At 36.4% G+C, this 144179-nt stretch overlaps 1 long non-coding RNA gene across 4 annotated transcripts; it reads left to right on the forward strand.

The window, feature by feature from the left end:
- The first annotated feature begins 10575 nt into the window (after window positions 1-10575).
- On the forward strand, window positions 10576-99203 carry LOC122236662. 4 transcript variants are annotated; one of them, XR_006214816.1, is made up of 5 exons: window positions 10576-10715; window positions 17557-17684; window positions 61318-61402; window positions 95190-95339; window positions 99108-99203. It is a non-coding gene; the product is annotated as an uncharacterized LOC122236662 (long non-coding RNA). The 4 variants fall into 4 exon arrangements; XR_006214815.1 differs by lacking the exon at window positions 95190-95339; XR_006214818.1 differs by lacking the exons at window positions 95190-95339; window positions 99108-99203 and adding an exon at window positions 92860-92934.
- Window positions 99204-144179: the final 44976 nt, after the last annotated feature.

The following is a 144179-nucleotide window of genomic DNA, read 5'->3' on the forward strand; positions in this document are numbered from 1 at the left end:
GAGATATAGAGTCAGGAATCTCTGGGGAGCCAACTGAAAGAACAAAAGCTGAGTTAAATTGTGGAGAGCAAAACAGACCACACTCATAAATAAAGGCATAAAGGAGACCATTTTGCCCAAAGGATACTGAAAGAACAAACTTGGTGGCAGACAGAAGCCTTGTTTCCAACGACAGTCCCCAAAAGACCTGATTGTATTTATCCAAACCTCTATAATACACTTCTCTTTTTGTTTAAGGACTCTTCAACAGGTTTCAGTTCCTTGCAATCAATGATCCCTGTCTGGAATAGAAATTGGTACCTATGATACCGTAGCAAGATAGAGATTCTCAATAGTATGAATTTGTTTAATGTTTTGAGAGAGCAGGGAAGGGAAAGGCTGGAAGAGCTAGGATATTGTCTGTAGGATACCCTGGGGACTTACCTAATTTATTTATTGTAACCTGATGGGATTTAAGTCAGACCACTGAAAAATTTTGGGGTACTAGGATGCAGAATATAAGGTTAATGTAGGTATTTCTTATGACCTTAAATAAAGTGTTAGTAAAGGAAAAGATTTGCTGTAGTCCAAGGTGACCCTACTGAGTATTGAGAATGTAAGGCAGAATGCTCACACTAGTGTAAAAGCACATAGGATTGCTATTAGCAGAAAGATGAAGGGTCCAAGAGTAAAGGTGACTCTGCAATGCAGGGGGAGAAGGTGTGGTATTTTGTCCTCTGAGAAAAATATCTGTTAAAGAGTTCCAGAAGAATCAGGGATTTAGGGGTTCAGGGAGTCAAGCAGATCCAAGAATCAGGGGAAAGACATTTAAAAAGCAAATCTGGTTGAGGGGTACCTGGGTGGCTCAGTCGGTTAAGCGTCCCACTCTTGGTTTCAGCTCAGGTCATGATCTCACGGTTCATGAGATTGAGCCCCGCATTGGGCTCTGTGCTGGCAGTGCAGACCCTGCTTGGGATTCTCTCTCTCTCTCTGTCTCTCTCTGCCCCTTCCCTGCTTGTGCTCTCTCTCTCTCGAGATAAATAAATAAACATTAAAAAATTTAAAAAACATAAAAATAAAAAGGAAATCTGGTTCAAATTACAAAGCTGGCATAGCTATAAAGAGGACACACTAAGCCTTCTTGTGACTTTATAACACCCTCATCATTTGTTAAATTCATTAATTCCTGTATGCTTTCTTACAATTATTACAAGTAAATTGTTTACAAATAAAAATGGAGTTCAGTGCTTTTTAAAACCAGAAATCAGAGTTAGGAATAAATGTTCTATCCCACAGAGTCCTAGAGAAGAGAACAAAATCACAGGAAAGATTAAGTGACATCTGGAAAAGTAGGTCAAAACATGGGGTATAGAAGAGGAGAATAAGATGAGAAGGATACAGGATTAGACCTCATAAATAGTCCTGAGCTATTAACTGGCAAGAAACTCCTGTTTTTCCTATGAAAAGTGTGGCAGAAAGCAAAGGGGCAGGAGCTGGGAGAAGAGAGTTAAAGGACAAGAAACTTCTATTAAAGCAGTTCAGAAGATAGGAGAGGAGGCAGAAACAGCATTCATTAGTCTCCAAAGTATACTTTTAGCAAGCATTGTTCTCTACTTTGGGACAATTCTAAATATCTGACATCTGAGGGAAACACCTACACTTTATGAAACTTCTCTTTAATCTCTCACTAAAGTGAAATTTGAAAGAAATAACTTTTTTCCCCTCTGAAAATTCACAAGTAAAACAATTACATACTCTGTACTAATTCAATCTATTGTCAAAAGTTTAGGGTTTTTCGGTTCTTTTCATTGTATAAGATAATCTCTCAGTTGATAGTGCTTAAATTGGGTCCGAAGATAAACCTTGCAAAAAAAAAAAAGGGGGGGGGGCTCTATTTAGGCTCTGACATAATTCATTTTATTTGCAACTATACATGAATGCTGAAACCCAAACTTATAAATGCACTTTTATATGGCTGTCAAGAAACATAAACACAGCCACTATTTATCTGATAACATTGGAGAGAAATGCAGTTCCCAAATGATGTGAGGTTAAATCTACAAAGATGAGGTGAATTGTGAAGGGAAGCACTTAACTGGTGAAACCAATCAGCATAGACAAGCAATCAAGACGGCATTGTCACTTTTTCTTCCTTGAGAAAAAGGTTTATCCTGCTGTGCTTTGGGGACAAAGTATCTTAATTATTACATCAAATGCTTACTTCACTTTCCCTGTCTACAAATCATTAAGTCACCATGTGCCATGAATCCAATTGTTGGTGATTCTAAGCAATGTCAGCTCAAATATCCCTGTGTGTTTACTACCCTGTATTATTTTTTTAAAGAGTTCAGGACACATCAGGTTTCTTTAGCATTTTTAAAAAATGTTTATTTTTGTATTTATTTGAAGAGAAAGAGATAGCCAGCAGGGGAGGAGCAGAGAGGGAAGGAGACAGAGAATCCCAAGCAGGCTCTACAGCTGTCAGTGCAGAGTACAACATAGAGCTCGAACTCATGAACCCTGAAACCATGACCTGAGAGTTGGATGCTTAACTGACTGAGCCACTCAGGCCCCCCTACCTGTATTTTTAGTATCTGCTCACTTATCAGCCTCCCTCACCTGTAACTGTGAACTCTTTGAGGACAAGGATAAATCTAACACAGTAGCGTTCAAAGTGTAGTTCCAGGACCAGCAGCATCAGCACCAGCACCTAGGAAATGGTTTGAAATGCAAATTCTCAGGCCTGAGTCCAGACCCTGAACCCAAGACTCTGCTTTAAGGAGTCCTCCTGGTGATTCAGATACCTACTAATGGTTTTGAGAACCACTAATGATGAATCACATTCAGGCACCAAGCACAATACCTGGTAGAGTGTAGAATCCAGAAGGGAAAATGAGGTCTATGGGGAAACCTATCCTGTGCTGCTTTCAGCACATTTGTAGCATACAGTGTCCCATTGCCCTAAATCCCATACAAAAAAGTAGGTAATAACCTGTCTACATTATGGAACCATATTACTCCTTTCTAGGATCTTTTCAATATTAAAAAAAAATACTAGAGGGGTATCTGGGTGGCTTAGTTGGTTAAGCTTCTGACTCTTGACTTTGGCTTAGGTCGTTCAAGCCCCGTTCAAGTTGGGCTGTGCACTGACAGCAGAGCCTGCTTGAGATTCTCCCTCTCTCTGCCCCTCCCCTGCTCGCACTTTCTCTGTCTCTGTCTCTAAATAAATAAACAAACAAGCAAAGTAGAAATAGTAATGCCAATTATCTTATGTAGAATTCATTTCAACTTGCTTTTAGAACAGGGGTATCAGGGAAAGCCTCTGATTTAGGTAACAATTCTTTTACTCTGTAACATCCTAAACTGCATTAGGGCGTTTTCTAGATTTTCTCCTTTCTTTCACTATGTGCTCCTTAATGGCAACTGCTATGCTCATTTCTTAGACCTCAAGAGCCCAGAACTGTAAGTAGCATGTGGTAGATATCTACTATATATTAAATAAAGGAATGAGTAAATGAACCTTGTAGAAAATCAACTTTCCATTTATAATTACCTAGTCCTGAAATTCATAGATAAATACTTTGGGAATAAGTTCCATCTTCAGAATCCCCTACTCTAATGCAAGCTGAAAAAGTTTTAATCCCATTCACATTGGATAATGCTTATTATCAAACTGTTCAGTCACTCTTTGCTGAGAAAATACAACATGCTGTAGTTCTAGGGATTAAAAGCATTTACGAGCAGGGTTATTCATATTTATGCCCATTCTCTTCAAAACAATAAGCTACTTGAAAGTATTAAGCCAAGAGTTATAAAGCAACACCTATTAACAGAAGTATAACTTTATGAGTGATGTTATTAAGTCACTAAGAAATAAGACAGGTAAGCTAGAGACACCTAGATGGCCGTGTATTTATTTTAGGTTTAAGTGAAAATGTTCACACCAGGTCCACCAGCTCGTTGTTTAAATGTGGCCAAGGACAACAACCACTATAGTTACTAAAAAGACGCAAAGCTCTAACTCTTCCTATCTTCCCAACTATCCATACTCCAAGGAATGAAAAGGGGCTTCAAAGGCCTGGATACACTCTTTTCAAAACCACACTTCTATATTGCAGAATATAGAAAATATTCACTAGCATAGAAAATTCTTTGATCTACAGAATTTCATTGAGCATCATTTCAGAATACAGTCTCACAAATTTGTAGAACTAATTCTGATTGTTCACTCTCACTCTAAACACCAATTTTACTTTTTTTACTGTCTGGATAGCATCTTTCTTATTTCACAACACATAAACTAAAACCTATGTAAAACAATGCCTTTTTTTTCCAATTATAAATATTATTCAAATATTCAATATGTTCAAATATTTTCCAGCCTCATATCTATGGCTTTTTCATGTACTATAGAAAATGGTCCCTGCAGGGGCACCTGGGCAGCTCTTTTGGTTAAGCGTCTGACTTTGGCTCGGGTCATGATCTCATGGTTCGTGGGTTCGAGCCCCACATCAGGCTTTGTGCTGACAGCTCAGAGTGTGAAGCCTGCTTTGGATTCTCTCTCTCATTCTCTCTCTCTCTCTCTCTCTCTCTCTCTCTCTCTCTCTGTATCTCTGTCCCACCCCTGCTTGTTCTCTCTGTCTCTCTCAAGAATAAATAAATGTTTCAAAAAAGAAGAAAGAAAATGACCCCTGTAAAGGGATCTTTTGCAGCTAAACTATTTCCAAAATCCTACCTCTTCTACTTCTAATTATATTTCAGTCAATCCTGTAATTAAATGACCCTGTAAATAAAATGTAAGAAAAGCCAAATTCCTTTTCTCAAGCCTGATGAAATTCTGCTTATTCTTTAAGTAGCCGAATTGTGAAACTGCCAACCATTTTATTGATACCCTCTTCTGATTAAATCCATAGCTGTAGGTACCACCTAGATGCTGGTGATTCACAAATGTATGCTTCATCTCTCCTGAGCTCCAGGCCCATGAAATCCATTTACCATTGGATATCTCAATGTAGCTTTCAAAATACTTCTATATGCCTACAACTTTACTTATAATCTTCTCTGTCAAAGCCCATTCCTGTTACTCAAGACTTTCCATATATGGTTTGCAATCCAAAATCTGGTCACCTTCTTACCCTTTATAGCCAAACCATTTTCCAAATCTTTCTCATCCCAGCTAAATATATTTCAAATCTATCTACTTGACAATATCTCTACCACCACCACCCTAGTCCAGGCCACTTTTATCTCTGACCTGGATCACTGCAATCGTCACTTAAATGGCCCCACACCCACACTTGAATCTTGCAAGCCAGCAACCTGACTAGATACCTATAACCACAAATCCAATCATGTCACTCCAAAATTGTAACCTGCCCATGGCATCCTATTGCCTTTACAACGAGGTTTGTATATTTTTACCATGATCCATAAAACCTTGCTGAAAGTCTCAACTCTTTACCAAGGTCTAGAAGGCCTTCCCTCTCTGGTTTTACCTCCTGCCTGTCAGCTCTGCACTCTCTGTGACCTAGCCAAACTGGTCCTCATTTTGTCAGTTAAGCCAAATGGGTGCCCCAACTTAGCATCTTAACTCAGACTGCTTCCTCTGACTATAATGCCTTTTCATATCCGTTCCCTTTCAATCAGCTTCAAGTTAAATATCACTTTCTCAAAGATATTGTGTCAGGTTATATTTTCTTCCCCAAATGAATAGCAATATTCATAGAATAGCAATACTGTCATCTTATATGTCTTCCCAGAAGCTTGTTTCTTGTCCATCAAGAGTTGAAGTCTATTTCTCCTCCTCTTCAAACTTGGCTGCTTTGTGACTTCTCCAACCAGTGTGGCAACAGTGGTGCTATGTGACTTCTGAGGCTAAGCCATTAAAGAGATGCAGCTTCTGCCTAGTACTTTCTTGGGACAGTTACCTTTGGAACTCATTAATACTGTGAGGAAGCCCAAGCATACGTAGAGGCTTTATTTAGGCGTTCTGGCCAGCTGGACCAACTAAGATCTTAGCTAACAGCACCGAGCGCCACACAGGCAAATGAATGTTCTTCAGATAATTCCAGCCTCTATGCTCTAAGTTCTCCAACTGAATCCCCAGATATCAAAGAGGAGAGACCAGTCATCACACTGTACCCTTTTGAATGCTTGACTCACTGAATCTGTAGGCATAATAGTGCTTGTTTGATGCACTAAATGTGAAGTTAGTTTGTTATGCTTCCCTAGTAATTGGAAGCTATAACTCCCCTGGTCCTTCCTTGAAACTAGGTCCTGCTATCATAGACATCTCAGCTTACTTTTCACTATGTCTTTAATGTCTGTCTTCTCTTTTACCTTAGAAGTTTGATGAGGATATGGGTTTTATCAGCTCTGTTTACTGCTATTTTCACAGTGTAGATATTCAGTAAATATTTGTAAAATTATTGAATAAAATTCTGTTAAAATATATAAAGAAAGAGGAGTTTAGCATTTGGAAATTGAAAAAGAAGCTACAAGGAGTAGCAGAGAAATTATTTTCAATAAATTCTTTAGAAACAAATGAAGGTAAAAGACTATAATGCCGTATTTTGGAATTACATGTTGGTGGTATTTGTATTTCTGAGATAGGAGGAAGCTAAGTAAACATAAGATGGGTTACAGCATATATTTTGGCATAGAGCCGAGCCAAGACCATAAAGCCCTGGGAATTGGGGAAAAAATGGAAAATATGTTAGTAAGTTAAAAAAAAAAAAAAAGCCACCCGAAGCTTTTTAAAAGTCAAATGTCCAAGCGATTGCATTACTAGAAAAATTGGGGAAAAAAGGGACAAAAGGGCATGGAGGAAAAACCAGTATCAGAACCCTGTTGTCAGCAGCTCTAAAAAACAAGATCAAAAACTATTCACAGTTAGATTGAGGCCAAGACACAGAAACAAGCATCAAAGAGCTTCTCTGCCTGAATGCTGTCTTCAACAAAGGAAACAAATTATAAATATTTCATTGAAATTGACATGGATAGAGACCTTAACACTTTCTTCTATATCAAATTTGGTAAATCAATGATAGAGGTCTCTTTTCTAATAATGTCAGATGTGAAAGTTATACAGGTAAGTTCTCTAATACCATTTTCACTACCAGGTCATCAGGGCTTCAAACCTGATTTTTTCTTTTGTTGAATTTTTCAGGATTCTAATTCTCAAGATAATATTAGATCCATTTGTGTTATGATATACAATTATGCATTTATGAAATTGACTTAAGAGAGTGTTTAAAATAAAAGCAAATATGCATATAAAAAAGAAATGGATGGATATTCATACTTTATGTTATTAAGAAAACCTTGATAAAATTATTTTCATGGATACTTTAGAATCTCAGTGTAATTAAAACCTGGATAAATAAAAAATTATAGTTTAAAATCTATAAAGGGAAATCAGCATTTCTTCTGAAGAAAGAAAGGGGAACAATGAGGTACTACAAGGACTAGTGCTAAAATAGATTTGTTTTAACTGATGTAGAAGAGCAGACAATAAATTCTCTAACGTTATTTCAAAACCAAGCACTTTAAGATAATGAAATGCCCAGTGAAATGGGTTGTCCTGAAAGATGTCTACAGTGGATAGAAAAAGCCAGCAAAGCTTTACTATAAGCATATGTAAGATAATGTATTAAATAAAAAGTAATCCAAATCCATTTACCATCTAATTGGGTCTCAGTTATCAGCAAAATTCAAGAAACAGTCATAGAGGACTTTGTAGATTGACAATCCCTAAAGGCATCAATGTAATGCTCTTTTAGTTAGCACCTTTAAACAGAAAGTCTTCTAAAACACCACACTGAAAAAGTAGCCAGGCATACAGCCTCTATTCAAAAACTAATTCCTGAACTGCCCAAATCAATCTCTCAGATCATCCAGTCTTGCTCTAATTTTCCAGCAATGAACCCCAGTATTCATTTCCCCTTATGGGAGTCAGCTCTCAGATTTGACAACCTGAGCTAGCTCCAACTAAAATCCTGCCCATCTGCCCACTGCAAAGCCTCACTAGCAAGCTTCGTCATATCTATTCTGGCTAGATGTGGCTTTTCCCTAAGCACAGCCCCATACCAAGTGGAGGGTGCCTCACAGGAAGAGCTGGACATAGTGTCCTGCTGAGGCCACAAGGACAAATAAAGCAATGGAGCAATGGGCATTATTTCAACATGTATTATAGGAAATTTTTTTTAGTGGAAATACATTTAACTTTATATAATGAAAACAAAAAGAAAATTAAGTTTTACCTCACTGAAATTTGGTTGTGTATATCCTTTCTAGATAGCATCAATGCCAGGGAAAAAAAGCTGAATTTTGCCTAATTTATGTTGATGTTGCATGAATATAAATGTCACCATCCTTATTTCTGAGCAGTTACAATCACATCACTGCAGAATATTCTTGGTTTAAATTACAGTATTGTCAAATTAGCAAGAACATAAATAGGCAAGAATAGCAACGAAATCGTTAAGCATATATGCTTTCTAAATTACAATATGTGCAATAATATGTACATTCTTTGGGAAATGCTGTTATCGTATAACTGAAAAATGGCAATTGAATATAAATGTCTTATGTCTTTCTGTGTCTTTCAACTCCCATTGCAGAACACCACTATCTAAACAACTGATCTTCATGGTTTATAATTACAAAGTGCCATATGCCTTTCTTTTAATTAAAATAATTTCCATATTATATCCACTCTGTTTTATTAAAATAAAACCAAAAAGAAAAAAGAAAAAAAAAAAAGCCTGACTGAGTTGACTACGAGATTAACACACAGGCATAACTTAATTCTGCATGAGATCACTCATTTCTATGAACTATATATATATTTTTTAATTCTGTAGAATATCAGCAAAACCTGTCTGAATCAGAGATGTCAATGATGGAATGCTACAATTCCCTTTACATTCATGGTGTCCCAAACACAACAAAGGCAGATTTTTAAAACAGGCTGAGACCATTTGTTCATGCCTTCAATATGCATGTTTTCAAACTTACTTCAGTCTGGTGTATAGTATGCTTTTGCCATCTACTGGAACAATGATATACTGCAGTTGCAATAATTTTTGCAGCGGTAAGAATGGAAACAATGGTGATTAAACCAGGTTAAGCAGACATTTTAAAGATAACTTCTCAGGGCTCTGAGAAGAGTAAACATTCACTTTCAAGAATTCTAGGAAAGAGATCTTCCAAAATTAGAGACCTTCATGGATGCCTAAGACCTTTCCTTTATCAAAAGATTCCTTTCTCTTTCTGAAGGCTCTTTTAAAATGCAAGTATGTCTGTTTTAAATGTGCAACGCTATAATGAGACAAGAGAAGAAAGTATTGACTCCCAAAAGCTGGATGCTTAGATAATAGAGGGGAAAATCAGACTGAATCATTTTCAGTTAACAGTAATTTTTGCTGAAGATTAATTTTGAACTTTTCCATAAATATGATCGATCTGAAAATTTCATCTTTATTTGACAGGTTTCCCGTGGTCTCCTTACATTTAGAGACCACTGTTAACATTCCACTGTATTTTTAATTTATAATAGCATTTTAATCTTGTAATTCTCTGAAGTTGGTAGATTCAACATTATTACCATCATCTGAATGGTTTGAAAACTGAAGTTGAGAGAATTGTAGCAGGCTGACTCCAGATGGCCTCCAATGATATTCATGCCCTTGGGTAATTTTCTCCTTTTGAGTATAGGCTAGAGCTAGAGAAGTGCCTCTAAAAATAGCATACAATAGAAGAATGGAATGTCACTTGTGAGATTGGGTTATAAAAGACTTGACTTCTTTCTTTCTCTCTCACTCTCTTTCTTCCTCTGGCTCTTCTTATTGGCTCACTCTAATGAAGCAGCCACTATATTGTGAGCTGACCTATGGAGAAGCTACAGGGAATGAAAGAATGCCACTGACCAACAGCCAGTGAGAAACTGAGGCCCCAGTCCAACAACCCATGGGAACCTGAATCCTGCCAAAAGAATGTGAGTAAACTTTATAGGGGATCTTTCCCCATAAAGAATTTTGAGGTAACTCAGCTCTAGAATCATCTTGATTAAAGTACTGTGAGGGACTGTGAGCCAAAGAACCCAGCTAAGTTACACAGATGTTTCATGCATGGAAACCATTTAAATCAAAAATGTGCTTTTACTTCTAAGGTAATAAGTTTTAGGGAAATTTGGTATGCAGCAGTTGATAGCTAAAACAAGAATGGTAAGTGATTTCCCATAGATATCAGACTGGCTAATGGTATAAAGGAAATAAACACTGTTAAGTTATTTCAGTAAGTCAACAAAAAGTCTCATCCCAGCAAATTAAAAATTAGTCAAGAACAAAAGAAACAAGTGATGGAATGCAGCAAGAGTTTATTGAGCACCTGATCTTTGAAAGGCCTAGATTAGGTAAATAAGAAAAAAATTTAATATTGAATGGGAACTATTATAGACTGAATGTTTGTATACCTCTAAAATGTATATGTTGAAATCTAATCCCCAGTATGATAGTATTTGGAGGTAGTCCTTTGGGAGGTGGTGAGGTCATAATGGTAGAGCCCTCATAATGCAATTGGTACCCTTATAAAAAAGACCACAGAGAGCTCCTTTGCCCCTTCCACTATGTGACATTTTAATGAAAAATCAGCTGTCTGTGAACCAGGAAGTGGGACCTTACCAGACACCAAACCTGCCTGGTGCCTTGATCATGGGCTGTTCATCCTTCAGAACTGTAAGAAAAAACATTGTGTTATTTATAAGCCACCTATTCCACAGTAGTTTTGTTATAGAAGCACAGATAGAGACAGGATATAATATAGGTAAAAATGAATCAATATTAGGATGATTAATGTGAAAGATATAAATAATGATGCTAATGTTAGGAAGGCTCAAAGAAAAATACTCTCCCTGGATAAAGGTTGAAGAGGACAATATTGAGCAGAGGTTTTGAAATAGGCCTTGTAAGGAAGGCTAGGATTTCAAAAGGGGAAGAATTTTGTGTAATAGTTCAAACATTAGAAAATACACAGAAGTGAGAAAATGGGGCATATTTAAGTAAGAATGAGTGGTTCATACATGGAAAGATCTGAGGCAATAATCTGCAGCAGTCAAATGTGTGATTGGAGTCCTGAAACCAGGCCTGGGAAGTTTGCACTTAATTAATTTTTCAAGGACCTATTGAAATTGTTTGAGAAGGAGGAGCTTCTAATTAAGACCAAATTCATATTAGGGTGCCTAGGTGACTCAGGCAGTTAAGCTTCTGAGTCAGTTTCCACTCAGGTCATGAACCCATGTTTCATGAGATCAAGCCCTGAATCAGGCTTTATGCTGGCAGTGCAGAGCCTGCTTGGGATTCTTCTTCTCCCTCTTTCTCTGCCCTTCCCCTCACACTCTGTCTCTCAAAATAAATAAATAAACTTAAAAAAAAGACCAAATTAGTATCTTAAAAGAATTATTTTGCAATAAAATGAAGGATGGGTCCAGCTGCTATCAGAAAAAAAATTGTGAAAGACTTTGGGTTATGAATATTTTTATATTTGTAAAGGGTTATAACATGAAACAAAAAGCAAAACTGGGATGAATAAGTGACAAAGAGTGTGTGTGGCCCATAAAGTCTAATATCTGGTCCTTCACAGAAAAATTTGCCAACCTCTGGTCTAAAGAACATTCATCCTTCCAGCTTCTAAAGCTAAGAGATTGGCATTTTTCATGGTATGTTGAAGTATTTTACAAGTTAGAGATAATTGTTAGTACTGCAAATAACTCTTGCCTGTTAGCATGTAAATAAATTCTATCTGATGGAGGGAAATTTTATTTCTCCTCCCTAACCCCATTTCCCCTATCCCTGTAGAAGAGAGTCAATTTTACTATAATGTATAAAATCATCATAATGCCTAAATGTCTATTCTCTCTGAATCATCTTTTGAGCTGGTTGTAACATCTGAGTACATCCTAAATTCATGAGTTAAATCTTTGACATGTGTTCACTTTATGGTTTTTATGAAAGTCAAGATTTGACATTTGTTTTAAGTTTTTATTTATTTATCTTGAGAGAGAGAGAGAACATGCGAGCAGGAAGGAGGCAAAGAGAGAGTGAGAGAGACAATCCCAATCAGGTTCCATGCTCTCGGCACAGAGCAGGTCTCAAACTCACAAACCATGAGATTATGACCTAAACCAAACCAAGAGTTGGACCCTTAACTGACCAAGTTACCCAGGTGGCCCCAAGATTTGGTTTTTTAAATAAATTTATCCTTTAAACAATCGGAAAAGAAAGAGATAACAAATCAGAGATGAACAAAGCTATCTCTAAGAACCACAAATACCTCAATGTATCATTAAACACTGTTGAGCTCTGAGTGTCTCTGGAGTTGATTAATTTCAGTTACTCCCCACACATATATGGAAATTAGACACTGGGCAGGAAACTCGGCCCTTTCTTGTGTTCTGGGTGTTATGAGATGAAGACCAAACAAAATCCAGTAACGCAGAGTAGCACTACTCCTATATAGTTACCCAGTGACTAGATGAAGGGAGAACCCTATCCAGTAAAAAATACTAGCATAAAACCTGGATAAGGTAAAGAAAGGCTCAGTGGGTGAGGCCAGATCTTTTACCTGGACAGGTCAGCAGTCCCCCTCACAGTCGTCCTCTTCCAAGTCTACTCAACAGGGAAATATGGGTCCTTTCCTTTCTTGAAAATCCTGAGTCTTTTCTTTCTCTTCCCTCATCCTCTAATCTCCTTTTTAGGCCATGACATGACTTCTTCACTCAAATATTTTTCCTTCCTTCTTGCTTCTTCAGACACTTTTTTTCTCCCTTCTAAGTGCTATGCAAAATTCTTTTCCACGAATTATTTCTCAACGGACTCTGATAGTCCATTGAAACCAATATAGCAAATAACTATTTTTGCTCTACAGCAGGAAAAGTTTAATTCTTTTTTTTAAGTTTATTTATTTATTTTGAAAGAGAGAGTGTATGTGCAAGTGGGGAGAGAGAGAGTGAGAGAGAGAGAATCCTAAGCAGGTTCCACGCTGTAGCACAGAGCCTGACTCAGGGTTTGATCTCATGTGAGATCAAGACCTGAGCCAAAATCAAGAGTTAGATGCTTAACTGACTGAGCCACACATGCACCCCAGTAAAGGTCTAATTCTTAAACTCTGACTGAGTTGATACTTAGGTGTCTGGCATGGTGAAAGTGAGATATTTAAATTTTCAAAGTAAATATTAGTAAAATATGAATTAGTAAAATATGAATTAACTTACCTGCTTCTTATGAGCAATGGCAATGGTACTAGGGAAAAACAAGGTGGATTAAGAAGGAATTATGAATGTGTAATATTTATAAATTGTCATTTTATGGAAAATAGAGATAAAACAAAAGAATCGCTATAAGAGATATTCTAGTATATGAAGCCTGGTTCATCTGTTAATAATATTTATAGATATGGGGAATTCAGGTCAAGACACTAGTTTGGGAGGTGTTTGGAGAGATTATGACAGGGATTTTTCTCATTGTAAAGACTAATTCGAGTTATAATCATTCAACAGAAAAATTTTAAATAGTGATTAGGCCTTAGAAAATGAATGGTGTGAAGTTAATTCTCCTCTATACCACAGATAGATCATGCTTTGGGGTACTTATTTTGTCTTTTTCACCTAATTATAGAGTGGGAACTTTTTCCTGCTCTCATAGAACTTTTCTGTTTTATCCCTGTATTTGAAAAACAAAAACTACAATAAAAATTTTATGTTTGGAATATAATTATATATAAATAATATAATTTTATGTTGGAATATAATTATGGGTTATTCCCTATTTTAAAAAAGCTTCTCCATGCTCTGGTTTCTCTTCAAATCGCATAAATCTTTCACCTTTTACTAAAAAAGCTTCTCCATATAGCAAAATATGATTATGAACTTTTATTAATCTCTGAAAATTTTAATATCATCATTAATCTTTATTAACTGAGTCCATGGATAATGCATCTCTACAAGATCAGTCAGCAACTTAAGACAATTTTTATCAGTAAAAACTAACATTGGGGGCTGAAGAGATAAGTCATAGATCATTTATTTTATCAGACTAAGTTTATATTTTACTGTTGTTATGCAGATATTGAAAAAAGGGAAGACCTCAGGTTTTCTAATTTAGTTTTCTCTGTATGTGTTTTTTTTTAATCTGTGGCAAAAAAAGAAGTTCAGACTCCTAAATTTTCCTATACCTTTTAAAATAAATAAGTTTTAAAAATTAGAAATATTTAAAAGTCTGATTTCACTTAGTTTAACATAAAAAAAAATTGTTTTAAACATCCCCCAATTCTTTTCTCCCCTCATTATTTTGTACAAAATACAATATCATTTATACAAGAAAGGTGTTAAGTTTTTTAAGAAAATGGATTGTATTCTCACCCATGGCAAATCTATGGAAATCAGCACTCAGTCAAATGAATAATATAAATCCTAGTTTCAGGACTTGCTTTAGGCAAAATATGTCAAATAGGCAATCTCTTCTTGCCTCCCTGGAGACCAGGGTGAGAATCTGACAGGGTAGAAACCAGAAAACACATTACCCTCAAACTGAAATATTGTTTAGGCCCCAGCCATTTCCTATTCACTTTAAGAAAACTAAGACCCACACACTGCGTGACAGTTAATTCCTTTCAAATAAATTTATTTTGTACAGATCCAGTGGTGAACAAAGATTAATCTTCAAGTAAAATACCAAGAAGAAGCATAAACATGTTTTTTTTCTACCTGTTCTAATGAATTAAACATTCTTTTTTGAGGTAAAACAAAGGCTTAGCTGCCTTTGAATGGCCTAGAGCTAATATAGTGACGTACACACAAATTTTTTTTTCATGGAACTGATTTATTACAGTCCTTCAGCATGACCAAGAGCCCACTCCAAACTAAATCATTTCACTGCTGTCAAAAATAGAATTTGCCAAACAGTATTTAAAATGCAAAAACAGTAATCAAAATGAATCCTTAATGAGTTATTACATATATACTTTTTTAACAGAAACTTTGCTAAAGCAAAGTACTGAGGATCTCTTAGGGGTGTTGCATGCAATTAATCATAAAGATTTTTTTTTTTGGGAAAATAAATCTATGTAGTTTTTAAAAATATAGTATTAAGGAGCCTTTTTATCATGAGTTGTGGTAATTAAAGTTTAACTTTGTAAGTAGGACACACAAATCTTTTGAATAGTAAATCTATTTCACATGTAGTCACACAGGTCAGTGCTTTCTAAAGTTTTATGCTGGCAAATTTTCACTAACCATGCTAAGCTTCCTCTTCTGTACAAAATAATTTTTTATACTGCAGGGACAACTACTGCAGCATATCAGAGGCATGCCTTACCTCCAAATCAAACTTATATTAAGCATGGGGTTTAAATTATGTATAATAATTTAATATAGTCCAATATTATAAAAAACAGTTTAATGAAAATATTTTTTATCCAAATGTAATTAATATACAGTGTTATATTAGCTTCAGGTGTACAGTATAATGATTCAACAACTCTATACATGCCTCAGTTGTCATCAAGATAATTGCACTCTAGGGGTACCAGGGTGGCTCAGTCAGTTAAGCACCTGACTCTTGATTTCGGCCCAGGTCATGATCTCACAGTTCGAGAGGTGGACCCCCATGTCAGGCCCTATGCTGACAGCATGGAGCCCGCTTGGGATTTTCTCTCACTCTCTCTCTCTCCCTCCCTCCCTCTCTCCCCCACTTCTCAAAATAAATTAATAAAAGCTTAAAAATAACTTTAAAACAAGGTAAACGCACTCTTAATCTCCTTTATCTATTTCACCCTTCCCCCCACCAGCCTCCCCTCTGGCAAGCACCAGTTCTCTGTATTTAAGAGTTTGGTTTTTTGTCGCTCTTTTTCTTTGTTCATTTATTTTATTTCTTCAGTTCCACATATGAGTGAAATCATATGGTATTTGTCTTTCTCTGACTGACTTATTTCACTTAGTCCTGGCCATTGTTGCAAATGGCAAGATCTCATTCTTTTTTATGGCTGAATAATATTTCAGTGTGTGTGTGTGTGTGTGTGTGTGTGTGTGTGTGTGTGTGTAATCTCACATCTTCTTTATCCATTCATCTGTTGGATACTTGGGCTCCTTCCATATCTTAGCTATTGTAAAAATAATGCTGCAATAAACATGGGAATGCATATATCTTTTGGAATTAGTATTTTTGTTTTCTTTGGGTAAATAGTAGTGGAATTACTGGATCATGTGGTAATTCTATTTTTAATTTTTTGAAGAACCTCCATACTATTTTCCACAGTGGCTGTACCAGTTTGCATTCCCATCAATAGTACATGAGGGTTCCTTTTGTCTACATCCTCACCAACACTTCTTGTTTCTTAAAATGTTTCTGATTTGAGCCATTTTGGTAGGTATAAAGTGATATCTTGTGGTTTTGATTTTCATTTCTCTAATGACTAGTGATATTGAGCACCTTTTTCATGTGTCTGTTGGCCATGTGTATGTCTTCTTTGGAAAATATCTATACAAGTCCTCTGCCCATTTTTAAATTGGATTATTTGTGTTTTGGTGTTGAGTTGTATAAATTCTTTATATACTTTAGAAATTAACCTGTATATCATTGCAAATATTTTCTCCCATTCAGTAGGTTGCATTTTTTATTTTGTTAATGATGTCCTTCACTATGCAAAAGCTTTTTATTTTAGCATAGTCTCAACAGTTTAATTTACTGAACATATTTTAATTCTACAGTCTGTCTCCCTATTTTCTTAAACTCTTTAGGTTACTCAGGCAAATAAAAATATTGCCTTATTTATGTAAGAATTGACTATCTGTTTAGAATAAAATTTGTACAAATACAAATATTTTGAGATTACAAAAATTGTAGACCTTTGTTTTTTGAGAGAGGATTAGTGGGAGAGTAGAAAAAGTATGAACTTTTGTTTGGGAGTACTTTCTTCAAATTTGAGTTCTATCATTATTGGCAGTTGGCAATTAGTCTCTGGGAGCCTCAATTTTCTCATCTGTAAAATCGGGCAATAATATAGATTTTGTAGATTTGACAGGCTTGAAAAAGCTGGTCATGTAAATGAACATGCACATGCAGTTGTTCATTGAATTGTAATTCCTTTTTTTGCTGATTACCTGTACCACAAAAGTTTGACAAGAAATGACTTAGATCAACATGCTTTTATTTGAAAGAAATATTTCTTCTAGATTCTGCCTTAGATTCTTGGGACTAGAATACTTTATCAATAAGGCAGGGAACAGGGGCACCTGGGTAGGCTCAGTTAGGTATCCAACTCTGGATATTGGTATAAGTCATGATCTCACAGTTTGTGAGATGAAGCCCTGCTTTGGGCTCTGCTCTAACACCTCGGAGTCTGCTTGGGATTCATATTCTCTCTCTCTCTCTCTCTCTCTCTCTCTCTCTCTCTCCCCCACTGCCTCTTCCCTGCTTGCACTCTGTCTCTCAAAAATAAATAAACATTAAAAAGTATTCATAAAATAGAGCAGGGAATATTTCAATTTTGTTTCCTTCAATTTTTGTCTGTTTATTTGTTTAGAACAGATTCCAATTACAGAATCCTGATGCATTCATATCTAGTCATCTTGCATACTGCCTGGCACTGGTCACCATGGACAAGGACGAATCCACTCATCAGATAAATAATTCTAAGCAGAGTACCTGACTGTAAGTTAGTAGTTATCAATCAACAACTATGTGATAGCAAAAGGTAAAATTATAAGCTCACTTCTCACACAATTCACTAAAATTGTTGGTAGAAAAAGCAAACAGTATTATGATTTGACATGTCAGAATTATACAAATTACCACATATTCCAAACTTATCTGCCATAATCAGTTATATTATGTTTATTTGAGAGAGGCATGGTGGGTTAGCAGAATACCAAGATTGGATTTTCAGTCCACCCTCCAACTACTAGATTCTGGATATATCATTTAGAATCTTTGATATGCTATTTCTTTATCCATACAATAGCAACAGGGCTACTTACCTTGTCTGTCTTGCACAGTTATTAAGGAGATAAAACACATAAGCTGTTTTGAAATTCCAAAGTATTAAACAGAAATGTAAAGCAGTTGATTTCATTGAACTCAGTATGAAAATTTGCTGTAGAGCATATGTGCCTCTATTTCCATTTTAGAAGAAAGAACAATGCCATATTTGGCCTACATGGCCAAAATAACAAAGTTATATTTTGCCAAAAAAAATGTTTATATAGGAAAGAAATTAATATCTCTTTGTATGCATTGCCTTGTTGATTTATAGTTTAGAATTAACATGTTTACCTCACAATGAAAGTTAAGAATAAAGCAAAATGAAGCTGGTAGAAAAAAACAGGAGGATTTGATACCAAAAATAAATAAAGTGCAAAAATAACCATGAATAAACTAACTGAGACAGTTTTTGCCTTTTTGCCAAAGACTGACCTTGGTAATTAGCATATCTAACCTGGAAAATATGATTCTTGAGAAGTATTCACCACTGTTTGCATTGCCAGCAGTTGCTAGGTTATAACTATACATCTTCAGGTACAATAACATAGCCCATTTTGCTAGTAGCAAAAAAGAGAGACTTGACACTGATGACAACCACAAAAAAGCCTAAATTCTATAATTTGAGAAGCATTATATCTGAGTGAATTTATAACAATTTGTTCATTCCATAAATGTAGAAATCCTGTAAGTATTTCTCATATTGAAAAATAACACTAATAGTTTTTTGAGAATAAATTTGACTTACAGTAAGGGAATTTTAAAAATACATTTATTTCTACCCATATTTACTTCAAGAAAATTACTTCTTAGTTTCTCATATAGGCTAAACATAATAAAAATAATTTTCCATAATTGAGACTTTATATATAAAGGAACCTAATAATACGGGAAGCATGTCAGTAAAGAGTAATCTTTATAAATAAAACTCAGATCTCAGAGTAAATGTAGGAAATTGAGGGAAGGGAAGAAGCTAACATCTCTTGAGCATTTGCTATGGAGCTAGCTCAGTGCTTTCGATTTTATAAACATTTCATTTCACCCCACAAAAAAGTTTATACCGTATTGTAACGTTTTTTTAAAGATGAAGAATCTGAGGTATAGAAAGTTTATTTAATGCTATACAGATAATAATTTATGGTGTACGAATTTACACACTAAAAAGACCATTCATGGTCTTTATTACTGCATTATCTTGACTAGCTATCCATCTCAATGCTTCATTACTAAATGTGTCTAACTGCTTGACATATCTACTACAGATTCAATCTTCTTTCTTCAGGTTTTTCAGAGGCTATTTATAGTATTAACAAAAACAAAGCAATCAATATAAAATATTTACACAAATATACAATAAATTTAAAATTTTTTAACAAATTAGCAAAGTAACAATTATTCTGACAATTGTCAAACAGTCACACAACTTAAAAGGTTTGAAATATTCAACAAAATTACAAAATCAGTTTGCTCTTCTCAATCCTGTTGAGTCTCTTTTGATTACATAAAACACGCAGCAGCAGTCCTCAGCAGGTCAGATAGCTTACACCACCAACTGCCATAATTGCATAGGAGCAACCTCCAGGCAAAAACAAGCTAAATACCAGGAATCTTCCCTCAGGGACAGTACTTAGAAGAGATCTGATTTCCCTTTATCTAAAATGTCTGTCTGAATTGAACAAGTGAAGGTAGTGCCAAATTCCTAAAACCAAAAGTTTAAGCATTCTCACTACTTCATTCATCATTTCTGTCCCAGTCCTCAGACTTCATATAATTAAGATATGGACTTCTGTCTATCTCTGCATCGGAAGCTTAGATGCTTTAAAACCAATATTGAACACCTTAAGAAACTAGAAAAATATGAGCAAATTAAATTCAAACTAAGTGAAGAGAAAAAACAATAATTAGAGCAGAAATCAATAAAATTGAAAACAGGAAATCAGTAGAAAAAAATCAATGAAATTAAAAGGTAGTTCTTTGAAAATATCAATAAAATTGACAAAACATTATCCAGGCTAGCTAGAAAAAAAGAACCACAGATTACTAATATGAGATGAAAGAGCTGACATCAGTACAGATCCTATGGACACTAAAAAAATAATAAAATAGTATGAGTAACTCTGTGCCCACAAATTTGGTTACTTAGATGAAATGTACCAACTCCTTGAAAAACACAATCTTCCAAAACTTACACAAAAAATAGACAATCTGATAGGTCTATATCTATTAAAGAAATTTAATCAATAATTAATAATCTCCCTAAACAGAAAACACCAGGTCCAGAAGGGTTCAATAGTGAATTTTATTAAACTTTTAAAAAAGAAAGTATACCAATTTTCTATAATCTCCTTCAAAGGATAGAAGCAGAGGTTATACTCCCTAACTCATTCTATAAGGCCAGCATTACTGTACTACCAAAACCAGATAATGACTCTATGAGAAAAGTAAAGTACAGATCAGTATCTCTCATAAAATCCTCAACAAAATATTAGTGTATCTAATTCAACAATGTGTAAAAAGAATTATACACCAGAGCCACATGGAATTTATCTCAGGTATGCAAGGCTCATTTAACATTCAGTAATCCATTAAGGTAATCCAGTACATTAATAGGCTAAAAAAACAAAACAAAACAAAACAAAACAAAACAAAACACCTCACATGATTATAGCAATAGGTGAAGAAAAAGCATTTGGCAAAATCCAACACTCATTCATGATTAAAGATTCTCAGAAAACCAGGAATAGAGGGGGAAATTCCTAAGTTTAATAAAGAATATCTATAAAAAACATACAATTAACAAACTTACCAATAAGAAACTCAAAACTTTCCCACTAAGATCAGATACAAAGCAAAGATGTCCCCTTTTATGACTCCTTCTTTACATTGTACTGGAAGTTCTAGCTACTGCAATAAGATAAGAAAAATAAATAAAAGAGGCAGAGTGGGAAAGGGGAAATAAAACTGGCTTTATTCACAGGTGACATGATTGTCTATGTAGAAAGTCTGAAATAATTAACAGAAACATTCCTGGAACTAATAAGCAACTATAGCAAGTTTGTAGAATACAGGATTAATATACTAAAGTCAATCACTTCCCCAGGTACCAGAAAGGAACAAGTGGAATTTGAAATTGAAAACACAATCACACTGACAGATGGTAATTACACTTATCATTGTGAGCATTTTGTACTGTATGTAAATACCAAATCACTATGTCATATACCTGAAACTAATATAATATTGTATGTCTACTACATGCCAATTAATTTTTTAAATACCATTTATATAAAAACCAAAAAAGTGAAATACTTAGATATAAATCTAACAAAATGTGTATAAGGTCTATATGAGTAAAAGTACAAAATGAATGAAATCAATGAAGGACTAAATAAATGAAGAGATATCCCATGTTCATGGATAGGAAGACTCTTCCCAACTTGGTCTATAGATTCAATGTAATCCCAATCAGAATTCCAGTAAGTTACTTTGTGAACATCAACAAACTCATTCTAAGTTTATATGTGAGCTATCAAGTCATGAAAAGACATGAAGGAAGCTTAAATGAATACTACTAAGTGAAAAAGCCAATCTGAAAAGACTACATACTTTACAATTCCAACTATATGACATTCTGGGAAAGGCAAAACTAGGAGACAGTAAAAAAATATATATATACATATATATGTCTGTATATATACATATATATATACACACATATACAGACATATATATACGTATATGTATATGTGTATATATATATATGGTTTCCAGGGTTTGGGGTTGGGGAGAGGATGAATAGGCAGAGCACGGAGGATTTTTAGGGCAATGAAAACACCATGTATGATACTATAATGATAGACATATCATTTGTCTCAACTCACAAAATACACAATAGCAAGGGTGAACCCTAAGGTAAATTATGGAATTTAGGTGATTACATTTATCACTATAGGTTCACCAGGTGTCACAAATATACCAATTCAGTGGTAAATGTTGATAATGAAGGATGCTATGTAAGAGTGGGGGCAAGGGGTATATGGGAAATTTCTGCATCTTCCTCTCAATCTTTTTCTTTTTTTTAATGTTTATTTTTGAGAGAGAGAGTGAGAGAGAGAGAGAGAGAGAGAGAGAAAGAGAGCATGCACACAAGAAGGAGAGGGGCAGAGAGAGGGGAACAAAGGATCCAAAGAGGGCTCTGTGATGGCAGCAGCAAGCCCGGTGTGGGACTTGAACTCATGAACCATGAGATTGTGACCTGAACCAAAGTCGGGTTTTCAACTGACTGAGCCACACAGGTGCCCCCCTGAATCATTTTCTGAACCAAAAATGCCCTAAAAAATAAATCTTTACCCAAAAAAATCGTGCTAAAGATAAATTTAATATTTAAAAAACAATTTTGAGCATCACATTTTAATTAATGGTATCAAATCACTTAGGTTCAGCACTGGCTCAGCAATTTTCTGATGCTTTTGTTGGAAATTAATAGACACAGGGTAGGATTCAAGCTAGCCAGCGATGCAGATCTAAAACTTTTTAGTTGGAGCTGCCATAATAAAATCTAAAATATGTAGTATGTGAGATGAAGTTGGCGACAGAGGCTAGGAAAAGGATGAAGAAACTGTTAGAGGAAGCTGAAACTGTTCTAGATGGCAACCCGTATTCTGTACTGGCAAAACAATTGATAAAACTGACTCTTGTAGTACCATGGTAACATGGTAACTCTTGTGTACCTAATGAAACTGTTGTACTTGGCAAAGTGATCACCAGGTAAAATATTAAGTATTACATTTAGCTAGTTAAATGCTGGTTGCATTTAGCTCTATAGTCTACAGTAGTATAAGAAGAGATTAACTCAGGCGTGGGGTAGAGAGGATGCCAATTACCGATTTGAAAGTGAATTTGGAGTAAATAGAGTGGCATAACTTGAGATGAAGAGAAGTATACTTTGCAGGTGTGAGGAATGTGAATAAATGGCTCTTAGGGCAGATCTTCTGAAATTGATTACACTTATTGGCCTAGTTCTTCAGTCCTCTCTGTGTTCATATTCTTTACCATGTGATGTTGATTATTGTCTCACTAAAAAGAAACTATTTTCACACTCCTTAAATCTGGACTAGCCTATACCTTACTTTGTCCAATAGAATATAGCAGAAGTAACAGCACATTAACTCCAAATCTAAACTGAAAGAAGTCTTGTGCATTTCTTCTTGCTCTCTTTGGTTCCTCTACTAGCAGCATAAAAATATGTTTGGGCTAGCTTGCTGAAAAATGAAACATGTGAAAGAAACATAGCTGAGTTTCCCTAGTCATCCCAACTAAGACTATCATAGGCTAGCTGAACTGTGAACAGTTGTTCAAATGAATAAGTCCAGACAAAACCAAAATAACTGTTAAGTTAAACTCTCCCCTAGATCACTGACATATTTAATGTTTTAAAACAGTGAATTTTGGGGCTGCCCGAGTGGCTCAGTTGGTTAGCCTCCAACTTTGACTCAGGTCATGATCTCATGGTTCGTGAGTTCAAGCCCTGTGTCAGGTTCTGTGCTGACAGCTCAGAGCCTGGAGCCTACTTCAGATTTTGTATCTCCCTCTCTCTCTCTCTCTCTCTACCCCTCCCCCACTTGTGCTTGGTCTCTCTATCAAAAATAAATAAACATTTAAAAAATTAAAAAAAAAACAATTTTAAAGTGGTTTGTTATGCAGCATTATCATGGCAATGGATGACTAATATAGTACAGAAGTGTTCTAATTTCTACTGTTTTAGGAAGCAATAAATTATTAAAAAAACAGATATATCAATAAAGAAGGGTCTAAAGTTAAAATTAAAAGTCATGAAGTTAACTACAGGAAGAACAAAGACCATAAACCTTATATATTGTCAGCATAAAAAGACACATAGGTACACACACACACACACACACATGCACACAGATCTCACGCAAAAAAAAACTTGAAAAAACCCAGAAGTACATATTAGATTCCAAAGGTATAAGAAAATGCTGTATACAAAGTATACATCTAAAGCAAAGTGATTCAAAAAAGTTAAATGAAAAAGCTAAGATGAGCCAAGAAATACAATGCAATTACAAAGAAACAAAGAATAAAGAAATATTTTTAAAAGACTAATAATCAACTTCAGGAGTACCTATTAATATTGAGAAAATTTAATCAAGGTCAAAACGTTACATAAAACAGAAAAAGGCTTTATAGTAATAAAAAAATACAAAATACAATAAAAATCTTCAATCAACTTCTGTGTACCAAATAATATGTCAATATTCATAATGTACAACTCCAGTAACTACAATGAGAAGTAATAGAAACACAATATTAAATAGGAGACCATGTCTCAGCTCTCAAAGGCCATAATAAATCAAGTAAATAAAAAAATTACTAAGGATTTAAGGGCACTGATGGCAAAATTAATAAACTTTATCTGATAAATATAAAATGATTTCAACATCAGGAAATTAGAAACCGTATCTTATTTTCATGTGTCTATGAACATTTCATAAAAGCAAACTAAATATTAATTTTCAAAGAAAAGCCTAATAATTTCTAGAAGCAGATATGGTACCAAACAAGCTCTATGTTTAAAATATGATATAGTTACAATAATTTTTAAAGTAATAATAAAAAAACCTGAAAATTAAAAGAGAAATATTAACTCTTGGACCAAAGAAGAAATTAAAATCCAAACTAAAGAATTTGAAAAGATATTAAGTATGAAACATATCAACTTATAAGATTCACCAAAACCAATGTTCTTCTCTGAGAAAATTCATAGTCTTAACGAATTGTATTACTAAAACTGAGAAATACTAATATGATAGTGGAAGTTCAATTTTAATGAAGCTGTGTTTGAAGTTTCACCATTTAAAACATGATGCTGTCTCCTGATTTGGGATACATTTGTTCTGTTTCATTTCCAACTGGATATATTGCAATACAATTCTGACGTTAAACCACCTGTAGTTAACATCACACTCCACAGGCTTAGGGCTTAATCTGCCTCAAGACTGCCCTTCTTTCAGATGCCAGCTGTGTTTTGGGGGGACATCAGACAATCTGAACTTCCAACAAACTGACTACAAATTTGAGGGTTCCCATAATCCTTTCACAGAACTCGAGAAAATGCTATAATTAATTATTGCAGTTTTACTATATAAAAGATACACATAGAATGAGTTCTGGAAGGGAACGATGCAGAGCTCCCATGCCATCTTCACATGGAGGAAGGACATGTCACCTTCTAAGCACATCAGTATTTCCCACTAAGCTTCTAATTATGGTTTTATAATTTAGTCACGATTGACTAAATCATTGGCCATGTGATTGAACTCAATCTCCAGGTCCTCTTTGCTTCCTGGTGGTCAGGCTGACTCAAAGTCCCCAATTCTCTAAACATGTGCTTGATCTTTTGGGGACCAGACCCCATCCTGAAGTTATGTAGGGGCCTACCAAGAGTCTACTATTAGCATAACAAAGAAAAATTCTAAGTGTTTTTATAGTTCTGTGCCGGGAATCTTGGACAAAAACCAGATAATTCTATTTATATAATTTACTAATGTAACACAATATTTGGACATGCTAAGAAAGCTCCCCATCTGAACCCATAACAGAAGGAAAACAGATGGCTCACTGAAATTAAGATAACTTGGTTTTAACAAGGAGACTATTAAGGTAAGGCTGGAGTATTGAGGAACCTCACAGGGAATTTCCTTAAACCTGGGATTACCCTAAAGATAGAAGGGAGGAGATTGAAGCATTTACCAGAATTCAGAGGGAGAGAATTATGTACAAAGCCACCTTGAGGGAAGCAGTAACTTTTTTTTAAGGGATAGCTAGAAGCAATGCTTCAGAGAGGAAACAGGAACTAAATATTCTGACCTCATTCTCCTCTCTGTGATCTGCTTCTGGAAGGCAGGCATTTTCATTGACTGAGCCCAGCTAGACCCCAGGGGTTATAACAGTCTTTTTATGGAGTCCATACAGAAGAGCTTCCTGGGGGCATAGAGTAGGGTAAAGAATGATCTAGAGGGGCAAATGCAATATATTCAGCACACCATGAGAAATGAGTGTTGAGTTCTATATAAAGCTATCTCAGCATCCATGGACAATGATCTTTTGAGTTCACATTTGGTCTATAATGGTAAAAGCTGCCTAAAATTGAGCCATTTTTAGATTTCCCCCAAAAAAGTTTACTTGGTAATGATGCATTAATTTTTCATGGGCTGCTGGATGCTAGTGGTTAACTTTGAGGATTTTTACATTGATATGCATAAGAAAGATAGCTCTACATTTTTCTTATTGTTCCTAATATCTTCTATTTGTATAAACAACGACTCATTTAAATTGTTTCCAAAACATGAATACAAAAAAATACCAAACTAAAAAAGTGAAAACCCTAGTGTCCACCTTTAGGAATACAAAGAACCAAATCTTGGAAGCTTTTCAAACCTAGGCTTTCCTTATCTACCAACCTTTGCTTTAAAGGAAATGGTAAGGGGAGAGAGAGATTCTACAGGGGCCACAGCTTTGTTTGTTTGTTTGCTTGTTTGTTTTTTTGTTTGTTTTTAAGTCCTTCTCCTTACACTTGTATTGTAGGCTTGTTAGAGTAGGTAGTTCTTTGGCCCATGTTAGGGCCAATAAACATTGCCCTTTCTTTTACTCAGTTGTTTTCTCAAAGCATCAACATTAGAAGGACTTATTATCTTAGTAAATAGGAAGCTCAACATTATAATTTAGGAGTTGCTCAGGATTAAATTAGTTGATGTGTAAAAAGCTATCATCACAGCCTCTGGTGCAACCTAAATATCTCCCTTTTTCTTTTATAGAAAAAATTCAGTGGTTAATTCTACAAAGAGAAATTCAGGTAGTTTGTAGCATTGGTCATTCTGGCCTTTCTGTGTATTTATATATACTTGACTAATTCTAGTAACTAAGATCTTAAAGAATAAAAGTGTGTATGAACACACACACACACACACACACACACACACACACACCACCCCATCTGCCTAGTAATGATACTATTTTACCATCTCATTTATTTTTTTTCTTTTTTTCTCTTCAAGAAATGTGCTTAATAAACAATTAGTAGAGATAATAATTGGCCAGTTTCTCTCCTTGTGCAGATGACATTTGAGTCCATAGTAGTGGTGAGACAAATTCAAGGGTGTATTTTACTAGCAAATAGGAAAGATTCTGTGTTCCTCTCCCCAATCCAAAATTTTAATTGGATGGGTCAGATGCCTCCAACGTGAGTAATTTAACATCTGAAGAGCATATTCTTACAAATCAGAAGAGGTTTCTCAGATATTTCAACATAGCAATGCATATTTCAAAATATCTTTTATATTTTTTCAGGGACATTAAATCTTTCTGAAAAATGAAGTAGGTTAGAAATATTCAGGACCATTCAATGAGTAAATGAACAATGACACGTTTGATATAAAACCAAACAGTTAAAATATTACAACCTATTTGTCACTTAAAACCACTGCCACGTACATTTCTTCATCCTCTTTAAATGTATTTGCCCACCCTTTACTTTAGTATATTGGCAGAAATGTTAAAAAATATAACTAGCATATAGATCAATGTCAACTCTCCTGAATGTTCTGAGAGTCTTCTTCAAAAAGATGTGCACACGTTCCAAAAGGCCTGTGTGCTTATAAGTTACTATAGCTCAAATGCCAACTATATATTCTTGGTGCTAGTCAAACACTATGGAAATATTTAATGGTAAAGATAAACCAAGCATTTCTAGCCAGTCACTTTCAACTGAGATCAATACAGTGTAATGATGATTTAGGATGCTTCTTAGTTTAACTTAAGTAATTTTCCCTTCTCTCCTTTGAGATTGTAAATCTGACTAATTGCTTTACGCTCTCTAAAAATGCTTCTTCTTGCTAAGTATAATTGCTACGTCTGGATTCTTCTATGCCCCAAGTAATTTTATGGAGGGCTTACCTACTGATCTCATTATACTTCCAACTCTGATGTATCAGGCTCCATGCTGATATTTACCTACTTCAGTATACTTGATAAATTAAAACCAGACCTTGTTAAATTTACCCATTTGAAGCACAAGTATCACAATCTAATATGGATTAAATTAAACTAATAGACATTTTGGTTCTTCCACCATGGAATATATATTACTTGAATTCAATTTGACTACTGAAATACTAGTACTGAAGGAAAAAAATAATAAGGCTGTTTGTGAAATAGATGTGTTTGGGGAAAGAGTATTCTAGGATAATTTTTGAAGTAGAAAGGTGAAAATACTCTATCATGGCTTATTCAGCTCTGAACTATAAAAGTGGATTTCATGGAAGATAAAAAGGAAAACGAGAATGATAAGAGTAGTAAAAAAGTAAAGAATAATTGATATATAGTGCTAACATCCCATTGTAAAGCTATTATTTTGATAACCACAAAGAACTGCCCTTTTAACTTCAGCTGAACAAAGTTTATTTTTTTCACTTAGACCAGATTATTTCAGTCCCATTAAGAAAACCAATCCAATTTGTTGAACTTTTCTATTGCTTTGCTCCTAGGCTCACAGCTAGTGGGGAGGGACAGTCCACAGGTTGTCAATTGGAGCCCCACTTCTTTGAAGTTTGTTAGGGTTATAGTTCCCTATGAAGATTTAATCTTTTGACTGTTTTCTCTGAGTAAAACCTTTGAGCAAATACATTTGCATCCACAGTGAGGTTTCACTTACCTGAAACAGTCTAAGAACAAGTGCTCTCACCTTTCTTAGTTTATCTTTGGAACATTTCTCTGCAGAAAATGTGTAGTGTATACCATTTAGAATATGGAGTAGATGTTCAAGTCAGCTCTGAGATTTAAATGTTAAGGAAAACACAGCTTTTCCAAGGGAAATTATTCCTCTAATCAAAGCTTTAGGACTTGGCATGGACATGTTTTTCCTTCAGAGAATTCTTAGATGCAAACAAAAATGGACATTTCTAACTTGGATTGGTGCCACTTTAAGGGGAAAAATAAAATAAAAATTTTAAATGATTTTCAAAAATATAAAACACAATCTATTATAAACAGAGTTTCCTGTAACCTGCAATAGGGATTTCTTTGATGAATGGGAAGTTCTTTGATGAATGTTAAACCAGACAATAAAGCAATTTGTGTCTATATTATTTATCTATTATTGGGTAACAAATTACCCTCAAACTTAGTAACTTAAAGTGATAAAAATTCATAAATCTTACAGTTTTAGTGGGTCAAGAATTAGCGAGTGGCTTAGCTGAATGATCTGACTCAGCTTTTCTCATGAGGTGATACTGGATGGGGCTGTGGGAAGCTAGTGGTTTGACTGGAATTCAAGAATCCTCCTCTAAATATGCTGACTTATGCAACTATTAGCAGAAGGTCAACACTCACACAGTTGTTGGCAGAAACCCTTGCTGACTTTTGACAGGAGCCCTCAGTTCTTTGCCACAGAGTGCTTTAATGTCCTCCTGACAAGGCAAATGGTTTCCCCCAGAGTGAGTAATCCAGGAAAGAGCAAAAAGATCACAATGCCTTTTGTCTCAGAAGTCATACACCATTACTTCCACCATATTCTATTTGTTAGAAATGAATCACTAAGTCAAGTTTAGTTTCAAGGGGGAGTGGAGATGAAGGGGAAGAATGTAAAAAATTTTATAGACATATTTAAAAACCACTGCAGTGTCCTTCTCACCTACTGATATTTTGACAGGTAACACAATATTGTACTCATGGGGACAGATTTTAAGATGGCCTCCATGAGTTCACTGTCAGGTCTTTATGCCTTTGTTTAATCCTCTTCCCTGAGTGTTGGCAGAAACTGGAATGTGGGAAAGGTGATGGGATATACACAATTAATGTAAGAGTACAACACCTGTCCTGCTAGGGTCTCTGTCTATCTCTGGCTTTGAAGAAGCAAGCTGACTTGAATCCTACTGCCATTAGGAAATGAATTTTGCCATAACCTGAGTGAGCCTGAAAGCAGACTTTTCTCCAGTTGAGCCTCCAGTGGAGAATGCAGCCTTGCAGAGGACCAGCAAAGCCATTCCTGGACTTCTTCCCCCAGACACTTTGAGTTAATGGGTATTGCTTTACACCACCAAGTCTGTGGCAATTTGTTATGCAGCAAAACTAATACAGTATTGAAGCCAGGAAACTCAAGTCTGGTTTATATATTTTTTTAAATGTTTTAAGCCATAATACTTTGTAGAAATAAGTCTCTTCACATCTCAGAGCCTCAGTTTCCTCATCTGTTAAAAAAGGGGGGGAGGGTGATTTTAGTCAAATCAATGATATGCCAACTGTTTTAGGTAATGAAACATTACATGAGAGGTCAAGAGATAAAACAGCTAAAATAAATCTGTTTATTATGTAGGGAGAAGGTTGCTCAAATATCTGTCCCCCTACATTATAATCCAAGAGTTATAAATAGCATAGATTGAATATCTTTGAATTGGATTGTTTTTAAAGAATCTAGATTCTTATAGCTTAAATATTTTGACAGATTCAAAAGAGAAAGAAAAATGAGGAAGTATAATACACACTCATTAATCAAGTAGAAAAGAGAAATTTCAGGATATAGTATAAAATTTCATTTACTACTGGATAGCATAGCTTCTACCTCTGCTCACACTTTCCTGATTTTGCCTGTCTCTATGAGGTATGCAGCAAACAAAAAATAGTAGAGGCGTTCAATGCCATTATCCTTTATGATTTTGATTTAAAAATAAAATATGGGGTGTCTGGCTGGCTTAATTGATAGAGCATATGACTCTTGATCCTGCGGTCATGACTTCAGGCCCCACGTTGGACTTAGAGTTTATCTAAAAAATGTATCTAGGGGCACCTGCGTGGCTCAGTTGGTTGGGCGTCCAACTTCGGCTCAGGTCATGATCTTACAGTCCGTGAGTTCGAGCCCCACGTCGGACTCTGTGCTGACAGCTTGGAGCCTGGAGCCTGCTTCGGATTCTGTGTCTCCCTCTCTCTCTGCCCCTCCCCTGATCTTGCTCTGTTTCTCTCTGTCTCAAAAATAAATAAAAACATTAAAAAACTGTATCTAGATCTAGATCTAAATATATATCTGTTTCAAGGTCATGTGAAGTAACATAAACTTTTAAAAACAAACCAGAAATCCACCCAATCTCAGTGGGAAGACATCAGTCAGCTCTGTGTGTGTGTGTGTATGTGTGTGTGTGTGTCTGTCTGTGTGTCTGTGTTTGCACATGCATGCATATTGTTTGGGGAGGAGGATTAATAGTACTGGTAACAGTCTTATGATTGGTCCCAGTTCTTAACTCTTCCCTTTGTTTACACCCTTTGATTAGAGAATTTCCAGTTCCTCTAAAAGTAGATTATATTTACCTACCCCTCACATTGGGGCTTGGCCGTGTGACTTGTTTTGCCTGGTGGCATATGAGCTGACGGGGCAATGTGCCAGTTCCAAGACTAGACCTTAAGATACCTCCCATCTTTTCTTATGTTGTCTTGTGCCTCTGTCATTTCCATGTGGAGGACATGCACTATCAAGCCAGTTGGTCCAAGGAGGATGACAGACACATGACCAGAGCCACCCTAGACAATCTATAGATCTGTGATTAGAAGCAAAATTGCTCAAGCTGGCCCAGCCTGAAGAAGAACTGGTCACCTGAGCTAGTCTAAATCAGTCAGGTCTACTGAACCACAGATCTTTGCAAATAACTGATAGCTGTTTTAAGTCATCAAGTGTTGGGGTAATTTGTTACATGGTGTTATTGGTATATAGCTAATGTATACACTGAGCAAAGGTGTTAGAAAGAAAAATTGTTCTCTCTTGCATTTAGCTTCTCAAAATACACTATATACCTTCTTTCCCTTATGTGTGCTAATAATTTAAAGCTCCTAACAGTTTTATTACTGATAGTTTTTACCTGCCCAACTAGTGACTCTGTCCCAGAGAAGCATTGGTAAAATTGTTCCGTAATGGAAAAATGTCAATATTGAAAACATTAAAAGGCCAAAGAACACATAAAATTGATATGGAGAATTAATGATCATTAGGATATTGTAAATAGCTGTTCTCTTCAATTGTACAAAAAGCATTGCTATCAAACAAGTTTTTAGAGTATGAAGCTTATTGTTTGGTGCGTACACACGTATCATTGCTACACCTTCTTGGTAAATTGATCCTTTTATCCTTATGTAAAGTTCCTTTCTGTCTGGTCATCTTCTTTGCTCTGAAGTCTATTTTATCTGCTATTATCATAACCACTCTTGCTTTCTTTTGATTAATGTTTGCATGATACATATATGTTGAGTCTACCTGTATCATTGTATTTGAAGTGGATTTCTTATCAACAGAATATAGGTTAATAATTTTTATTCATTCTGTCAAACTTTTTTGATTAGTGTATTATACCAATTATAGTTAGTGAAATTATTGATTTATTAGGGTTAAGCCTACAGTTTTGTTTTCTGTTTATTTACTCTGCTTTCTTTTTCCTGCCTTCTTAAGGCTTCTTTGAACATAGTTTAGAATTCCACTTTATCTGTAGTGTTTTTTAATGTCCCTGCCACATTCTTTTTAACAGCTTCATAGAATTCCATTGTATGGATATACCATAACTTATTTAATCAGCTCCTAGTCCATTCTTTGTTCACAAACATAGCCTCTTTGAATTGATCTAACATCTGCACCTCCATACCTTTTTCAACTGTGATATTTACTATGTTAAGGAATTTTTTTCTAACATAGTATTTACAGTTTATTTTCCCTAGTAAAAGTGGTAATATTATTGAAAAAGTTACAACCTCCTTGGGCCTCATTTGTCATATGCAATATAATGTGTACAAATACACTTGTATTTTCTCAGACCATACTAGTTGTAAATAAAAAAATCATATTAATAGGAATAAAGATTGTTTTGCCTCTAACAGTAGCCTCTATTATGAAACTCCTGAAATAATCCCTACATATATTTTTCTCAATGGCTCTGCACATGCCTCTTGTATCTAATAATACAGTCCTCTTGTCAGTAATGTGGCGGGGACTATTTTTCTCTCCTTTTCTAGCTTTAGTTTCCTGAAGTGATGTGACAGAATATCTGATGTCCATTGAGTCATTCGAAAGATTCTCAATACCACTAGTGCAATTTCTCCTAAAGAGGATTTTTGTGTGTATCCAATGTTATCACACTGTGTTGGAGATTTTTTTGGTATTAGAAGTAGAATTACTATTTTCTGGTTGGGGAATTGATTTTATGTTTTTAAGGATGTGTCTATGAAGTACCAAATTCAGTGTACAACTTTTTGTTCGCCAGCTAATTTTTAAACTATAGATCTGAAATGGTTTATGCTTAACCAACTAATCAACTTAACTATCATAATTCCTATATCTTAAACTATGTGTTGCATGCTTATAATTAAAATTTCCATACCACTGTTTTTACTGAATATAGCATGACCATGAGTTGTTCATAATCAGATACATAATTTCTCAAATCAATCAATCAGTAATCCTCAAAAAAATATTTCTTGAATATTGGCTCATTCACGTGGCAGTAGTTTCAATGATCCTGCATTACAGCCTTTGACTATATCATGAAAAAGCAGCAGATGCATTATTACATTTCCTTTAAATTGGTGAGAAGTCAGTAGTCAAACTATTAAATAAGGTGTTAACACTCTAATTCAAAGTTCTTCAGCTTTAGGGCATTGAATTGAATCTTCTAACAGTGTAAAAGATTTTTTTCAAGGTAATTTTATATTCCATTACCATATGTGATGCACAAGAGTATAGCTACACGTCATCTTGGTTTTGGGCTGATAGGTTTTTTACTGAGTATTTATAGAGCATATTATCCCATGTTGTAAGGCTTAGTGCATCATGCAGATCTTTTCAAATTTATTATTATGACTTCCTGCAAGAGCCATATCCATTTCAAAGATGGAAAAAAACCTGCAAAAACTTTGACCTTTTGATCCAGAGAATTAGCACACAAATGCAGACTTCTTAACCAGGAAGTCCAATTTGACATGCATTTCCCCATAAAGCCTCATCAGGTTGTCCTCACTGCACTAGTCTGAAAGAACAGTAAGTCTCCTGCAAACTTACATTTCATGGGCTACTTGCATTAATATAATGTCTGGCAGGAAGAAATGGGAGCTTTGCAGTAACATGTATAAGTTTTAATAAAAACAGTCATACAATTTGCATGTGACATTTTTGTATAGACATCATTCAAACGAATAGGCTGAAGTCTGGAGTCAGACAGCCTGGATTAAAATCCTGGCTTGGCCACTTAGGAATCTGAATTTAGACAAGTTACTTATTTATTAGGCCTTATTTTCTTCATCTGTAGAATGGGGCTAGTTTTAATACCAACCCTCATGTATTTGTGAAATCACTAAATAAGATTATTCACATAAAGAACTTAACAGAATTCCTAACTCTTATGCAAAAAATGTTAAAAATCACAATTATTGTTATATTTATAACAATATATACTGTAAGACTTGATATATACTGTCTGATATTATTGTCTGATATATACTGTAAGACTTACTAGTGCACTATCATAATAATTGTACCAGAAAATGTAGTCAAAGATTATTTGAGGAACAAGAAGAGAAAAATCAAAGTTCTAAATGCCAAAAGTCATGTGAGATCTGTTGTTTTATTTGCTAGGGTATCGATGTTATAAAAATATAATACTCAAGAGCCCACATCATCTATAAAGGAACACAAAACAGGCATTGCATCTTTATAAATAGGTAATTCTGGGGAGTAAACCCATACAATAAACACTAAAGTAAGCTTCAGAGACAAACACTTAAATCATCATTCTCAAGTTAACATTTTCCAAAAGCTCATCTCATGTTAGTCTTTAAATCAGAATGTACCTTACTAAATATGCCTTATTTCTGCCTCTCAAGATGCCATTACATTTGCTTACTGAGCTGCTTCTTGAATGTAAGAAATAAAACGTACCCATTGCCTTCCAGAGTTCAAAATCATATCGGCTCTTTAAATTAACAACCATCTCTCCAGCAGAGGGAGCAAATAAGTTTCTGCATTTTCATTTTCACTGCTACTGAAAAGAACTTCCCTGAATTCCAATGGGCCATTGAATAAACCATTTTGAATAAGAGGCTATATTAAAGAATATATTTGTAATAAAAATGTATTCAAGTTAAACTCAATAGCAGATATTAAATGCTGATGAAATATTCATATGTGTAGGTCTTAAGCTTTTTATTTTTCTAGAGGCAATATATTTGTGAAAATTAAATTCAAAATATTAGCCAAAGAAAAAATATTTTTAAGCTCTTGAATACTAAAGTACATATATTTCATTTTCAGCAATAATCTGTTCTGGAATTTTTTAGCTTTGTTTTATTTTTACTTGCCTCTTAGACAACAATTAGGATAGAAGCATGTCAGATAAACAGCATCTTCTAAATTATTACATCTTCTGGAATAAGCCATTTATTATATAATATTTAATCTACCTTAAGACATTATAATTTATTTAGGCTTCAAAATCACAATATTTAGGTTTGATTAATATCAAATCATTTAATAATTTTAAAGTGGCTTTAAATTTTGATTTAGTAAAATATAAATAGTTTAGTGAGTTTTTTATATCCTATTTTAGTTTTTCTTTCATAGTCTTAGTAATAATGAATTAATAGTCTTAAGAATTAATGACTGTTTATTCTGAGAGATCCTAATAAGGCTTGAAAATTTATTATAGACTGTAAGTATAAATTTCCATTATTATAGAAAAGATTTTTTATATATACTAATGAATTTAGGTATATAAATTTAGGTATACATAAATTTTTAAATTTTCAATATGTATCCTGGAACTAGGTCTGATTTGTTGGATTTCTTGAGTCAGCTGATCTATATCTAGCTATATATGTAACATATAAATTTTATATAAATACACACACACACACACACACACACATATTTATAAATATATAGCCAGGTGCAAGCAGCTTCAAACACTGGTAGTACTTCTTCTATTTTAATTACAAATATGGGAGAAAAGAACATATAACTCTAGTTAAATATCCCAGTCTGATGTTATCCTCAACATGACAATGTACTTACTGTAAGAGAAAATTATCACCTTCCCTAAAAAGGCTTACCAGGGCTTATTCACTAGGATTCTAGTTCAAGTCTGTTCTTCAGAGATGACTTCCATTTTCTTGTTCCACTAAATGAGAAAAAGAATGACTCTCTCCAATTCCAAATACCTAAAGGAATTTGGTGATGATTTCAATGATTTTATTAAGTTCCTTGGCTCATAATTGGTATCTCCTCTCTGCTGAAGATAATATACAAGGAAAAATAGTGACCCTTTTCTCAGTGAGTGCCACCTCTCTGCCTCTGGTCGAAGCCAGAAAGCCCCAAACCCTCTCTCTCTTAAACATATCAAACACTTTGCTCCTCCCTCCAAAAGTCTGAATCTGTCTTCTGTTTTCTCTTTTCCTACTGCATTACCCTTTCCCAGGACAGTCTCTCATTTGTAAGCTAACTAGACTCCAGACCAGCCCATTCCAGTTCACTCTACACACTGAAGCCAAACTTATTTCATTAAAATCCAAATCCTATCATGTTCATTTCTTATTTTAATCCTGATTTCTAATTGCCCTAGTATAAAATCTAAACTTCTTCACATGGCTTACATGATCCTGAGCAATATAGACTTGCTTGACTTTCCAGTTTCCTTTCTGCCGTTGCTCTGTGCTCTAGACAAAGTGATCCTTTATGTCAGTCTTTGAACCTCTTCTTAACTTTGTCAAACCTTTCCCTAAGTCAGGTTCTCTCAAACTCAGCACTGTTGGCATTTTGGGTGTGTTCATTCTTAGCTGTGGGGGCTCTCCTGTGCTTCTACCCACCTGATGACAGTAGCATCCAGTCCCTAGACAAACAAAAATGTCTCCAGATCTTGCCAGATATTCCCAGGGGGTCTACATCATCTCATATTAATAATCATTGACCTAAGTGAACTAACCCAATCCGTGATTTTATATGCCAACTATGACAAGAGTTTTAAAAGATACATTTCTTCTGTTCCTCCTTCCCTCACCCTTCTTTCTCCCTGTCCCTAACCCTTTAGTCTCCCTCTCTAATAACAGTCCAGGGGTGAAATCTTTCAATGTTGACATGATAAGTCCAAGACCGTTGGGAACCAAGTTTTCTTCTTTGGCTTCATCAAAATAAGAGTCTTTCCTTCATCCACATAGCCTAAGATGTTTACCACTGTTTACATTCTAGCCAACAGGAAAATATAAACCCAGAGAAATGAGTGTGTCCTTTCCTCTTAAGAGCACAACCTCAATGCACATGTCACTTCTACTAGCTTTAAAGGAAGCTGGGAAATACAAAAACCAAGTTTCCATTACAAAAATAGTGTTAATAAAGATAAATGAATGAATAAAAAATTGAAGTGGAGAGAATGCATATCCGGGAACAGTTATTACTTTTTGCCACAACTTATTTCTTGATCACCGAAATGCCTTATATGCACCTTACTTAAAAGAAATATATTCACCTCTTGCCCAAAGAAAACAACTACAAAATTCCAACCAGTTACTACACCTAGATCAAAGTCCAGGATCTCTGAGAAATAGTCTTCACTATAAGCTTCAATATGGTTTCTCCTGATCAAGTAACTATGAAGTAAAAGGGATGTAATATATACCCCATCACTATTTACACACACATGCTCACAAACTCAACACCAATGATGTCATATGAGCAAAATAACAGTAGTTTTAAAATAAAATAAATAAATAAGAACTTTCCTCCAAAAGAGGTAAGAATAGAAAATGCACAGTTATCTCTGGTCCATAGGAATTATCAACTCCTGCTGGGCAGCAGCTGGGAAGATGTCTAGCCTAACAAGAGTGTAGTGCCTGACCTGGGAAAGCCTATCTGGCAGCCCAATTCCTACACCCTTAATTTTGCTACTAGGATTTTTTTGTTCTTATTCTCTGTGGTCACATCAATAGTGGGAAAGAAAGTGAATTATGCCCTTTCTAGGGGGCTACACTTTTGCAGCATGTTCCCTGCTAGTTGTGGTTTGGATCCCTGAGGAGCTGAAATAATTACAGGTTTTTCTAGGTCAGGATTATGGGATTGTTTTGTTTTGTTTTGATTTGATTTTTGTTTTGCTTATGGTAAATTTCTTTTCTAGTATCCATTAGCAAGATTTCAGTAAGTTTTGAACCTGAAGATTTTTACTTGCTAGACTCTTGCCCTTCTAGTCTCCCTCTTTTCTCAACTTAATTGTTGCTTCCTTTGGAAGTTGAAAGAATGGGTTTACAGAAGAAGGCAGAAATCTGCTCTTTGCTAATTACTGACAGAAATATATAACAGGACAAAATATTGGAGCCTCAGTCTTACCTCCCACTAAAGCGGTCTCCTCAGAGCTGCCCTTTACAACTGCTTTAATTAATTTAGGGTAAGATGTAGTTGGTTTATTCAACTATGTAGAGCCCTGATGACTAGCCTCATTCAACATAGATCATAATATTCTTGTAGATATTTTTTCTATGTTCACCAGCATCTAACACCAACTGTGACTTTTAGCAAGTGTTTAGTAACTGGCTTCCAGTGAACTTCAAAAGTAACTATATAGGGCCTGTGAAAAGCACCAAATTGGTGGAAGGCTTGGTGTAAGATGTCTAAAGGAGAGATCACTATGGCTGTGATTGCTACAGAATCCTATGGAATGGTAGGATTTATGGAGAATTTTCCATGTCGTGGACTTTTTTTTTTTTCTTTTAACTTCGTTATGTCATTAAACCTTCAGATCAATCCCATGAGATAAATGATACATTACCAGTTTACAAATGACAAAACCGAACTTCAAAGCTTCCTTCTTTTTAAAAAATAAAATTCAGGGGCTCCTTGGTGGCTCAGTCGGTTAAGAGTAAGACTTCAGCTCAGGTCATGATCTCACAGATCATGACCTTGTGGGTTTGAGCCCCACGTCGGACTCTGCACTGACAACCCAGAGCCTGTAGCCTGCTTCAAATTCTGTGTCTCCCTCTCTCTCTCTGCCCCTCTTCCACTTGCACACTCTCTCTCAAGAATAAATAAATAAACTTAAAAAGAATAAACTTAAAAAGAATAAATAAACTTAAAAAATAAAATAAATAAAAAATAAAATTCAACTGAGTAAGCTTTAAAGATCTTATTGGCCTTATACAATGATTTATTAATTGGGTAGTATCCAGTCTAACAGATAGAAAGTAGTTCCAAGGAACTATATAAAATTAAAAACTTTTATAGGCAGACAGGAGCAGAAACAAGGAAGTTATACCTGACAAAAAAAAAATGATTTGGTTATTATTGCAAGGTTACTTTCCTTTAGCAGATGGCAGGAATCTCTTAGACAGATGACCTAACTAGTGTGGATCAGGTGATTCCTGAATGACTGACTTAAGACTCCATTTCTGAAATAGTTTAAACTGTAATTTAGTCTCAGTTTGGTGACATGGGGCTTAGTTTACATAAGCAACTCCATTTGGGGTCTGCTGTTTTGTTTTTAATGTTTCTCACTGTTGCACCACTAGTAAGAGGCAGAGGTTGTATTCAAACCCACTTCTCCCAGATTTCAAAACCTTTGGTCTTCTTATTCGCTAGAACTGTCTCTTGTGATTTAGATAGGCCAATGAGAAGTTGGGGAGACTATTCTAAACATAGGGAAGAGTCATAAGCAAATATTATCAAAGAGAAAACAATGTTTGGAAGATAATTTATGTATATAGATCAGCCTGGATTGGGGGGGAAAGCAGGGTTTTGTATAGAAAAGAAGAAATTAATTAGAGATTAAATGGAGAATAGGGACACCTGGGTGGCTCAGTCAGTTAAGCATACGACTTCGGCTCAGGTCATGATCTTGTGGTCCGTGAGTTCGAGCCCCGCATCGGGCTCTGTGCTGATAGCTCAGAGTCTGGAGCCTGCTTCACATTCTGTCTCTGTCTCTCTCTGCCCCTCCCCCATTCATTCTCTCTCTCTCTCTCTCTCTCTCTCTCTCTCTCAAAATAAATAGACATTTAAAAAAATTTAAATGGAGAGTACCCTGACATCAAAAAGTATTTCAAGTAGTTTGATAACTAATGTTCCTTGAATGGGCCTCCATTTTGCTGAATTCCAATACAGAACAAGTTGTACAATAGCAATCTTTTATTTTATGAACCAATTTTTTAATGTTAATTTATTTATTTTTGAGAGAGAGAGAGAAAGATGGATTGGTCATGAGCAGGGGAGGGGGCAGAGAGAAAGGGAGACAGAGAATCCCAAGCAAGCTCCCCACTGTCAGCTCAGGGCCTAATGTGGGGCTCGAATGCATTAACCATGAGATCATGACCTGAGCCAAAAATCAAGAGTCGGATGCTTAACCAAGTGAGCCACCCAGGTGCCCCTGATAGACTTTTTAATGATTGCCCTCTTACTTTTATGAGGTAATTATTGTTTGATTATCTGGAATAATGGTATATTGTTTTTGCTACATTAAGGGAAAATTGAATTTTTTTTCCTTTACAAATATAATTCATGGGGCACCTGGGTGGCTTAGTGGGTTAAGCAGCCGACTTCGGCTCAGGTCATGATCTCACAGTCTGTGAGTTCAAGCCCTGTGTCAGGCTCTGTGCTGACAGCTCGGAGCCTGGAGCCTGCTTCTGTTTCTGTGTCTCCCTCTCTCTCTCTGTCCCTCCCCCATTCATGCTCTGTCTCTCTCTGCCTTTCAAAAATAAGTAAATGCTAAAAACAAATGACAAATATAATTCATGTTTAATATTTATTTTCTTCATTTATTGCTACTGCTACAAATAACAATGAAGTAAATTATGTTTTTCATTTTCCTTGAAAAATTTTTAGAAAAAGTTATTTAGTATTGGAACATGGAATTATGGCTCTTTTCTCTGAATGCTTTTATCTAACATAAGAAATACAAAGATGCACAAATGAGTTGATTATCTTGGTACACATTTTAGCAAGCTGGTTTCATTATTAGTGAATTCATTATCATAGAGGAGTTTCGAAAGAAAAATTAAGGTATTTGAGGGTCACTTAATTAGATAAATGGATCTTGGTAATTAGACTTTTTGGGAAAGATAATGTATTTGTCAGATGTATTTAGGCAAGTTTATTTAATAAATATCCCCAGGATGTTAGTTCCTCTTGTATTTAATTGTAATGGGTTTCTATACATATCCTGAGGATATTAGGGAATTTCCTGTTCTGTTAATGGGCTGCTCCAAATTTTCTCTTAGTTTCAGACATGACAGAGATCTCATCCCAGCGTTAATGACTATTTAAAGAATATTGACTGGAGTAGGTGATTAGCAACAGGAAATAGGGTTTATGTAATTGAAATTTATCTTGAACCAAAGGAGACAGAGAAGGCGGGGAGAGAGGAAGGGCTGCAAGGTCTAACAGTTTCTTACTTGCCATTGGATATTGAAGACTGGAAAAGAATACCTTTCTCTTAAATCAGTGTTACTATCTGGCTCATTTGAATCTCCCTTTTAATCTGCAGAAGGGCTATATCTATGTATATATACACATACACACATATAGTAACTCATGTAGGCAAGACAATTTCACTTTGTATTCAAATGAGCCATTCGCCATAAACCAATAAAAGTCCCGAAATTTATAAAATGGAAAGAAAGAATGTGTTAGTGTTGTCACCAAGCAATCAGTAACACATAATCACGTGTGGCACTTTTTAGAGGAACATCAGTTGTCTAAAAACATGCAAAACAAACATGTTTTGTTTGGTGTTTAAATACACATATTTATAAAGTCAAATTGCAGAACTAAACTTTGACCCATGTAGTGACAATAAAGAATTTACATGATCAAAAAAGGGAAAAGAAGAAAGATGCTAATAAGGTTTATTATTGTAAGTGTGGATGGTTACATGTTGAGAATAAATTTCCACTAGAAGAATCAAGTCAAATCAAATTCAGGATAATACAGTGTATGAAAAATTACCTGGTATACTTTCAAGTCTTCACAAATGTGAATTAAATGTCTCAAATCTTGTTGAGGTTCAAGCTGGCACATATAAACAGGCGAAATAATATATGAGGAACCATCATTACTTTTATTTCTCAAATTTAATCAGACTGATTCTTTAATGATCAATTTGATAAGGCGAGGGTGGGATACAAAATTTCTACAGCAATTGAAGTAATAAAAAGAGCAATTCAAGCGTTTTTCTTATGTGCTGCCATTGATATAATTTGCAGGAAAAGTGCAGGCTAAAAGACCTGTAGCAGAATTCTCCCAGCAAAATGCAGCAGTGGGGGTGGCAGATGGCAGGTAACCTGGAGTAACGGGAAAAGTAGAAGCTCAGGCATAGGTCAGACCTGTTTGCATCCACTTCCCCCATTTATAGGGCATGACTCCGGGTAAATCATTTAATTTAGTATAACCTCAGTTTCTTAATCTCTGTAATCTCTGAAGTGATGATGATAATGCACGTCGCAGGAAGGATAATGAGACAAAGACCTGAGCATTTGTACAAAAATGATTACACAATTCCTGACACATAATAGACATTTTTTTTTAGAATATGATATTCCTTTTCCAACTAAATGAAACATGAAGGGCTTATTCTTATAATACAATTGGAAAACTACAAAACCAAAGTGACATTGTGGCAAGCAGAGAATATAAATTAGCATTTATTCTTTTGTTAATAATAAAAGTTGAAACATTTTAAACTCCAAGTTTATTTCTATATAATGGAGGCATGGTATATTTCTATATAATCATCCACTGATGATAAGGTTAATATTATATATTATCATTCAATTTGGTTAATAAACTAGCCAGAATCCTTGTCCAGGCTCTGTCTCCTGTTTTGATTTAAATGTCAGAATATGAGTTATGTTTTTCAATAATGTGCATTTAATCCATCTTAAATCACCAAAAATGCAGTTGCTGGAAATTATGCCTTGAAAGACCTGTACTTTCTCACCTTTAATTTATCATATAGTAGCACTCTTTTTTTCCCCCATATTTCTGTATGTCTACATGTCTTACCAAGGCTCTGGAAAATGTATTAGGCACAGGCAATACGCTTCCATGTAGATCATGAATTTTTAATATAGGTATCTACAGCTCTAAATTTCCTTCTAAACACTGCTTTACCTACAGCTGCATGTACACGTTTTGTATGTCTTCATTTCTACTTATTTCAAAGTATTTTCTAATTTCTCTTTTGATTTCTTCTTTGACCCAAAGGTTATTTAGGAGTGTGTTTAATTTTTACATATTTGTGAACTTTCCTAATCTTCTTATTGGTTTATATCTAACTTCATTTTAATGTAGTCAGAGAACATACACTGTATGATTTAAATCCTTTTAAATTTATTGACATTTATTACATGGCCTACCATGTGTCCTATCCTGGACATGTTCTACATGTACTCAAGAAGAATGTGGATTCTACCATTGTTGGGTAGAGCATTCTATACACATCTCTGAGATCTAGTTGTTTCATAGTGATGTTCAAGTCCTCTGTTTCCTTGTTGATCTTCTGCCTGGTTGTTCTATTACTTAAAGTTGGGTATTGCAGTCTACAGTCATGACTTTTGGCTTGGCTGCCCATTCATCCATCTTTGACTTTGAACCATCTGTCATACTCCTACACTCCACATGATTATAGCAGTGGGGCTTCAAGTGCCCATGTTTGTACAATGTTCCTAGGTCCCACTCATAACCCACAGATTGAGAGAGGTCAGGAGTGAGCATCCAAACCCAAACTGATTCTATCAATTATCCCCATTTCCTAAGGAAATTAGGAAGTGGACCAGGAACTTGCCTACATTATTTTCCATGGAACAAATAATGGCTTATACAAGGAATGGGAAGCTGACGAAGACTGACTTAAAGCAGATTTTCAAACAGACAAAGGAAAGAAGAAACACATGTACCCAAAAGATTTCCCCAGTCATCTTTTGGCCCTCTATTCACCTCTATCTGTTGTTCTTAAGGTCTGACCATAACTCTGACCTTGAGTCATTGAAACACCTCGGCAACATCAAAATGCGTGTCCCATTTTTTCTTACTCTAGCCTCAAGAAGTTTCTATTTATTTCTACCAGAAAATATCAATAAATATACATTGGAAATATTCCTATTGTAGTAATGAACAGTTTAGTTGATAAAATAAAATTTAGGCTGAATTGAAGATGTCACCTAGAACTGGCATTCCCAAAAGAATGCCAGTTGTAGAAAATGGAAGAAATTCCTTTAATAAAACATTTCTAGCAAGAGATTTAAATCTAGAAAGTTAGCATAAGAAAATCAGGGATAAATACAAAAACATATATGTACAAGTAGACCATGGTCACATTATTTTTAGTAGCAAAAAATGTCAAAAAATTAGAAATTACATGTTCAAAATTGTGGAACTCATTAAGTATTATAAATTACTTCACATTCATATAAAAGTATCTATACTATAATAAATTTGTGCAGATCTATCTACCAAAATATGGGAGAGTTTCTGTAAGTTATTAAAGAAAGAATCCAAATAATTTTGTAAATAATCTCACTTTTACAAATAAGTCTATAGTCATGTATGTGCATGTATGTGTGTGTGTGAACTAAAAAATATTGCATGGATGTATGGCAGTGTATTAACAGTTATTAATCCCTGGTTTGTGGGATAAAGGTAAATTTTGCTATATTTTAATTGGTAATTTACATTGCTTATAATAAGCATATATTATGTAATTATAAGAAATAAGGCTATTTTCAATTTAAGGAGAAAAAAGAATGAAATGTACATTACCAGAGAAAATTTTTATGTTGAAGAAAAGGCCAGAGAAACTCAAGCATTAAAAGATAAATATAAAGTAGAGTCAGAGACCAAATCTTGGGACACAGAGAAAAGGCTTAATTTCCAGGTAGTGTGAAAGAACTCCTGAGGATTAGGTTTTGTTTCTCTTTTAATAACTCTAGAAAGGTAAGTAGGTCATTCCAGCAAGGAGTAGAAAGAGAAAATCAAGTTCGATGAATAGATTTTTATCCTAAATATCTTGAAGAAAAGCTTTAGATTATTTTACTGGAATAAAAATTGATAGGAATGCTGGTAATATGGGCTTAGGCAATTTGAGTTTAAATTGCTTTAAATTAATGTAACAACTCATCTTTTACTGTACAGATCTTCCATTTGCCCCTTTGTGTTTCCTCTGCCCCATCTCAACTCTGCTCAGCTCTGTGAGTTCCAACTGGAACCAAAGCAAGAGCATCTGCTCTGTCTCCTTGTTTGGCTGATGGGAGCCAAGGAAAGGAGCATGGGCAGCAGTGAGACAGAGTACCAGTTCTGTGGGCAGGCCTTCCTGCCCACGAAGGCAGAAGAACAGAGCTTCTCTTTCCACCGCATTTCTGTGTTCTTTCACTTCATGCCTTCAAGCCAAGGGATGGAAATAAACCCTCTGCCAATACTGCCCTCATCTTCAGGAAGTCTATGCTCACTTCCCCCACTTCCATAAATAGTCCCTTTATTAAACTCCTCAAATTACTGGATGTGGTGTGTTGTTTGTTTCCTGCAGGACCCACACTAATACAAACACTTCTCCGTAAAACAGATTAGCAAGCTCTACCCCTTTATTCTTCATAGGAAACTACTTCATTAGATAATGTTTCATCAGCTTTATGGTTGCTTGTGGAATGTAAATGGTCTTACAACAGACCTTCTCAGCTCTCTGTCCCTATCTCCTACATCTTTTTGCTGGTTTCCTTCATTTTCAGTCCCTAAACTTGTACCTGTTCCCTCCAGTGGCCAGATGGAAGTGCCTAGAAATTTACATACCTCTACTTCTACCCAGCAGCTACTAATTAATGACTTGTGATGTGCTTGTATAAATACTTCGGCTCCCTCTTTGCAGATAGGGGACAAATCTGTAGTGTGACCTATCCTGTCTCCAGATATACCTTGCTGGATTGAGCCATGGGAATTATCTTGATATTGCAAATTTGCTTGAATTCCTCCCCACCCCTCCCCATTCTCCCCTTCCTTGTTCCCACTCATCTATGTGTTTTTCCTGGATACATTTCCTAATAAACCACTTTCACCTAAATCCTCATCTCAGGGTCTGCTTCAGAGCAATCTAAGTCAGAAAATAAATGTTTAAAAATATAAAATGATAGGGACACCTGGGTGACTCTGTTGGTTGAGCATCCGACTCCTGATTTCGGCTCAGGTCATGATCCCAGGGTGGTGGGATTGAGCCCTGTGTCAGGCTCCACTCTGGGCATGGAGTCTGCCTGAGATTCTCTTTGTCTCTCTCCCTCTGCTCCTGTCCCCTGCTTGTTCAGGGGATTCTCTCTCTAAAATTTAAAAATAAAAGAGAAAGAGAGAGACAGACAGAGAGAGAGAGAGAAAGAAAGAAAGAAAGAAAAGAAAGAAAAAGAAAGAAAGAAAGAAAGAGGGAAAGAAAGAAAGAAAGAAAGAAAGAAAGAAAGAAAGAAAGAAATCCTTTATAACCATTGAAGGCCAATGGATATGTGTTTGAAAGACATCCATAATCAGGGATGTTTGTTTTTTAATCGGTAGTGATACAAAATAATTATTAGCATTGACAGAATTTTCTAAAAAGCAATACACAGAGAATTGATTCACTTTCTCTGACATCTTTTTAATGTTGAGACATTAAATCCTAAAAGCAGGAGCTTTGATGAGATCATGTTATCCCTTACCTGTGGATGTGTCACTATAAAGAGTAAAGATAAAGCATTTGCTGTCTTTTCATAATTCCACAGGGCTGGGAAGAAAGTCATAGATGCTCAGTGAACTAGTTACTGTTGGAAAGGTCTCCTGGTCCCTTTTTCCCATACCAGGGCCTCCTGACTCATCTTTATCCTCTCCAGGGGAGAACAGGCATCTTTGTAAAACCAGAGTAACAGAGGGAGAAGAGACCAACAAGACACAGTTCATGATTCTCCTATTTCAGCCTTTACTTTGATAAGTAAGGGCATCAAATCCCAAGAGTGAAAGTGGTTTACATGGAACTATTCAGCTGGTTCATGGAAGGGTGGGGACTTAGCCCCATGTCTCCAAAGTTCTAGTTAGGTGCATGTCCATTGCTGATACCATCTATCCACTTTTAAAATTACGTAAAGTATTCTCCAAGATTCTGAGAGAGATACAGATTTTATCTTTCACCACCTTTTGATTTTTTTAAATGGATTTTTTTTGTAATTTTATCATAAAGTTAAGTGGTTTGCTTAGTTTAATTACCAAAGTTGATTGAGGTTAATTATTGATAAGTTCACTAGAAAATTTTACCTTTTCATTATCAGCCTGACTTAAAAGTGAGGGATGAAGGAGTGTGGGCCACCCTGTCTTTCCTCCCAGAAGGTTGGTGGTATCATCACCTCCTTCCAGGAAAAGAGCCATGTGTCACCAGCAAACAAACTACTTTGGAGAGACTGTTTGATGTAAAAAGTCATGTTTTATAACCAAAATGTAAAACGTACATTCAAGTCAGTAAAAGTATTAAAATAGTCTTCCCTAATCTTTTTTTATTCGTTGATAGAAACAAAAAGATGATTTTCCCTGCTTTAATTTCTAAGCAGTTTATCAATTGAGAATGAATTAACTGAATGAATAATTGCATTCTTAATACACCTACAGAAGATAGTACTGATGTAAGTAACTTTTTCAAAAAAGGTAGTTTCATAAATCCAGGCACCTAAATTAGTTCTCATTGGTAGATCATTGCTATATTTTTCAAATCTAATAAGCAAACATAAGATCTACAAATGAGTTATCCCTGTGCACTGGCATTGATTACAGTGAATATTGTGTTTGGCTCTAGTTTGTGTTTGGGATTAGGCATGGCTAGTTTTGACATACTTGTAAAAGCCATTCTAAGTTTATATGCACTTCAGTGACTGTAAGTTAAAAGTAAGAATTCATGGTATGTGGTGGTCTCTTTACAAACAAATCTTAATGATAAAGTTTAAAAATACCTTACAAATATGCTTTAAAGGTATTAAATTTTGTTTGTGATTTTAATCAGTTTGAATAGCATACATATTCTAAATACAGGTTTTTAATTATTTTGTAAGTCTTCCTTTCCAAGATATGAAGTCATTGTTAGTAGGAGATTTTTAATCGTTGGCAAATTAAAATGCAGCAATGTTATACTGTCCTATGATAAACCTACACATTCTATTTCTGTAAAACTTGCTTCTACCTACATGCAAACCTAACATTATTTGTCAGAGGAAGATAGGGAGGCATAATTAACATCGCAAAAATAAGAAAACAAACAAAAAAAAACTATACATGTGAGCAAAATAACACCACTTTGAGAGTAACCACCTTATAAAATTAGAGCCATTTTGCAGAAATTTAGTTCATATGTTTGTTTTTGTTTTATATAGACTCAAAATCATCTTTGAGGTGTAACCTTTATTAATCTCCTCCAACATTAACCCTGACAAGAGAGCCTTGAGCCGAATGTGAGAATTCAAACCCACATTCACTGCTCACCAGAAGTGTGACCTCAGGAAGAATAATTAACATCTCTGAGCCTCAGTTTTCCCATCTATATAATGGGGATGTTAATAATAGTAATTACTTCCCAGCAATGCTATTGATTAAATCAATATATATAAATTCTTAGAAGAATGCCTGGCAGTGTTACACTATATATGTTTTTATTATTGTTATTCCCAGTGCATCATATGTGCTTAATAAAAATTTGTTGAATAAATACCCCTTCAAAATAAAATAATACATAGCAGCTCTAAGCAAGTAATATCACACAAAATATTCTTGTATTTGATAAATATTCAAGTTCTAAGACTATAAGAAGTTCAGAAACTGTTCCAGAGTCTGGTATTCACAAAGCAAGATATTATTTATGCAATGTTATCTGAGGGGCTCTGAGAACCCCACATCATTCCTACAAAATCAGCTCTAGTGCCTAAAGCCCACCCAATAAGACTGGATACACCAAGAAAAGTCCTTTTTAGGAGACAGATGTTAAAGAGCAGAAAGAGGTCATGTTACATATTAAAACATGGTTAACCACTTAGAACAAAATGAGGATTAAAATACTATGTACTACAAACTATAGTTTATTAGATTAGGCAACTACTTAGAAACATTCTGGGGAATTATAGCAAAGAACAAGGATGCTAACAGGAGAGTGCTAGAAGGGCTTTGTGATAAGGTGAGAGGAATAAATTGCCTACTTATTGTTTTTCTCAGAGGCTAGTACTCCTCTGTCATCTCAGAATGCTATCAATACTATTTTAAAACAAGAATTTTCAACCTCAGGATGTATGTGATAGTGTGTCTAGCTTTTGAAACGACTGACAAAAAGATCTGATAATGCTCCATGTTATGACACTTCCATTATCCCACAAACTAAAGACTTTCTTGCTCTTGAAAAAAAAAAGTGTTTCCATGCTTCAAAGGAAAAGCTTGTCTCCACCTAACACTGACGGTTTCATTTGTACTATGTGCAGAGTACAAATTGTAGTGCGGGAGCTAGTGTGGATCAGTCGGTGACACAGTTAGAGAGCCTGACAGTGGGTTACAAGGGCAGACACTGCTGCAATGTAACCCTGACCTGTTACATTCAAAGGTGGGGAAAGAACTGAGAAACAACTAGTATGCTACGTATGAGAAGCAAATGGCACTAGTTTTTCATAGACACCTACTGTACTAATTCCAGAAAGTTCACAGTGCTATAGTATTACTTTGAGTTTTAGGGTCTGGGTTAATATGCTCAGAGTGTGTCATAACAGAAACTAAAGGTTGGAAGATTTATCGTAACCAATTGATACTTCTATTAATTAACGATTATATAAATTGGGGCAGCATATCAGTATAAAATACTACTCTCTTTCCTTACCAAGTCTGATAAGATAGACACAGGAGTCAGACTGATGGAAACTGAAGTGTCAGCTCTCTTCTAAAAGATAACTTGGAGGGCACGAGGCATGTGTGCCCACAGATGCTTGCTAACATGTGTGAATTTGCCTTTCACACTTAACAACCCTGAGATGTGGCCAGAAGCAAAGTCAACTCTGCTATTCGTGGAATAGAGCAGACTAGAATATACTTTCGTTACAGATAGGCAGTCCACCCCCAGAAAAGAGAAAAGATAAGCAAAACACTCAGTGAGTTAAAGAATGCACTTCTCTTCATATGGAGTTTAGGGAAATGTCCAGCATGTGGCTTTCAGCTAGAAATATCCCCTAGGGGACTTTGGGAAAGGCATATGGCTGCTCCTGGCATTTGGCGAGTGAGTGCCAGAGTTGCTGAACATCCTGTAAAGCACACTACAGTCCCAGGCAATGAACAATTATCCTGCCTAAAATCCAACAGCACTCCTGTTGAGAAGCTCTGCTGGGAACCCTTCCACAGGTAAAGGGGAGCAAGGAATGAGTCACCACAGTTTTGTGAGTGGGTGTATGTGTGTGCACAGGCACATCTGTCCCTATGGGAACACAGCTAAATTTATGTGAACTATTTTTTTTTAATGAAGGTATAACTTACATTCAGCAATCATCATCTGTTTTTGTGGACTTGACCATCATCAGGATATAGAAGAATGCTATCGCCTCCAAAAATGCCCCCTTGCCTCTTACTGTCAGCCCCTCCCATCTCAGGCTTCTAGCAACTGCGATCTGTTCTCCGTTCCCATTATTTGCCTTTTCCAGAATATCATATAAATGGAAGCACACTTTCAAATCTAGCTTCTTGCACTTAGCATACCGCGTTTACGATTGATTCATTCATGTTTCTGGGTCATTGGTCCATTCTATTTGTTCTTTATTAATATTCCTTTGTGTGGATGAACCACAATTTGTTTACCTACTCCACAGTTGAAGGGCATTTCATGGGAAACTTGAACCTTTAGAAATTTATGTTGCAAGTAAAATAAATGTCCTTAAAAAGTTGGGTCCAAACATGAACTTGCTGCATCCCTTCTCATATTCTCCACCAACTCCCCCAGAAAGTCATTCTGATTCATTGAACCCAGATTTCTCATATATGCTACTGCCATGTTATTTACTACATTGTAATAGTTTCTCCTATAAACTTCAAGCTCATTGAGGTAGGAATGGTGTCCCATTTAATACTTCTATCCAAAGCACAAGTATAATCGGAGCATATAGGGTGTTAATGTTTGTTGAATAACAATGTTTGAACAAATGAATGGCAAACTAACATAAGGGTTTTTATATGTGATATGTCATCAAAAAATAACATATCAGTGGGGCACCTGGGTGGCTCAGTCAGTTAAGCATCTGACTTCAGCTCAGGTCACGATCTCATGGTTGGTAGGTTCGAGCCCCACGTCATGCTCTGTGCTGACAGCTCAGAGCCTGGAGCCTGCTTGGGATTCTGTGTCTCTCTCCCTCTCTTTCCCTCCCCCTGCTTACACTCTGTCTCTCTCAAAAATAAACCTAAAAATAAATAAATAAATAAAAATAACATTAGCTAACAACTCAAATATTTTGTTGTCTAATTACATTGAAAGCAGAAAGTTTGAAACCACATGATCTTCAAAAGTATTTGTTGCTTAGTGGCTTCTGGGTAACTCAGTCGGTTGAGTGTCCAACTCTTGATTTCAGCTCAGGTCATGATCCCAGGGTCATGGGACAGAGCCCTGATATAGGCTTCGTGCTGAGCATAGAACCTGCTTTAGGTTCTCTCTCTCCCTCTCTCTCTCTCCCTCCTCCACTTGTACATACTTGCATGTGCTTTTCTCTCTCTCAAGATAAACTTTTAAAAAATTCTTAAAAAGTATTTATTGTTTAGACATTAGAATTTAATGTCTTAGTGTCTATACCAGAAAAAGTTTACAGAAACTTAACAAGGGACTATTAATTATGACTGTAATTCTTTTACTTGGGTCCACCTTTTTATCTTTTACCTTTATTTGGAATCCTGTGAGGCTTGCTACTAAATCATCAAACCTAGAAGTGGTCTTGGGGAGCCTCAACACACCTGGCATACTCAGAAAGGGTTGGAAAAAATAAAAATATAGTTCATTTCAATATACTTTTCCTAAATAATATTTTTGATAACTTTCATCACATCAATTAAGTATGTCTCTATACAAACCTTGAACTGGCATATTGTGATTAGTCTATTTATGGAAAACATCCACAGTATAATCTAATTGGCCAAATGTGACTTGCCTTTATGAGAAATAAGTCACTTTGTAATATTGATTACTAAAGTTTGTCTCATCAAAATTAAGCTGATAGAGATCAAAATATATTCTACCCACATTATAATTTTACAAAATGAAGAGAAAATACAGTTTCTTTTTACTTTGTAATAAGAGTGATATAAATGAATATACTCTATAAGAAGCTAAAATTTAAAAAGTTATTTATAAGATAGAGAAGATAAGTTATGGTAGTCTTTAAAAAAATGTTCATGTGCAGGTATTGAAGTCCTACATTTAACTTTATAGAATAATTAGATAACAATCAAGTATCAAAATCAGAAATCACTAAATTAACTGTATATTTCATGATCAAACTTTTTTTAAGTAATGAATGAAGTAGAAAGACATATACCATCAAAGTAAATCCATCCTTGTGCTAGTATATAATTTTAGATTGTCTATATATGGCAGAAAACAGTCACTATTGTATAAGGTGAAATACGATAAGGGTTAGCTATAACTAATAAATATTTCACAATATGACTTATTTTTAATCTCAAAAAATCATAACAAAATCATAGCCTTAGACTTCTAACCAATTACAAATTAAAATTTTGGTAGCCCTTAAAAATATTTCAGTTAGAGTTCAAAAGTCAGTGTCAATAATCTATTTTGTTTGGTCTTTCCAAGGATGAATATTAAGAATAGTTAAAAAGGAATGGCTTATCTTTATATACATGGCAAAATTTTTATTGCTCATTACTTCTTACCAATATTTACTTAGGGATGCTTTCATGAGAATATCCTTCAAAAGTAGTGCATTTTTCATTACAGGACAGAGGATGAAAAAAAACAAACAAACACATTTTAAATAAAGGTGGCCATTAATCCCTGAGTAGAACTCTACCAAATACTTGAACTCGGAAGATCCCACAAAGATCCCATACAGACCCAAATACCCTGCTTTCTAATGCTGTGCTATATGCTAAAGAGAATGTGTACAAGGAGGGAAAGATGGAAAGCCCTAAGGGTTTTTTGTGCTTTGCCAGTCGTTAAAGCTTCCACAGGGATCCAAAGGGGTCTAAAGTTCCATTTAGATTTGGGACATGAAGGGATGCTTTATTTTAATAAAATGGAAGAATTATTATGAAAGCATCACAGACTAATTTTAGGAAAGAGTTTATATGTAGAAGATCTGAAACATGTCCCTGAAAAACACCTGAGCTCTCTTACCCTTTGGAAAATTTTGTCATATTCACTGATTATATGTGTACCAGTTTGAAGACCACTGGTGAAAGGTGCTTCCCTAAATATTCCAAGGACTCTTTATAACCTAACTCTCATATCCAGTTGCAAGTAGGAATATATTGCTGACCCTACCTGTTATGGACAGTACAGGATAAACTTAGAAATTGAGGATTATGCTTACCTTGGTTCCTGGACCTAGTTTCTAATGATTTCTGTCATTCCCCATAGGATTCCACACCACTCTACCCCTAATTTGCTGGCCATTTTTAACTGTGTCTTGTCAGCCTAGATAGCAGCTCTATTAACCTCCTGATGACAGTAATATGATTTACACTGTCTAAGAGAATAGTGTTATCAGATATAAAATCTCTAATGGCAAAAATATATACCCCCCAACATTAATGCAGTGATTTGTTTTTAAATCTTACTGTGAATGGCATTATAACACATGCAAATACATAAATTTCCAACTTTGAATAAAATGAGATTTTTGTTTGAAACTTGGGTTCTTTTATGGAAGAATTCATAGTACTTAAAAGGTTATAAACTGAGAACAACTGGTTTAGGAAATAGAAAATCAATTTGGTGATTACCAGCCCCTGGTTGGTTCCCTTTCATATAGTCTCTGGTCAGTAATTGCAGAATTTTGAACCATGACTTCCTATAATTTAGTCAATAGTTTTGACTCTCAAACTAAGTGAAGTGTATTATCTTTAATATATTTCTAATCAATCTTTTTATGTATTAGTATCATCACTCTCTGTAAAGTGCTTAAAGTAGTAAAGTGAATAGGAAACTGTGATTACACAAAGATATATATGTAGAAATAAAATCCAAGACAACTTTTGATTCAGTAATCTATTACCCTACCACAGTACATTTTTTTGTAGTTAATAATTATGACTTTCCTCAATTACATTTTGATGCTCTTTGAACCATCAGTCCTTCAAGGGGATAATCTGTAATATATTTCAAAAAGTGGTCTTTACTTTGTTTCATATATGTGATATTTTCAGCACACCCAACACTGAAAGAAGAAAGAAAGAGAAAGAGAGAGAGAAAGGTGAGAGGAAAATAAAAAAGGATGACTGCGAAAATCTGGACACAGAAGAATATCATGTTAAACAAATCATTATATATAAAGTAACCATCCTACCTGTTAAGAGAAAGAAAAATGGAATTATTTCTTTAAACAACCTAATATTAGGTCATCGTTTTTCTGGTATAGAAGGTTTGATATACTAACAAACATATCCACATAAAACAATAGTTAGCACCAACTGACCTAGAATTGAGAGTAAATGAATCTCTGATAGATTCCTTAAAAAGCCTAGAAAAACAACTTTCTATTTAATTTATATTTATAATTTGTTAGTGACCGAATTCACCCTATCCAAAAGAAACATTTCTAATGCATATCTGTAATTCAAATATAAAGCAAAAGAAACAGGTATAAACTATGCAATCTGTTGCCATTTTATTTAATTTCTTTTGCTTTATTAAGCACATCCTTATCTAGCTCTTTAGAAACCAGTTCTTTATCCAGGATGACAGTTCAGGAATTATGTATAAAGTTTCTGCGTATTTCTTGCTTAAAATTTCAACTGGACCATTTTACAGTTTCTAAAGGATAATTCAGACCAATCTCATACACAATAATGTGCACTTTTTTCAGAAGAACTGATATTTATGTGCTTAGCCAGTTTTTCAGAAACCACAGCTATCCCAGTCTCGATAAATACATAGTAAGAAGTTATATAAACCATCTATATTCTACATATAAGGTCAAATGAAAATATTAGGGAAACCTTGGAGTATATGCAAAAGTTGGGAAATCCACGTGAAGAAAAGTTGGTCAATTTACTTGAACTTCTTCTTTCGAACATCCAATACAGTCAACACATTGTGGTTATGCAGACATTAAATAAGCTGAGAAAACCTCCAAACATTTGAAATTCACATTTTTCCTCAGTCTTAAATTCCTCTGAGAATTGTACTCAACTCGGAAATGCTTGGGAATGCAGCTCCTAATTCCTCCAAAGAGAAGTTCTTTCCATTTTGATTTTCTCAGCCACAAGCTAATCAGTCTTAATTGCTCCCAGCTGTGATTTCTTCTCTCAGGGGTTGCTTCCTGCTGGTACCCAAGTAGTACAGAATCATGCAGTTTTGTTAAACTCCAATAAATACATGGGAGCTTTGTAAAATCTAATTTACTATACAACAGTTCAAGCACTGTAACTATCAAGTAAACTTTCACCCAACTTTGAAAGCTGATCCCATAATGAAGAGGACCCTTTTTCAAAGAGGTTACAAGGTATTGAGCAATTGGAAGTTATATTTTTACCATTAGGGATTACAATGAAATATTATTTGTACTTGTATTTGTAATGGGTGTGTGTTTGTAGTGTATATCTATATATATATCTATATATCTATCTATAGATATATAGATATGTTTGTATATATGTATTTGTGTACATAATACATTCATATTAAATTCTTTGTTATATGCAAAACATTTTTCTTGTATATTAGGAATTCTTATTATTATAGCAAAAAGAGATTTAAAGAATCAAAACTGCATGCTGTCTGGAAACAAAACACTGTGGTAACACCAAGGAAATAAATTAAAATAGGAAATATTGCCACATTAAAGTCTTCATAAAATTAAATAATTGGGTCTCCCTGACATTTTTTACTATGTCATCTGAAAAACTGGGGGAGAAAGATTATAAAATCTTTTTCAAAAATTATAATCCTGGTTATAAGAAGAGCATTTAAAAATGATATTACCTGAAAAGAATAATGAGATTTTATGTTTTTTAGTTTACTTATGGTATAAACACAACCATCATTTTTAATGAATCATTTTCTATTATTTTCATAAAGAAAAAAAGGAAGAAAAAAGAAAAAGATTAAAGGAAATTAACTACGTCTGAAAGTGATTTAAGAAGTGACTGTGGGCTTTTTTATTAAAACCAGTGAATCTGAAGTTTCAATTAATGAACCACAATTCATGGCTATTAGCTTGACTAATAAACTTCGTTATTAGACAAAAAACTGAGGGTAATGAAGACAGAGTATCGAAGCTTGAGAACAGGTTGCCATTGGCAGAAATTGAGCAAGTTTAAAATGCCTAAATGAGAAAGTTTGCAAAACAACCTTAAGGAAACCACAAAAATAATTGTTCTTTTGCATCCATGTTCTTAACTCACTTCATATTAAAATATAGCAAGGTTTATTTGTGCTCAAAATAGTACATACATGGGATCAACATGCTGTAATACACACACAAAGGTCTATAAGGCACTATAGAATTGTATAATAATGAGAAAAAATTCATACGTTTTCAGAGTTAAACAATTTCTTAGTGTTATTTTTACTTCTGAAAGTAATTTTATATGTAATAATTTATAATTCATGGCTAAACATGTGCCATATTTATACTAACCTCCATGTCAGAAAACCCACTGTTTAGACAGAAATCAAATCTAGAAAGTCTAAACTAAGAGAAGGATTAATTCATGCCATACTAATACTTCCACAAAGAACAACTAAAAAAGGCAGATAAATACAAAAATCCTTTACTTAACGCATCATATTACGTTAAGCAATAAAAACAAGCAACTAAGACGTTGGATATGGGAAGACCATAGAAAAGTGAGCTTATGATAGGCAACCATTCTTTTGGGGGCAGTTTGTCTTCCTGGGGTGCCAGGAAGGGGGAGAATCTGGCTAGTGTAGGCAGGGAGCCGCTATGGGAGACCAAAACCTGTGGAGTGTTCAGTAGTTGTACAGCTCTGGGAAAACACTATTGTAGAGTTGAGTAGCCTCAGACATAAAGCCTGTTTTCTCCAAAGACGTGTGGAATAATTCTAAGACTTACAGGAAAGAAACAAAATAGCTAAGCCAATAACTTCTAAATAGTAAAGCAAACTATTCTATAGTACTGTGATGCCAAAGGGAAAAGACTCTGCAGATGAAGTGGTTCCAGTGAACACAATTATTTTCAGTTGACAGTCTTGGAAGGAGTGGTGCATTGTTGATCCACAGCTGTATTTTCAATTTTTTTTTTCTTCTAATGGGGAAAGTAAGGGATTGAGAATTCATTCTTTTTCCTGGCAAAAGAGTGAGGTTCAGAAAAATCAGCAGAAACATTTGTGGTCCCGTAGGGTAACTATGACAAAATTGAAGACTGGAGGGTTTCTCCTTTAAGACATTTGCTGAATTCTTAAGAAGGCTGAAGAAGAAAGCTAATGAGTAATATCAAGGAATTTTCCTCATTTACTTATTGCAAAAGAGAGAAACATCCTCCAAGGATGGTGATCCCAATGAACACTTTTGAAAACCTGTTCCGAATTGGGATGTCTAGAGTCAAAAACAAAGAACAAACCAGGAGTACAGAGAATTTGTACATCAACTCAGCTTAGAAAATGGAAGATTTAGGTGCCAAACCCCCTTTTCTATTCACTAAATAGAGACAGTAGAGATGCTTCTCTCATGGAAGATAACTTCATCTGAGACCCCCTATGGTTTTTCCTTTATAATGTGTGCCATTCAATCAAAACCATTATGTACCAATTAACTAAAACATACCTACTGATGGAATTGTAAATTGGTACAACCATTTTGGAAAACTGTTCAGTACAATGTATATGAGCTGTATGTATGCATGTCTTATGACCCTGCAATTTCATTCCTAGTTACACAAAGAACAGAAATTTGTATAAATGCTTATCAAAACACATATGCTAGAATGTTCACAGCAGCAATAGTCCTAGCTGACCCAAGATGGAGAAAAAAAAATCCATCATCACTAAAATAGATAAATTATGGTGTATTTATGCTATAGATGACCATAGGCCAATAAGAAATTAATAAACTACAACTACATGCAACAGGAATAAGTCTCACATATAAAATGTTGAGTTAAAAAGCCAGATACAAAAAAACTGTCTAGTGTATGATTGCATGCTTATAAAGTTCAAAATCAGGCAAAACTAAGCTGTCAGTCTTGAGGGTATATGGACTGGAGAGGGAACAAGGCCGCTTCCAGGATACTGGTAATGCTCTCTCTCTTGATCTGGGTTCTTGTGTCACAGATATGTACACTTTGTGGAAATTTTTTGAGTTCTACATTTATAATTAGTCTTCTTCAGTATGTATGTAGGTTTTACTAAAATGTTTACATAAAAGTGAAAAAAAAGAAAGAAAAATTCTTATTCTGTGCCTACTATACCTATCTCTATATATTTAAGTCTGCATAGTCTGAAACTATCTCTGGAAGTTGTTTAAATTGATGGCCTTTGGAAAACATCTTATGCTGATCACTAGATATGACCCAAAAGAAGAAAATAAAAGCAAGGGAGAAAAAGAGTAGCTTAAAAATACCAGGCAAAGGGGACATCCAGAGTAAGTTTTCTTCTGCTGCTGCCCCACCTGACTGAGCTGAGGTTTTGAATATGGCAGTATTGAATGGAAACATATTTTTTAAAGGTTTTATTTATTTATTTTTGAGAGAGTAAGAGCATGAGCAAGAGAGGGAGAGAGAGAATCCCAAGCCGGCTCTACACTGTCAGTACAGAGCCCAGTGTGGGGATCGAACCCATGAACTGTGAGATCATGACCTGAGCTGAAATAAAAAGTTGGATATTTTAACAACTAAGCCACCCAGTGCCCCAAGAAAGTATTTTAAAGCAATTGTCTATTCAACTTTTGTTTCATGTCAGGCAAATATTGGACTGAAATTTAAGATGAATATTTTATATCAAATTAAGATATATATTTCAGATTTAAGCATCATCCAAAGATAGTTTCAGATATATTCTATGTACCCCAAACTTACCATTTTTACAGCTGCTAGGTATATAGTCTTTCTCCCATTTGAAGTCCTGACATGAGGGATATATCTCACATATGATTATAGTTTCTACCAGTTGTTCTGAAGCCACTTTGTTTTAGAGTCCTCAATCCTTGCTGTCCATAAACTGGTGTAGTTCCTTGTTCTGTATCTATGCTCCTGCTCATCTCCACATTTTTGGTGATTTTTTTTTTTTTTTTTGGTATATCTTGGGAGATAAAGAAGGAATTTCCACATCTTGCTTTCAAGCCTCTAGGGGGTGGAGGCAGTGATTAGTTAAGGAGAACTGTCCCCTCAGTTACATAGTCTTTTATTTTTATCTTGGCCATTTTCTTCTTAAAGCCCACAGTATTGCTGACCTTCTGGGTTTGGGAGTATTAAAGCACAGCTTCATTATATACTTGTAGAATGAAGAACCTTTACCACACCTGACATTCATCCCTACTTATTCAGTCTGGCCTCACTTGTCGGACCCCTTTTTCATTCATGGTAACTCTCTGTCAGGAACCCTTCATGTCTATCCTTACTTTCAGATATAGCAGTCTATCAATCTCTTTATATATATCAATCTCTCTCTCTCTCTCTCTCTCTCTCTCTCTCTCTCTATATATATATATATATATATATATATATGAATCCCAATTATATATAGTGTTCAAGTTCTTTCTCAAGGAACTGGTGGATCCTCTATGAATCAAGGACTGTTACTGAATATGTCATGAATTAGGAGACTTCTTTGCCAGATGCCAAAAAAGTTGCTGTCTCTACCCATAAGTATATCAAAGTCTAACTGTGTACTTTCCAAGATACCAAAATGTCAAAAAATCAATTTTGCAGGACAGGCAAAGGGATAAATCAATGCGGAATTGTTGAAAGAACAGCATCTTAAATTTCAATCCAAGACTAGCCTGACTTAAAACAAAGACTGAATGACAACTTTTCCAAAGATTCCTTCCTAATTAATACCTCTGTATTCAAACTTCAGCTCAGTCATGTATGAGTGACAGCAGAATAGGAAAACTTGCTAAGGATTGCCCCTTTGCCTGGCATTTTTATGCCATTCCTTTTCTCTGCTTTTATTTTCTCCTGTTTTGCCATTTACAGTGAACAGCATGAGAGCTCTTCCAAAGGGTATCAATTTTAATTGCAACCAGTAATAAAAGAAAGAACTAAGAAATATTGAAAATCACTTAATTTGCCTACTTCAATCTTTATTTCCTCCATCTATAAGACTACATTGTTTTTGTTCATATAAGACATTAAATTGGCTCTAGTGAATTACATTCATTATTTAACTTCAGCTTCAGTTTGGGGAAAACACTGTTCATGATAGGTCAAGTTCTGGGGTAACAGAAAATCTCCAAATCTCAGAGGCTTAAAAAAGTTTTATTCCTTATAAGCAAGTAGGCAGTGGGTCTGGCCGATGTTTAAGAGGATCTGTCTCCTATGCAATGGTTCAGTATCACACCTCCATGTCAGTATTTGCTCCTATGACAACTGGCAAAGGGTGAAAGAACTGATGAATCTCAGAATGGAAGGATTCATCCTGGAAAATATGGGTCATTTTGTTCATATTTCATTCAGAACATAGGTCAACGGCCACTCATAACCTTAAGAGAGCAGAAAAGTGTCATCTTTCTCTGCAATCCTGTCTTAATAGAAGGCAAATATTAACTATTAGTTAAATAATTTTTTTCTTAAAGTTCAATACTTTATACCAGTCATACAGTTTAGACCAAGTATTAATTTTGAAATAATACAAAGGAGAAAGAAATGATTAAACATGAAGAAAGTGAACACCAGATAAGGAAAACGGCATTCTGCTTATTACTGCAATTTAGCATATCTTCATAAAACACTGACTTGAGAAGAATTCTGAGGCCAATCTTAGCTCAGTAGGAATGAGTGATTTAACAGGTCAATGATATCTGCTCTGAGCACAAGAATGAGGAGTATTGCTATGTCATAGATTGACTTATTGATCTCAATTCCAACCCTCTTTTTGCATCCATAGCTTTGTGTGGCCTGAAGGAAGGCAGAGTGGACTTCTCCATCACTTGACTTGGGGTTGGCTTGTATCCCATTTTGGTCAATGGCATGTAAGTAGAAGTATGAAGTTTCTGAGACAAGACTTTCATATCCTCCTTGTGTTTCCACTTGCTCTCTCAGATCCCTGCCATTCTCATGAGAACATACCACAGGTAGTGCTCTGGTCCCAGGAGAAAGATAACAGATACAAGAAAGGGAACCATCCTGGTCCCCACAGCCTGTAGCAGAGCTACCCCAGGCATCCCATAGTCCTGCACAGAGTGAGAAGTAAAGCTACAAACTGAACTTCCACCAACTTTCGGAGAGGCAAAAACAGTTACAAATGATTATTGTTTCAAGCCACGGAATTTTTGGGCAATTTGTTATGCAGGAAGAATTAATCAATCTATGCTACATGTGCCAGCCACTGGCCACTCATAAAGTATAGTGAATGAAAGAAACAAAACAAAACAGAATCTGGAAAACAAAAAGGATGGGATTTGTCACACCAAGGAAAAAATTCTTGAGGATTAGAAAAAAATAAGAATGAATGTATTTAATGTGACTATTTAAACAATTAAGATACATGAACTAAGAATGTATTCTGATTTGTGACTATATTTACATGAACAAAATTTAAAATTACAAAACTTAGCATTTTTATGTAAGAATTGATTTTATTTTAAAATCAGAAAAAAATAAACTGGAATAGTACCCAACAATATATATTAATGACCATTAATAATCAGTCTCTAAAATTATAAACTGAGCATGATTCCAAAATCCTGTTGTATTAGAATTAAAGGGATGTCTGAGTTTGAAGGAGATGATTGTTGGGAAAACAAACCTAAGCATTATTTCAAACAGTAAAACTGTATAATTTAGTGACGATAAAATACATACAAATGTAAATAGGTTTTTCGTAGTAAATTTCAGAATGGCAGTTTTTCAGATGAGATAAAATATTTAAGAAGGCTAATTTGAAATACCTACTAAAATATCAAGAGAGTAGCTAAGCCCCAGATAATGTATGGGAGCAAATATTGATTTGGTCAGATTATTCATCCAACCCAAACTTTTAATATTTTCATAAATATGCAAGTGCAAAAGCAAATAAAAAGAATAGTAAGAGGCTTAGGAGTAAATAGGGATCAATAGTTGAAGTACTCAAAGTGGCCCCACGCTGATTTTCTTTCATTAATGTTACTAAAACTCAAGCTCAAGGATTCCCACATTCACTTTGCATCAGAACCACTTGTGAAGCTTTTTAAAATACAGGTTCCCAGGCCCCACCTCAGATTCCATTGGGCTGATATTGGTTTTTATTTTTTTTAAAGATCTCAGTGCCATTTTAAAGTGTAACCAGGGTAAGTAATCATAACTACTTTGACCTATTCCAAGTATACATAAGTCAATTAATGATTAATTACAGTTAACAACTCTCCAATTCCAGGCTGTTCCCAGTCTCATTGCATTCAACCCAGTTTGGTCATATGTTCTATCAAAACCTGGAGAAACTATAATACCATTAAATATCTACAGAGTAATACAGTAATATTTTTAAGCTGTGTTCACCGTAAAGTGAATTATGTAACAAAGGCAAAAGATTACCAGGTAACCCCCAAAAGTATCTGCTATCTCTATAGAAATGAATTTTGCAAAAAGTACTAGTTTTCAATTATATGAAGCAGAGTACCTGTTTAGTTTCATCATTATGCTATATAAGGTACTGAACAACAGGAAAGATCTTGAATGTATAGGTTCAACTTTTGGAAAACAGGATACATTTTAAATATAGATAATATATTGAATATTAAATTTACAGGTGATTTATAAAAGTCACAGAAAAAATGTTAACTGAATACTGACTAAAGTCTAGCATTAGGACCTAGGTACATGAAATACAAAAGGGCACAAAACTGACCCTTTTACCAAAAAGGAAGGAAGGAAGAAAGGAAGGAAGGAAGGAAGGAAGGAAGGAAGGAAGGAAGGAAGGAAGGAAGGAAGGGAGAAACAAAGGAAAGAGGTAGAGAGGGAGGAAGAATAAAAAGGAAAATAACTTTTTCCTTTCGATTTTGGAGAAAATCAAGCAAATAAAAAAAATGAAACTGAAACTATTTGCCAACCTTGCTACTTGATTGAAGCAATTACATTAGAAAACTCTTTTTGGAGTTTTCTGTAAGTAAATAGATGTGTTTGCAACTATAGAACATTTCTAATACTCTTACAGTTTCATGTAGCCTAAAAACAGAGAGTATAACATAGGTAGTAGACCCTGAGCAGCTTTAGCAAGAAAAAAAAAAGTTGAACAGTAAGGACTGTGCTATCCATGTTTCTCTTCCAAAGAGCAAGCTTGATTATAACTCTTCAGATTTGCAAGTTACTCATCTGAGTAAAGCGGGGAGATGTATCAGCCTTCTCTGGCCGCAGCTGAGCAGGTGACAGAGCAAACTGGCTGCAGGAAACATTAACAGAAGGAGCCAGAGAGTTTCCTGCCCAGGCCAACAGAGAGGAGAGGGAAGAAGAGGAAAGAAAATGGTAACAGAAATGTTTCTAATGCCAGAAATGTAAGAGTGCCTTTGTTACAAAACACAGGCATCGATTTCCTGTTTCCATAACTTGTGATTGGTGAGTTATTTTTACATTTATCTTAATGAGGTTACACCCTGCTCTGAGATTTCATAAGCCATTTTCCTGCCTCTGAAACAAACAAAATATTCTTCACTCCAATTCCATTTCTTTGTTGACCTTGGGAAAACTGAATAAGAGAATAGTGTAGGTTACACATTAACCTATGTGTCCAAGATTGTGGGGGGAGAAGGAGCAATCAGGCTTTGTGAAAGCTGAGAAATTATTTGCCTGCAAGACTTGGTTCAGTGTTTTTTTTTACAAACTTTTAATTGTACCTTGAAAAGTTACATTTCTTAAATTCTGGAGGAAAAGTTCTCAAAAAAGAGTGTAAATATGTATTTGGCCTTGCACAATGCATTCCAAATCAATTCTGACAAAAATCTTGTGTGGGTGAATAAAAATTAATGGAACATGATTCATTGTGGGCATCAAATATTCAAATTAATAAAGAGCATAGCCAAGTAGACACAATTATTTTATTCTTTGGTTATTACCTGCATGCTGCAGTGGACAGAGGAATTTGGAATGTGTCCTTTATTGCTGCTATGCTGCTTCGGGCCCTGGCTTGAGAATTAAGGATTCATGCTTCTACATAATGATATATGATTAGCACTGTGAAAGTAATTGAACTCTTCATTCTAGACAATCCCTTGCAGTGTCAGCAAGAAGCTGGAACAAACTGTGTCATTTAACAGAGTTATGCTGTAAGTGAGAAAAACCTCTGATCCCTGCACAATTAACTTCCTAATAATTTTAGGTTTTCAAGATTAAATGAGGGAATTAATATAATAGACCATGTAAATGTGCATCAGAGAAATAAAGCAAGGCAAAGACACTAAAAGGGATGGAAAATTTAAGGAAATTAACAATTGCTCTCAAATATAATAAGAGACAGGTGTCAGGCTGTTAAAAGGATGATTGTTGTAACTGGAGCAGCTGAGGATGGTAAATGTGCAGCTGTTACAAAGATTAGTTGTGTTGTAACAGAATACTTGTTTTGCTGGTGCACTCTACTAAACTAAATTATATTACAACGAGCTCATAATGTATCCTGGAAAGTGAAGTAATAACGATATTGACACCTATTTTCCATAATAAAATACTATACCTCGAATCATTTATCATAACTATGCATTAAAATCTCAGAAAAATGGCTTTTTTATGAAATTTCTCAATTTTCTTCATTAAGTGTATGAAATATCTCAATAACATTTTAAGACAACAATAATACAATTGCATTATGTTCCATTAACTTCAAAATGGTCAAATTTGGTGTTCACTAGTTCTAAACACCCTTTTATTCTGGGAATTTAGTTTTATCAAAATGTTAAATCAGTGTACAGTGATGAGCTGTATTTCAGGTAATTCTGTAAAATGTGATGAGTGTTCTTCCAGCATAAGGACTAGGTTATATTTGGTTCAGTCTAGGACTCACACTGTCCTTTAGGAAAAAAAGGAAAGAAAAGAGATTTATTCTCAATCTCAATGTCAGTTATTCTCAAATGAATTTGTTGCAACGCCATCTGATTAATTAATGTTCTCGTGTGCAACACAGAACATTGGGCAGAAAGAAAAAAATGTATCCAAATAGAGGTGACTGTATTGATGGCAGTCTATGGTGTTGGTTTTTTAAAAGAGTCTGAATTTTAGTCAACTCATTCACAACCTTCTGAAAAGAGTGTTATGTTCCTTGGTGGCAGGAAACTGGGTTTATTCAGGGAAGTTTTGTTCATAATATTTTGTTTTGATAAAGTATACAATTTCTCCTTCATGCCTCTCTTAGTCAATACCATCCCATATGAGTTCCATTCACATTAGCAAGTGAATGCTAGTTCTACCAAACACATGAATTGAAAATTAAAATATCAATATATTTAAGCTGATAAATTACTCTGAGAATTGATCACCATTCTTATGCAACTTTGGAAACTCTTCTGTGTGTTTTATGCATACTTGATGGCTGGCTAAATAAACTTGACTCACCTTACCAATGTTAAATTGACCAGACACCAGACACAAAATACTAGCCATTAATTTGTTAGTGATTAGAAAAACTTTCTATCTACCTGAATAGATTTAAACAAAGCATTCATCTTTTACTATTAAAGTGAATCTGATACGGCAAAATTCAAATGCTTACAATTTTATTCTTTCAGCTTTTTCTGCCTTGTTTTTATTTGTGTTTTTAGTTTTTGCTGAAGTGAGGTTGCTATGCAGATAAGCTTCTGTGAGTTTTTAATAACCACTGGCTCATTGAATTTGGATACAAGGTTTGATGGACATGAACACTCTAGCTGGTTACCTTGCAGATTCGTTTGAATAATCAAAAAGACCAATGTGAAGTGATGATGAATTTTTATATTGCTGAACTACTATCCTTATAAAGAATGAAAAAAAATTATATTGACTATGATAGTTTTGGTTTAACCTTTTCTAAACATTTCTATAAGTTTGAATAAACTTTTCTATACATTCAAGTGAGCAGTTACCTCACTTGTGGATTCTAAAACCTTAATGAAATTTTACTTATAAGAAAGTGGGTAGGGGGCACCTGGGTGGCTCAGTCAGTTAAGCACCCGAGTTTGGCTTAGGTCATGGTCTCGTGGTTTGCAAGTTCAAGCCCCGCATACAGCTCTGTTCCTAGAGCTTGTAGCCAGTAGCCTGCTTCAGATTCTATGTCTCCCTCTCTCTCGACCCCTCCCCCACTTGCGCCCTGTTTCTCTCTCAAATATAAACATTAAAAAAAAAGAAGAAAGTGAGTAGAATACTTCAATGAAAACTTACATTGTTGCTGCTGATATGCATGAGTGTCAAAGGTATATCTTCTGGGTAACATCAGCATTTCGAGGTGGTGAATCTGGTTGTGCCATATTTAATAGTATGCTGTAATCAGTTGACTTTTCTGTTATTATAACACAAGCTACTCTAAACCTTTTGTTTTCATCAAAGTAATTGTGGGTTGAACAAATGCACAGAAATATATAAGTTTATAAATGTATAAAAATGTATGCAAGTAACAAAAAAGTCTATTATATTCAGTTCTAATATCATGACAAATTCCAGAGCATATAAAAAGCATGCTGTTGGGTCTGAAAAGTCAGCAGATTAAGGCTTTGGGCTAAGTAGTACATCAGCAATAAGAAATAATAGTGAGGCATTTTGAAATCCGTGTAATTCTCTATACGTGCTTGTGTCTCTTACTTTATTCAAATGTATTTGTTATTTGTTTACTTATCTTTCCTCCCTTTCTCTCTACCTCATACCTATTTCCAAAGATGTGTCAATGGCATAAGAATAGGCTTTTGTTTTTCTTATAGTTCTGTGTCCTGCCATGTCCAACAGATTGCCTTTCATTTAAAGAGTTCACAAATAAGTTTAAGTGAATTGATCAGATGGACACCCATGGATTCAAAGCTGGAGAACAAACTCAAGATAATGTACAGAAACCAAAGGGGCAGAAAGTGTTCAGAAAGCAATAGGGAAAATAAATGAAAACAGCAGAAGCTCTAAAAAAAATACAGAGAGGCAAGCAGACTGCCTTCAAGAAGGCTGGGTCAGTTGAAGAAACTGGGCATTCATTCCATTCAATACCCAAATACTAGTCATGATGAACACTGAGTGAGAGCAGTGAAAAGAAAAGCCTCTTCCCTGACCTCCTGCAATTTGTTGCCTAGTAGAAAGATGAAGGAAATAAACATTATGGTTGGGTAGATAATAATGGATGGACAAAGTGTGCAGTGGTCAGCCAGGACTCCTCTGAATAGATGATATTTATTCTGAGACCTAAAAGGTGAGGGGGGAGGGGGAAGAACGGCTATTCAAAAGTGGGATGAATTATAGTCTAAACAGAGTGAACGTGTACCAAATTCCTGAGATGAGAGAAAACTTGGAATGTCCAAGGAACTGCAAATAAAAGCCAGGGAGGCTGGAGGAGTGAGTGAGAGATGAGGTTTGGTGGAAGATGAAGATGGAGAAAGAGGCAGTAGCAAAATAATGTAGAATCTTAGAAAACAAGGTAAAGGTTTGATTCTAGGTACAGTGGGAGATGTCATACTGATTCCATGTGCAGCAGAAATCATGACATAATTTAACTTAAAAGGAAAATGAATAAAAATACCCCTCTGGTTGCCATATGAAGAATAGATTTTTAAGTATAGTTGACGTATAATGTTATATTAGTTTCAGGTGTACAACATAGAGATTTGACAAGTTTATACATTATGCTATACTCACCACAAGTATTGCTACCATGTCACCATATACTATTATAGTACCATTGACTATATTCCCTATAGTACCATTGACTGTACCTTTTGTTCCCCTTACGTATTCATTCCATAACTGGAAACCTGGGGGGCACTTGGCTGGCTCAGTCAGTAGAAAATGCAACTCTTGATCTCAGGGTCATGAGTTCAGTCCCCACGTTGTGGGTAGAGCTTACTTTAAAAAAAAAAAAACAAACCTGTATTTCCCACTCTCTTTCACCCATTTTGCCCATCCCCACCATCGCCCTCCACTCGTGGCAACCATCAGTTTATTCTGTGTATTTATGGATCTGTTTCTGCTCTTTATTTATTCTTTTTTTTTTTGATTCCACATTTAAGTGAAATCATACAGTTTTTGTCTTTCTCTCTATGCCTTATTTCACAGCATTATACCCTCTGGATCCATCCATGTTGTTATAAATGGCAAGATCTCATCCTTTTTTGTGGCTGCATGATATTTCTGTATATGTGTGCAGATATGTGTGTGTGTGTGTGTGTGTGTGTGTGTGTGTACACACACACACACCACATCTTCCATATGCATTATTCTATCAGTGGACACTTAAGTTGTTTCTGTATCTTGGCTGTTCTAAATAATGCTTCAGTGAACATAAGGGTGCATTGATTTTTTCAAATCAGTGTTTGGTTTTATTTGGGGGGTGGATACCCAGTAGTACAATTTCTGGATCATATATATTTCTGTTTTTAATTTGTGAGGAACCTCCATACTATTTTATAGAGTGGCTGTGCCAATTTACATTCCCACTAACAGTGTTCCACATCTTCACCAACACTTGTTATTTCTTACCATGTGAAAATTAGATTTTAAGGGAAACCAGAGTAGAAGTGGGAAAGCCAGTTGGAAGGCTGTAGAAGCATCTCTGATGTGAAACTATGGCAGCCTCAATTTGGGCAATCACAATGAAACAGTGAAAAGTAGAGCTGTTTGATTAACTAGCACCTGCTGAAGGATTATATAGCAGAGATAGGAATGGAGAAAGTGAATGAACCACCACTGACTTACAGGTGCCAAGTTTGAGATCAATTAGAAACTGTTGAAAATTACTGCATTTACTCAGATGGGGAACCCAACAAAAGGGAGAGAAAACAAAGGTTGGATAGAAGTATGAATCAGTAGTCCACTTTTAGATATATTCATGTGGAGATACTTATTAGAGGACCAAATGGACATGTCTGCCCATGTGAATTTGGAGATCAGATGAGGATGTCTTGGCTGAGACTTTAACTTGGAAATCATCAGCACAATATAGTATTTAAAGGAATGGCCAGGCACCCAGGTGGCTCAGTTGGTTAAGCATCCTACTCTTGGCTTCAGCTCAGGTCATGATCTCACGGTTCATGAGTTTGAGCCCCACATCAGGCTCTGTGCTGACAGTGTGGAGCCTGCTTGGGATTCTCTTTCCCTCCCTCCCCCTCTGCCCCTCCCATGCTTCTCTCTCTCTCAAAATTTATAAACTTATAAAAAAACTCATTTATTTAAATAAATGAATACATGGAAATATATGAAATCATCCAGAGTCAAAAGTAGAGAAAAGATCCAAGTACCACCAGCAATTAGAAATATCATGGAGGGTGGGTGGGAGATGGGTATTGAGGAGGGCATCTGTTGGGATGAGCACTGGGTGTTGTGTGGAAACCAGTTTGACAATAAATTTCATAATCAATCAATCAATAAAAAGAAAGAAAGAAAGAGAAAGAAAGAAAGAAAGAAATGCCATGACATGACTATTCCTGTAAGTTGTGTTTCTACCATAGGCACACCTCCTTAGACCTTTCCAGCTAGGATCAGCTGCATGGAACAGGACATAGTTTTCATAGGTTCTCCCAGTGGAAATAGGAGATTCATTGCTAACTGAGTAGGGAATATTCATGGCTAGAAAAAAATACCAGGTGTTAATTTTTTAATTTATTTTGTTTAAGTTTATTTGTTTATTTTAAGAGAGAGGGAGAGAGAATTCCAAGCAAGCTCTGCACTGTCAGTGTGAGGAGTCCAATGCAGGGCTCAAACTCACGAACCCCTGAGATCATGACCTGAACTGAAATCAAGAGTTGGATGCTTCACCAGCTGAGCCACCAGGCACCCCAGTATTAATAATCTGAAGTTTCTGTTGTAGTACAACATAGCTTTTGATTGAGAAACATGCTATCTGACACTAAATCTGAAGCCTAGTCTACAACCTGGGCAAGGGGAAACCTTTCCTCTGTGTAAACATTCAATATTCTAAAAGCCTTAAGTTTCCTGGATGCAACTGGTTAAATTTACTAATGGAATGTTGGTCTTTTTCATCCCAAGTCACCTACTCTCTTACCCACTCCCCACTGGGCATGGTTTTCTTTTGTTGATCAACATCAATCTTAGAAATGGATCCAAAGTTAATTCTGACATAAGTGAAAATGGTAACTTTTAAAATATTACTTTTCCCTGAAGAATTTCTTTTCAACAAAAATTTGGAAAATTACAGTGACATTGAAAACATTAAAGGTTTTGTAATTAAAGTCTTTACTTGTGGAATTTCAGATATTTGCATTCAGGAGAAATTAACTGGGGTAAAGGAGGGAGAAGAATTTTTATTTTACTATTGGTAGCGTTAACATATTCAATGAAAAACACATTTTGGAAGCAGAGAATACAGATTTTGCTACAATGCATATCTAAGATATTTTATTCCCTTCATTTATTGTAACACATGATACTCAACTGAATTCTGTGTAAAAGTACAAATGAAGTATCAAGATTTTTCTAAAAAAATTATTTTTTCTTAAAGAACTGAAAACTATGTTTCTCATAAGGTAAAAATAATAATGATGGTGCCTAAGGTTTGTTTTATATTTATGCATTTTTATTTTTCTTCCTTATAAAAAACGATTTTGAGATTACTTTAAAAATTGCCTTCAGCACCCTTCCTCTTAGGAGAAACAGAAGCAACACACGCTTGAAAGTACTAGATTTAAAAATAGAGCAGAGGCCCTATTATTTGAAACACAGTTCAAGGCAACACAGACAATAAAGCCATTGGCTGGGGTAAAATTTAACTGACCCTTTCAAGGTTGAAATAGGTCTTCAATCAAAATGTTTCTTTCTCAGTAAAGGAAGAGCTCTGCATTGAACTGATTTAATAGTAAAACCTACTGAAAAAGCTCTCACTGGGGAAAACATAAGCTAAAACAAAAACAACAACAATAAAAACCCACTACAATTGTGGTAACTAGACTTGTTGAGCTGTATTTCTCTACTCCAAAGGATACAACAGAGGAGAGGATTTTTTTTTAAAGTAAAACAAGTCAGATGGACAATGTGTTTGTTTGTTTGTTTGTTTTTTGGAATTGTTATTCCTTACTCCTGCTGTGTTTATTCAGTTGTTGTATACTTCTCACGAGATTTTAGACTTCTCATAAGTAATATTTAAATAAAAACGCTCTAGTTTTTAACACAAAAGGATATATATGGTTTGCTCTAATGCTTTTTTCTATCAATGTACCCACCTGCCTTCAGGTTGAATCTGGTTGTAAGTTTTCACTACAGTAAATGAGTCATAGTAAAGACATTAGCTTGTGCTTCGTGGGAAATGTAAAAAAATTTTCCTTGGAAGTTGAGGATATAAATTTCATCCTAGTGAAGTATCTTTCAGTGGCTCTATTTTGTTTTCCAAGCTCTTGACCACTGTAGTAATAATCACATCAGATGCACAGGCCATCAAGCTGGACATATTAAAATCAATGGGAGGTTTGAAATGATTCAACAAGGTGAGACCAGTGTATCTTCTTGGTTTCAAAATCAAGAACAGCAAAAAGTATTACTTCACTTCTATTGATTCAGGTTGGGGGCAAATCTGATTGGTGCATAAATCCCTGACAAAGAAATGTTAATAGAAGCCATAATTCTGAAACCTCCTCAAGTTGTGGAAAGTGAGTCAGACCACACAACAAACCCAGCTCCATTATTAATTTCATACTTGAGTAAAACCACACAGTTAAGCATTCACCACCTGAATTCAAACTACAGCAGACAACAGGATTCGGTGACAACCATAAAGAAAAGTTGAGTTTAAAAAAAAAAACTAGAATACAAGGCTTTCTGTCAAAAAAAAGTCATTTTACTAAGATATGTATTTATTGAATTTAATCATAATATATATATGTATATAATATGAACCAGCAATAAGGCCAAAGCTTATACCATCTGAATGAATTAAAGCACAAAAGTAATTTTCCAGATAATTCTATAAATGACTATTTCTCTTGCCTGGAATCTGAATTAGGCAGAATTCTGTTAATTAGAATTAACAGCATTCTATTCTTTTTCTTTTCCTATCCCTAATTGTTATAATTATTTTTACATTTTGCCCAGTTCTTCACTTTGACAATGCAGATTTCTTTCAATTATCAAATTGTCTCAAATAATTTTGTGAACCTTAGAAATCCCATGTAAAGTATTGAATATATAGATCAGGAGAGCACCATAAAAACAGTGGTCTGTGTTACAAATAAGTATCACTACAACCACTGATTGCACTGTTAAATACATGGCCGGTAGCAGTTTAGAGTGGTACTGGCTTAGGAAAATGTGTCAAGAAAGGAAGAAAAGGAGAAATTACCAAACACAAATTTGCTTGCCTATTGATGGAAACTGATATACTTTTTGAAGTAATGTCTTATTGAAATGTAAGAGTTTCACCTGACTTTTAGCTCTTTTCAACATAAAACATAATTTGCATGCGTGCACATGTACACACACACACACACACACACACACACACACACACATCTATCGATGGACACTTGAGCTGTTTCCATAATTTGGTTATTGTAAATAATGCTGCTATAAACATCAAAGTACCGGTATCATGTTGAATTAGTATTTTTGTATTCTTTGGGTAAATACCTAGCAGTGCAATTGCTGGACCATAGGGTAGTTCTATTTTTTTTTAAATATTCAATGACATTTTTTAAGTTTATTTTTGAAACAGAGCATGAGAAGAGCAGGGCAGAGAGAGAAGAGACAAAGAATCACAAGCAGGCTCCAGGTTGTTAGCACAGAGCTCTTGCTTGTTGTTGTTGCTTGAGATTTTCTTTCTTTTTTTTTTATATATATAATTTATTGTCAAATTGGTTTCCATATAACAAGCAGTGCTCATCCCAATAGGTGGCCTCCTCAATGCCCATCACCCACTTTGCACTCCCTCCCACCCCCAATCAACTCTCAGTTTATTTTCAGTTTTTTAAGAGTCTCATATGGTTTGCCTCCTTCCCTCTCTGTAACTTTTTTTCCCCTTCCTCTTCCCCATGGTCTTCTGTTAACTTTCTCAGGATCCACATAAGAGTGAAAACATATGGTATCTGTCTTTCTCTGCCTGACCTATTTCACTTAGCATAACACACTCCAGTTCCATCCACATTGTTACAAAAGGCCATATTTCATTCTTTCTCATTGCCAAGTAGTATTCCATTGTATATATAAACCACAACTTCTTTATCCATTTGTCAGTTGAGGGACATTTAGGCTCTTTCCATAATTCGGCTATTGTTGAAAGTGCTGCTATAAACATTGGGGTACAAGTGCCCCTATGCATCAGTACTCCTGGGGTACAAGTGCCCCTATGCATCAGTACTCCTGTATCCCTTGGGTACATTCCAGCAGTGCTATTGCTGGGTCATAGGCTAGATCTATTTTTAATTTTTTGAGGAACCTCCACACTGCTTTCCAGAGTGGCTGTACAGTTTGCCTTCCCACCAACAGTGCAAGAGGGTTCCCATTGCTCCACATCCTCTCTAGCTCTACAGTCTCCTGATTTGTTCATTTTAGCCACTCTGACTGGCGTGAGGTGGTATCTCAGTGTGGTTTTGATTTGTATTTCCCTGATGAGGAGTGACATTGAGCATCTTTTCATGTGCCTGTTGGCCATCTGGATGTCTTCTTTAGAGAAGTGTCTATTCATGTTTTCTGCCCATTTCTTCACTGGATTATTTGTTTTTTGGGTGTGGAGTTTGGTGAGCTCTTTATAGATTTTGGATACTAGCCCTTTGTCCAATATGTCATTTGCAAATATCTTTTCCCATTCCTTCAGTTGCCTTTTAGTTTTGTTGATTGTTTCCTTTGCAGTGCAGAAGCTTTATATCTTGATGAGACCCCAATAGTTCATTTTTGCTTTTAATTCCCTTGCCTTTGGGGATGTGTCAAGTAAGAAATTGCTGTGGCTGAGTTCAGAGAGGTTTTTTCCTTCTTTCTTCTCTAGGGTTTGGATGGTTTACTGTCTCATATTCAGGTCCTTCGTTCATTTTCAGTTTATTTTTGTGAATGGTGTAAGAAAGTGGTCTAGTTTCATTCTTCTGCATGTTGCTGTCCAGTTGTCCTAGCACCATTTGTTAAAGAGACTGTCTCGGGGCGCCTGGGTGGCTCAGTCGGTTAAGCAGCCGACTTTGGCTCAGGTCACGATCTCACGGTCTGTGAGTTCGAGCCCCCCCGTCGGGCTCTGTGCTGACTGCTCAGAGCCTGGAGCCTGTTTCAGATTCTGTGTCTCCCTCTCTCTCTGACCCTCCCCCATTCATGCTCTGTCTCTCTCTGTCTCACAAATGAATAAACGTTAAAAAAAAATAAAAAAAAAAAGAGACTGTCTTTATTCCATTGGATATTCTTTCCTGCTTTGTCAAAGATTAGTTGGCCATACTTTGTGGGTCCAATTCCAGAGTCTCTATTCTATTCCATTGGTCTATGTGTCTGTTTTTGTGCCAATACCATGCTGTCTTGATGATGACAGTTTTGTAGTAGAGGCTAAAGTCTGGGATTGTGATGCCTCCTGCTTTGGTCTTCTTCAATATTACTTTGGCTATTTGGGGTCTTTTGTGGTTCTATACAAATTTTAGGATTGCTTGTTCTAGCTTGGAGAAGAATGCTGGTGCAATTGTGATTGGGATTGCATTGAATGTGTAGATTGCTTTGGGTGGTATTGACATTTTAACAATATTTATTCTTCCAATCCATGAACATGGAATGTTTTTCCATTTCTTTGTATCTTTTTCAATTTCCTTCATAAGCTTACTATAGTTTTCAGGATACAGACCTTTTACATCTTTGGTTAGGTTTATTTCTAGGTATTTTATGATTCTTGGTGCGATTGTGAATGGGATCAGTTTCTTTATTTATCTTTCTGTTGCTTCATCTGTGCCAATTTTGATGCCTTTGTTGTCTGATTGCTGATGCTAGAATTTCTAATATGTTAAACAACAGCAGTGAGAGTGGACATCCCTGTCGTGTTCCTGATCTCAGGGGGAAAGCTCTCAGTTTTTCCCCATGGAGGATGATATTATCTGCGGGCTTTTCATAAATGGCTTTTATAATGTTTAAGTATGTTCTTTCTATCCCAACTTTCTTGAGGGTCTTTATTAAGAAAGGATGCTGAATTTTGTCAAATGATTCTTCTGCATTGATTGACAGGATCATATGGTTCTTATCTTTTCTTTTATTAATGTGATGTATCACATTGATTTGTGAATATTGAACCAGCCCTGCAGCCCAGGAATGAATCCCACTTGATCATAGTGAATAATTCTTTTTATATGCTGTTGAATTCAATTTGCTAGTATCTTGTTGAGAATTTTTGCATCCATATTCATCAGGGATATTGGCCTGTAGTTCTCTTTTTTGCTGGGTCTCTGTCTGGTTTGGGAATCAAAGTAATGCTGGCTTCATAGAATGAGTATGGAAGTTTTCCTTCCCTTTCTATTTTTTGGAACAGCTTGAGCAGGATAGGTGTGATCTCTGCTTTAAATGTCTGGTAGAATTCCCCAGGGAAGCTGTCTGGTCCTGGACTCTTATTTGTTGGGAGACTTTTGATAACTGATTCAATTTCTTCACCAGTTATGGGTCTGTTCAAATTTTCTATTTCTTCCAGTTTGAGTTTGGGAAGTGTGTGGGTGTTTAGGAATTTGTCCCTTCTTCCAGGTTGTCCAGTTTGTTGGTATATAATTTTTCATAGTATTCCCTGATAATTGCTTGTATTTCTGAGGGATTGGTTGTAATAATTCCATTTTCATTAATGATTTTATCTATTTGGGTCCTCTCCCTTTTCTTTTTGAGAAGCCTGGCTAGAGGTTTATCAATTTTATTTTTTCAAAAAACCAACTCTTGGTTTCATTGATCTGCTCTACAGTTTTTTTAGATTTGATATTGTTTATTTCTGCTCTGATCTTTATTATTTCTCTTCTTCTGCTGGGTTTGGGGTGTCTTTGCTGTTCTGCTTCTATTTCCTTTAGGTGTGCTGTTAGATTTTGTATTTGGGATTTTTCTTGTTTCTTGAGATAGGCCTGGATTGCAATGTATTTTCCTCTTAGGACTGAGTTCGTTGCATTCCAAGCGTTTGGATTGTTATATTTTCATTTTTTTCCATATTATTTTTTTAATTTCTTCTCTAATTGCTTGGTTGACCCATTCATTCTTTAGTAGGATGTTCTTTAACCTCCATGCTTTTGGAGGTTTTCCAGACTTTCTCCTGTGGTTAATTTCATGGTGCATGGTATGATCTCCATTCTTTTACATTTATGAAGGGCTGTTTTGTGACCCAGTATGCGATCTATCTTGGAGAATGTTCCATGTGCACTCAAGAAGAAAGTATATGCCATTGCTTTGGGATGCAGAGTTCTAAATATATCTCTCAAGTCCATCTGATCCAATGTATCATTCAGGGCCCTTGTTTCTTTATTGACCATGTGTCTAGATGATCTATCCATTGTTGTAAGTGGAGTATTAAAGTCCCCTGAAATTACCACATTCTTATCAATAAGATTGCTTATGTTTGTGATTATTTTATATATTTGGGTGCTTTCGAATTCAGTGCATAGACATTTATAATTGTTGGCTCTTCCTGATGGATAGACTCTGTAATTATTATATAATGCCCTTCTTCATCTCTTGTTACAGCCTTTAATTTAAAGTCTAGTTTGTCTGGGGCTTCTGGGTGACTCGGTTGAGTGGCCGACTTCAGTTCAGGTCATGATCTCACAGCTCGTGAGTTTGAGCCCCTCATCGGGCTCTGTGCTGACAGCTCAGAGCCTGGAGACTGCTTCAGATTCTGTGTCTCCCTCTCTCTCTGCCCCTAATCCACTTGCATTCTGTCTCTGTCTCTCTCAAAAATGAAATTAAAAAAAAAAACATTAAAGTAGTTTGTCTGATATAAGTATGGCTACTCCACCTTTCTTTTGACTTCCAGTAGCATGATAGATAGTTCTCCATCCCCTCACTTTCAATGTGAAGGTGTCCTCAGGTGTAAAATGAGTCTCTTGTAGACAGCAAATAGATGGGTCTTGTTTTTTTATCCATTCTTTTTTTTTTTTTTTAACATTTTTTACTTTATTTTTGAGAAAGACAGAGACAGAGTACGAGCTGGGGAGGGGCAGAGAGAGAGGGTGACACAGAATCTGAAGGAGGCTCCAGGCTCTCAACTCTCAGCAGAGCCCGATGCGGGGCTCGAACCCACAAACCATGAGACCGTGACCTGAGCTGAAGTCAGCCACTTAACCGACTGAGCCACCCAGGCACCTTCCATTCTGATACCCTATGTCTTTTGGTTAGAGCATTTAGTCCATTTACATTCAGTGTTATTACTGAAAGATATGGGTTTAGAGTCATTGTGATATCTGTAGATTTCATGCTTGTAGTGGTGTCTCTGGTACTTTGTGGTCCTTGCAACATTTCACTCAGAGTCCACCTTAGAATCTCTTGTAGGGCTGGTTTAGTGGTGAAGAATTCCTTCAGTTTTTGTTTGTTTGGGAAAACCTTTTTCTCTTCTTCTATTCTGAATGACAGATGCTGGGTTAAAGATTCTTGGCTGCATATTTTTTCTGTTCATCACATTGAAGATTTCCTGCCATTCCTTTTTGGCCTGCCAAGTTTCAGTAGATAGGTCTGCTACTACCCTTATGTATCTACCTTTGTATGTTAGGGCCTATTTATCCCTAACTGCTTTCAGAATTCTCTCGTTATCCTTGTATTTTGCCAGTTTCACTATGATATGTTGTGCAGAAGAGCAATTCAAGTTACGTCTGAAGGGAGTTCTCTGTACCTCTTAGATTTCAATGCCTTTTTCCTTTCCTAGATCCAGGAAGTTCTCAGCTATGATTTGTTCAAGTACACCTTCAGCCCCTTTCTCTCTCTTCTTCTGGACTTCCTATGATTCAGATATTGTTCCGTTTGATTTCATCAGTTAGTTCTCTAATTCTCCCCTCATACTCCTGGATTTTTATTATTTTTCTTTTTCTCAGCTTCCCCTTTTTCCATAATTTTATCCTTTAATTCACCTGTTCTCTCCTCTGCATCTTCAATCCGTGCTATGGCCACCTCCATTTGATTTTACACCTCATTTATAGCATCTTTTAATTCCTCATGACTATTTTTTAGTCCCTTGATCTCTATAGCAATAGATTCTCTGCTGTCCTCTATGCTTTTTTCAAGCCCAGCAATTAATTTTATGACTATTATTCTAAATTCTTGTTCTGTTGTATTGCTTAAATCAGTTTTGATCAATTTGTTAGCTGTCGCTACTTCCTGGAGTTTCTTTTGAGGAGAATTCTTCCGTTTCGTCATTTTGGGTAGGGTCTGCAGTAGCTCCAAACTACAGGGCACTTCCCCTGTGCTGTCCAAAGAAACTTGTGTTGGTGGGTAGGGCTGCAGTCAGACCCGATGTCTGCCTCCAGCCCACCGCTGGGGCCGCAGTCAGACTGGTGTGTACCTTATCTTCCCCTCTCCCAGGGGCAGGACTCACTGTGGAGTGGTGTGGCCCCTGTCTGGGCTGCTTGCACACAGCCAGGCTTGTGGTGCTGCTTCGATGGGACCTGGCCAAGGGCATATTAGCTGGGGTGGATCGGTGCATAGGGGTGGGAGGGGCAGGGTTAGCTAGCTTTGCTGTAGGTGGTCCCCTGTGGGAGGGGCCCTACAGCATCTGGAGGGAGGCAGGCCCGTCCGAGGGATGGATCCACAGGAGCACAGGGTTGGGCGTTTGTGAGGTACAAGCAAGTTCAGTGATAGGAACTGGTTCCCTTTGGAATTTTGGCTGGGGGATGGGTGAGGGAAATGGTGCTTGCCTTTGTTCCCCCATCGAGCTCTGTCCTTCTGGGGCTCAACAACTCTCCCTCCAGGTGTCCTCTCGCCCTCCCCTTTCTCCAAGAGCAGAGCTGTTGACTTTTAACTTTCCAGATGTTAAGTCCCGCTGGCTGTCAGAACTCATAGAGTCCGGCCCCTCCACTTTTGCAAGCCAGACTTTGGGGGCTCTGCCTTGCCTGGAGGGCTGCCCCTCCACTGCCCTGGCTCCCTCCTGCCAATCCGTGTAGTGTGCACCTCTCTGCCCTTCCTACCCTCTTCTTTGGGCCTCTTGTCTATGCTTGGCTCCAGAGAGTCCATTCTGCTAGTCTTCCGGCAGTTTTGGGGTTATTTAGGCTGATGTGTGTGGAATCTAAGCAATCAGCAGGACGAAGTGAGCCCAGAGTCCTCCTACGCTGCCATCTTTTTTCCTCTCTCCAGGTATGTAACTTTTACAAATAGAATTGAGAAAATTCCCACAGGAACATACTGAAATGGACACAAAATTAAATATTGGAAATAACAGTCTCTCTCTTCCTAACTTCAGTAGTCCTGTACCAATCATGGGTGTTTCTCACAAACATACTTTATTTATCTGCTCAAGACTTTTACTGGACTCTAGACTTTTACTGGGATGAGATAATGGGTGGAGAATGGTGCCTACAAAATCTAAATTAGTTTCTTCAAGAAAGAACAGAGCTCCATTTGGTAAAAAGGTAAGAAAAGAAGTGATCTGGAAGAACGTGTGGAATGTAGCAGGCTAGAGTTTGAGAGATAACAGGGAAATAAATTTGAGAAATAACTACCAATATGATTGGGACTTCAGGGAGAGAGAGAGATAAAAGAGATTTTAAAAATTAACAGCAATGATAAACATCTATTATTAATTCTGTAATAGGTGCTGTTCTAAGTGGCTTACATGTATGAATTGAACTTGATTGTCCAACAATTGTATAAGATAGTTATACAATTTTAGCGTCCTCTACTTTATGAATGAGAAAACTCTGGAACATTGAAAATAAGTAACTTGCCTAAGGTTAATCAACTAAACACAGAGTTGTAATTCACACCCAAGCAGTTTGTCCCTTAACTTATTCATTTAACAGTTAGACTATAGATGCTTTACTTAGAAAATATGCCTTACAGCCATTTCAAAAAATATTTACAGAAAACATCCACAAAGATATTTACTTTCCAGTGCTTTTTGAGTTAAGATCTGTGTTTCTTTTAATCTTGTTAGCACATTTTAACTGACATTAATGGAGTACAGCTTTAGTCAAATTATACAAGTAAAATTAAAAGAATCTCAAAACTAATGTCCTAGTTACTATGACATTCAAATAAAATTAAATATAAAATGGATTGTGCTACTTAATGTTCTATGGCTAAAAGACGAAAGTTCAAAAAAATTCCTTTGGCAGTGTGCAGTTATTGTAACTTATAGGTGTACAATTTTACACATCAAAAACCTTTACAAATGGTCTCATACTCTTAACACAGAGTGACAAAGGAAAAACCTTATAGGCTACATAAGACTCAAGGAATATAAATCCAAAGTTTGTCTTGCATTAGGCAAGACTTACAAGAAATAAAGCCTAACGTTTCTATGCAGATGCTATCACTGGAAAACATCCACTTAATTTGGTTGTGGCCAAAGTCCAGTCTTTGACCTGTATTTGAAGGTTTATGTGCTAGAAATGCTGTAAATTAATGAAGTGGATGCTCCATTTAAGCATTAGTAGCAGAGTACCAGAAAAAGGCCAGAGGGAAAGTAAGAGATGAACCTGGGCTCAGAAAAAGAAAAAAAAGCCAACTTGAAGAATAATAACCTGAGATTGGAATCTTCACTTCTACATAGTCACCATCCCCACCGCCATGTCCTTTGAGCCTCTGTCTATAAAGGGGAATGGTATTTCATCAAATATAAGACATTAAATAAGATGCACCATTGGTTTATGTAGAGTTAATTTTTAAAAATCAACCAATTAAAATGACACAGTGTTTTCTCATAATTTAGAATTATTTCATATTTGTTGAAAAACGGATTTATATCTGCATATAATAAAAGGAAAATAAAAATTGGTGGAAGAATTACAAATCTTCATAAGATTTTATTTTTTGGGAAAACTTCAAACAAAGTTTTGATACCTCTGTTTTCCCATAAAATATCACCATCTATGCCATAGAGAGCACTGGTGATGCTACTAAAATCTGCCTCAATATTGTCTTTGGGGTCTTGTTCCAAGCTTCTGACATTTTGTAAGTTTTGATGCTGGTGCTTTCTTGATATTAACTGATGCTGACAATGGAGGACTTCAGGTAACACTCAAAACCTTCTACTATAGTCTAAATGTTTACATATCTTCAGAATTCATATGTCAAGCCCTAATCCCTACTGTGATGGTATTTAGAAGTGGGGCCTTAGGGAGACTATAAGGTTATGAGGATGGAGCCCTTTTGAAAAGAACTGGTGCCCCTATGAAAACACCCCCTAGAGAGCTCCTTTGCCTCTTCCATCATGTGAAGACACAGCTACAAGATAGCCATTCTGTGAACCAGACACTAAAACTACCTGTGCCTTGATCTTAGATTTCCCAACCTCCAGAAAGAACTGTGATAAATAAATTTCTGTTATATATAAGTCACCCAGTATATGGTATTTTTGTTTTAGCAGCCTAAATCAACAAAGACATGATCCTATTAAGGTCCTTAGATAGTTTATGATTGAGACACAGAAAGTTTTACCTTTCCCACCATGCAGGCAAAAATAACAGCCAAGGTTGGATATGCTCAAGCAATAACACATCATCATTTCCACCCAGTCAGAGTTCATTTTAAGATTCCATTAATTGTAAGACATATCCCAATTTCAGAAAAGTTAGGCAGGTAGAAATTGTGCAGCTTAGAATCAATGAAATTAAGTGTGTGAGCTGTTCCATGTTATGTTAACTCCTGAATAATTAGGAGTTTTGACACCATTTTTTTTTTTTTTTGGTCATTAGAGTGAAATATCTGTTGTTAACCTGCCTGTGTGACTTTTCCTTGCATAAAAATGCCAGCCTTCCTGCCCTCAAATTCATTATGTTGGAGGCCCCTACATTGCCCTCCATGCTTGAATCTAAGAAATTGTAATGTCAATAGGTTGCTTTCTCAGAGTCTACTTTGTAAACCCTTCTTCTCTCAGAAAAGGATCTAACATTTTTTTAACCAAGTAGTAAAACACATAATAAAGTACTGTCTAGTTTATAGTTTAAGAGTACAAGCTCTATAATCCCTTCTCTAAGACCTTGAGACAGAAATGTTTCAGAATGCTTAATTTTCTTTTAATTTTATATAGTATCACACATGTACCATATCCTATATAACACCAATAGATTCTAGAGTGGGATACTGTAATCAAAGTTGTTAATACTTTTGCAATAAGATGGATGAATTGTAATAGGGATAAGGACTATAAATGGCCTCATGTAAATTCAGGCTGGATTTGGCCACCAAATGAGACAGGGGCAGGTAAATTTTGCCACCAAGAGAATTACACAAATCTTTCAGTTTTCCAAGCTAATGGAACTCAGAATTGCAAATAAGGGTTTGTGGACATAGGTTAAGCATTAATATTCTAGTTTTTGCATAGAGCTTTAGGCATGGGCTAGAAAGTGAATGTTATTTTAGAAGGATGAGGGAAGTGCCAAGTTTTCTCAGTTTCCAAGTAATCACATCTTATTTGGAGAAAAAGAACACATCCACAGTTGAGGTTGGCCATGTGGCTTTGAAAACTGGCCTCATTGCATAAAATTCTTCCTCCTTATATTTCCTCATCTCAGTAAATGGTATCACAAACTACCCAATTTCTGAAGCCAAAAACCTTACAGTTTTCCTATATTCTGTTCTCATCTCTCATCATATCAAAAAGTCTTACCAATCTACTTCTATATATGCCCTTTTGGAACATACACATTATAGGACATCCAGTCTTTCTATCTCCAGGGCTACCACCTCAATCCAAGCCACATCATGTCTTCTGAATTAAGATAACTTCCTATTCCATGTACTCTTTGGGCTCTCATCTCCCAGCAGCCATTGCTCACACAGCAGCTACAGTGATCTTTAAATCACAAGTCAGATGTCTCCTTTGCCTGCTTAAGAACTCCAAAACTCTTACATGACCAATGCTTTGCATGACCTGGACCTCTTCTCCCACTTTCCTTTCACTTACTGTACTTTATTAACCCCTGTCAGCTTTCTTTCTGTTCTGCAAATAAGCAAGCTTCTTCCTCCTTTACAGCCTTTGCATTTGCTGCTCGCTTGGGGATGCAGCTAGGGACACTGAGACCTGAGACCTTTGCCTCTCTGGCTTCTTCTTGTACTTTAGTTGTCAGCTCAGATGTCAGTTCCTCATCCTGGATTTTCTTGGCTCCCAATCCAAGCTAGATCTGACCCCTAATCACTCAATGGATGACCTTTGTTGATTTTCTTTTGGGTATTACCATTTTGAAGTTATCTTGGTGAATTGTTTCTTTACATATTCACTCCGGTGTCTCTGCCTTCTAGACTGTAAGCTTCATACAGGCAAGGACTGTTTACCATTGTTTATCCACTGTCCAGACCATTGGCTGGTATATAGAAGAGGTTTATTAAATATATTTCAAATAAATGTATAAAATCCAAATAATTGATAGTCTAAAATGTTAATTCTATTATTACCATCAATCAGATTATTGGTGTTCTTAGTTCATGCAAATTGGAGTAGACTATGGACATTTTAGAGAATGGTGATATGTCCAGAATACCAGAGCAGGGGATGTTTTTAGTTAATTTGATATTTTGGCCACTTAAATCATTACTATAGATCTGTAACTTGGGTTACATTTAATGAATGCTTTCTATGGGACATAATGCTGTAGGACTTAAATATATAACATCATTTTATCTTTCTATCAACTGAAAAAACTAAGTGACTTGCCCAATGTCTCATATCTAGAATGCAGCTGCTCTAGGATTGAATCCAGATTCCTCAGAGCACAAACCTGACAAAATGAATGTAATCAATTTATATTGAAAACAATTTAACTTTCTTTTAATGATTCAAATGCAATTATGAAAATATTGCTATTCTATATAGCACAATGAAAACGCAGTTATCTGAGTTCTATGAGTTTTAAAGAATGTGAAGATAGAATTTCATGTCTTTATACTGGAACGATGATCTTTTCTTTGGAAAAATCCTGAGTTGGAGCCTCCAGGTTTATTTCCTCTTATGGTTACAGAAGATATAAATAAATTAAAAAATCACTTTTATGAAACTCACCTGGTTTGCAAGGCTATCATTTTAATAAGGAAACCAAAATTCTTTCTTCTACTGTTTTTTTTATTTTAATTTCAGTATAGTTAACATACAGTGTCAAATTAGTTTTTGGTGTACAGTATCGTGATTCACTGACTCTATACACTGCCCATTATTCATAATGGTAAGAGTATTCTTTAATTCCCATAACATATTTAACCCATCCCCCTCAACCACCTCTCTTCTGATAACCATCATTGTTTTCTCATTAGTTAAGTGTCTGTTTCTTGATTTGTCTCTCTTTTAAGCTTTGTTCATTTTTGTGTTTCTTAAATTATACATATACATGAAATCCTATGGATTGTCTTTCTCTGACTTATTTCACTTAGTCTTACACTATTTAGATCCATCCATGTTGTTGCAAATGGGAAGATTTCATTCTTTTTTATGGCTGAATAATATTCCATTCGCATGCACACACACAAACACACACGCACACACCACTTCTTTACCCATTCATCTATGGATGGACACGTGGGCTGTTTCCATAATTTGGCTATTGTAAATAATGCTGCAATAAACATAGCAGTGCATATATCCTTTTGAATTAGTGTTTTCATATTTTGGGGGTAAATACAAAGTAGTGCCATTACTGCATCATATGGAAGTTCTATTTTTAAATTTTAAGGAACCTCTGTCCCATTTTCCAGAGTGTCTGCCCCAGTTTGCATTTCCACCAACAGTGCATAAGGGTTCCTTTTTCTCCACATTCTTGCCAACACCTGTTGTTTCTTGTGTTTTTTATTTTAACATTCTGACAGGTTTCAGGTAATAGCTCATTGTAGTTTAGATTTGCATTTCCCTGATGATGAGTGATGTTGAGCATCTTTTCATGTGTCTGTTGGCCATCTGTATGTCTTTTTTGGAAAAATGTCTATTACATTTTTAAATTGGATTACTGGGAGAGGGTTGGTGTTGAATTGTAGCAATTCTTTAGAGGTTTTGTATACTAACCTTTTATCAGATATATCCTTTGCAAATACTTCTCCAATTCAGTAGGATTTCTTTTAGTTTTGTTGATAGTTTCATTCACTGTGCAGAAGCATTTTTTTTATTTAGTCCTAAAAGTTTGTTTTTGCTTTTGTTCCCTTTGCCTCAGCAGACATAACTAAAAAAATGCTGTTATGGCCAATGTTGGAGAAATTACTGCCTGTGCTCTCTTCTAGAATTTTTATGGTTTCAGGTCTCACATTTAGGTCCTTAATCCATTTTGAGTTTATTTTTGTGTGTACTGTTAGAAAGTGATCCAGTTTCATTCTTTTGCATGTATCTGTCCAGTTTTGTCAACATCATTTGTTGAAGAGACTGTCTTTTCCCCACTGCATATCCTTTCTTTCTTTGTCAAAAATTAATTTACCATATAACCATGGGTTTATTTCTGGGCTCTCTATTCTGTTCTCTTGGTTTATGTGTCTGTTTTTGTGCCAATACAATACTGTTTTGTTTTGTTTTAATGTTTATTTGTTTATTTTGAGAGGGAGGAGGGGCAGAGAGAGAGGGAGAAAGAGAATCCTGAGCAGGCTCCATGCTACCAGCACAGAGACCAATGTGGGGCTTGCTCTCATGAGCCATGACATCATGACCTGATCCTAAATCAAGAGTCAGACAACTAATGGACTGAGCCACCCAGGCACCCCATCGTACTGTTTTGATTATTACAGCTATGTAGTATAACTTGAAATCTAGAATTATGCTACCTCCAGGTTTGTTTCTCTTTTTCAAGATTGCTTTGACTGTTCAGGGTCTTTTGTGGTTCCATACAAATTTTAGGATTGTTTGTTCTAGTTCTGTGAAAAATGCTGTTGGTATTTTGATAAAGATTGCATTAAATCTGTAGATTGTTTTGGGTACTATAGACATTTTAACAATATTTGTTCTTCCCCATGAGCATGGAATGTCTTTCCATTTTTTGTGTTTTTTTTTTCAATTTCTTTCATAAGTGTTTTATATCACCTTCTTAGTTAAATTTATAAGTAGGTATTATTTTGTTGCAATTATAAAAATGATTGATTTCTTAATTTCTCTTTATGCTGCTTCATTATTGGCATATAGAGATGCAGTATTTTTTTGTATGTTGATTTTGTATCCTGTGACCTTACTGAATTTGTTTATCAATTCTAGTAGTTTTTTGGCAGAATCTTCCAGTTTTCTATATAGAGTATCATCTCATCTGCAAATAATGAAAGTTTTACTTATTCCTTTCTGAATTGGATGTCTTTTGTTTCTTTTTGTTATCTGATTGCTGTGGCTAGGAGTTCCAGTGCTATGGTGAATAAAAGTGGTGAGAGTGGACATCCCTGTCTTTTTCTTGACTGTGTGGAGGAAAAGCTGTCAGTTTTTCCCCATTGAGGATGATGTTAGCTGTGAGTTTTTTGTATATGGCCTTTACTATGTGGAGGGGTGTTCCCTCTAAACCTACTTTGTTGAGGGTTTCTATCATGAATGGATTCTGTACTTTTCAGATACTTTTTCATTTTGTCTATTGAAATGATCTTACAGTTTTTATCCTTTCTCTCACTGATGTGAAGTATCATGTCGGTTGATTTGCAAATACTGAACCACCCTTGCAGCTGAGGAGTAAATCCCACTTGATTGTGGTGAATGATTTTTTTTTCATGCATTGTTGGATTTGGTGTGCTAGTATTTTTATTAAGGCTTTTTGCATCCATGTTCATCAGAGATTTTGGCCTGTAGTTCTCTTGTTTTGTGGTGTCATTATCTGCTTTTGGTATCAGGGTAATGCTGGCCTCATAGAATGAATTTGGAAGCTTTTCTTCCTCTTATTTTTTGGAATATTTTGAGAAAAATAGGTATTAAGTCATCTTTAAATGTTTGGTGGGATTCATCTGTGAAGCTGTATGGTCCTGGACTTTTGTTTATTTGGAATTTTTTTGATTACTAATTCAATTTGATTGTTGGTAATCTGTCTTTTCAAATTTTCTATTTCTTATTCACTTTTGGGAGGTTCTGTGTTTCTAGGAATTTGTCCATTTCTTCTAGGTTGTCCAATTTGGTGGCATATAGTTTTCCATAACATTCTCTTTGAATCCTTTGTATTCTGTAGTGTCAGTTTCCCCACTTTCATTTCTGATTTTGTTTGAGTCCTCTCTCTCTCTCTCATCTCATCTCACTTTCTCTTTTTATGAATCTGGCTAAAGGTTCATCAATTCTGTTGGTCTTCACAAAGAATCATCTCCTACCCAGTTTAATTAATTTGTTTTATTGGTTTTTTTTTTTTTTTTAGTTTCTATTTTATTTCTGCTCTATTCTATGATTTTCCTCCATCTATTTGTTTTGAGTTTTCATGGTTCTTCTTTTTTAGCTCCTTTATGTGTCAGGTTAGGTTGTTTATTTGAGATTTTTTTGCTTCTTTAAGTAGGCCAATTTTTAGCTATATACCTTTTCTTAGAACAGCTTTTGTTATATCCCAAATTTGGGACCATTGTGTTTTCATTTTGACTTGTCTCCATGTATTTTTTGAGTTCCTCTTTGATTTTTTGGTTGACTCATGCATTATTTAGTAGCATGTCATTTAACCCCCCTGTATTTTTTCTCTTTCCAGATTTTTTCTTGTGGTTAATTTTTAGTTTCATAGTGTTGTGGGCAGAAAAGATGCATGGTATGACTTCAATCTTTCTGCATTTGTTAAGGCTTGTTTTGTAGCCTAATATGTGATCTATTCTGGAGAATGTTTCATGTGCACTTGAAAGGAATGTGTATTATGCTGTTTTAGGATGGAATGTTCTAAATATATCTGTGAAATCCATCTGGTCCAATATGTCATTCAAAGCCACTGTTTCCTTGTTGATTTTCTGTTTGTATGATCTATCCATTGATGTAAGTGGGGTGTTAAAATCCCCTACTATTATTGTATTACTATCAATTATTTCCTTTATGCTTATTATTAACTTCTTTGTGTATTTGGGTGCTCCCATGTTGGGTGAATAAATATTCACAGTTGTTCTATCGTCTTGTTGAATTGTTCCCTTTATGATTATATAATGTGCTTTGTCTCTTGTTACAGTCTTTGTTTTAAAGTCCTTTTTGTCTGATATAAGTATTGCTACCCTGGCTTTCTTTTCGCATCCATTCATATGACAAATACTTCTCCATCCCTTCAATTTCACTCTGCTTGTATCTTTGTTTTTTTAATGTCTATTTATTTATTTTGAGAGAATGTGTGTGTGGGTCGGGCAGGGTCAGAGAGAGAGGGAGAGACAGAATCCCATCCAGGCTCTGCACTGTCAATGTGGAATCCGGATGTGGGGCTCAAACTCACAAACTGTGAGATCATAACCTGAGCCAAAATCGAGACTCAGACATTTAACGACTGAGCCACCCAGGCGCCCCACTCTGCAGGTGTCTTTAGGTCTGAAATGAATCTCTTGTAGACAGCATATAGATGGATTTTCTTCTTTTATTCTTTCCATCACCCTGTGGCTTTTGGTTGGAGCAATTAGTGCATTTACATTCAAAGTAATTATTGATACATATGCATTTATTGCCTTTTTGTTACTCATTTTATGGTTGTTATAATTCCTCTGTTCCTTTCTCCCTTTGCTCTCTTTTCACAATTAGTTGTCTTTCTTTAGTGATTTACTTGGATTTCTTTCCCTTTATTTTTTTGCATATATATTGCCGGTTTTTGATTTGTGGTTACCATTTCTTTTGTATATAACATCTTCTGAATGTAACAGTCTATATTAAGTTGGTGGTCACTAAGTCAGAACCCATTCTGTCCCCTACATTTTAGGTATATGGTGTCATTCTTTTTTTTAACGTTTATTCATTTTTGAGAGATGGAGAGAGACAGAATATGAGTGGGGAGGGGCAGAGAGAGGGAGACACAGAATCTGAAGCATGCTCCAGGCTCTGAGCTGTCAGCACAGAGCCTGATGTGGGGCTCAAACCCATGAGCTGTGCGATCTTGAGCTGAGCTGAAGTCCGGATGCTTAACCAACTGAGCCACCCAGGCGCCCCCATATGGTGTCATTGTGTGAGTCCCTTGACTGATATTTACAGATATACTTATTTTTACTGCTTTTCTGCTTCCTACTTTCTTACTCTTACTTATGGTCTTTTCTTTCCCCTGAAAGAATCCCTTTTAATATTTCTTGTAGGACTGGTTTACAGTATGAATTCCTTTAACTTTTGTTTTTCTGGGAAACTCTTTATCTCTCCTTTTATTCTGAATGATAGCCTTGCTAGATAGAATATTCTTGACTGTAGAATTTTTCCTTTCAGAACTTTCAATATATCATGCTACTGCTTTCTGGCCTGCAAAGATTTGACTGAAAAATATGCTGATAGCATTATGGGGTTTCCCTTGTATGTAATTCTCTTTTGCCTGCTGCCTTCAAAATTCTCCCTTTATCACTACTTTTTGACATTTCAATTACTATGTGTCTTAGTGTGGCGCTCCTTGGATTGATTTTTTTAGAGGCTCCTTGTGTCTCCTATGTCTGAATGTCTGTTTCCTTCCCCAGATTCCAGAAATGTTCAGCTATTATTTCTTCAAATAAGTTTTCTGCCCCCTTTTCTCCCTCTGGGATCCCTATAATGTGAATGTTATTATGCTTGATGATGTCACTGAGTTTCCTGTGTCTATTCTCCTTTTGCATAATTTTTTTTTCTCTCTTACCTGCTCAGCTTGATTACTTTCCATTACTCTGTCCTCCAGGTTGCTGATTTGTTCCTCTGCTTCCCCTAGTGTGCTATTTATTTCATATAGTTTTATTTTCTTAATTCCATTTATCATTTTCTTCATTTTGATTGATTCTTTTTTATCTCTTTGTTGAAGATCTCACTGATGTCCTCCACTTTTTTCTCCAGTCCAATGAGTATCTTTATGATCACTATTTTAAATTCTCTATCAGGCATATTACTTACTCCATTTTACTTAGATCTCTTGCTGTGATTTTTACTGTTCTTTCATTTGGGGTATGTTCCTCTGTCTCCTCATTTTGTCTCTTTGTGTCTGCTTCTGTGTTTTAGGAAAGTCAGCTATATGCCCTGCTCTTGAAAGTAGTGGCTTTTTGAAGCAGAGGTTCTGTAGTTACTTGCAGTGCAATATCCCCTGTTCAGTAGAACCTGGCACTTCAGGGTTGTCTCCTATGTGTGTTGATTGCACCTTGCTGTTGTGGCTGAGTCACTTTTTCCTTCAGTCCAATTGTCTGGCTCTCTTTGCCTGTTGTGGCAGTGTATGGTCCCTGTGGTACTAGTGGGCCAGTCTGGACCCGCCTGGGCTTAAGTTGAGTCATACCACGCATTTGCAAGATGTAGTAGCACCAAACTTCAGGGCACTTTCCCTGCGTTGTCCCCTGAGCTTTCATTGGTAGGTGGGTCCTGCAGTACAACCAGATGCCTGCCCCCAGCTCACTGCTGGGACCACAGTCTGACTGGTGTGTGTGCTTATCTTTCCCTCTTCCTGGCACAGAAGTCTCATTGGAGTGGTGCTGGCCCCTCTCTGGGCTGCTTTCACACTGCCAGGCTTATAATACAACTTTGGATGGGCTCTGGCCATGAGCATATTGGGGGGAGTGGATCCACAATGTGCACAGTGTGGGGCACGGTGTTTTTACAAGGGTTGTGCCAGTCCTCTAGGAGCGGGGAACTGCAGTAGTGGACTGAGGTTGGCCTGGCTAGAAGGGGTGGATATCTCTGAAGCACAAGTAGGAGGGCTGGTGTTGTCAGCAAGTTAGGTAGTGAGTGTGGTGGTGTGCTGATTTGTGCAGGTGACGGTGAGTTTATGTTGGGAGCAGGGTAGGGAAATGGCACCTGCCAGCTCCCCTGCTCCTGAAGAAGTCTCCCAGGTATCTCTTTCCCTTCATGATGTGCTCTGAGGTGAGTAAACAAGTCTCCCTCCAGGAAGTACCAGGTGTTTTTCAAACTGCTGCTTCTCTGCTGTATCTCAGAGGGGCTGTTTGTTGTTCTGTCTCTTTTAGGGTGGGGATTCAATTTCCTCTCACCCTCCCACTCTTCCAGAGCATAGCCCACTGGTTTTTAAAATTCCAGGTTTTAAGTCTTGCTGGTTGTAAGCACTCATGAAATCTAGTCCCTTTAGTTTTCAAAGCCAAATGTTATGGGGATTTGTGTTCTCCATGCGGGCTCCCAGGTATAATAGTCTGCCTCTCTCTCTGTCTACATGTGCAAGCCCCTCCCACATCAGATAGTGCTGTGGGTATTTAGTTCACTACTGGTCTCTGTTCTTCATACTCTCTTTGGGGTTGCTTCTTCTCTACCTTTAGCTTTGGTGTTTGTTCTGCCAGTCTTTGAGTCATTTTCTGGGTTATTTACAATGATGTGAGTGTTACAATGATGTTAGTTGTATCTGTGTAATGAAGTAGCCTAGGGTCCTCCTACTTCACCATCTTTCCAGCCTTTCTCTTCTCTATTTTTTGACCTGAAGGTGGACACGTTTCCTTTAAGAAATTAAAATGTTATGGTATAATATTTAGAAGAATATTGACCCTGTTACAGTGAAGAAAATCCAGACTACTTATCAGGACAAAGCAATTTTTATGTAGTTTAATTAAAACTATAGGAAGAAAATGTATTGCAACCAAATTGGTGTCGGACAAGTCTCCTGAATAGACCAACAAGGTAAATAAGATGAAAGCCTTAAACTGTCTCATGCACTATTTATGTGCCTGTTGAAAGACACACTGTCTACTTCTTTGGGCTACCCACCATTTTAAAAATTATTTTCTCATTTCTTTATTATGTGTATTATTATTTCTTTATTATGTTGCAAGAAAGTGTGAGGTTTCCTTCAAATGACATTAACACACACAAAAAAGTAGAATTTTAAATAAAAAGTTGTCTTGAGGTTTTATTTTCAACTCTTCCCATCAACACTTCTGATGCTGACTATATTTAGTGAAACTTCCTTTATAAGTGTGTAACGACCCTTTCCGCTATAACTATCCCTGTTATTATTAACAACTAAAATTTGAGGTGTGACTTTTCACATGCCAAAAGTATTTCATTTTTTTTGAGGTGTCAAATCCTTTTTTTAATTGTTGGCTTTACCCAATGGCTAAAATCATTCCAGAAAGTAATATAAAATGTATTTCAAAAACATTACCAAAGTAATTTTAAAATGTAGATTTTTTAAAATTATAAATACACCAATACATGTTAGATACAGAAAATTTATGTCTGCAGAATAGTTATTTGAAACATTTGAATGTCTCTTTTCAGATTTCTTGAAGCAATATTATAATGCCAAAAAAAATGGTTAAGTTTCTGAAGGATACAAAAGAAAGAAATCTAAACAATCCATATGTAAGTCCCATGACTACATAAAAATTACTGCATCCATAATAACCATAACTACAGAGAAAAATGTATGCATTTGAAAGTTTTTCTAATATATGTAGTAATATTATTATACAATGATGTCATCACATACCTTCCAGTGTATATTACTTCAGTTATTTTAAGTAACTTAATTTTACTAGATCTTTGTTTCTGTATTTCTCAATTGCAAAGCCACCACACACTGAAGGGAAAGCTGTCTTTGCATGAGGACATTTTGTGGCTGATATAGAACATGCAGACTAGACTGAATGGGGTTTATGCTGAGTCCTAGCTTATGGACTGAAACAAGGAAGGCTGAAATCTAACCAGCACAGCCTAATCTAGGCTATATCTTTTACCAGCACATCAAGAAACAAGTTTGGAGGCTCAAGTCCTAAAGCTCCTCCAGAGGGAAGGTACTACTGACATTCCTTATTGCATTTAATCCTCCTAATAGCCCTTTCTGTTGGGTTCTGCTATGGTTCTCATGTTACAAATAGAAGATACCGAGGCACAAACAGCCAGTCATAAGCAAGGGTTTGAATTAAAGATTTCTTTGGTTGTAGATGCAGGTTCATTCTACTGATCATACTTTCTTGCCAAACAAAGAACTGAGAGATTTACAGAGGGGTAAAGAGGGTCAAGGCAATGATTCTCAGTCATTTTATAAATAAATAATGGCATGTGTGTGTGTGTGTGTGTATGAATATATATTCATACATACAATGAGAAGGAGAATGTACGTATATGTAACGATGTACCTGTGGTTTGGTAGAAAATAGAAAGTTTTAAGAGCAAATATGAAAAATGTAAAATATAAAGATTAAAAAACAGGAGGATTAATGCTAAATTGCTTATTTAGTAAAGAAGATTTTTTTCCTGTACATTTCCATACTTGAAATCACTTCTCCACAAGTATTTAGGTCATCCTTCATTCACATTAAGAGAAATTAATTGCTTTCCATTTCAATTTATTTTTTCTTCAAGCTAGCTAGTTTTTTTTCCTTGGTATTAGAGACTCATGCTTCACAGACACCATGAACTTAAAAAAAAAAAAAGTTAATGACAAGGAAGGAATGAAAGGATTAGAATTTGAACTTTATCTTCACATTGCCTGGATTCAAATCAACTGTACCTCAGTTTTCTCTCCCGTAAGATGGAAGTTGTGAGGATTAAATCAGAAGATACAAAAAAACCACTTAAGGCATCTGATAAACATTAAATCATAGCTCTCACATCAAAGTAATGCACAGAAGTGATCATTTGAATGTCTTAGATACTAAAACCACCTCAGTGGTCAATAATTCATATTAGATCTTCATTGGATTATTGAATCAATTTTCTAACAAATAAAATATTGATTTTCATTTGCTCTAAATCTTTAAATAATAAGGTTTTCTTTTGAAATTTTTTTTACATTTTTTATTTTAGAGAGAGAGTGGGAGAGAGGTAGAGAGAAAGAATCTTAAGCAGGCTCAGTGCTCAACACAGAACCCCACGTGGGGCTCAATCCCACAACTGTGCAAATTCATCACCAGAACTGAAATCAAAAGTCAGATGCTTAACCAACTAAGCTACCTTAGACACCCCAAAATAAGTAAGGTTTTCTTATAATTGAAAGATACTCTATAGGTACACATTTCCCATGTCTCTTGATCTTAAAACCACACTCTAAGCCATTCATGAATCACTTCATTTAGGCACTTGGAAGTGTTAAACTAGAAAAATACAGATGAACAATATCCCTAATGTTACACTGTAAAAGATTTACTCATAAGTAAACAAGAGAATCATGATTAGCATCTTCCTGAAGTATGACTATTTTGAAAGTCTGAAAAGAATAATAAGCTCTGTAGGTTAAGCATTTTACCTCTGAAATTCCTGATTTCCTGAGGGTTAGATTAAGAAATGTATGGTTGAATAATTAATGCCCAGGATTCCAAGAGTAAGACTGTATTGCCCCCAAGTAGCAATAAGTAAACTTTCATTTATAACTAACATATTGTAACGTGTGCATGTGCTCATTGCTTTGTGTGATTAAGTCAAACCTGGAGATAATTGGGTTTATTCTTTGTTCTTGCATTTGTTATTTGTCAGCAATAGAGGAATTACTCTAGGTGCCTACATGAATTTCAGATATCATAGGTATGATGGGATAATATCTATGGTGATAATATAATATCTCTAATATCTATCTAATGCTAAACCATTTTTTGTTTACCAATGCCTAGAATATGGCACAGACAAGTGCTCAGTAAGTTATTTGTTGACTAAGTGAAGAAATGAATAAGGCAAAGCTTTGAAGTTACTGACTTACGAAGGAAAATGGAAAGAAGACTCAAGATAGAGGTGGCAGGAAAAAGAAAGTAGCAATCTATTAGGTGAGAGTAATAACATGGTGCCAAAAGACACAGAAAATTAAATATCCAACAAATTCAACACACATTTTTTTAGTCACATTTTTGTGTTCATTATTTTCCACATTTCAGTCTTTTTTTTTAAGGTCTTTCACCGTTTGCCATATTAGGTAACTCCTATGGGGTATTTTTCTTTAAACGAAGCTTAAATGGACTCACTTTTTAAAAATGTTCCCCATTCTACACGGTATTACCTGTCAGATCATGGGTTTGATTCTTCATCCCTATTTCTCAAAATTTGTTATGTGCACAAGTCACCTGGAGACAAAACTAAGATTAAACATCTGACTCTTGATTTTGGCTCAGGTCATGATCTCACAGTTGTGAGATCAAGCCCCAAGTCTGGCTCAGACCTAAGCATGGAGCCTACTTAAAATTCTCTCTCCCTTTTCCTCTGCCCTTCCCCCATGTGAACACTGTCTGTCTGCATGTCTGTCTGTCTCTCTCTCAAAAAAAAAAAAAAAAAAAAGATTCTGGTGCACTAAGTCTGGGTGGGGCACACTTCTGCATTTCTCATGAGCTCCCAGTGAAGCTGAGGACACACTTTGAATATCAGGAAGCTACACACACACACACACACACACACACACACACACACATAAATATAGACTCAAATCCTAAACTAGCAATGTTTTAAAATTTATCTTAATATCCTGTGAAATCATCTCAGGTACCCCACCAGTGGTAAATCTAATGATATAAATAGACATTCTGCTGGGATTGAAAAAAAGTATTTTAAATGTCCTTTGTATTCAGACAACTCACTGTGTCAAGAAGAAAGGTATTTATGTAAGAAACCAAGATAACATATGCTATGGGCTATCCTAGAGCTTGGTACAAAACCCTTCGAGAAAACCCTACAAAGTTTGGGGAAGGCCATGGAAGAAGCATGTCTCAGCGGCTGAGGAGAAACTTTCACAGGATGACCCAGAATACAGGCTGTCTGCTGCCTGCCACTGTGCCCCTGTTGTCAGGCTGTGCCCCATGCAAAAGAACCCAGCTGAGGCTATATGGGCTCTCTGCTTCTCTCTCTCCAAGGTCTTTCACAGGACCGCATCGGCCTGAGTAGGGGTTCTTTTTGAAACCATCTTCCCTTAGATGGGGGTGGGGTAACCTTTTGGGACTTTATCTGCTTAGAAAAGGCCCCTTTTCTCTTTCTTTAAGAGGCCCCTTTTCTAATCCTTCTTCCTGAAGGAGCATCTGTATTCTAATTTGTATAGACACCATAGAGCCACACACTGTATATTATGAGCATAATTTCTTGCCAGATGGGGTTCAATTTCCTTCCCCTTTCTTAACTTTCTCTCCCATTATTATAAAGAGAATGGATAGTCTGAGGGGAGCAGGGGTGCAAAGAAGCTCCAGTCCTTGCTGAGTCATAGTGGCCTCTCTTCAGTATTCTTCCTATTTACTCTCTGCTATAGGCAAAATAATGGCTCCCCCAAGGTGTCCGTGTTCTAATTTCCTGAATCTGTGAATTTGTTGTGATACATGACAGAGGGAAATTATGGTTGCAGATGGAATTAATGTTGCTAATTGGCTGACTTTAAAATAAAGTATCCTGGCATATCCAGATGAGTTCCATGTAATCACAAGGTTTTTTTTTTTTTAAGTGGAAGAAGGAGGGGTACCTGGGTGGCTCAGGCAGTTGAGGGTTGACTCTTGATTTTGGCTCAGGTCATGATCCTGGGGTCATGGGCTCAAACCCTTTGCTGGGCTTCATGCTGGGTGTGGAGCCTGCTTGGGATTTTCTCTCTCTCTCTCTCTCTCTCTCTCTCTCTCTCTCTCTCTCTCACACACACACACACACACACACACACACAAATAATAAATAAAAAATTAAAGAGTTTTTTTTAAGTGGAAAAGGGAAGCAGGAGAAGAGGTTAGACTAATGTGAAATAAAAAGGACTGGACACAACATGTCTTTGCTGGAGAAGGGGGCCAAAGCCAAGGACTGTAAGCAGCTTCTAGAAACTGGAAAGGGTAGGCAGCTGATTCTCACCTAGAGCCTCCAAAAGTGGAACAGCTCTGCCAATAGCTTGATTTTAGCCCACTGAGATCCCCATCAAACTCTGACCCACAGAATTGTAAAATAATAGTTTTGTGTTAAGCCAATAGGCAGTAGCATTTTGTAAAAGCAGCAATGGAAATGAATACACCCTCTCTCTGGTTCCAGAGACCCCTCTGTTTTGCCTCTTTTTGTTTCCAGTATGCTACCCTTTCCTGATTTGATATCTTTTACCTCTCCTTCACAATCTCTTTTGTTAAGTTCTCCTTATTATCTCTAAAAATACATTCTTCCCCAGGTTACACAGTTAGTTCCCGTTAGTCACGCTGCAGGAATCACAGATTGGCTGAACATGGCCCAGGGTCAGCTTGCAGATATGTTTTCTTAGGCCTCAGTGTTTTTCACAAGCCAAACTGAACTGCATTTAGGTGAGATATGTATCCTCTTATTTTCCATAATTCTTATTATCCCATACTGCATTTAACCTGACCTACTTCCCCGGTTTGCATGATTTGCTTTGTCCTTAAAGGTTTTGAGTTGAAGATCCCTCTTTTAAGCCATAAATGTGTATTAAGATGTTAAGATGTTACATTAAAAAGGATTATTGGGTCAAATAGGTTTAGGAAATGCCAACTTAGGCAAAGTAAGGTAAGTTGTTAATATGTTGGGAATTGACAGCCTTGATTATGTTAATTATCACATATCTATGTATATGTATCTATGTACAGCTATATATATGGCTGTATAGTTGTATATAGCAGATAGCTGCCTATAGCACGCAGCATCTTCCAAATTTATATCTTTAGGAACTAGTGGAGCACCTTATAGGTAGAATAGTCCAAGTATACACATTGAGGTTTATCATTAAGTATACTCTTTTCATCTCTTCCCATTAACTGCAACCATTGCTTATATCTTGATGAATACCCCAAGCTATACATATAATAAATCAAACACTTTTAAAGCATGTACCGTGAAAGCAGGTAAGTGCTTTCACACCTACAAGCTGATTCACAATGCTGATACGATAATAGGCATTATTCTCATTTTATTTTATTGTGAAAAAACTGAGATCTAGAGAGCTTGTCATATTCCCAGTGTCACACAACTAGAAAGCTGCAAAGTTGAAATGTGAACTCAACTTGCTCTGGAGTCTGCACTGAACTCACACCTCCATGTGAGGTGCTCTTGAGCTGAACCTGTAGGTCCAATGTAAGAAAACACTTCCTACCCAGAGGTGATTGAAAATCTAGCAAGCTATCTCAGATCAGGTTGAATTCATTGCCTCCAGAGATGTTCAAGAAGAGACTGAGGAAAATTCTTAGAAGGGGATTTTATGGGAAGCATAACGACTGGAGACAACTAACTCATCCATAAGGTCTTTCCAAAGAAGAGATTCTAAAAAGATGAGAGAGTCTGTTCTGTCTGGGAAGGTACCATGAGCAAAGATGAGGACTGTGGTTTGGAAGTAGACCAACCTGGCTACTATGAAAAACTTATGGAGAGAAATAGTTGCAAGTAATGCTACAAAGGTATGTCAGAAAAATAGGGGTTTGATAATCCTTTAACCGATGGGGAGCCAAAAATATCTCATCAGGAAAGTGACAGATAATTTTTATATACTAAGTGATTTGAAGGAAATTAGTCAAATGATAGTCATGATCTACTGAGCGGTGTCTCATCAGGCCTCTATTGCATCTTCTCTTCCTCCTCCTTTCCACTAGGTGGCACCAGAACTCAAAGTCAAGCATCTGGAAAAGGCTATCTGTTCTAAGCCTTTATTGTTGAATGGATGACTTGTATAAAGATATTTGAAGTGATGTGAACATATCAAAAAATACTTTTATTGCCAATTCCTAATATGCCTCTTCATTCACCCTGGGGTATTTTTCCAGTAGGTAACAATTTTCGGCTTAACTGACTGTAACGTTCTGAGGAAGAGCTTCTGGGGACCGTGCCAGTTTAGAGTACTGTTGTAGACCAGCATATTAACACTGTCCTGCAGAAATTGCTAACAGCCAGCTGGAAGTTGATACAGTGGAATTTATTCAACTCTTGATGGCTTCAATAAGGGTGGGACTGTTCTAATTCTTAAGACAGGGCAGATTTTCAGGTGGCCGGTTGAATTACCTCCTAGACACTTAACTCTACTTAGAGTTGGAAAGGGTGAAAACCTGAGCTAACTTACTGCCTAATTCTTCAGGAAAGAAATATGAGAGCCCAGCACATTGTCCCCTCTTTGCTTTAGGAACGCCTTTCTCAATATAAACTAGTTTACACGGAAGAAGTTTCCTCCTTTACACATTACTTAATTGAAACTTCTTTCTTAATGGTACAGTTCTGCTTTTGTTTAGTCTTTTGAAAGGATGGTGGGAAAGTAAGCTTTCAATTTGTTGACAAGTTTGTGTTCTCACAAATCTGTATAAAAAAGCAGTCATTTCTGGTCACTTGTAAATATGTGTATAGGGACAAAAGTACCCTAAATTGGGATTCCTATTTTAAATATCTAAGACTAGTTCACATGATTCAAAGAATCAGAAAGCAAATGGCATATCTCCCAAATCACAGGTAAGTGGGCACATGGCATTTTTCCCTAATCCTTCAAACTGAAATCTGAGGAAGAAACACAAAGTTAGTGAACATGTCACAAAGGAGGTATTGTTTAAAGATCAATAGGCTTTTGTCTAAATACCATAGTCTCCATTTTTCCCTGATTCTAAAGAAAAGGAAAAAAAGATATATGTACTCTGCTTAATTTTGTTTATTTGAAATGTTTATGCTTTAGTTTTCCCAGACCTGCTTCTTCCAAAATGGGAAATAAAAGAGGGAGGCTAAAATAGATGATAGAATTATGGACTTAGATAAATAATTAATGGCCTGGAGTAATTAGCTGGAAGATATTTAATCATTAATCTGTCTGAGTCATCACAGGCATTTGAGTCTACCCACAAAATATTGTACTAATTATGAGTGTATATATTTTGTCAAAATGGAAATTAATATATGATGAGAATTAGCACCTTGAAAAATTAAAATATGGAACACGTCTGTTTAGTCTACTCTTTGTTAAAGATAAACAGAATTTTGCTTTTCTTTATTTTACCTAATAAGAAAAAAACTTATATAAACTCCATCTGTATGTATTATCAAGAATTGACTTCTTGGTTAGGGAGGCAAAGTAGTTGGATAGTTTAGTCTCTCTTGAAGGACTTCTCCCAGGGAAAAAAAATAAAAATAAAGCAAAAAATAATAATAATAAAACAAAAACAAAAACATTTCATTATTAAAGTATCTGGTAAACAATTAGGGTTCTTTCAGAGGACTTGAGGGAAAAAAATGTCCTTTAACATAATGCTATGTTTTGCAATTTATGGCTATGTTCTTCAATGTGGTGTTTTCCAATACAATTTTATTACAGGCTCTAAATTATACTTTCACAGGAAAGGTCTGTCTTTAAACTTTTAGGTCAGAATTGTTCAGATCTTTTCACACTGAATCAATCAGGTTTAAAGCTGGCAAAATCCTTGGCAGCCTTGTAAATCTTTCAAAAGATGTTATCCAATTACCCTTCATGGGCCACAGGATTCTACAGCGTGACTATTTCCTTCTCTATGAGGAATTAAGTGCTCATGAGAGGTTAGAAACCAATGGAGTTGAAAAGTAAGGTTCTGCATTTTTCCTCCAGTTCACATGGTATAGATATAGCTGCAGCCACTAATATATTGTGAGATCTGCCAGACACTCTGACCTAAACAGAGGCCCTGACATCATTGATGTTTTGTATTTGTTTTAAATAAAAATGTATATATAATAATGCCAGAATGGTTCCTGTTACAAAACCTTATTTTGGACCTGTATTAAGAACTTAACTCTAAAGATATATCCCCAATAGAAAGCATAAGAGACCACTATTGCTCTTACTTAAGTCTTTCAAGGAAAACAAAATTTTAGGTACATTCAATAAATACACATGGGATTGAAAAAGAAAATAACAAAAAGATAAATATACCTCTTTGGGTTTTGAACTTTTAAAAAATGTGCTTATTTTCCATTTAAAAAAACACATATTAATCTCTGTTAGTTCCTCCTCCTCTAGGTTGCCAGTATAGAATACTAATAAAAAGCTAAGGAGACATTCAATTTATATAAAAGCCTATTTCATGCCACTTGGTTTCAAGGGGAAAAATCATGGGCAGAATCATTTTGAAATAATTTTTCAAGGAAAACTGGGAAGATAGATTCCTTCACAGAAGTTAGGAAAGCATTGCTCTCCTTTGTAATGTAAAAAGCCAGAGTGGAGGTTATGGGATTCCAGTTGCACCTCTGACCTCAAAGCCTCTGGAGTCAGTCACTTGTCATGACCCTTGACCTTTGGCAAATCACGACCCTGACTCTCTGTTTCACTTGATTTTTACTACCTATAACAAAAGGTCTTCCCCCTTCTGGAATACATAAACAGAAGTCATATAAATGTTTGAAAATAATTTATCGGCCAACAATCTGGCAAAGAGAGGATAAGTATCAAAAACAAAAAAACAAGGAAAGCACAAAGCATGAAGGCAAATGCTCTCACATTTAAAATGTCCTCCAGTGGAGTAGATTGATTTCAGGGGCTACAGTGCAAACAGTTGGCCACATGTTTCCTCTTTTAGGATCTTTGTTTTCTTTGATTTAAAATGTGATGTAGCAAGAGGTAGGAAGGTCAGTGTTTTTATAAATGGTGATTCTGATTCTTTGCAGGACAGTCATTAAATATTGTAGACATCACCCCTGCAGCTGCTTGTTCATCCACACTTCCTTTTAGCCACTATCTAGATTGCTTCCATCTCCAAAGAAATGTGGTTCCGCTTATCAGGAGTGTGAGTGAAAGGTGAATATGTGTATACATGGGGAGAACAGTGTAGTATTGGGGCCAATTCAAGTACAAATGAGGAAGCCAGGCAGTTATAGTTTTAAAAATATATATAGAAGCCCTCTGGATTGAATATTCAGTTACTTAATATGTATAATTCTGAGTCCTAAATGTTAATTAATCTTTATGATATCAACTGTTAAGAATCTATTTAATACACACTGCTAATTGGTAAGAATCAAATTCTTCCAGTTTTCATAAGTTTTCCTTTCTAGCCTGTTTGTTTGCTCACTGATTTGTTTTAAGCAAATAATAGTGGGGTGGGGAAGACTTGAAGGTATAAATTAATAAAAGCATCTAGTGGGCTCAACAGTGCAAAAAGTAATGTATACTTTTTCACCCAGATAAAAACATATAGAATCTCTGGAATTATACTATTCTAGGATTTTCCTACTTAAGAAATACTTTTCATGGTTATTTATTTCCCAGCCAACATGAAGATTCTTATTTTTCCTTTTTGCATGAAGATAGAAGTTTTTTTTTAATATTTCTTTGGAGGACAGTTTTATTTTTAGCTACTTTCACTGGCTTTTAGCATTCAATCACAGCCCATCTTTTTTTTTTTTTCCTGACAGTTTCTCTTTGTCTAAGGATCAAAGGAAGTGTCTGATAATTTGAAAATACAGTGAGAATTAGTACTTTGATGAAGTTGGGTCTAGGTGGGCCAACATGCCTGGTTCAATCAGAATTTGAAAGGAAAATTAAGTTTGCCAAAAAGAAAAGAGTTTGCCAAATACTCAAGTCTGGTTACAACCTTTGCAATGGTTTTCAGTATTCATAATTTATTTAAAGAGAGTCGAAAACAAAATCTCTTCTAAAAATCTTACCACAAAGATGGTTATAGAAGTATATCTACAATCTATACTTTTCATGATCTCTGGACAGGAAAGGATTGGGGGTTAAAAGGTGTCCGAATGTTAAGATATTATCCTTTCTGAGTTAAAGATAGGGTAAATTGAATGGGCTACAAACTGTACATTGATATGCTGTGCTGTCTGAATGTCTTGTGACATACTGGGCTGTCTGAATACACTTTTTCCTAATTTTCCCATCTATCACTGCAATACCAAAAACTTCCTACAGCAATCAGGATCCTTTCCCCTCAGAGCTCAGCTAAGGGTCCTATGGCTGCAAATTAGAAATCTCAGAATTTAGTCTTCATTACCTTTCCACCATAATATTTATGACTTCCTGTACAGCTAGTCTTAAGTAACACTTAACCATATGGAAATTTAGGGAAATTTGTTGCATACTTACCTGGAAAATTTAAGTCTGAAAGTTGAATTGATAGAAAACAAATCAATCCTTAATTTCACAGAAATCAGTCACACATGTCATTTGAATGAGATAACTGAAGGATGAACATTATCCATCTTTTAATTGTTTCCCCCTATGTTAAACCATTTGAATAATGCTATCACTCACTTTCTCCTTCTTCCTGAGGAATGGGGTCCAGAATTTTTTATGGCTATAATTTAAAAATAATAATAATACTATGAAAAATTGTAAACAAATGAATTTCACTTAAGGTTTTACAAGGCTAACAATGACAGCAGTATTTCTTAAGACCCCTTTGATCACAATGTGTGTCTATTATGGACTTTCTCCAGACCAAGATATTTTTGAAATGCAAAAGATCAGTCTCACTGATCTTTCCTCCTACCACCCACCCCAACCCCTGACCCTGGTCCTGCTTAAAATACTTCAATGGCTATCCATTCAGACAGAGCAGGATTTTTCAACCTTGCTACTATTGACAATATAGAAGGGATAATTCTTTGTTGTCGGGGGGCTATGTTTATTCAATTTAGAAGGTTTAGCCTGGTCTCTACTCCCTGGATGCCAATATCAGCTTCCCCAAGTGATGGCAACCAAAAACGTCTCCAGACATTGCTAAGCATCCCCCAAACTGCCCCCATTTGAGAACCATTGACACAGTGTATTAAATCCTTAAGAAGTAGCCACATGGTGTTTTCTTACCTACCAAAATCTGTATTAGTCAGAATTCTCCAGAGGAATAGAACCATTAGGATATGTGATGTATATATAGAAAGATTTTATTATAAGGAATTGGCTCACATGATTATGGAGGCTAGTAAGTCCAAATCTGCAGTATGGACCAGTAGGCTGGAGACCCAGAAGAGCCTTTGGCACAGATGAAGTCAAAGGCAGTTAGCTGGAGAATTCATCTCTCTCAGCGATCCCTTCCCATGATCCCTAGGCTTCCGGCACACAGATCTTTCAGTTCCTTGAATATATATTCTTTCCCATCATAGGGTCTTTGCACAGGATATGCCTGGCACTGCTTTTTGCCCACCACACCCTACCCTTAGGCAACTAACTCCTCCTCTCAGCTAACCCTCAACTGCACTTCTGAGAATTCTGCACAATTGTCCTGAGTAGGTGAAGTCTCCCTATAATTCTCATTCATAGCACTTATGCATCTTCTTCACAGCACTTATCACTGTAAATTCTTTGGGGCTTTTTAATTTTTATCTTGCTCCATATCCCTAGCATCTAGTGTATAATAGATATTTACCAAATATCTGTTGGTTGACTGAATAAATGAATTAACATTTACCCAAAATATGGTCTCCTTTTTCAGATGATTATTGGCTTACTAAGTTGTTGTGATGCTCTAAATCACAAACTTGTATACCATGAATATTAAAAAGTCATTATAGCAATACAGTATGCTTATTTGACAAACTTCCATTGTCAACTGCCCATGGGAGTGCTGGAGAAATTGCTAGTACCCTAGATCCCACTGCCACTGTTTCTTATCCCAACACTGTAACATGCATCACTTTATGTACTGTAACATAAAATGCATAATGAACATTTGTATATGCATATTACACATTGAAGAATGTAATGACTTAGGGGAAGGTGGGTATGCCAGTTGTCCATTTTTTTGCCTCCAATCTTCAAATTCACCCTTTATTGTCCTGCTTTGTGATACTGGAATTGGAATCAGTGCAGACTTCTCCTTTTCCAGCTGCAGCATGTTAAGCTTTGTCAGTGGAAGGTGTCAGAGGAGAGGTAGTACCAGAGGAAGAGACTTCTCTTGACTTGATTGCTTTCTGTCTTCTTGTTCCTAGAGCTCAGCTGCTAGAGGTTATGGGGAGCAGGGGGGGGGGGGAGGGACACACCCTCCACCAAGTTTTGCTGGGACTCCAGTGGAAGGTTTTCTGAATGCCAGTCCCTGCTTGAGTTCCCTGCACACCAGCCCCTGCCAACTGGCTGTGACAAAAGTTGGCCTGGGTGATACAGTGAACTTTTCTGCCAACCAGTGTGGCCAGCTAGATACACCCTCTCCAATGAAGTCTAAATCTAAGCATTGCAGAAGATGCCCCACTCCAAGTGCATTCCTTCACTGGGTACTGTTTCTCAGCCCTCATGTATTCTTTGAGTTCTCTTTTATCCCCTCTTAGTGCTGGCTACCCACTTGCTACCAGTTAATAATTCCTTTTTTTTAAATATTCTCTTTTTAAAATACTGGTGTGGATTCTATTTCCTTCCTGGACCTTGCCTAGTACAGTAGATCAATGAGCAAAAAGTTTGAATATGTACACACAAACACGCACACATACATATAGTCTTATTTCAAGACTATTCAACCTTTCTAAGATGAAAAATGTTAGTAAGCAGAACTTTTTAAGGACCTACTGTAATGACCAAAATGCAAGAAACAGAATTTAACTTCTGGACAGAGCCCAAGAGGTCACTCAGGCCCTCGTTTTCCAGTTGAAACATCTTGGTCACTAAGAGGTTAAGTGACTTCATTTACTGAGTACTGAGAGGATGCCAGACCCCAGAGGCCTGATAGGAGGCAGCTCCTCCATGAAATGTTCCCACCCGCTATGAGGATACTCTCCAGGAGCTTCACCAGATATAAGTCATTGGCTTTTTTATGAGGATCCAAGGGAGGGAGAAAATTCTCTCAAGTCTAAGTACTGGGAGTAATTATGCTTTTTCTGAATAACTGCACTAGATTTAGCTCATGGGCAATGTGAATTATGTAACCATTTGTTCCCCATTTAGGATGGTGGCCAGAAAGCCTGGGGGCAAGTCCGCAGCCCTCTCCTGGCAAAGGGGCAGCACCTCATAACACTCATACCTTTTGCATTCCCATCCTTGCTCAGGCTTTAATCTCAAGTTATTTTCTCCTCTGCTTTTCCATTTGCCTTGACTGACTCACATATTTATTATTGTTAGCCTGTTGTATATCAGATACTTTAATGTATAGGCTTAAGAAGAGGTTGGCTACAAATGAAATACTGGAGTACAAGTCTTCAATTTTCCTTATGCTAACCTCAGCATTCTTTTCTAACAGTTTGCCTGAAATGGAAAAAAAATTTAAATACTTACCTTCTTCCAAGAATAGGCACACACTGGATGCCTATAGGAAATTCATTCAGATATTTCAAAATTTTTCCTGCCACTTGCTTACCTACTAAATACGTTTAATAAATTTCCAATGTCATATCCAAATAATAAAAAATGTTGGACTTATCAACTTTCTTAGCAAATCTTTCAATGCAAAGGTATCCAAATTGATAAAACTTGACTATAACAAAGCTGACCATAGGCTCAGAAGAGATAGAATTTTATTTTTCCTTATCTGTTCATTGAATTATAGTGTCCAAATTCAGTTTGTTTCAAGGATGGTCATTTAGCAGTATTCCACAAAATGTAGGAAAAGAAAATCTCTGTCCTTTTTCTTTACCTTGTGTTCTTATAATATTTTTTGTGCTGAGTAAACACCTTTCTTTTTGCATGCCCCCCAAGGATGGTGAAAGGTAGATAGTCAAAACCTTATTTACACCTGGATCCCCGTATGTTTCTGTACTTCTACATCCTGACTTCTTCACATTTTATTTATCGGGCAATGACTCAGACTTCATAGGGGCAAAATAAATATTTGCTGAATAATTGGTAGAACTGCTACCAAAAATGGGAAATGTTGGAAACAAAGAAGCAATCACAGAAATTAAACTGCAGCTGTAGAGATAGAGGAATTGCATGATAGTCCTGCTCTTCTGCTCATAATTCTTCCAAAGAGAGAAAGATTTTGATTCTCTGTACTGACGCTAAAAAACAATATACTTTTGGCTTTGTGTGGTTTCAAGGAAATAATCTAAACAGTGTTTTTCTTATTTTCCTTTACTTCAGAGAAACCCAGACACTTAATGTCATTGTTAAATATTCATTCTTTTAAGTATCTATGTGAGTATTTGCCAAAGCTTTTGTGCAAATATACCAGGTAATCTTTTGACTCATGTCCCAGAAAACCTTTGGTGAAACAAGGTCAGGCATATTGACCTGCAGGCCAGCCTAATGGGGGGAATTCTGGGAAACAGACCGCAGAAACAAACGGGCTGAATAAGAAGTTAGAATGGAGCGATAAGGAACCGATGTCTCTGCTCTCCTCTTGATGTAACCAGTAATTTACTGAGCCTTCCTGCAGTCTCCTATTTAACTGAGTGTGGCTAACAGATAAACAAGCCCTTTTAACTATCAGATTTTCCATTTATTCCAGAAAATATAAGATCACTTCTCCATGTCATTCAGTTGACTTATTGGGTTAATGCCCTTCATGCCCTTAAACATATTCTTGTGCCTTTTTGTGTTACCCACGTATTGATCTTCAAAACTGAAGTCTTTGTTTCTCTTGAGGCTCTTCTGGGATGAAGGAGAACTGATTTAAACCAATGAGGCATGGACCTTTTATTTTGTACACCCTACTTTTGTCACCCTGAACTAACAGAAATCAAAATAGACAAAGGAATCAGAAAAGCACATTTCAGACACCATATGCTTTTGGTTGATATTTATCAGAAGAGGCTATTATATTTTCAAGTATATACTGGTCTTGAAAATTAGTTGTATTTGAAATTATTCATATGATAATGTTTATTTTTTTAGTGTTATCAATCATTTAAAAACTTCTGATGAGTACTTTTAAGACATTTTAACAAAACAGTCTTTGCCGGAAGTTTGTAATCCTTTGCTTCAGGAAAGCACATACATTGTGTGAGTTCTCCTGGCATGGTGATGTACGATCAGGCAGTGATGTGAAAGGCAGTGCCACAGCAAAAATAGAGCTTTCTGGATTCTGTGCACAAAGAGGAGCCAAGGAAAGCTTAGCTTATGTTGAAATTTGCTGCAGTTATATTTGCTCCTGCTCTGCATGGTCAGCTTACTTCTGATAAGATGTAGAATCCTTGAGTAATTAAATCAGAACCCTAAACTTCTCACCAGAGAGCCTGTCCAAGTTTACAGTGGCACTGGCCATGTAGGCTGGATTACCTGAGCTTCCCCTTGTCAAACACAGAAGTTCCTCAAAGGCTATTTGTAGGATAATGTGAGCAAGTAAACATGAAGAGAAGCCTGGCTTGCACAATACTTAGCAATATAAATATGACAATTCCTGTTGCTATTTTTGATTCTTACAGAATTACAATAGGAATAAGGAAGCATGGAAATTCTGTGGCTTAAGTGCGCTTAGTTTTGGGGGTGAAGGTAGAGATAAGAGTTGGTGTGGTTAAAAATAAATGATTCTGTTGCCATGGTTTCCTTTTTTATAAATTCTTTTCAACATGAATGGCTTTTGTTGTGTTTAATTTTAGATTCATGCAGATTTTTGACAAATAAGAATTCCTATACATCTGAGAAATGGTTTTTCAAAAGCTGTAGGAAAAGGTTTTTGGCAGTCTGGCTTAAACATTTCTGAGCAAAATAACCCGCAGGGTTCTGGCTTTAGACAACTACCAAAGGAAAATGAATAAAGAGAATTAGAAGTTAGAGAACCCTTAAGACTATGTTTAACCTTCTGATTAAAACATGAGTTCATATTATTGCAACATTTAAGGGCACGTTGAGTATTGATGACTGCCTCTCAGAACCATAGGAAGACAGGTATCCCTCCAGTGGGATAGCTCTCTTGACAACCAACTCATAAAGGATTATAGGTACAAAATGTTAATTCAGATAAATATGCATTTATTAATATCAAAGTCTCTAATTGTGTTTTCAGAATCTGTGATATACCTCAAATATGATTCCATTTTCTTGAATAGGGTGCCGAGATTACTTATAATTTATACCTACTTTAAAATAGCTGTGTCTCACTCTTCAAAATTAATAATAGATATTTCAAATACAGAAAACATAAATGAAAATGAAGAGTTGCCTTTACCAAAGGAATTTTTTTCTTTTTTCTTTTAAGTTTATTTTTGACAGAGACAGAGTGCGAGCATGAGCTGGGGAGGTGCAGAGAGAGAGAGGGAGACACAGAATCCGAAGTAGGCTCCAGGCTCCAAGCTGTCAGCACAGAACCTGACATGGGGCTCAAACTCACGAACTGTGGGATCATGACCTGGGCCAAAGTTGGACGCTTAACCGACTGAGCCACCCAGGTGCCCCCAAAGGAATTTTTTTCTTATGCATTTATTACAGGGTTGTTTCAATAATGAAATTCCCTGCAACAATTAGAATAAAATCTTATTTTTAAATTATAATGTATAATACAATTTCTGTGTAAACAGTGAACACTGGAATGTTTTCGAATGTTTGTTTCAAAACATTTGGGTGGCTCAGTCGGTTAAGGATAAGGGACCAACTCTCGATTTCGGCTCAGATCATGATCCCACAGTTCCTGAGATCAAGCCCTACATCAGGCTGCATGCTGATAGCATGGAGCCTGCTTAGGATTCTCTCTCTCCCTCTCTTTCTGCCCCTCCCCTGCTCATGTTCTCTCTTTCTCTCTCTCTCAAAATAAATAAACTTTAAAAAAGGATATACTTAATAAATGGTTCACAGTATTTTAAATTTGATTTTTACTGTTTATTTTCTTTTTCTAAGGATTTTGAAGTTAATCCTAAGAATCTAATAAAATTAAAAATTTAGAAGTAATAACACATTAAGATACTAAGGGATAGAATTCATTATAACCAAAAGGAAATGAAGAAACCATATTTGTCGTTAAAAACTTATTTTTTAATTCTGTTACTCTGATTTCTATAGTGACTAACTATTTTGTTAATTGTATAGTTAGTGGTTTAGTCTTACTAATTCCATTCTTGCTTATTTAAAAAAAAACTTTGAAAACTCAGAAAATAAAAAAGTGATTATTGTAGTATTCTATTCCAATTAAAGATGAAACAGTACTTCGGGGTATTTCTCTTGATTTACTCTAAATTTGAATTTACACATACAGATATTGGAGAGTTTTGGGGAGTAGCAGGGAATTTGTGAAGATATTTCTTTTGTGTGTGTGTGTGTGTCTGTGTGTGTGTGTGTGTGTGTGTGTGAGAGAGAGAGAGAGAGAGAGAGAGAGAGAGAGAGACCTTGCATGGGTGAACGTGGGAGGGGCAGAGGGAGAATCTTAAGCAGACTCTACCCCCAGCCCAGAGTCCAATACAGGGCTTGATCTTGCAACCATGAGATCATGACCTGAGCTAAAATCAAGAGTCAGACACTTAACCAAGCCACCCAGGCACCCCCAAGATACTTCATTAATAGCCCAAACAGTGGCCAAGCTGATAAAATAATTATATCATTCTCCACTTCTCTCTGTAGGTATGAAGGAGCTGCTTCACGTTTTGTAATATTTCTATTATATAACAATTGGACAAAAGAATATTATAAAAATTCAGAGGTTTTGACATTTTCATGGATAGTATACAGCTGCTCCTTTCTAGAATTTATCAAGCATCTGCTCTTTCTAGGGAGATGGAATGGTCAAGGACATACTTCTTTGATTTGCTCTGAGCTTTGTTTATTGCTGACTTGGAAAAATAGCTGACCAGGTTTTTCTTGATCTCAGCTTGCCTCTGCCCCAAAGCTAAAAGTCACATGGGCTAAAAGTCATATTGCCCAACCCAGGGGGTTCTGTGGGTACTAAGTTATTTGGCTTTGCCATAAAAATTCAAGGTAAATACCTCTGGCTATGGCAGACTAAGATAGACTGGTTTTCCCACCAAGCTTTTGACAAGCTTGACAAAATGCTTTTTAAGAATCTGCTTAAAGGAGTGCCTGGGTGACTTGGTTGAGCATCCAACTCTTGATTGCGGCTCAGGTCACAATCCCAGGGTCATTGGATTGAGTCCCACATTGGCTCCACAATGAGTGTGGAGCCTACTTGAGATTATTTCTCTTTCTCTCCCTCTGCCTCTTTCTCTTAAAAAAAAAAAAAAAAGTCTGCTTGAAGATTTTATAGAGCTCTGAAGGAAGCCAAATTTAAGGAGCCAAGATCCCAAAGGGAAGAGAAATTCGTTGGAATGAGCCTCACATTTTATGCCACTTTCCCCTTGAGCTATCTGCCTTCCTAATCAACACAGACATAAGGGCTGAGAAATTTAGCAGAATGGGTATATGAAGAGGCAGAGAAGCTGAGAGAGTTTTCTACAGTCTCAAAGGACTGACAACCCAAAACTTGGGAGTCCAGAAACTGAGTTCTGGAGAGAAGGTAAGCACAAAGAAGTGAACCCAGCAATCTGATCAGACCTAAAGAGAAAATAGATGATAAATGCAGATACAATACAAATAATAAAGTTATAAGGCACAGATTTTACAATAACTTGAAAAAATATTAGGCAAAATGAAGATTTTTTTATTAGTGTTATATACCAAATGTGTGTGTCCTCCCAAAACTCATATGTTGAAACATAACTCCCAATGTGATGGTATTATAAAATAGAGCTTTTGAGAGGTGATTAGGTCATGAGGGTGGAGTGCTCATGAATGGAATTAGTGCCCTTATAAAGGAGCCTCCACAGAGCTGCCTTGCCCCTTCTACCATGTGAAAACACAATGAGAAGATGGCCATTATGAACCAGAAAGTGGCTCTTATCAGATACAAAATCTGCCAGCACTTTGATCTTGGACTCCACAGCTTACAAAACTGTAAGATATAAATCAGTGTTGTTTATATATAAGCCTCTTGTCATAGCTGCATAAATAAACTAGAACAATTAAAATATTGAAATCTATTCAAAGAAGGAAGCAAATGACTGACCTCTCTAGAACTAAACATTGTGATAAAATGAAATGGGGAATGCAATAGATATGTGTGATAATAGGTTAGACACAATGGAAGGAAGAAAATGACCTGAAAATTAAGTTCATGGAAAATAATATCCAAATTATAGAGAGAACAAAGTAGAAAAGAGATTAAGAATATGGGACAGGGGCGCCTGGGTGGCGCAGTCGGTTAAGCGTCCGACTTCAGCCAGGTCACGATCTCGTGGTCCGTGAGTTCGAGCCCCGCGTCAGGCTCTGGGCTGATGGCTCGGAGCCTGGAGCCTGTTTCCGATTCTGTGTCTCCCTCTCTCTCTGACCCTCCCCCGTTCATGCTCTGTCTCTCTCTGTCCCAAAAATAAATAAAAAACGTTGAAAAAAAAAATTAAAAAAAAAAAAGAGTAGCTTTAAAAAAAAAAAAGAATATGGGACAGATGTAAAAATCGAATATATGTGTAATTAGAGTCCGAAAGGGAAAAATAAGAACAAAAGATAAAGAACCAATATTTAAAGATTTTATAGCCAAGAAGTCTTCAAAACTAATAAAAAATATCAAACTATAGATTCAAAAAGCAATAAGAACCTCAAGTATGATAAATACAACAACAACACACCTAGGTAAATTACCAAATTTTGCTGAAAAAAAAATAGAAAAGATATGACCTTCAAACCAGCTAGAGAAAAATTATAAGCTTTTACTTACAAGGACCAAAATAGCAAATTTCTCAAAGAAAATGAAAATAAAGGAAGGCAAAAAACAATAAAATTACATCTCTTAAGATAAAAAAGAAAAACCTTCCAATCTAGAAATCTATAACCAGTGAAAATATTCTTATAAAATGAAGATAAATAAAAATATTTTTAGACAAACTAAAATTACAACAAATTGTTGCCAACACACATGCACAAAATAAATATTAAAAATAACTTTTTTTCAAGCAAAAGTAAAATTGTAATATATGGAAACACAGAAACTCAGGAAAGAGTAAAAGCAATGAAATCTTAAATATGTGGGTAACCTAAATGAATATTGACTACAAATAATGATAATAATTTCACCTTATGTGGCTAAAAAGGTTTCATACAATTTATTTATTTGTTTATTTATTTTAGAAAATTAACACTATGCCAATATTTTTTATTGTGATAAAACAGTGTTATAAAATTTTCCATCTTAACCATTTAGTTTTTATAGAATTTAAATGCATGACAACAATAACTCAAAAGACAAGAGGTGACAGTAAATGGTATTAAAGAATTTTAAGATCTTTATATACCCTAAAAAGTGATAAAGATTTGATCTATATGTTTTTGTATATATATATTTTGATCTATATATATTTGTATATATATTTTGATTTCTCATATAATTAGTTAACTCTATGTAACCAAAATTTAAAGGAATAAGCTGGGATGATTAAAAACATTTTATGAAATCCAAAGGATGCCAAAAACAAAAAACAAAAATGAACAAGACATAGAACAGTCAGAACAAATAGAAAACAAAGAGTAAGATGATAGAGTCAATGTCAAATGTATCCATGATTTACATCACATGTAAGTGGCTTAGTACAAGTGTAAAGCAGTTCAATGGCTTTGGAAAACTGTTTGATAATTTCTTATAAAGGTAAGTGTACCTTTATCCTATGACCCAGAAATTTCACCCAGTTGTATTTCTCCCAAAAGAAATAGGAATACATGTACATACGAATGTATATAATAACCTTATTCATAATATACAAAAACTGGAAATAACTCAATTGTACCTCAACAGGAAAATAGTCATACGGTGTAAATTTACTCAGCAATAAAAAAAGGATATGCTATTTGTATCACATATGTCATGTGGAGCAAAGGAGACTATATACAAAAGCTCACAGGCTGTAGAATTAATTTATATGAAATACATATCTAATCTATGGCACCAGAGCTTAGAACAATGTCTATGCAAGTGGAGATTGCCTGTAATGTGACCAATAGAACTTTTTGGGATGATGTAAATGCTGTTTATATGGGTGTTTACATTTGTAAAAACTCATCATATTTTATATTTAAGATACAGCTCTGTAAATTTCACTTCAATAAAAAAATTAATAGCAAGCAAACAACAAAACCACACACATAAAGATAAGTGGACTAAATAAACAAAAACAAAAGCCTGTCAGACTGGATATAAAAAATCCCAGATTATTACTGTTTACAAGACACATTATAAAGACACATAAAAAGGACAAAGAAAGAATGAAATTAAAAGCATGAAAAAATATATTCTATGCAAATACTAATTCAAAAAAAACTAGTACATATAAATTAATAACAAAGTAGAATTTAAGGGAAGAAGTATTGCTAAACATAAAAAAAGATGTTCTTTTACATTCCTCCACGAAGAAGATAAAATTCTAAATTTATATGTGCCTAGTAATATATACCTTCAAAATATGTACTGCAAAAAATTGCCAGAGTATAGAGAAGTAGAATGTCATAGTGAGAAATTTTAAATATATAACCCAGTAATGGGAAAAAAAAGAGACCAAAACTATCATTAAGGTTATAAAAACTTTGAACAATACCTTTAACACACTTGACCTAACTTACCTAATTTGCAGCAAAGCAACAGCTACTGAAGAATGAACATTCTTTTTCAAGTAAACATTGTGTATTTATCAAAACTGGCCATATGCACATCTATAATCCAAGCTGCAAGAAATTCAAAGGATTTTAATCAGACAATATCTTTTTTGACTATAAAAGAAAGGTAGAAATCAATTTGCATTCCCCCCAACAGTGCAAGAGGGGTTCTTTTTCTCCACATCCTCACCAACACTTGTTGTTTCTTATGTTTTCTATTTTAGCCATTCTGACAAATGTGAGGTGATGTATTGGATTGTAGTTTTGATTTGTATTTCCCTGACGATGAGTAATGTTGAGCATCTTTTCATGTGTCTGTTGGCCATCTGTATATCTTTGGAGAAATGTCTGTTCATGTCTTCTGCCCATTTTTAATTAGATTATTAGATTTCTTGGTGTTGAGTTGTATTAGTTCTTTATATATTTTGGATATTAACCCTTCATCAGATATGTAATTTGCAACTATCTTCTCCCATTCAGTAGGTTGCCTTTTAGTTTTGTTGATAGTTTCCTTCACTGTGCAGAAGTTTTTATTTTGATGTAGTCCCAGTAGTTTATTTTTGCTTTTATTTCCCTTGCCTCAGGAATCATATCTAGAAAAATGTTGCTATGGCCAATGTCAGAGAGATTACTGCCTGTGTTTTCTTCAAGGATTTTTATGGTTTGAGGTCTCACATTTAAGTCTTTAATCCATTTGAATTTATTTTTATTGTATGGTATTAGAAAGTGGTTCATTTCCATTCTTTTGCATGTAGCTGTCCAGGTTTCCTTCCTGTTCTCTTCCTGTTGAAGAGACTGTCTTTTTCCCATTGTATATTCTTTCTTACTGGTGCAACCACTATGGAAAACAGCATGGAGTTTCCTTAAAAACTTAAAAATAGAACTACCCTATTATCCAGTTATCACACTACTAGGTATTTACCACCTGCCCCCTTGAATACAGAAACACTAATTCAAAGGGATATAAACCTCTAGGTTTATAGCAGCATTAATTATAATATCCAGATTATGGAAACAGCCCAAATGTCCATAGGTTGATGAATAGATAAAGAAGATGTGATACACACACACACACACACACACACACGAATGTTATTCAGCCATAAAAAAGCATGAAATCTTGCCATTTGTAATGACATGAATGGAGCTAAGAGTATAATGCTAAGTGAAATAAGTCTGTCAGAGAAAGACAAATACCATATGATTACACTCATATGTGGAATTTAAGAAACAAGACAAGCAAAGGTAAAGAGAGAGGCAAAGCCAAGAAACAGACTCTTAACTATAGAGAACAGACCGATTGTTACCAGAGAGGAGGTGGGTGGGGGGATGGGTGAAATAGGTGATGGGGTTTAAGGAGGGCACTTGGCATGATGAGCACTGGTGATGTAGGGAAGTGTTGAATCACTATACACCTGAAACCAATATAAAAATGTTAACTATACTGGAATTAAAATTAAAAGTTAATTAAAAATTAAAAAAAATAAAAATGTTGAGAAAAAAGATAAAAATCAGTAACAGTCAGGGGCGCCTGGGTGGCTCAGTTGGTTAAGTGTCCAACTTCAGCTCAGGTCATAATCTCACAGTCTGTGAGTTCGAGCCCCGCATCAGGCTCTGTGCTGACAGCTCAGAGCCTGGAGCCTGTTTCGGATTCTGTGTCTCCCTCTCTCTCTGACCCTCCCCCGTTCATGCTCTGTCTCTCTCTGTCTCAAAAATAAATAAATAAATGTTAAAAAAAATTAAAAAAAATCAGTAACAGTCAAATCATTATAAAACCACCATATGTTTGGAAATTAAGTAATACAGCATCAAAAAAGAAACCAGAGCTTTTACATATTAATTGTCCAAATTGGTTCCACTGTGTTTGAAAACTGATAGTGTCTAATGAAACTAAAAATATACATGTTCATTGATGCAGCAGTTCTACCCCTAAGAATATACTCAAGAGAAATGCATACATATGTTCATCAAAACACATGTACAAAAATGTTTATTGCAACACTATTTGAAATAGCCCGACACTAGTTAATATTCCTCTCAAATGATCATCAAACCATTATAATGGGTAATAGTGGCATATTCATAATATCCATCCAATATATTGTCATAGGAAATGAGTGAGCTACTGATATCTATAACAACTTGGATAATTATCAGTTTTGAGTAAATAATACAAAAGTATACATTCCTTGCCATCTTGTCTATATCAAGTTCTTCTATATGATTTATATTAATATATCAGGATAGTAGTTACCTTTGGGGAAGAGGGAAATTGTTAATGACTATTAGGAGGGCATAAAGGGGGCTTTGGGATACCAATAATGTTCTGCTTCCTGCTCTAGATTGTGATTAATCAATGTGTTCATTTTGTGAAAATTCATCAAGCTCGACACAGAATTTACACCGCTTTCTGTATATATATGCAGTTGGCTTAAAAGAATGAAGCAAATTCTTTTAAGTAGCCTCAGTAATGGCCAATGTTCCTTCTTTGAGGTTTTGACTGAATTTTTTACAAAAACAAAGGTAATTTTGAAGCTGTTTATGAATAAAGTGGGTGATTAAACCAAGGAAGGATGGTCAGACCAAAAAGGAAATGCAGTAACATAATGAAATTGATTCCTTCATGAGACACAGTAAATGATCATAACATCATTTCAAAACACAATTTCCAAAAGTATTAATGAATGGAAAACTGATAGGAATAAGTGTAACTGTATGAAATCATGCTATGTGTTCACATAGGTATGAATGTGTGTATTTTACCAACTTTTCATATACACCTTCTCATTTTGACCACTCCAACGATCTGGTGGTCTAAGGGCAACTATTTTGTGAAGGCAGGTATTTTATTATCCATCATTTTAAGCTTCTGTCCTTCTTTCTTTCTTTCTTTCTTTCTTTCTTTCTTTCTTTCTTTCTTTCTTTCTTTTTCTTTTCTTTCTTTTTCTTTTTCTTTCTTTTCTTTTCTTTTCTTTTTTCTTCCTTCCTTCCTTTCTTTTTTTTCTTTTTTTTCTTTTTTTGAAGAGAGATGGAAGCAGAGGCAGAATACCCAGGCAGTGAATTAGCCAAGGTTACACACAGTTGGAAAGTGCTAGAGGCTGAATTTGTCTGGGTCTTCTGATTTCTGCCCACTTCCTAGTCTTGTGCATCCTGGAGAGTAATAAAGATATCTGTATCTCTTTTTAGCTTTGAGCTATTTCCTTGTCTACACTACTCCTTTGTACAATGGTAGCATGTTAAGCCTCTGATCTTATACTTAATTAATACATATTTTTTAGTATTGCAGGGCAGCAGTTTTAATGTTATAAGATCTAGCAATTTTGTACTTAAGTTTGTGTCATCCATGCACAATAAAGTTAATAAAAGCATTATAAAAATCAGTATTTTTCTTGCACCATCACCTCCAATACCTTGTAAAATCCAGCTTTTGTTTTTGTGGGTATTGATCTAATTCAATTATTTTGTCATGGAGTATTGTGTAGCTATTTGAATTCAAGTGCAGAGTTCCTCTTTTAAAGTTTGCTGATACAGTTGCTAGTGTTTGGGGGATATCCCAAGCTACTTCTGATGAATTACTCTGTCCTCAGAGAGTTAACTTAGGGCATAGACATATAACTAGCTTCCTTTACAATTCATTTTACATATACATGATCAATATTTGTAGGAATGAATGATTAAATGAATGAATGAATGAATGAATGACACTTTGATTAGAGGAGAGGCTCAGAGCATCCCACTCCTTCAGGATCAATTGGACCTTTGATAGGAGGTATTTTCTCTGTCCTTTCTAACAATTTATGCAATTGTGCTGGACAATATCAGATGTGCTCCTGATGCCACACATTCAGATATATGTAGGTGATTCCCATTTTTACTGTTCAAGTTTTATAGTTTTTTGATGCTTTTATTTTATTTTTTATTGTGTAGAATCCACACAACCTATGGAAGACAATAGCCAATACGTATTGTGAGAGCCAAAATAAGCTTTAGCAGATGTATTTCCAAAAATAATGTTATCTTGGATTTCTTATGATAGGTTGGGAAAGATAATTATTATTCTTTATCTTTCTTGCCCTGTGTTTACAGTTGTGGAGTTTAAAAGAAAAATGATAGCATATATTTTTATATGCAAAGAGCTATGGCTAAACAATTTTTACAGAACTTAGACAGTTCTTTTTCCAGCACTTTGTTTTTCTCCAGATTCATTGTATCAGTCTCCAGATTCATTGTATTCATTGTTTTTCTCCAGATTCATTGTGAAGAGAATATTTACAGAGCTATGGGCAAGGTTAACATGGAATGGTCCTACAAAATGAAACATGCACTTAACATAAAACCCAGCAGTTGTATTCTTGGGCATTTTCCCCAGAGAAATAAAAACTTACAGCCACACAGACATCTGTACATGATTGTTCATAGAAGCTGTATTCCTAGAGGGCACAGCAAAGCAGAGAAAGGCAGAGAACTGACCTGGGACCAAGGAGCCAGGGGGCAAATAGAGAAACCTGTGCATCTCCACCATATGTGGAGAATTTCTTCTAGTATTTCCCAGACCTAGACTTTTCTTTTAAAAGCAGTATTTATTTTTCTGAAATTTTCACTATATTTTTCAGCTGTCTGTGTATACTTCCGCCTGACTAGCTCTATTGGTAAATATTTTTCTATTTGATATAAACATCTGTTTATAGTTTGTGTTCAGTAAACAAACACCATGTAAACTGTATACATTTCATGTCTTGAGTTTTAATTACAAGTGCTTATTAATCCCTCATGATGAGCAAAGTATTGTGGTTAGTCTTGCCAGAGATATAATTAACTGTGGAGCGGGGCAGGGTTCCCTGACCTCAGAGTTATTCATAACCCTGTGCAGAAGATAGAAGTACTTACCAAAAACACCAGCATGTGGAACAGACTTGCAAGGGAGGGGGTGTTGTGTCTTCAATCAGATTAAGATTCTAAATTGCAGTATTGATATCAGGATCCATATAGCTTTAAAATTCCATCACAGTTGTGCAAATGTCTGCATTGGGAGTGCAGTGAGAGATGTGATACTTGCAAATCTCATCCCAGGAATATAGTGAATAGAGCCCTGCCATGGCTTTGCATTTCTGAGGGAAATTAGTTTTGTTCCACTTCCTACCCTCTTCCTACAGAAATGTAAGGTAGCTCTTGCTGTGCTGTCGCCTCACACCCTTCACACACTGCAGCCACAGCTGGACCACATCAGTCCTTCGGCCTTCATCCCTTCTGCTGTTTTCTGCACATCACAACATTTCTAAAGAAACACACTTACTATTTGATTATTGTTTCCAACAAAACAGAAAAGATTATGTATTTTATCTATCAGTTTTGAAATGGAGGCCACATAGCACATCAATGTGACATGAGAGCATACCCTTTCATGTAAATTACAATTTGTTGTATAGAAGGAAAAATTCAACTGGGGTTGTTCTGAAGGCAGTAAATGTACTATAACTAACTTTGCAGTATTTCCATCTGTGAAAATGAAAATAGATCTGCATATCTTCTAAAATATTTATTTAGATTTTTTCTTAAAAACTATGTTTTCTTGAGTTTGATTGTCACTAGCAAATATAAAAAGTGATAGCTTTTTTAAAGGCTGGAACTAAACAAGAATTCCTATTAAATAGCAAAAATCCAATAGTCATTGTTCTTTGTACTCTTTTGCCCTGAACAATGACTTTTAAGATGCCTGTTACTTTTGAAAAGTAAAAGGAAGAATCTGACTTACAATCAACACGATTTGCTCAGTTTAAAAAAAAAGTTTGGCTTAAATAATTTATGCAACACAAAGATGTCAAAAATAGTTCAAATTTTACTTTAAAGTAGATTTGCTTTGCAATCCAACCTAAACAATACCTATCTTTTGAGCCTATTAGTTTTTAAGAAAATATATTGGATATTTTTATCACAGTGTCTCCACAGAATAATACCACTACTCTGCATTTTAAAAACATCTTTATCTTGAAAAAGTTTGCATATCTTTCATCTCATTTTATCCTAGTTCAGAAGCCATAGAAATCTATCCTGCAGATGAAGAATTGTGACAGAGATAAATGATTTGTTGTCCAAAGTGACATCTGCACAAGGGGCTGGCTACGTGTGAACTTAAGACCCTAACATCTAGGACAGCTCACTCAGGGTGGCCATACCACTAAAGTAGCCAACACATCATGAGTAATAGAAATTTAAAAGCTCACGTCTTTCTGTTTCTCTCTGCAATTTTGGCAGCTGGTGGTCATTGCCTTCTGAAGACGGCTGTGACAGGCATGCTTAAAATTAGAAATTCAGGAAGTAGCTAGAAAGGGCTTGGGCTTATTTTCTGGGGTAGGCGGAAGTAGGGAGGATTCCTCCTAGCAGTATGCTACATTTTTCGTTCCAAAATGACAGCCTTCTAAAGGCAATAAATAACCCCTCCACCTGCATGTTGCCAGAGAACCCTGTCTGCAGCCCAGAGGAGTATACCACAGATAGGAAATGCTAGGTAGGACAAGGGATGGAAAGAAGAGAAGGGGCAGTGAGAGACAGCCAGATGGCAGGTGATGAGGAACAGGCTGGATAAGAAAATAGTGCCATTTAAGAAAGATAGGGAACTTACAAAGATTGCTAGGAAGGCTAGAAAAAAGCCCTCACGTTGATACTCCTTGAAGAAAATATTGCAGCAAAAGCCTGTGAGCCTTCTGAAATAAAAAGCGGAAAGATCAAGAAGGGTAGGGTTGAGACAAGACCCGTTTGTTATTAACTCACAGATAAGAATAGAAGATTTACGTTCACTACCTAACAGCATATCTGTAAACACTTCATCTAAAATTTTTAATCAATTCTTCAGTCAATGTCCATTGTACTCCATTGTTCCCTTTTTGTTACAAATCCCAAAGAAGTAACTTCAATCTGTTACCCTTTGCCAAACTGCTGATTCTGGGTGGCCTCTGAACAAAGCAGCAGCAAACACATTTTCAAGGAAGGAAAGTAAAAAGTAACATCAAGTCCACTGTTTTTTGGCCCTGGACAACTTTGGAGATGACTTGGTTGCCAGCTCCAGGCTCCTTTATCTCTTTAGTTTCAAATTAGGAAGAAAAACCTGTTCTCCCTGACTGCATTCCTTTTCAAAAAATTTTCTTTCTCATACCCAGATGGTGCCCTTTGAACTTAAAAGCTAAAGAACTTTGTTCCCCACTGTAAATCGTCCCCACGGCCATGTTGCTTTTCCATTTAGCTGCCAAGCTGGGGAGAATTGGCGGTTATACCGGACAATTAGCACTTTGAAATATTATACCACCACATATGTAACAGGTTAGCACAGTGCCTGGACATGAGAGCACTCCACAAATGTTAGTGCCTTCCTTCCCTCTGGGCACTCAACCAGGCAAGGTCTATTTGTGCTTCTGCCACTGGGATGCAGGGAAAGGAGAATGGGGAAGTTGGTGTTTGGTGTCCTAATGGGGAATAGATGCATGGAAAAAAAAGAAAGAAAGAGAAGAAAAGAAAAAATATCAAAGAATGCTGTTGGACCCTTATTTTAAACCTCAGTTTTCATTTATGGGTCACTCAGCAAAGCCTGAAAAAAATCAAAGGGAGAAAAAGGACAATAGGAAATGGAGATATTAATATTGAAACCCCTGAAAGCAATCAATCACCTTTATCTCTGGTTGTAAAACAATCCACGCTCTAAAATCTCACAGCCCCAAGTAACATAGACACTAACCAAAGACCTGTTAGTGAACTGTTTTTATTAATAATTAGGGATGGTTGGAATTTTTCCCCAGCATTTTATTTGGTATAATCCAAAATGTTTTCACCTAGGAGAAATAAGCAAGACTGTTATTTATATAATCTGTGAAAATAAGCACTAACCCACTCCTCTAGTCCCTGAATAAAACCAGACATATGGTGGGTATTAAAAAACAAATGTAGTCTATCGCAACTTCATAAATTTTCTTTTTTTTTTTTCATGGAAACTCTCACTTTAAAAGAATTTCTCTGCTTCAGGCTTCCTTTAAGAGATGAGTTCTCTAAAACACTGCCCGTCCTTTCAAAAATCCTTAATCTAGAGTAAAATGACTTCTAAAGGTATTCAGATTAATTTGGGAGTAAAATGGCAGTTTACTAAGAAGCTATTAGTGGGCCTTGCTAACTATTCCCCATAATGGTTTCCTGACCAAAGGAGACCATAACCTCTAGCCTTGCCCTGAGGTAGTAAGTCAAGAGAAATTTGAGCCAGTGTTTACATAGGACATACATAATCCAGATTGTTATACAGAAAAAAAAAAGTTGCATTGGATTTGGTTGAGCTTTCAGTTTAATGAAAAGAAGGCTAGACCAGGAGTTAAAAGTTATATTAGTTCTCTATATTGGACAGTAAGTACCTCTCTGATTCTTACTTTCCTCATGTATGAAATAGGTAAGAGAATCTATCATTATATGAGAAAACTTCACAACTATAACCAGATATGCATTATTATTCACAGTCACATGGTAGTCATTTAACAAATATACTTTGAGAGTTCCTCCTTCCAAAAAGATGTTATTCCATGTGAATATTTATTATCATTAGGGATAATCAAAATCTCTGATGTTTCTGGAAAGAATAAGAAGGGTTAAATCTCAGGTATTACAAAGCTCTCTTTATTCCTCTGACCTCTAAACCCTTAGCTCTGGAAGTCCTGCCTATCCTCTCCATGCAGACTGCTTGATCTCACTTGGGGTAGGGAGAAAGATGCTTCTAAATTTAGTCTAAGTGGATTTAACATATGGCATTATACCTTCCCAGGTCAAGAGGTCCCAGTGTTTCTGGAAAACTAGAAAACAGGTTTTGCTGGGTGGTAGAAATTGGAGAAGGCAGACCATTCAGCTATTTGGAGGAAAACAGTGACTTGGAGATTTGTTTTTTTAAGCTAAATTTCTAAAAGAAAGCTATGCCTTAATGCTAAAAGGCATCTTGATTTAGGTCTTTGAGATATTTCCCTGATGGCATCTAAGACCTATTAAGTTATTTGGCATCTGGTCCATGTGCCAAATGGACTGTACTCCAAGCAAGTTAATCAGGCTTGGACCTGGGAAAGTATCCTTATTGGATTTGAGGATAAAAATAAATAGAAGCACAAGGAGGGTTAGAATAAGGGTTTTATTATCAAAAGCCAAAGGGTCAAAGTCAGTAAAAACACAAAAGAGAAAAGAATAAGGAAGAAAACAGTGAAATTGAATAAGACTTTTAAATTAGGAATAATTTTTAATAAAGCGTGCAAGCCTTATACATTTCTTAATAACAAAGACATGCCTTTACTTTTAAGTGAGCACGGTGGGTTTTGTAGTAGCAAATGACAACAGTGTGTATTTCTGTGAATCTTAAATACCCATGAGTAAGAGACAGGTATGATCTGCCATATTTTCTTATTGCTTAAGTAGACATAAGGATTCAAAAAGACATAGAACATGCTTTTATATCTGTCATGGGATGTCCACAATTACTAATATTCTGGTAAATGTTTTTCTCCTAGTAGAACCAAAGGTATAAAGGGAGTCCAGGAAAAGAGCAGCTTTAGAGACTGGAGTAGTATAAAATCCAAAATGAAGGTGTGTTTTGGGTCTGTGCAATAAAATGATTGCAGTAAGTGCCATTGGAAACTACGTGAACACTGCCATCTAATGCATTGCTTAAAATCAGCAAGTGAGTGAGACCTTGTGCTAGGAAGCAGGAGAAACTGAAAATATCCACCTAATTAGGAATGCTGCTATCAGGATTTTACTTTAAATTAAATTGAATGTAGTATTTAAATAAATCCTAGCTCTTGTGCCTTATTTTTCAGCATGCTAAGAGTACTGATTTTCTGAATACCTGCCACCCCTAGCTCTTCTCATTTTCAAAAAAAAAAAAAAAATAGATTTTTTTATTTTACCAGTACTGTATAGCAAGGAGTATTTAAGAAATTTCCTATCTGAGGACTATTTTGTAGCTTGGAGAAAATAGGTAATCAAAACCTATCAATTCAAAACATTCAAAAACCTAGAAAAGAGCAAACAACGTGTCTTTATTCAATGTGGGATGTGATTAAAATGTCGGATGTTATATTGGAAGCTATCAATCCCATATTTGCATTGTTTCAGGACTACTTAGAAAAAAATTGTTGAAAAACCATTTACCATGAAAAAGGTAAAAGAAGCATATGAACACCCCCCCCCCCACACACACACACACAATAACAAAACTATCCTACCCCTTCTAGTCTTTACATAGGGATATTTGGGAAATACTTAAAGGTGTATGAACCACTTCTTATATTGGCATTTTGTTCTACTGGCTTTACTAAAATTTCAAATGACTCTGGCAAAATCATTTCTATAAAATCTATAGGCAAGTAAGTTGAAGTAATCCTGCATTCTTTGGTTTTGCTGCCAGGAAACAGCTGATGGTTATCTTGCTGCAACAATTTCTACCCTGGAGAAATTGAAAATCACATTTACAAAGAAAGGATGAATAGGAGGCCATGGGCCAAAGGAGAGACAGTGTAGTAAATTTGGTAAGTCTGGGGAAAGTGCACTGCTATAAACTTGACCAGCCTCAGATGAGATCAGTCCTTCATGTCAGTGGAAGATCTTCGAGGGCCAAGGATTTAAAGGCAGTTGTTTACATTGACAGTGGTAGATTGTTAAGAAAATAATTTCACTTGTACATTTGTTAATTCACACAATTTGCTGAGCTGAGACCAGTGAGGGGTGGAGACATCAAGTGAGATGATGTTCCTATGTATTCAGAAGTAACACCAGTAGGGCAAAGAAGACATCTTCACAAATACATAATGTATGACTGGCTTTGAAAAGGATTTAGTACTTCACAGAACAGGTGCTCAGTAATTTTTTTAATGTTTGCATGTGCAGATAATTATTTAGATAAATAAATAAGTGAATTATGAATTAGTACCATAGAAACGTTATGGAAGTTCAGAGAAAAGACAATTTATTTCTATTAACTTGGCTAAGCTAAGAAGTGGAGGAGAGATACAAGAGTTTAAGAAAGACTAGCATCATCCTGGGTGGCTCAGTCAGTTAAGTGTCCAACTTTGGCTCAGGTCACAATTTCACAACCCGTGAGTTCAAGCCCTGCGTCAGGCTCTGTGCTGATACCTCAGAGCCTGGAGCCTGCTTTGGATTCTGTGTCTCCTTCTCTCTCTGTTACTCCCCCCCTCACACTCTGTCTCTCTCCCTCTCAAAAATAAATAAAGATTAAAAAATTAAATTAAAAAAGAAAGACTAACATCATTATGCATAACTCCCAAAAGAATCCAAATGTCCATCACCAGGTAAATGGATAAACAAGACATAGCATACCCGTGCAATGAAACATTAATTGGACGTGAAAAGAAATGAAGTACTGATACATGCTATAACACTGATGAAGCCCATAACCACTGTGCTAAGTGAAAGAAGCTAGACACAAAAGGTCATTTATTAATTTTTTCCATATATATGTTTACAAGAATTAAACCCATAGAGACAGAAAGTAGACTGATGGTTGCCAAGGGCTGGAAGAAATCAGGGATATGAAGTAACTGCTTAATTGGTATGGAGTGTCCTTTTGGAGTAAGAAAAATGTTTTGTTTGGAACTAGAAGAGAAGTGGTTGCACACCATTTTGAGTGTACTAAATGCCACTGAACATTCAGTTTAAAATGGTTAATGCTATGTCATGTGAATTTCACCTCAATAAAAAGTTGATTAAAAAGAAGGAAGGATAAAAAATGTAAAGTAGGTTGGATAATTTTATTTGCTGTCAATGGGATGGGCATGCAGCGAAGAGTCACTTCACTGTAGGTTCTTAGTTAGAAGAGCGACATGATCACCTCTATGCCGGGAAGTTTAAAGTAGCTGCAATGTGTGCTGGAGATTGGACCAAGTAACAAGAAGGGATGTTGCCTGTTCATAATTTTAAAAAACTATTTCTGTAGGAGTCTGTAAAGTTCCAGACTATGCTGGTAGCCACAACATGTATAAAAATGCCAGATTAGATGTCAGATATTGAGAAAGTAGTATGATCTCTTCAAATCCAATTTGTCTAATCCATGTACACTGAGGTATAATTTGCAAAGAATAGTTCCAGTTATTTCTCCTTGCAACTGAGTGCTATTGCCTAAACTGACTAAAGAATACAAGTGCAATAACTCTCACTGAGAGCAGCATAAAAGGCTATTCCATTCATTCATGTGAACAAGGAATTTGAAACAGCAATCACAACTGTAGGCATATTTTAGTATACGTCCCTGAAAGTTTTAATTATTTATACTCAAATTCTTCTCTCAGAGAGAAGAACAAAAGTATTCCCTTAGCAAATATTACTGAGCATATCCAATGTATCAGGCAGCACAATAGACACTGAGTTCATGAAGGTGAACAAGTTGATCTCACAGTCTAGTTGAAGATAAGTAAACAGAAAATAGTAATGTAATCAAAGTATGAGAGTAAGTCCAGTCCAAACCCCATATGGGAAAAGTCACCTGAAATGGTATGGGATAATGGGCAGTGGGGTGGGGGTGGGAGTTGGACTTTGGAAATGCATCCTCAGAAGAAGTCACAGCTGCAACCCAGAGGGACAAGACCTTTTAGACTGAGAAGGGCAGGCTTGTGAGCAGAAAAACCACCTAGGTTTCTTGTTCAAGAAACCTGAGAGAGAATCAGTGAGCCTGCCACCAGTGAGGAAGCAAACAACTGCTTTTACCTAAAAACCAACAAACAGGTTTTGTCTTACACATGACAGAAGTTATATTAATGTCAGCTAGAAGTATGGTCCTCCATTTTCAGGCCTTACAGTTGCCTACCTTTTGGTAGCAGGGATGCTAAACTGGGCACCAACTTTGGAAGCCCTCACCTGTAGCTATCCCATTAAAAGGCCTCCTCACAAGACAATATTATTCAGTGATTAAAAGGGGGGAGGGGTGCCTGGATGGCTCAGGTCATGATCTCTTATTTCGTGAGTTCAAGCCCCACATTGGGCTCTCTGCTGTCAGCACAGAGCCCACTTCAGATTCTCTATCTCCCTCTCTCTCTCTCTACGCCTCCCCTGCTTGTGCTTTCTCTCAAAAATAAATAAACATTAAAAGTGGGGGGGAAGGGATCCTTTGCCATTTGCAACAACCTGGATGGACCTGGAGGATATTATGCTAAGTGAAATAAGCCAGATGCAGAAAGACAAATACCATATGATCTCACTTATACATGGAATGTAAAAATGTCAAACTCAGAGAGTAGAATGGTGGTTACCAGAGACTTGGGGCTGGAGGAAATGGAAATGCTGGTCAAAGGGTTAGTTATAAGTTACATAACGTACAGGTTGTAAGTTTTAGTTATAAGGTGAATAAGTTCTAGGGATCTAACGTACAACATAGTGACTATAGTTGATGCCATGTTTTACAATTGCAATTGTTGAGAGAGTAGATCTTAAGTGTTCTCCCCCCCACACACACACACACACAAATGGTAGCTGTGGGAGATGATAGATGTGTTAATTTTATTATAATCATTTCATAGTGTATATGTATATTAAATCATTACACAAATATATACAACATTTGTTTGTCAAGTATACTTCAATAAAGCTGGGTTTGTTTTTTTAACTCCTAATCCATTCTAGATTCACACTCGCTTCCCATATTGTTCAGTGATGTTAAATTTACAAAAGGATTTTTATCTGGTCCCTTTTGGTGGCTCTATCCAGTTTTATTTCTTTTCATTATATTGACTTACTTTTAATGTTTTAATTAATGAGAAATGTTTGTGTGTATTTTTTGTATTTTTTTTAAACAAGGAACAGGGAGCAAAATGACATGTTGAATGTGATGAACAGTTTTCAGTTCATGCAAATTAATGATTTCATGCCTAAAGTTTATTTTTTTCTTTCACCAAGCTCCCAGTTAGCATGGCAATCTATATTAGGGATAAAATGTTATGTTGATAATATCTAAATGCCCTGTTTTAGAAAGATACACAAGTAACTCTGGGGGAGAGTTTATCAGGCCTCTGCCAACTTTTTCATTCAATATCTAACTCCCCACTTCACTGTTGGCCATGGACACGGCATTTATGGTATTAACTATGTTTTTATTTACTTCCTTACTTACGTACAATTGAAGCTGGTAATAGCACAGTCTCCTACTTATGCTCTCCATGTAGATTGTGGATGGTTTATTTGCTATCATCTTTGATATGTATGGTTTCTCAGAGAAGATGCAGGGGAGACTCAGATTTAAATAGCCACCATTATCCTACAGAAAATTACATTTTCTTATGATGAAAGTCTGTAATCTAAGTTTTAATCCTGAACTAAGTGAGGAATGCTTTATTCTGAATTGCATTATAAACTTCCAATATTCAAATATAGAAACATTCAACCAAAATATTTATTTCAAAACTACAATGAGCTACCTGTTGCTCACCTTCTCTGATGGTGGCAATACGTTGTTACTATAGCATAGATTTTTATAATTATTGATAAGCTACTATATAATATACTGAGTAAGCTTAGAATAAGGTAGCCATTCTTAGTTCCCAAATAGAAATTTTATTTCTTGCACCTCCTAAAGGTGAGAATTCATCTCAACCAAAATAGAAGTTGCAAATAATGTATTATTTCAAACGCTGTAAAAAGTAATTCTTTTTTTCAATAACCTTTTCCTTCTCCCTTACCCCCACCTTCCTCTTTACTTTCCTTTATCCTAAATAGCTGTCCTAATTCTCCAAGAGACCCTTACCTCTTCTGTCCCAACCATTATATCTCTCTAGTCTAGATATTAGAAATCCTAGTTGGGGAATTGTTCATTTCCATGGGGTTTAATCACATTTTTTTTAATTTGGAAGTTGTTCTCACTCATAAAGAGATATTCCTAATATATTAGGAATTTATGGCTACAATCATATGAGCCATGTATTTGGAAGCATAAACATGAATGTAAAATAGCAGATTACAGCCTCTTCACCTATCCTTCCATCTATAAGGAAATAATTTCTGTTACACAAACATTCCCGCTAAGAAATTTACATTCTGAAAATATTTAGTTACATTTCTGTTAGATGTTTGAATATTCTTTTATATTTTCTGCTTTTGACTAATGCTCTTAGAGAAAAATACCTTGAACCTGCTCACCTCATTTTAGTTGGTGCTAAACAGAGTTCATGCCACTTGGTTACACACTTAAGAGCTATACTTACTGAGTGGTAATAGATGCTGCCACATTTCAGCATTACAGAAGACGGAGGGAAATAGGAGAAGCTTTAGTTCTTCTTTCTGCTTTTGTTCATCAGGCTGAGCCTCTCTCCCCTATAGCTGTTCTAGTGTCTCCTTTTCTGCTTCCTTGGTTGCTCAGTTTCTTTCTCCAAAATGTTGGCTGTGTGGCAGCAATTACAACCCAAATACTTCCAACCCCTATCCTCCTTCAGAGGGGAAAATGAAGCTTTTCCAAGTCACTTACTGATTTATTTCCCGTTGGCACCTATTTCCTCTCTGAGACCTCAAGTCTCTTGGTTGGCAATCACCCATTCATGCTCAGAAAGCCATTAAATCAAGGAAACATGTGGCATCCTTTACTGGAGGTTTGGAACAAAGCACATAAAATTAAATATCCCACCCTTCAAGTCCCTCAACCATCTCTAGAGAGAGTTTACCCTTCTACTTGGGCAACATTCTACCATATTGCAAAGCTTCATTTGTTGCTTACTTCTTCTGGCAGCTCCCACCATTCAATTTCTCTTCATTTTATTTGCAGACAATCTTCTGTTTTGCTGTCTCCTTCCAAATCATATAAACATTAGCTCCCAAGGTCAGACCATTAAAATATTTTTTTAAACAAAAGTCTCCAGAGAAAAATTATGCCACTTCCTCAGAGGCAAAAGCAGCTAAGTTATTTGTAATTTTAACTAGCATATTTTTTCCTCTCTGTTACTTTGTTTTATTCAAAAACAGCTAATGTAGTCCTTTATATCAGGGTCATAATAACCAAAGACAGTCCATGAATACCCACAAGCTCTAGAAATGCTGTTGCAGGAGAAAAGATTTATAAAAACCTAACGCGAGGTCATAGAAAAGATACAACAGTGATGAAAGAATTAAAATATTCATTTTCTGTTCCAATAGAAGCCAGGTCAGAGATTAAAAAAAGGCAACACTTCTCCTTTTCTGTTTCCAAGTTGGAACAGTGCAGAAACTTTACGCTGACTGTGACTAAGTCATTAATTGAACAGTACGCTAAATAAATTAAATAAGCGAGTGCCTTGTAAAAGTACGAGGCAATCATGGTTATGATTAGGGAAGCTGAGGTGTGGAACACCCAGAGAGAAAACTGACGGAAGTATTAAAGACTCCATATGTGGCCCACCTGGCTGGGCAAGAAATCTGGAGAAGCAGTCAAGTGAGTAAATCTGAAAAGTAGATCAAAAAGAAAATTTGAGAGTGAGATCAATGTAAGTGAATTAGAAGGGAGGAAAAACCCTTTTCTATAATGTGACCAAAATTATGAAGGAGCTAAAATATAAGATAATAACAGCTAAGGAAAAATAGCTGTATGTACCAAGAATCTGAATATTTCCTGGGTAAAATTAGTCTGTTTATAAGTCGTTCTGAAGTGTGGCAGTTAACATCAGCATGGGTCCTTGGTAGCAAGCAAAATCTACTCAAATTTAAGCTAACAACAACAACAAAAATACAAGAAAGAAAGAAATTACTAAAGGAGATCCAGCATTTCAAAGACTTAATTTGAGGGAGGTGGTCAGAGGGGGGACCTGGAGAAAGAGTCTCAGAAATGGACAGCACCTAGAAAGGGGAGGTAGCCCAAGTCCCACCACTGAACAGCCTGATTAGGATACTGTCTGGTTAACAGTAATCCGAATAGGCACCCAAGACTCCACTCGTACAATGCTTTCATTGCTACTGTGGAAAATTTCTCACCAGTTGTTTGGCCTCTTAAGATTCAACAGTTCAAAGTCCCAGGCATAAGCATTTCCTTACTGTGCTGTGTCACATGATCACTTCTAGGAAGAGAGAGAGAGAGAGAGAGAGAGAGAGTGAGTGAGTAAATTACCAGGTCTGTAACCACAGCTCAGGGAGTGGGGGAGGGGGATTTCCTCAAAGACAGAAGCCTTTTCTCCACCCTTTCACCAAATAAGACACATCAAATGGCCTCCATAAATACTGAATGTTTGACACTGCTATCAATTTAATTTAGTTGGATTAATAAATGAAAATAGCTAGAATTCAGTTTTCTTGATTGATCTGCTCCTCATGATAAAAGAAAGGAGTGGGGAGACAGGAGCCCCAAGGGCAGTGGAGGAGGGGGCAATAATGTGTAGAGGCAAAACATGAAGGCTCTTAAGTCCGGGTTTTAAATACCATTGTAATGTTTACTATCTCTGAACGTGGGTAAATTCGTTATATACAGCTTCATATTGGTGGTAGTTAAAGTGGAAATGAGAATGCTATTCATCTCATAAAGTTATTCTGAGGATGGAATTTTAAAATGCATGCTACTTGCTTACTGTGCTGCCTGGAACATGAGCAAGTGCTCATAAAATGCAAACAACCCCCTCCCACTTAGACTTGTGGGGCTGTGCGTGCACTGAAAGCCCAACCACTCTGAACAAATTCTTGATATTTTGATTTCTCTTCCTCCCCAATGCTGAGGAGAACCCTGATAAAAGCCTTTTACATCCAGTGGTTTTGACTGCTTTTCTGAGTTGTCTCATCATCTCCCTTTATCCCGATCCTCAATCTCAGGCTGTTACCCTGTAAATATAAGGGTATTCTTGAGTTCCATGTTGGGTTTAAAAAAAGTATCCCTTTGGGGCGCCTGGGTAACTCAGTCAGTTGAGCACCCAACTCTTGATTTCAGCTCAGGTCATGATCCCAGGGTCTTGGCATCAAGCGCTGAGTGTGGAACCTGCTTGGGATTCATTCATTTTCTCTCTCTCTCTCTCTCTCCCTCCCTCCCTCCCTCCCTCCCTCTCTCTCTCTCCCCACCTCTCTTCCCTGCTTGCACACTCTCTCTCTAAAATAAAATTTAAAAACAAAAAACAAAAAAGAAAAGTATTCCCAGAGCCCTTTCTAGGACTAGAGCCCTACTTTTATCTTGCTAGCCACCTTGCCACCAGTATTTAGTTCCTGCTTGGCTGGATGCCACTACCATGAACATGAACTTGAAAGGCAGGTGATCTTAACTTTGAAACAAGCATTGTCACTCAAAAGGTGTGTGACTTTAGACAATTTAATTTCTCTGGGCTTCATTGGCATTACCTGTATAACGAGGGTGGTAATGAATATGGCACATAAAAAAATGCCTTTGATTATTATCTCAGTAACTGTTCTCAACTATGAGTAAAGAGAATCTTCTGGCAGGATACTATAATAGAAAAAACTCTACACCTGGCCTTGATTTTCTCAGGAGAGATTGCAGTAAGAAATTAAAGGAAGATGTAACAGAGACTCTGTAAGAAACTAAGATTAAGATCACCCCATTTAGGAACTTTATAAAATCATTGTAAGACTGATGGGGAGAGAATTTTCCTCCAGTCACACCAGCCAGGACTCTGCAGGTCATAATGGAAGGTGCAACCACAAGGTGGCAGTAAACAGGACATTGGTGTATTGAACCGCATCACAGGAGTGTGATTTTATCACAAAATTGCAAGATTGCAGTCTCTGGGATTTGTTCTGTCCAAGGAGTTGTCCCAACCCTGGCTGCACAATGGAATCATTTGCAAAATTTTTCAAAAACACTAATCTCCAGACCCATCTCCAAAAGACTAATGTATAACTGGATGAAAGGGGGAAAGAAATATAATTTAAAATACACTTTTGCTTTAGCAAGAAAGGGAGAGGCTCAGTGGGTTTAGCATCCAACTTTTGATTTCAGCTCAGGTCATGATCTCGTGGTCATGAGATCAAGCCCCATGTCAGGCTTTGTGTTGACAGCACAGGGGCTGCTTGGGATTCTTTTTCTCTCTCTCTCTGCCCCTCCCCCAAGTGAGTATGCACTCTCTCTCTCAAAATAAATAAATATTTTTAAAAAGAAGAGAGAGAGAGAGGAAGGAATTACTGTCCTGGGGAGTTACTGTTTGAGGTCATCCACGTCATTTCTCTTCTTCTTAGAAGTGCCCTGAAAATCTGTGCAGGAAAGTTAAAACTCCTAGATACGTTCTTGATAATTTTGATGTTTATGTGCTCTAACAGCTCAAAACCTTTACAATCAAAGAAACGATTCCTAGAGTTTAATCCAAATCCCTCCTGTTGAAAGCTAAACTTCATTCTAGTGTTTAGCTCAGAGGAAACAAGAAGGGCTCACAAGACTCGGATTTTACCCTTCACTATCCTTGAAGTGTCATACCTCAGTTTACATAAGTGAGTTTCTTTTGTGCTTAATGCAATTGATTTGCTGCTTTCTACTGATGTGTAGTGTGACTCAGCTTACAAGCAATTTGGGGCAGTACCTTCTTGTTTCCTAAGCCAAATTTTGTTGTGAGAGCAAGCTTTTCTGACCCGAGGGCTATTATGGGGATGGGATGGCAGGTCCTAGCATTTGACCTCCACTCAGAGCAACCATTACACTGGCCTTGGGCCATAGGCACCTGGTAGTAGCCTGACTTCATCAAACCTTTCTGCCAATCCTGGGAAATGAAAAACGAGTCTTTGGCAATCTTCAGTCTGACTCAATGTACATTTAAGCCAAGGTATAAAATATAATAGTCACTGTTACTAAGAATCTAGTGTATGCCAAAGATGTTGTAACAATTAAAGGAGAAATTTATGGACAGAGCACACTGCCAGGAACATAGTAATCTCAATAAATGGTGATGAGTATAGGCATTATTGCTGATCCCAAAAGTGGCCTTGAAAGGATGACATGACTTTTCTCCTTTTACAAGGATGAAATTAAGGTTCAAAAAGGTTCCATAACTTACCCAGGATTATGCTGTTCATATATGGCTGAGCAGCCATTTGAACAGAGGGAAATGTTTGAACAACAGAGCCTTGCCCGGGATTGAGAGAGCAGAATATTTGCAACTGTCTGTGGTAGTCTCCCATGATTAGAAGGGGGCTGAGTGGAGATTACAATGAATTACTTCCTTTTATTTTGCGTAGGATCTCAAACCACTTAAAATTAATCCTCCAGTAGACTACTGGTTCTGTGTTGCACATGTATGTGTGCAAACATATACATGGGTGTGTGTATGTGGATGAATATGATTTACTGGTTTGGTGGTAATAGTAGAGAGAGGCAGGTGATTAATTGAATTATAGCAATAGCACAAACTGATCACATTCAAAGAGATTAATATCATTCATTTCAGTTCTCTAAGTAGTTATTATCAAGGGCATATTATGTGCTTGAAAGTAAGTGGTTAAGTTCCTTAGAGAATATAAAAGAAGAACATGGCAGAATCCCAGCACTCAAAAATCTTTAGTTTAGTTAAAACTCACTGTGAAATAGAGAATCAAAGAATATAAGAATTTGTTCGTTAAAGTGCTAAATTAAACATAAAAGTAAGTCCCAAAATGTATAATAGGTTTCTTCAGGATGAATTGAGGGCAAGGAAAAATTTTTCAGGAAACACGATGGGGGAAAATCCTGGATGCCCTGAGAGACAGAAATGGGATGGCCCATTGGGAACTGCTCTAAACTCTTAAAGAGGAGAAAGGAAGGTACAATGAAAATGGCATTAGAGAAAAATTCACCAGGGAGCCATGCTCAGTTTCCTTGGTGCCAAGCCAGTAGACATGCATTCATATATATTCAGAGAGACACAGAGATAGAGACAGAGATCATTTGCTTACTTGCAAAACTCCTATGGCCATGCTAAGTCTTCAAGAAGAATTATTGAATATGACAATGGATACTTTCAAAGGCAGGAACAGAGCAACAACCTTCAACTCTGGTTTTCAGTTAGGGTAGACCATGTAACCCTGGTCTAGCCCCTTCTGGGGAATGTACTCTAATCCCATCATTCATAACATAGGTATGATTTTCCATTACCAGCAGAGAATATCAGGAAGTTTTTTGTCCGCACACAGAGATCCATGTGGTTAATTAAAGAGGAGATTTTACCCCCAGAAGCATAAGGCAATGGGGTGAGAAAGCTAAATCTTTTTGATGAAACAAAGAAGTTCAGACAGCTTTGGGGTACCTGGGTGGCTCAGTTGGTTGAGCATCCAACTTCAGCTTAGGTCATGATCTCACTGTTCATGAGTTCAAGCCCTGCATCGGGCTTGCTGCTGTCAGTGCAGAGCCCACTTCAGATCCTCTGTCCCCCACTCTCTGTCTGCCCCTCCCCCACTCACACTCTGTCTCTCAAAAATAAGTAAAAAAAAAAAAAAAAAAAAAAAAGTTCAAACAGCTTCATGTGCTCCATAGCTACCAAAAAGGAAGGGGGTCAATCTTCTTTTCCTACTGTCAGACCTAAAGACCTAAAGTCTTCTTTAAGGAATCCATGACACCCTACTTAATTAGAATAAATCTTCCCTAAATTGCAATTGGCTTCATTAAATGAGAAAAAAAAAACATATTAGAATGACTCTCTGGGGGAGGGGAGGTTGTGAAAATTGCCAAAGAATGGTTTTAATTTTAGAATACCAGGAAGAATTTCACACAGCAGCAAACATAATTTCACTAAAGCTGCATGAAAATATTACATATCTAAACAGCTATAAATCTTTGTTTATAAAAATAATAGTAAATGCAGGACTCCTAATGAATAAAAATGAATTTTAAATCTATATTCAGTATTGGCTTGTCTGCTAACAGCTTTGGTCTAAATCTTAATGACCTTCTTGTTCAGCTCCAAACCATGTGGGGTTTGCTCTTACCATTTTTGGTTTACCAAATATGAAAGCAACCATCTCAACCACCATAAACAAAAGGAGATGTGTCACTCTGAACCTCAACATACCTCATGGCAAACTAGAAGCTTTGGCAGACAGTAGTGGTCTGAGACTTCACAATGTAGTTGATGCCCCTGAGATCACTCTACCCTTTGCTGCTGCTGCCACAGATCAGTAGGGTCAGCGGTGGACAGGGGATTTTGGCCAAGAAATGGAGTTTAGAAATGCTAGACAGACAAATCCCCTAGAGTCAATCCATTGCCTCCAATGATTTCACTACTTCAGTTTGACAGTTTCTAGAGAAAGAGAAGCTGTCACTTCAAATGACCACTGGCCAATTTTTACTGGTCATCTTGAGCTTCTTTTAAAGTTGCTCTTCTAATTGTTCATATAAGAAGGGAGCAGAAAACTATAGGTTGCAAAACTAAGGGATTGGCTTTGCTTCTTGTAACATGGATAAGAATCATGGGAAGCAGGAAGCTTGGATAATTGGACAGTAGAATGCTATAGAGCAATATTATACCCATATGCTTGTTCTAGTGTAGACATGTTGGCTAGTATTGATTCATTCTGAAATACACAGCCATCCCTCTCCCTTGCAGGGGCAGAAAGGATATGCCAACCTAGCCATGTGGAATGAGGGATGCCCAGTTTGTCTGCTTATTTGCTTTGGTGTATTAACATATTAGACCTAATCAAACTGAACAAATTACTACTAAATCTACAAAGGAGAAGATATATATCAATTGTCACATCAAATCATTTTACCTAGATCACACTAAGTACCATTTAGTAAGTTTTACATTCCATTGTCCTCAATTAAAGGATGGGGGGGGGGGGTTGGGCTAACAGTGAGACTATCAGTTCTCTATACTCAGAAGACAGATGAACAAGAAATAATATGAGGGCATATAATTCACAGCACTAAACTGGGCCTTATCAGGAATAATAAGGAAAAACATAACCTAAGTGTTTGGCTTTTTTTTCCTAACTGAAGAAAACAGAACACAAACCAAATGCAACAGCAAGATCACCAACAGACTCCACTTCCCTCTATTCAGGTTATGTTGCATTTACAAACTATGGTTTGTGCTACAAGGCAATATATACACTCCTAAAAAATAAAACTCACTTCCTGTAAACCATATATGAAAAATAACCAAAGATTATGCCAAAAAATGGGGTTATGGGCAGACCACTCACAATCTATACAATTCATAATAAGAATGCTAACAAAAAAAAAAACAATCTTAATAAAAATGCTAGCTCTGCTAAAAAGACATTGATATTCCTAATAAAGAAATACTAAGTGAAAGTACATTGATAGAGGGAATGTAAGAAGGAGTTAAGGCTGCTGAGTTGTAGAAACAAGATCAAAATGTACAAACATTGGGGGGAATTGCAAGATAGGAACTCCTAGGACAAAGCATGTGGCCACACTTAGTCAAGAGGAAGAATATAGGATGATAAACATCATGTACAGGACTCTATCCTCTACAGCCACTATGTTCATGTATTTTGCATTCAGCTACTATCCTTTCATGTGTGAAACACACTTGACATGTGTCAGTTTTGGTGTAAAACATTAATATGCTGGGGCAAATCATACATGGACCAACCTATGTGATTGATGCATTATAAAGACATCCTTCCTCCATCTACCCACCATGTATAAGCTAGTTTTCAATACAGAAACAAAAGTTTTAGTAGAACAGACCAAACATTATGATTTATTATATTTTCTTACCCAAACCCTCATTTAACTTCATATCAGTTTCTCCCATTATTACTAAGGGTGTTACCAATATCTGAATGTCCCAAGCTTGAACTGCATTTTTTTACTCCATCTTACTTTTAAATAGCAATTTTCAGGGGTGCCTGGGTCACTTAAGCACCTGACTTTTGATTTCAGTTCAGCTCATGATCTCACAGTTCATGGATTTAAGCCCCATGTCAACTGCTCTGACAGCATAGAGCCTGCTTGGAATTCTCTCTCCCTCTCTCTCTGCCCCTTCCCTGCTCATGCACTCTTTCACTCTCTCAAAAATAAATATACTTTAAATGTATATGTACATAGCAATTTGCAGAATATTTCATTTATTATAAATTAATACATCGGCATTCAGGCACCTCTCTCCTGTCGAGGTATGGTTGGAGAAAGAAGAACTAGCCAGAGGGGGACCAAGATGTAGGAGTGGGGTAATTCTTGTCTGCTCTCATAAAAGTGAAACCAGTTAGATCTGGAAGTCATGATGAGTTGGGTGGAGAGGGAGCAGACACAGAGCTCTTTAAGAATAACAAGCGCATGGGACACCTGGTGGCTCAGTCGGTTGAGCATATGATTTCGGCTTGGGCCGTGATCTCTTGGTTTGTGAGTTCGAGCCCCACCTCAGACTCGCTGCTGTCAGCCTGTCAGTACAGAGCCTCTTTTGGACCCTCTGTCCCCCTCTCTCCACCTCTCCCCCACTTGGGCTCCTCCATAATAAATATTAAAAAAAAAAAAAAGAATAACAAGTGCAAATCTTGCCAGATTACCTAAGGGCTATGTGGAGAGTGGTGACCACCATATAAGAACAATACAAGGCAAAGGCAAAGTACCAGGAAAACAAAGATGAGAATAACAGTAGGCAAAGGGGAAACAGTCTGGTCAGGACTCCTCCATGATTTACATGAAATCCAAGAACAAGTTTGTGTGGGAAGGTGGGTTTTAGAAAGCTCAAAAAGGATGAACAAAAGGCTGTACCTGCCTCTTTCCTTCCTGAATTGACTGCAAGCTGACCATCAAAATCTGATCACTCTCTTCACAGTGTAGAGTTATCCTGAGCGTGTCCCCTCCTAATTACAGACTATATAACCTAGGTTTACTTACAGTTAGGTGTGGATTATGACTACACTGTGGCAAAGAAATACATAGAAGTCATGGATGCTGTTTCAGCCTCACAGTGAAATAAAGCTGTGCCTTAAGACCATGAATGTATTTGTTCCACGCTCCCTCTCCCATTCTTTTCTGCTGCAACCCAGACATGGCAGCAGTCCAGCCTCTTGATTGCTCTGTGGGATCCTGGAACATGAAATTAGCAGAAACCTGGGTAGCAAATAACTTCAAGGAGTAGAATTGCCCTACTGACCTACAAATATTACCTGAGAAAGAAATTATCTCCTGTGTTCTTTAAACCTTCATCCCTTGGAGTTTAGCTTTCTCTCAAATAATACCCCTTCTATCACATTCAAAAGTCTGTTTAGTCATAACTGTCAGTTAATGTTCAACAAATGTATTATTTAAAAGGTAGCTTTAAATATTCAATATCTTCTCATTTCTGACCAAAAGGAAGCAAATCTCTATGTACCTATTGTAAACAAGCTTCCATGAGCTGTGCTTTCCAAGTGATATGTTTTGTTCAGAGGTTCTTGAACATCTTCAGCTATTCTAAATTATTGTAATTACAATTTTTGAGGAGGAGGATATGACAAAGCAAGTTCCTATTTCATTTGGAAGACTAAATCAGCTAGAATACTTAGAATTTTTTTTAATAAAGAAGTCTTAGAAATATCAAAATGTTCTTTATAAACTACAGTAGTTTTTAAAAGGGAGGTACTGGGGCACCTGGGTGGCTCAGTCAGTGGAGCATCCAGTTTCAGCTTAGGTCATGATCTCACTGGTTCGTGAGTTCGAGCCCTGCATTGGGCTCTTTTCTGACAGCTTGGAGCCTGGAGCCTGCTTTGGATTCTGTGTCTCCCTCTCTCTCTCTCTCTGCCCCTCCCCCACTCATGCTCTGTCTCTCCCAAAAATAAACATTAAAAAAATCAAAATTTTTTAAAAAATAAAAGGGAGGTACTGGTCAGGGAAGAGATAGAGACAGACATGTGAGACATGTCTCACATGAGACAGAATGTATACACACTTAGGTATAATTATAGGTAAAGATGGCACCTCTAATCAAGAAAAAGAGAAATTATTATACAAGTTGCATTGGGGCTAGCTCTCTGGATAAAAAGCAACTAAGTTCATCCTTATCTCTTAGAGCAAAATTATTTCCACACCAACTAGAGGCTTAAGTGAAAAATAAATATATAAACTTCATAGTGAGTATTTATCTAAGAGAATATTTATAAGTGAATATTTATCTCAAAAGAATTTTTGAGAATGACAAACAAAATCTCCAGAAGAAAAAATAACAATACATTTGACTGCATACAAATTTTAAAGTTCCCTACCAACATTTTTTCAGTTCAAAGAAAAATGACAAAACTAGGAAAATGTATACAAAAGATATCAAAGTCCTTAAAACACATAAAGTTCTTACAGGTTATAAAGAAAAACATACCAATAGAAAAATGAATAAGGGATTTGAATAATCAAGTCATAGAATAACATATTAGAATTGACTGTGAGCATTATTAGTGGGTTTAGTTTCCCTTAGCAATTCGAACTTTCAAATCAAAACACAAATAAAGAGGCTCTATTTAAACTATCAGACTGGTAAAGAAGCACATCCCACTAACAGAACTCCCAAACTAGGAGCTGCATGCAAATTAAGGTTTATGAAACACTCCCCACCCACTTGGACCACCTGTGCCAGGAGCATCTTTTCCACAGACTTACAGGCTTTCTGACTGTCCCGTGTGCTCTGATCCTCAGGGAGTTCATAGATGTGCCTTTATTCACATGTACAGTTACCAGTGACTTTTTCTGTTCATGTCTGAGATTCTAGATCTTTTTGGTGCTCGTATCTTTAAATATGATCATGCACATAAAAATATCACCCATCATCAAATAATGAGTTCCTTTTTTGTTAGAACTAAAAGACAACTCTGTAAAGGTTTCTTGCTTATTAGGGAAAAGAAGGCTGGAGAGGTGGGGGTGCAGGCAGGATGAATTTCATGTCCACAGGAGAACATTGTTAATGAGGTCACCTCTTCTTGAATGTCCTTCCCCTTGCTTTATCTTCTCTCTGGATCATCTGCCTGCAAGACAGACTCTCCTTCTTTCCAGATTATCTCCCCATATGACACTGCATCTAAGCCATTTCCTATTTTCTCAAGATAAGCAAATCAGACATTCCTACTAATGAGGCAGTGGGTGCATCTTCTAACTTTTAGGGGAAAAAATGTCTTAATGTAAACAGCTCTAGTGGAGTTATTTGTCAGCACTGTGACAGGTTTCAGCCCTGGCAGCAAATGGGAATCACCTGAGAATGGCACCAAACAGATTTTAAAACATCAAAATGGCCAGGTCTCATACAAACCAATGAACTCAGAATATATGGCAGTGGGGCTGGGACATGCATTTGTTGTTGTTTTGTTGTTTTGTGTGTCTTTTAAAGCTCCAGAGGTGATTCTGGTGCTACTGTTCAGTGAGCTCTGAGTATCAGTCCTAGAACAGTGGTTCTCAAAACATGGTCCCCAGAGCAGCATCAAGATCGCCTGGGAACCTGTTAGAAAATGCAGATTTGCAGGCTCCACCCCAAACCTACACAATCGGAAATATCAAGGGTGGGACCCAAGGCTGTTAATAATACCTCCAGGTGATTCTGACATGCACATCAAATTTGAGAACCACTTCATTAGGACGTTCGGCGACCTGTGTCCAGACACTAGGTATATAAAAATGAAATGAAGGTTAAAAAAATATAATTTGGTGTGATAAGAATCATTAAGGAAGATTAACAACGTACAATGAAAGACCAGATGAAGAAACTGTGAAGCCTTATTGTGAGCTTCTCACACAACCTTTTAAGCAGCCTTTAAAATCATAACGTGGTCCTAAGATCCGACCTTGACCATGGATAAGGCCATGTCAGATGAGCCATCAGACCACAGACTGGCAATTTTAAACCCAAATATCTTGTTTACTTTCCATCTTTTGATGAGAGATCAACCACCGCAGTCAAGCACAGTGCTCTCGAGATCAAGAGGAACAGTGGCAAGTTGCATTTTCTTCTGCAGCCACTGTTCTCATCAGCTCTACCCCACTCCATTCCCAGCATCTTGCCCAGGAGTTGACCATTCAAGTTTTGGCAAATTTAAAAGCTCTGGTTCAGCACTGAGTAAGTGATCAGTGTCTAACCGAAGCCAGATTCCGACAGAACACACACACACACACACACACACACACACACACACACACACCCCACACACACTCGACACCCCCCTCCTCCACCCGGTCCCGGGTGTGCGCCGCAGGGACTCTGCGCAGCCCAGCTCCTCCCGCGCAAACCAGAAGCAAGAAAAGGAACAAGCGAGAAACAAGAAGCAAAGGGGCTATCTGCTGCTGCTTTCCTGGAAGAAGCTTCCAGAGGGCCGCGCCACTTCCCCGGTCGCTTGCCGAGGCTCCCTCCGCGACTAGGCGTAAGTCTGTCGCCGCTGCCGCGCGTGTCCTCAGCGAGGGTGCAAGTGCCCAGCCCCAAGCCATGGGGGCCAGGAAACGCGGGGACCTGCCCTCGCACGGGAACAGACGGTCAGCGTTCGGAACTGAGCCCGGGGTGTGGTACGCCCAGTCCCCTGGGGGAGCAGCAGCCGCGCGCTGGCGGCCCCCGCTGGCGAAAACCCGCCTGCTCCAGCTCCACTCGCCGCCGCCCGGACGCACTGCGCAGAGCGCCAGGAAGCAGGGCGGAGGCGCAGCACTGTGGGCACCCCTCCTCCCTGGCTTGCCCCACCCCCTACCCCATTCGTCCGCGTTCTCCACTTCGCTCGTCCCTCCTTTTCTGGACCCTTCTGCAGCTCTCCTCACAGACACTGATTTTTAATAGTGGGAGGGAGGCGCTGCCCTGCTGGACTTTTGACCTTAGGCATTCCAGAAAGCACCTCCTAAGTAGGGTTTTAAAAGAAAAAGCAAAGGCTCATGTTGCTGGAAAGAATCAACGGAAGTTACTTTAGCAGTCTACCACCCCCCCACACACATACACACCCCTACAGTCGCACCTGAAAACAGTCCAAGAGCATCACCAGCGCTGAGCAAAATTATCAAGTAGGTAAAATAAATATCCTTTTTCTGAGAACACACAGGCACATCCTCTCACACCCCTAACAGGCACAGGCACGAGGACCTGTATGTTCTGACATTCTTGTGCCACTCGGTGCCCTCAGTAGTGGCATCAAATGCACTGTAGCTTCCTCCGTTTGCCCAGGTTCTGCTAGATTATATAGTCTGGAGTATATAAGACTGTCTTTACTTGGACTAAGCCAGTCCCTGAGGCCTTACTGTGTGTTGGAGGGATAAGGATGAACTCGGGTAGTAAAAGGGAAAATGTATACCTGTGCCTTGAAAGCATGTCTTAGTTCATCAGGTATTACCTGGCTCACAGCATTGGTTTGCTGGGGAAAGGATATTTGGTGTATCTATTGGATAAGGGAGGGGTCCAGC

Source organism: Panthera tigris, chromosome A1 (assembly GCF_018350195.1).
Source record: "Panthera tigris isolate Pti1 chromosome A1, P.tigris_Pti1_mat1.1, whole genome shotgun sequence".
In the NCBI taxonomy this organism is placed as follows: Eukaryota; Metazoa; Chordata; class Mammalia; order Carnivora; family Felidae; genus Panthera; species Panthera tigris.